The following is a 121,896-nucleotide window of genomic DNA, read 5'->3' on the forward strand; positions in this document are numbered from 1 at the left end:
ATTGCAGCTAACTCCCTGGATCCTTCTGGGATAAACACAGAAAAGGTTTTACTTAACAGCTGCTATATATTATATTAATTATTATTATAATATATTACATCATATCTAATTACAGCTCTATTACAAGTTTCCCTAAAACCTAATATCATACTCTGAACTTGTTTACAGCAAAACTAGAAATAGGCCAAGAAAGAAAGAAAGAAAGAAAGAAAGATCAAAATGTTCAGATCCCAACATGAGGCCAAACTTACTCAATGCTCAGGTTTGTTCAAACCCAGCATTTAGATTCATTCCTTCTAAAGAAATGGGCCAGCTGCAAAGTTTTGATGAGGTAGCACAGTGATTTGTGTAGCATTATACATAGAGACATAATCTTTTCAGGCCAGATTTCAACTGGTATAAATCCAGATGAGGATATGCTTTTCCTTATGCCCCCATCCTCTCTATAAAATTGTAAAATAGAGAGATTAGAGCAGAGCAAATGATTTGCAGTGAATAATTAAATCAGTTAAGCAAAGCCAAGCAAATGAATTTTGATGTGTGTGAACACTGGCAGAAGTTTTATTGCAGTAATCTTCCTGCTCTGTTTATGACATATAGCAAAAAACCTGGTGCACAAGACAGAGAACTTTTGGAATTGCTTCATCTGAACACAGATGAAAGTTGAGCTCCTTTGAAACCTTGAAGACACAGGGCTAAATTCTGCTCTCATGCCTCTCCATTGAAGTGGATTGCACAGGTGGATGTAAAAGCCATGTTTGACCCTCAAAGAAGCTGATAGAGTTTCTTTGGCATCATTTTATGAAATCATTAACTACAAATCTCAAACCCACCTTTGCTTCTTTTTATTCCTCTCAAGCTTTCTCAGAACCCCATACAGGCTCTCAAACAGCTACTTGGCTAGGCAGAAATATCAAACTATGGCCCTGTGGCCACAAAGCCTTCTGCACAGGAGGAACATTTCTTATTAGGGTAAATCTGCTTTGTGTGTAAGTCTTTGCGGGATCAGTCCCTTAGTCAGTAAAGATGTTTTACGGGATAAAATAAAGACAATCAAGGTAGCTATCCCTGTCCACGTATTAATATTTCTATGCTATAATAAATGTCTTTGCTTTACAGCTATGGTATTAGGTAGCTTGGCCAACTTTTTTAAAATGTTACTATTTCTTGACAAAATGTCAAGTAAGTTTTCAGGGGGGAATACTTCATAACTAAAGTATGTTTTCCTAAGGGCAATAAACCACGAATAAATGTACTTTCCCCCCCCCATCCGGTCTTTAAGCCAAAACCTTCACAAGTTTTTCAGAGACATAAAATTATAGGTGTTTTTCAGCACTAGGGTGAACTTGGGTGGCAGTGAACTAAAGCTGGGCAAATATTATACATCTAAAGGGGGGAGGTTTTTTCTGGCATTGCATGGGGCTAAACCCTTAGTTTTCTATGCATAATGTTAAAGGGAATTGCTTAAGACATCAGGAAACTCTTGCCCATCCACTGTATCACTTCTACCTCTTCAGACCCATGGAAGGCTGCTCCAGCTGGAAAGAAAACTTTTTCAGTGACATGGTAAGAGGAATAAAAAGTCAAACTTTCAATTACTTCTCTATCTGACAAATGCTTGACTCACATATATGCTGCTTTGTGATACCAGAAGAACGTGAAGTGAACTGAAAATAATGGATCGGTCAACACAGATTTAATTTGATCTAAAGCTGCAGTGGTCTCATGTAGTTTTCATTTGCTGAACATGAGCGGTGTGGTCCAGTGGCTAGGGCCCTGGATTGGGATTCAGAAGACTCTGCTAGGCCAATGTAAGAGGCAATTGGTTTTTCATTATGATTGATAGCAGTGGTGAGCTGATGGAACTGCACATTTGGTTTGGTAACTTTAAATCCTTAGCAGGGTGTTCAGGGTATGGACACTTTTTGCTATTCTAAAATAAAAGCCTATTTGCTATGTGACTGGTGAACAAGTCACTTCCCTCCTCAGAGCCTCTGTTTCCCCTGCCACTCTTTGTCTATCTTGTACATTTAGACTAAATTCTTCAGGTCAGGGACTATCTCTTGCTATGTGTTTGTACAGCTCCTAGCACAATGGTGCCTCACTCTTGTTTGGGCCTCTAGGCACTGCTGTCTCTTGCCAGAGGGGTGTAATTAAATGACTTTAGTTCCCCAGGATCCTCCTTGCTTCCACAGCCATATCCACTGTACATTTGTGGAGGGAAGCCTGGCAAAGGGACATGTGGCAAAGTGAATCCTGCAGAATGTGTGGTAAAGTGAAATCCAGTGCAAAGAAGCAACCGTGATTGCAAGTTGTAAAAGAAAGGACTAGTTTTAATCATGGATGAATCTTCACAAATAAGGAAGTGCACAAGGGAAGTAAAAGTAAAGCTTAAAGTGAAGCCGATCAGCTTTTCGTATGATTGGAATATACTACACTAACAAGGGCTTGTCTACATGGTGTGTTCCTGCACACTAGTTGGCGTGTAACTTCTAGGGTGCACCAGAGCATCGGGCACTAACTGTCCATGTGGACCCTGCTGGCTCACAATAAAAGTTCCCTAGTGCACATTGACAGAGTCCCAACAGCACCATGTCACTGCACATTGGGGAACTTTCAGGACATGCCAGTAGGGGTCACACAGACAGTCAGCATGTGACACGCTGGAGTGCACTTGAATTTACATCCCAGCTGGTGTGCACTAATGCACAGACAACTTTCAGACATCCAGAAGTGCTAACATGCCCAGTGTACATACATGTATTATTTGTCTAGGAGTTATCAAACTAACATAACCTTTTTATAATATCTTGTGGGCTTTGTAGGGAAAAAATAATTGCTCTGATATCAAAAGTTCTTTTTAGGGATTAGAAAGTCCCCCCCCCCCCCCAAAGAGAAAGCTGCTTCTTGGATGATGTGACATAAGGAAATTTGTTATATACTTCACAGTATAGTTTTGGGTCAGTGGTGGTTATCAGTGTTCTAGGCATTTATATGGCCCCCATCACTGAACCATCTGGGCACCCATATTTAATGGGTTCATCCTCACAACACCTCTGTGAGGTAAGGCAGTGCTATACCCCACATGTATCAGATAGGGAATTGAGAGGTTAAGTAACACATCCAAGGTCACACAAGAAGGCTGTGGCACAGCAAGGAAGTAAACCCAGGTCTCCAAAGCTCCAGGCAAGGACCCTCCTCCGCCTCCTCATTTGACCCTCCTTCCTTTCCTAGAGCTAAATTTCTTTGTGATGTGATGTGGAGCCAAAACGTATCCATTTTGAAGCCATGTTACAGTACAGGGGAAGTCTACAACATATGGCTTTGATCCTCCTCACACTGAAATCAATGACAAGGCTCCCATTAATTCAAATGGGAGAAGAATTGCTCCTCATGTTACTGCTCTTAAGAGTTTGCCTCTACTCAAACCTGATTCAAGTATTCTTAAATCTAAGTGGGATAGCTCTGCCTCTTGAGCTAGGAGAGATTCTTCATTAACTCCTCAGTTATCAGTGACAGTAGCTCTAAAAAAAATCTCTAGCAATCTTCTACCCTCATAAAGCTGAATGCATCTTGCATTTTCAACATTGTAGCACAGCTCAGGGCTGTGAGCACACAATGACCATGTGTGTGACTTGTGTACCTGTCCAGCACTCGCTACACAGTATTAGCAAGTACATTCTGCACTCCTTGCACTGACTGTCACTTACTCATCCAAGTAGTCCTATTGACCTCAGTGGGACTTTTTGCATGAGTAAGCACTACTCAATGTGAGTAAGGGCTGCAGAATCTGTCATTAAGAAAGGAAAGAATCTGGGGAAAAGTTAGAAAAATAACTAAGTTTATTAACTGTAAGAAATTAGTACAACTAAACTCAGGTGAAACTGCAGAAGATAAGATAGTTCCAGTGTCCTCCAATTGCATAAAACAACCACCTCCACCTGAGGTTCTCTAATGGGGTATCAAGTTAGAGGCTCGGGGCACTAGATCCTGATCAAACACTCTGTGTAGTTTAAGAACAAGATTTCAGTAAGATGGCCAAGCAAGGACTGGGGAGTAGATCATTTAGTGTTTTACAAGCTGTAGATCCCAGTGTTAACACATTATTTCAACAAGCTGCATGGATGAGTGGGGTACTAGCTGATGTTAGGCATGATGTAAAGAAAACTGTTTGGCTGTATGTAACAGGTATTGGCAGATACATATAACTGAATCTTCTAAACCCACAGCAGAATTTTCAACACTAATTGGGTGGTTCACTACCAGGTTATGGCTTGTGTGGGTTGTATGGGGCTCCTTAGTGTTCTAGCAAGTAACTGACCTACTGCTATGCAAACATTTAGAGTATGCAGTGACCTATTTGGATGATGTCTTGATTTATAGTAATGCCTGGGAAGAACCCCTACAGCACCTGAAACCAATCTTTCAGCAACTCAAGGAAGCGGAGTTAACTTTTAACTCCCCAAAGTGCTCAATAGGAAAGCAGGAAACCAGATATGTATTTGGGGACATGTAGTAGGAGTAAGGGAGTTATGAAACCAGAGATATGTAAAAGTAGAGGCTATTAAAATGCACCCATTACTAACTACTAAGTGACAGGTGTGATCTTTTCTGGGTATTGTGGAATATTATTGAAAATTTATTCCACATTTTGCAACTCTGGCTGCTCCATTAACTGATCTCACCAGGAAAAAATCATCTAATAAAATAAATATGACCCCAAGATGTGAACTGGTCTTTCAAGAACTAAAATTGGTTCTTAGAGATCAAATGGTTTTGATGAGACTGGATTTTTTATTTATTTTATTTTGACATTTAATGGTGAATATCAATGTCACTGATCTTGGGCTCAGGGCGAAATTAGCCCAAGCCTTTAAGAGTGGGGGGGGGGGGGGGGGAGGGGAAATTCCACCTTATGCTCAAATCATAAACTGTGCAGTACCTGAAAGAAATTAGATACCTTCCGATAGGTACGTAGAGACAAGTAATAAAGTAGGCCTTGAAAATACTGAAATAGCATCTCTTTGGAAGGAAATATGTACCACACTAAATCACAGCATTTTAAGATGGTTAAACAACACAGAAGACAGAAACTGAATTAAAACTTAGTGGTACTTGACCTTTCAACGTTATATAGTAGGTTTATATTTTTAGTCCAGAGTAATCAACAATAAGAATGGATCAATTTAAGGGAATGCAATTACATATTAATGGGGTGGATGCAGTACAGATCTTTCCAAATAGATATATTAAAAACATAAGAAAAACTTTTAACAGCAGAAAACAAATACATTGGTACATTGGTTTGCTTGATGTTTCGCATCAGAAAACGGTATTGCAAAGAGGCATTACTGCACAGGCTGGACTTGGTCTTGTTCACATTCATACTTCTCAGACCTGCCAAGGCCCAAATGAGGGGCAAAAATAACGATTCATGCAGGACACTTGAAATGTTGTGTGATTCATTCTTTTACTAGCAGACACAACTCTTTCCATAGTCTTAGTTTCATGATCCTTTACTTCTGACATAAATCGTTTTGAACAGTTAGCGTGAGGAAACACCCAGGTTGTGTGGAATGTAGGTAATTTTTGTCCCTTGACATGAGGTGTAGTCTGGGCCAAAAGGAAAAAGAATGTAAGCATGTGCTAAAGACAGGAGAGAAGGAACCAGTCCCTTGTCTGCTCCGTGGCAGTTATGCTCCCAGGTGGCAGAGAGAAGAATTGCACAGGTGAGTGGTGAAGCTAGGTTATCACAATCCTAGAGACTGCCACTGGTGTTCAAAATAAACTGTGTCCTCGGTCTGGGAAATTGTCGCTAGTTTACGCATAGTGATCCTGTAATTAGTGCCTCTCTCTATGTGATGTCTTAAGTATCTTTTGTGGAGAGTTTTGTTGATACGGTGTCTTAAGAATACAGTGTTCAGTAGTACTAAGGAAGCGATTCTTCCAGCAGCACAGGGCACTGTGAGAACGGATCGTCGAAGCCTCAACATAAATTCTTAGGGTGGAATCCACACAGGGACTTCAGCGTTGCAATGCTGAGCCTTACTTTTAGGTACCTAGAAAATCACAAGAACAACACTGACCCACCAAGCTGAGTTAGGCCCCCATGGCCCCTAAACAATGAATGGGGAGCGATGGGACATAAGAATGCAATCCACCAAAGCCAGAATGCTAGGAGCCAATGGGAAATGCTGACCAGAGGGGTGTGTACTAAGCCCTGCTCCTCTCTGGGAGATAAGTGTCTAAGTTGGGGAGGCACCTATCTCTGCTAGCAATTAATGAACTGGGAGGGAGGGGAAGTTCGGCATTTGGCGGCCTACATTGTGTGCAGGGCCCGAAACAAACAGCAGGAGGAGGCCTCCTCCCTTGTAACCTTTAGCTTCGTGGCTAGGGTACTCACCCAGAAGATGAGAGACCCTTGGTTCATGTTCCCCTGCTTCTGAGGGGGAGAATGAATTTGAACAGGGCTCTGCGGCTTCTCAGGTGAGTGCTACAACCACTAGGTTTTGGAGTCATTCTAACTCGTTTATTGGCCCAATTAATATTTAGCCAGTTAAAGTAGAACAACTTCAACAGGAGAGATTGGGGGAGCCCCATAGGAGGATATTCTACAGCCCAGTGGTTAAGGCCCTCACCCGAGCAGTAGCAGATCCCTGTTCTTCCCTTCAGGAACAGTGGTGAGGTGAAGCATGGGCCTCCTACCTCCTGGGTGTGACTAGGCTAAAGGGAGGGCTTCACTAGCTGCGGTGTGAACTTGCTTGAGGGGCCCAATCTTGTAGGCGGCCCCAGCATGCCTGTCAGATCAGGGCCCCTCCATGTCACGGAGGTGGCCCAACCTTTCTCTCTCCTAAGTTGCTCAGGGGCTTAGGTGGGAGATAGGCATCTGGGCTCCTATCAGGGGTAGCAGTGCGTATGCTTAGGGAGGAGATAGGCACCTAACGCGAGGCTGCAGTGTGCATGCTCCAAGGACAAAAGGTAGGTGCAGAGTGAGTTTCGGCACCTACGGGGATTAGATGACAGCCAAGCGGGAGTTGTGTGGATTGCACTGGTGCCTATAACAAGATTTAGGTTCCTAAATACCGTTGTGGGTCGGACCCTTACAATGGAAAGCTGGTACCCTCTTGGAGGAAGGAGTTTACCACATTGTTACAGGTGCTTCTGTTCATCCCTGTAGGAGGATTTGCAACATGTCCACTGACCCCTATGTGTTTAGGGACTAATTCTGCCTCATTTTAAAGACTGAAATTGCACTGGAGCAATGTGGATTTTGGCAGTATTTGATCTCCAGTGCTTGACCCAATTGCTGAAAAGTGCTGTACACAGTTCGGCATAATAAAACATTGTAAACTGCTAGAATGGCTCAGCAGAGTAACCCACAATTGCCACAGGCCTGGCATTCCACCCTCCCTCACAGGCAGTCTCTCCCTTCTCTGGCCTCAGCAGCCAATTTATAGTTCTTCCCCACAATGCCTGTGCAAGGAGACTAGGAAAGCTGAGCTGAGGTTAACACCATGTTCACCTGGGACTGGCATCCTGATACACAAGTCAGAAGACCTCCTCTGGCACTTACATTAGCTCAGGTAAGACACTGGTGAAAGAAGGGGACTAATTGCTTTTATCTTGGGGGTATTTATCTTGGAAGGATTTGGTTGAATGGGGCAGCTAATTAACTCAGCTAATGGTTACTTGGCCCCCAAACTGCCTCGTCCCCAAGTGACACATGAAATGTTGCTTTGTCCCATGGTTTTTCAATAAACAGGGGACCTGAGTTGTCTTTTTTTTTTTTTTAGCAGATACCAATTTGATTAATAGAAAAACATCAGAAGTAAGAATACCCCACTCAGATACCTGGTATACCAACCTGAAGCCAGCAACCAAGATCTATTCATGCCTTTTTCATACTAAACTTTCTTAAGAATTTCTTCCTAAACTAAGCCACAGTGTGATGCAACACCCCGTTCAGCACAGAAGACATGGTAACGCTGGCTTGACAAGTGAAATTAATTGTTGCATTCCATTAATTTTGAGTTATGCGCCTAGCTAGGAGAACCTTGTGAAAAACAAACTCACCACATTGTACTGTAATATTATTATTGGCTGCAACCTCAGCCAGCCTGCTGGGGACCTCCTCAGTAGCCTAGCTCCAGAGTGGTTTCCTCCACTAGCATCAGTAGAACAGCTGCTGTCTTCAGAGAGAAAGAGAGGCTGACCCTACATCTGGGGCTACTAGAAGGATGGCGAGGCCCTCCTCAGAATCTTTAAACTCCAGCACAGCTTGAGATGGCAGTTGTATTTACTTCTCACACTCCATTTATGTATTATTTGCTATTGCCAAGTGACTGTTTGTAGTCTTTCCTGTTCATTTCCTATCTTAAGCATTGGACCATGCCCTGGGAATTGAGATGTTCATGGTGACGTGACTTTAAAGATCACTAGGACAAAGAAGATCCACAGAGCCCCAGTGGAGTTCATGTCAAATCGTTTGCCTCACAGAGCTTGTCAGCTGTAAACTTTTTTTAGCTTTAAAGCAGAATGGATTAATATGACTCGGTGTGGAGCTGCTGCCCATCCTAACTGCTGTATTAAAATATTGTTACCAGTGAGTCATCCCAGTTCCCTCTGGGTGATGCACTTACAGTAAAGCACAGCCTGTTCAACTGACGGCAAATGAAGTCCCTATCTAGTGATAACGTGGACAGGATTCCTTTATGGGAAAACTTGGTGCAGATACTTTCATTTGGCCCTGGCCTTGCAGAATATAGGCAAGTCTCTATGCCTCAAGAGTGATGTTGTCGTATGTGTTGAGTTTGTCAGATCACAGTCAGCTGATGCATCTTCTAAACCAGGGGTCGGCACGCCTGTAAACCTTTGGCACGCGGCTCGCCAGGGCAAGTACCCTGGCGGGCCTGGCAGGTTTGTTTACCTGCTGCGTCCGCAGGTTGGGCGGATCGTGGTTGCCACTGGCCGCGGTTTGCCGCTTCTGGCCAATGGGGGCTGCGGGAAGCCGCGGCCAGCATATCCCTCGGCCTGCGCCGCTTCCCGCAGCCCCCATTGGCCTGGAGCGGCGAACCGCGGCCACGATCCGCCCAACCTGCGGACGCAGCAGGTAAACAAACCGGCCAGGCCCGCCAGGGTGCTTACCCTGGCGAGTCCCATGCCAAAGGTTGCCAACCCCTGTTCTAAACAGTAGGAGCAAGTGACAAGCCAAGGTTTCCTTGCCTTTTCCACACCATGACTCCATGTTACAACAGACGAAAGGTGGGGGTTGGACCCTCCACATTGTGGACTCATAAGGTAAGCCCTTCATTTCATATACAGCAGTTAGCAGGTACAGGATAGTTGCAACCTCCTCTGGGCCTGTTTGTGACCCCATGGACTTCAAACCCCCAGGTTGTGGACTCATACGATGAACCATTCACTTCACATACAGCAATAAGCAGGTACAGTCTCCAAAACCTCACAGCTCTACAACTGCTCATAGTGAAATACACAAGCTGTAGTGGGTTATCACAACAGCTCCCAGTCCTCAGGTAAGTGTGAAAATTCCTGTTCTTTTTCTCGTTTGAAGTATTTTGGCAGATGTTACTTGGCTGGAAGTTTGTATTAACTGAGGGACATCTTCTGTCCCCTTATATCTTGTGGCGACTCTGCTAATGGTTTGCACTTAGCACATATCTGGGTTCTGTTCATATCTACTGTTCGGTTTATCTGAAGCAAGCTATCATCTTTTATTTGGAATCAGGCTGTGCTGTGTTTCACCAAGGCCACCCAGGAGAATCTCTATTCACCTCTTTTTACTGGCAATGTCAACAAAACTCTTTTCCCAACCTCCTTTGCTATCATCAGTTTCCAGTCTCATTCTGACAGATAACAAAGCACATAAGTGCTGTGTCGTCTCAGGTATCTTACTGGGGCATCAAAACTCATCCCTAAAACGAACAGAAATGACTTGACATAGTTCAGGCGCTGGCTGTTTGTGCACTTGGATGCCACTAGCATGCATCATTTCTGGCTCTTTTCTTGATTTAGCTTTGTGCTGTCAGGCTGCTTATTGTGTGTGGGAAGAGAGATGAGCCGAGGAGACCAATGTCAGAGATAAAACCAGCTACACAGGCAATTTGTGAAGGCTCTCACTGACTGTTAGGATAAAATTAGGAGGAGGGTTCCTCAAAGAGGATTTAGAGCTTGTGAAAGACGACTGACTGATAAACCGCCCATGTTTGCCACAGAACAGTCTCCTCACCCTGTGCCCCAACTCTGACCTGTCGGACCCCCTCTAGGTTGAGAGGAGTTCAGACTGCCTGACTCATGCAGCCCATGACCTCTGTGCTGAGACTGCCAACAAAGCCAAAGTGCATTGCGTACTGAGAAGAAAGTGCTCTCTTTGTGTATGTACAGTGTGAGCAGTGTGACTAAGCTGACGTTACTCAAAGAGAAGAAGCACCAACTAGAGGGAATGAGAGATTCTTTGGGCTACTCAAAAAAACAAAACAACCCCCCCCCCCGTTATTCAATAGAAAATTGGGGGGGTGTTATTACATTGGGAAAAATTTTTTTTTTATAAAAGCATCTACTTTCACTGGAAAATTTCAACTTTTCAGCAAAAAATTGAAAACTGAAAAGTTTCCAGTTTTCTGCCCCCACATTTTTGTGTTGTTTTTGACAAAACTGAAAATCTTCCACAGCAAATTTTCATGAGAACTATTTTTTTTTTAATTTCATTGAAATTGTCCACTGGGAAAAAACCAACCAAAGAAAAATATTTCCTGACCAGTTCAAGAGCCCCTATTTGCCAAGGCCTGAAGCCAAGCCCTGCATTGGGATCAATGGGGAGCTCCACAACCCCAAGGGGAGTGCTTGCAAATATTGTGTACTTGAGCAATGTGGTTGCTGTGCCACCTTTAAAGAGGGTGCAGTGTACACTCTCTTTCATGCCTAGCCAGGTCTGTTGGTAGATGAGGAGAGAGGCCTTGGACCCACCGTCCCTAATGCCTCTCCAGCCCCTTTGCAGAGGCTAGTTTCAACAGTGGTATTAACTACAGCTGGCCAGGAACTTTCTGACAAAACATTTTTTCATTGGAAAATGCCAGTCTGTTAAAACAAACTGTTCACGGAGAAGGGTCAGTTTTCACGAATTGTTCAACTCAAAAAAATGTTTCAAAATGGTCAACATTTTTTACCTTTTTTGAAACAAAAAATCCTGGTTTTCTGGTTTGAAATGACTTTTGGATTTCAAAATTTAAGATAATTATAGCACAAAAATTATCTTTTGAAATGAAAAATGGTTGGAAACAAAACAAAATGTTTCAAAATTATTGAAACAAAACATTTCATTTGAGCCAAACTGAATTTTATTTTGTTTTTTCATCTTAATTTCTCCAAAATTTTTGACTTTTCATCTTGATTTGGGCTGGGAAATTTTTTCAATATCTTAAAAATGTTTGTGGAACAGGAAACCCATGTCCCACGCAGCTCTATTAACCCCGTAAGTTCATGTCTCTCGTTGCACCTGGCCAAGCTATACTGTAATTATGCTAAGAAAAAAATAGCACTGTGAACTTTTCATCTGAGGATCTCAATGAGAAGTACACATATGAATGAATTAAATCCTGCATCTCCTCCTCCTGTCAAGTAGGCGTTATCTCCATTTTACAGCCAGGAAACTGAGATTATGTGATTGACCCAAGTCACATAGCACTTCAGGGACAGAGCTGGAATAGAATTTGTGATTCCTGACTCTCACTTCACCTGCTCTAACCATAAAACTACACTCCCCCTTAGCAGCCAGAGAATACAGCCTGGAAAGGAAATTTAAAATAATAAGCTACCGCAGTGGGAAACGTACTGACCTTCCTGGAACAGCTCTCAGTGGCAATGCCATTCACTTGTCTTATACGATGTGCTTTGCCCATGGAAGACCTACTGCAACAATACCTTTTGTAAGGTTTGTCACCTTCTGTTTACAGACCAAATACCGTTCTTGATTTGCAGATTCAAGGAGGCATTTTGTAGAATACCCTGATGCATTAGATAGCCAACCCACTGCACAAGAGAAAACAAATCCTGCAAACGACTATGATAAAGTAACTGCTTATTCTCTCAGGACACCACATAAATCTCAGCATTCCCACCTGACCACTGAGAAAGCATATGTCTGACTGTAATTTAGTCCTGGAACACTTTTGGGACGAAAGGGAGCGATGCCACTTTATTGTTTTCACAGACTAAAATCTATTAGAGCGTCTAACTTGTAAACCTTTCACATGTGGCACGCCCATTGAAGTCAATAGGAGCTTTGCACACAGAGACATGCAAGTTCAAGGCTAAAATGGTTTTTGTTCCATCCCAGGCCAAGTTTTTGGAATGGGGAAGTTACGCCTTCACAAAGAGGAAACAAGTTTATCATTTGATCTGTTAAACAAAGAGGTATGGTGTGACAGATTGTCGAGGAATTTAGATGAGGGTGCCCAGAGAGACAGCTCTTTTATGGGATATATACTCACAGTATTTTGGGAAATCATAGTTGGTGCAGGCAGAATTTGATATATTTGGAGGACAAATAATTTTGTATAAAGCGACAGAGTCCTGTGGCACCTTATAGACTAACAGACGTACAGGAGCATAAACTTTCGTGGGTGAATACCCACTTCGTTGGATGCATTCACCCATGAAAGCTTATGCTCCAATACGTCTGTTGGCTATAAGGTGCCACAGGACTCTGTCGCTTTTTACAGATCCAGACTAACACGGCTCCCCTTTAGATACTCAAATAATTTTGTAGTGGCTGAAGGACAAGGCGTTTACAGTGACAGGAAGACACAGACTTTACAGAAGGACCTGTTGTTGCTAAGCTTTGGGGGGAAAATGAATGATTATATGGACTCTTTGAAATTGACAGTACTTATTGTACTGATTGTTTTATTGCATTTAAACTGGGGAAAAATCATCATAAACTGCATTTAAACATATCAGTTAAACAGCACTGTCAACACAGCACACCATGTGAACTTCATCATCAGGAAGCTTTTGAGGATCATTCATCCACTAGCCAGACTTTTTGGTGGAACTCTTTGACTATAACGGGGTGTCTTTTGGACTTCTAACCCCAGGCATGTCAAGCTGAAAACATAGCTAACAAAGACCAGATGGTTTGTGGCTGCTTCTCACTCCCCTAATATTGATCGGAATATTCTGGAGGGAGTGGATTTTGTCTAAGTCTTTGCCTTGCTCACAACATGATGCTAACCACATTTCAGCCTTTTGCAGTGTTTGGTGCTAAATGGATTCAAATGTTTCCTGGATCTCTAGCAAATGAATGAAGTGCAGGCTGAAAAAAAAATCAAGTCTTATTAGAGAAGGTTTTACTCTTCATGAAGTATCTAAAGTGCCTTGTTTCTGACAGCTGGACAATCCTTTATTACTGAATTCCTCTGGAAAGTTTCTGAATCGTTCATTATAAAAGTGCATTCATCTCTGCCAAAACGCATGGAAACTAATCCTGGGCCAAATTCTGGTCCCATTGAAGTCCATGGGAGTTTGCCATTGATCTCAGTGGGATCAAGATTTGGCACAAAATGATCGGAACTGGTGGGCAGGATACTGTAATCTAGGGACAAATGGTTTGCACATCCCAATGCTATTTTTACCATTTAAGCTGCACTACACAACATTTCAGAGGACTCATATATATAACCGTCTGGGCCCCCTCCAGCTAGACCTAGTAAAAAAGGACTGGTTAAGTTACAAAAAGAATCCTGCAGCATGCTGCGGATACCAGAGATCTTTGTTTAGGAGCCGCCTTCTGTTGGTAAATGCCTGCGGTTAGTAATCTCACCTTTACTGTGTAGTTTTAAATAGGAGCTGCCTTCATTTTGAAGCTAGCTCAGTTTAAAGCTGCAGAGAGAAGCAATTAAATTTGATAGAACTTGCAGTTTCTAATTGAAGATTTATGGTACATACTGCAGGCTGTCTTGTGACATTGGGACCTGCGCATATATTTTGTTAGAAGGAGCTGATTTATTTTCTCCAAGTATCTTTGCTAGAGTCATATTTTCCTGGATTCCACATTTCTTTGGCTGAAATCAGACACATTGTCCTCTCATGTTATGTTCTGCAGTATTGTTGGCTATGCAGACTATATATGTTGAAATGCAGTGGTTGGAACATACGATATTTATCTCTGTGTACCTGCCAATCGTTTTGTTACTTTGCAGCCATCTGGTCTATGAAGAGACCTTCAGAAATGATATTGGGAAATGTAACAGTCATTCAGCCTAAGAAGCTAATTCTGTAAGACACTTGCAGCACATTTATCGCATTTCAGTGGAAGGTTGACACACAAACACTGCACTTCACTGTCTTTTCCTCTCTAATTCATACAGACCAATGAGGGCTGTGTTTTCACAAAAGGCCTCTTTGAGTCTGATTCTGCAGGGTGCTGAGTGCCAGCAACCTTCATTAACTTCAGTTGAGAACTCAGCACCTTTAAGTTTGAGCCCTATATTTGCACATTCATGTTCTGCATGCACAATCTGTTGGGAGTCTATTCCAACTGAGCAGATAGACATCTAACTATCGAGCTTGGTAGTGCACATTGCTCTAGAGAGGCCTGATTTGCAAAGCCCAGATCCTGATTTCAACTTTTCCAAATTTTAGAGGTTTTAGATAGAACTTTGCCTCTAGTTCTTGCATGAAAAAAGTTGCACATGCAGATCGTGCTGGTATGAATTCAGAGTCCATGTTCAGGACCCTTAAAGAAATGTGACTCCACTCCAAAGAAGTGGAGATATTAAGAGCCCACCCCTGCCTCTAGCCCTCCACGGGAGTTGCAAATGTCTGCTTTTTATTCACAGAGGTGATACCACTGTGGTTAGATATTCTCTGCAAGAACTATGCTCCCTATCTTCAGATGGATCACTCAGTAGATTAAAGTTAACTGATGCTTGGAGGGATTGTTATAGGAAGTCTGCTCTGTCTTTTTGGAAATGGAGGAGGTTTAGAGTTACTACACTTCCTTGTTGGTTGCATATTTATAAAGGACAGCGGATCCCTTGCAATCACAGGAACACAGGTGGTGGCAGTCACATGCTTGCTCTTTCCCTTGTACTCCCAGATTCACTAGATCCCTGGAACCTCCTGGCTTTTGTGTTCATGGAATACACAGATTCCTTTTCTTTGTAACTAAGAAGGCCCAAAAGTGCAGGGAGCGCTGGCCACTAAATTGTAAGAACTTTCATTTGTGCATTATGTAATGTCACTTTTTAAAAAGAGAATCCTGCTGCCTGTAATTAGACCCCCATAACTCATCCTGTAACTGGTACTATGTCAGCTTTTCCCTCTTTAATTGGATAATTATCGAGTAGTGCTGCTGCTTTGGGTAACATTTTATCATCAGAATCCATTTTTATTTACAAAATTACATACACACACACTTTCTTGGAGGATCAATTTTTAGATCACAAAATTCTAGAGATTAGTGGTGGTTGTAATTTGAGAGCGCCTGGCTGAACATTCTCCCCTTTCCAAGTTTTTCCTACTGTACACCACCCTTTAGAATGTTATTCGAAGGCACACAGCTTAAAATGGTTTATGATCACTTATGGCATTCAAACCAACTCCCATTGAAGTCAAAGGCAATTCTTTCAATTTACTTCAACGGGAGTTGGATCAGGTCCTTTCTGCAGCCTACAAGAGCAATAATAAACGCTCTAGTTGATTGAAAGCACTTTTTTTGATCACTTAAATTCCCTACAGTTCTTGTCCCCGCCCCTCCATTTTCCTCTTAATAAATAGGCGTCTTTTCATGGGTACATTGGGATATAGAAAGTCTTTATGTCTTCAGCTTTCAAACCTCTCCATCTCATGCTCTTTAGGGACATCTATGAGCTACCATGAAAAATTCTCATCATCTCTGCTTCTGCTGGCTTTCTCCCCGAAGACGTGGATATAACAATAATGTCTGGGCTTCAAGCAACAATTGAGGCGCCTTTGAAAATGTTTTCTTTGGTCCAAACTGCTTAAGGGTTTTCTGAATCTTTGTTGTTACTTTCTCTGTGTGTGTGTCAAAGCACATGCACATGTATATCAGGGTGAGAGCAAGGAGTCACCAGGGGAACTGTCCATAATCTTGGCTATTTGTTGTTTTTAGTACAAATTTATCACTGATATTTTTTTATGTCAGGAAGCTGGGAAGTACAGTTTCAAGCCACTCAGTTGGACTTAAACTACAGGCATGTGATACATTCAAAGCAATGATCAGAAGAGCACTCATTCTGTACACTAGTTTCCTTGCATGCTGAGATATTGAACCAGCTGGATTCAATATTATTTTTGGGTTAGGTTCATCTGTCCTATCAGATACAGTAGAACAAAATAACTGATTCCAATGATATAAATATAGCAAACCACAAGATGTGCTTAGAGTTTGAGCTGATTTTTATCTGCTCCCTTTATGCCACTGGTCTGTAACCAGTAGGATACTGTAACTCACTCCTGCTCAGTTTTTGTCTCAAGTGGATCTTAGAGGAGCGTATGCAGTCAATGTTTACTTGAAATGTTTGTAACATTTAGATAGTTATAGCCTGAAGAATAGAAGCACTTGGATCTCAGAGCCTTGGTATGGAAAAAAACATTCTAGTCACACATTTTATCTTGTGTCCCTAGGGACTGTGCGACCACTGTGCATCCAAGGGTGTGTAGGTGGGTGGGGGAGTGAAAGTGAAAGTTCCACTACCACCATTGCTGTAACATTTGGGGATTGAAGATGTAGGTGTAGGGGGAAACTACTTTCCTTTTTTTCCCCTTTTAATTGAGAAAAAACAGATTGTTTAACTCAACATGAAGTTTTTCTTCATGACCAGAGTCTTTGAGATAAAAACCGTTAACAACTGAAGGACTAGACTGTGCAATCTTCACTCGTGTTGGTGAGCACTGACTCCCAGGAGCAGTCCCCAATGGGTGTGTCTACTCCTGTGAGTAAATGCCCCGTGCAAAAGTTGAACAATCTAGCTCAGAATGTTTAGGCATGCAGCTGAGTGCCCACGTTGCTTGTATGCTTACTGTGATTTTGTGCTCAGACTGGGTAATTGTGCACATAGGTGACCAGAAGCGGCTATTTCCACATGTATTAATTATTATTATGATTATTATCTATCATGTTTATTACTGTAGTGCTTAGGGACCAGCTGAGGATGGGGCCCAGTTGAACTAGGTACTACACAAACAGAATAAGAGAACATTCCTGCCCTGAAGAGTTTACAATCTAAACAGGCAAGACAGACAGAGGGTAGGTGAAAGGGATATAATAAATTTGCATGCTTATTAGAACTGCACACACAGACTAGGAACAGAGTTGTGCTTGCAGAATTGTTCATCTAGTCAAAAATGACTAAAAATTTGGGGTGCCATTGTGAAGGAGGCTGATCCCCAGAAAGAACTGAAACCCTTCATTCTGAAAATCAGGCTTCCTTGAGGTGCCTCAAGTTGGGGTACCCACAAATTGAATCACTTTTGAAAAGGTGGCCTTTAAACTCCTCTCCCCACAAACCAAACACCAACAAAAATATTTCCCTTTCTTTGTCTCCTACACTCCTGCATCCTCTTCATAGCACGGAGGCTTTTTATTTTTTCATGTGATTTATCAAAGTAATACCAGCAAAGCATCTCTTTATTGATGACCCTGTTTCTGTAGGTGGGAAATGCTGGGTTGTGTAAGTGCTCAGATATCCTTGGACAAATAAACGCTCACAAATTCAAGTCACTTAGGATGAGCTCTTCTGCTGTCATATCCATGCTGCCACCCACAAGTCCTAGATAATTTTAGCTGATGTGACCAGATTTAGATAAAGAGATAAATGGTGCCAAATGTATGAAGAAAGGGATTTTTCTTGCAACAAAACTATAGGAAAGAAGGGGAAAGTCCGTAGATCTAAGAGGCCTTCACATGTTTCCCCTGTGTAGATTTGCATTGTATTTTGGTTTCCAAATATACAGTTGTCATTGTTCGTGAAGTCAAAATGTGACTGATTAGTTTTTTCTACTCTTTGCTGTACACTGTGTTTACACAAAATTATTCCCACCCACCTTGCACTGAAACTGTGATAAAAATATTTCTTTTAAGTTTGCCAGGGCAATAGCATACAATTATCCCTCCTTAGAGAGACCTATGATTACTGTATTAATACTACAGGGGCTATCTCAGCTCAGTCCATGTGATATTGACTGTCAAAATGAGCATGTACCCCTACACTTTGTTTTATATATAGTCTGAACAGCTAGGTAATGAGAAGGAGTTCCTTTATCTGATCTGAGGCTGTTGCACTTGGGGTAGTTTTGTGAAGGAAAATTCATGAAAAACACATACATCGAGAGTACTAGGGACACATGGCTGAGCTTATGGTGAAAGACTGGGGTGCTAGCTGGTTGTGGATCAGGCCTCTTGCTGCTAAACAGGCCTTCCTAAAGGCACTCCAAACAAAAAGCCACATTAGGACAAAAAGTAAAATGGACAATTAAAATTGCAAGCACTCTAAGATCTGATTCCATTTAGAGAGTTTAGTTGGTTAGTGACTCTATAATACAGATTTATTAGAGCAATAGAAGTTTCACGGCTGGCGCTTCTCCTAAAACCTCTGTGCCTTGTGGTTACACCACAGAGCTGGGACACAAGACTCCTACGGTTCTGTTTTCTAATTTGCCACTGACTAGTAGAGTGACCTTGGGTGAATCCCTTAACCTCTCCATGTCACAGTCTTTCCATGTGTCAAATGGATACAAAAAAACTGCCCTATCACATAGGGGTGTTGTGGGTCTTCATTATGACTGAGCGCTTGCTAAGTGCTTTGAGATCCGCAGATGAAAGGCTTATTTATTATTATCTGATGCACAGTACTTTCTTCCCAACCTCTCAGTTTACCAAAGACCCTGTATGAAATTTTTACTCCTTATAACATGAATCTCAAGAGGAGAAGCCATGTAGCCTGAGAACCAAGAAAATGTTTGCGTGAACCCCTCTGCAAACCAAGCAGCTGAGCCTCTCCCAGCCCTAGTTAGACTGAGGCTTGAGTCTTGGGTAGTTCTTTTGGTAGTGTGATAGGTAAAAACAAGTGGGAGACAGTGGGATATCCTGGGCTTTATCCCACTGATTGCTGACACTTGGTTATTAGCTACCAGGAAACGACAATCCTTAAAAAACATGCACATTTTATTAACTTTACGCTGAGAGGCATTATCGGCTTTGCCAATAGATCTGAGTCTTAGAAGTTGGGCATAAGCAATGGAATTATGGCAGGCTCTGAGCCTGAAGGCATCACGCTGAAGAAGTCTGCTTCTGAGTAGCTAATAGCGGTAGCAACTCTAGAAACTTATCAGGGGCTGTAATAATAACGTCTAGTAATGGCATGCTGTGTTCTGGCATTCCAGATGAGAAAGAAAAGAATGGTGACTGCATATTTCCTGCCCTAAAAAAGCCATGGCACAGAGTTCTAATTCATTCTATATCCTCTCTACCCATGTCTATTGCCTAGTAACCCCAGGGTGCTGGCAGATTCACTGATCTGACTGCAAATTGCTAATGCATTTTCCATCAAAGGCTGGCAGCTCCTGACTGGCAGTGCTGAATGGCTGACAGTTATGCTAGTGCAAGTGGAGACAGTCACTGGATTTCTTGCTGTTTGTCTCTGAGACATTAGCCTACCATGCGCCTCCTGGTACCTTTTCCAATGCGTTAGGGTTTACTAAAAAAGGCATTTCCTAGACTTTAAAATCCATTGTAAATACAGCACAAATTGACTTTAGTTGCATTTTCCTGGTGGTGTCTGAGTATCTGATCTCTATTTCACACTTTGAGGTGGTTGGCCACACCAGCAATTCTGATCATGAGGAGTAAAAGATTTTGCAGTCCCAACTGTGTTGTATTATGACATGATCTGCATGTGGTTTAGTGAATCTAATTTATACACAGATGATATTTACTAAGGGAAATGGTCAATTCCTACTTGTGCATGCCCTGGGGGAAGTCATTTAGCATGTCAATGTATGTGTGTTTTGGGTGGGCTGGTGAGAGATCTTCCCTTATCCAGGATAATCTGACGTCCTGATTAAATTGTCTAGGTATTTTTTATTATGAAATTGTTAACAACAATTACTAAAACAATATTTCCGAAATGGAAACTGCCTATTAATTGGGGCAGGTCCTTGAATGTCTTGCAGCCACTTTGCACTGCAACACTGGTGTACTTTGACTGTGAAATCTGAGCATATGGTCAAGGACAGATTATCCCAGTGTAAGGATATTTCTAAGGTAAGGTCTTCTGAATCAAACACCTTCCTTGTTGTTGGCACAGCAGAGAAGTGGGAGCATGGTTCAGTTGGGACACAACTCTGCTAAGCTGATCTTGGGATAGGTGCTCAACCTTTTGTGAGCCAATGTAATTTAAAGCAGCCTTCAGGCTGCTCTACTATCGCACGTGATCAGGTGTGTGTGCACAGAGCTGCACTGGGATGAGGGCACTGCAAGAAACAGTTATATTCCAACTTTGCCCCTTGCTTCCCCCCTGGGCATTTTGGGAGTATGTGAGGATCTGGCCCCATATATCTCAATAAAAAACATGAGTGCCTATTCAGGCGGTGGTTTCTTTGTGATGACCCCAGCAATCCAATGGACCAGGCCACCAACCCCCAATCAGCTTGAATATCAGCTGGTAATGACCAACCCGGGCTGAACTTGAACGGCTGACCCAGGGAGAAAAATGTGACCTCTTATTACCAATCCCCTTAGCTATCCAGTTATTCCAGCCCAATTCTTCATCTGGGGTTATTAATAAAATTCCTCATTATGTTCGGCTCTGAATGGACTTTATGTATTAGTCAATCATGACTATTTTTGTTTTCGTTTCATGTATATTCATGCTTCGTCTGTCCTCTGATAGTCAATGCAGTTTTATAATTTTTAATATCTGTTTGTAAATTGGAGTCCACCATTCAGCAAAGTGCTGCTATTGCACTGAATTAGTTGGTCTTCTATAATGTAGGTGTAGCAAGTATTTGATTTTTATTTATATCTAACTTCTCAGATAATTACATTTATATTTTCTCTTCCTACATTTTTATTTGTGTTACTAAATTTTCCTGGGTAATACACTAACGGTAAAAAGACCATATACTCAATTGTTAGTGCCCTAATTAAAATATTTATCAATGCTAACTAGAGATAAGTACTAATATCTTTTAAGGTCCTTACAAAAATAAAGCCCCTGTATAGCTTTTAGATAATTGTTTTTTAAACCAGCACAAAAGTAATTCCCAGGCGATGGTTTAATAAGATATTTCAGTCAAGCTCAGAACAATCTGGGAAAGGTTTCAAAGTAGAAAATGCATGAAAGTTCCCAATTAACAGGCAGGAACAGGAATTTTCAGATTAATTTCAGTTTCTTACTTATCTTGGCATTCCATTAAAATAACTACATTTGCTTTAGTAGAGGAGAGATTGATTAGACAGGAATAATCTTGTTGTTAAATGTTGAACAGTATATTCACCCTACTTAACAGATTTTTGGTCCATGGTGAGGCAGAGAGTGATAGCCTATCCTGAAAGATAAAGCTGGGAAGTCGTTTAGATGTAGAGGCTTCAAGTTTTAGTGGAGCCAGTCAAAAACAGGGGGGGGGGGGGGAGCTTCTGGCTGTCTTTAGTTTTCCTGGGGTAGAACATCTTTTCCCTACCATGCTGACCCAAGCATATTCACCTTCCATGTGATATCACTTTACAGACAGACTGTTCGAAAGAGCATAAGGAGTCAAGGAGTCCAAGTCCCATTAAAGTTCAATGGCAGTTGGGCGCTTAGCTCCCATTAGCCTTCTTAGAAGATCTCAAGCTTGAAAGTTGCATCTGAAGTTAAAAAAAAGACATAAGAACATAAGAACAGCCATACTGGGTCAGACCAATGGTCCATCTAGTCCAGTATCCTGTCTTCCGACAGTAGCCAATGACAGATGCTTCAGGGGGAATGAACAGAACAGGGCAATTATCTAGTGATCCATCCCCTGTCATCCAGGCTCAGTCATTCTGCCAGTCAGAGGCTTAGGTAGGGGCACACAAAGCATGGGGTTATGTGAAGGGGTAAATAACACTTCCTTATTCACTTTCCCCACACCATTCATGATATATTAATTACTACAACTTCTGAACTTTGGGTGGGTTTGTTAATCAACTCCAAGCCTAAACCCTGATCCTGCAAAGTCTTACATACACATTTAATTTATGCATATCAGTAGTCCCATGGGGCCTTTTGTGTGTCTAAAGTTCAACACTCTCATAAGTGTCAGTAGTAGTGACAACCCAAGAGTTCAATTCTAAAATGATTACATGATGTATAAATGTGCTGAGTCATTAGACTGTTCACTCAATCAAGGATTCTTGCATATTTGGGCTAGTTGGCTGAGATTTTCTAAGCCATCTACAAAAACTCCTAAATAGCCCATCTGTGCGAGAATCCCTGACTGAATGAACCATCTGTAATGACCCAATCAGAATGCTTACTGATCACAAAACTGTAAGGACAATGATGTATAAATCATCTGTCATTCTCAAGCTGGTGATGAGACACACAATAGCAGCAGGTCTCTCAGAAGCAAACGTAGGGGGATTCTACCTGCACTCCTTTCTCAGGCAAAACCCCCATTGCTATTGATGGGATTGCGCCCTAAAGCCATGCATTTTTAACCCTTGTTCAGTTTTGAATGGGATATTCTTCCCCCAATTTTCCACTGGATTCCCATTACAGACTAGTCTGAAATGTTCCCAGTGCTCAAAAACCACAAATGAATTTGCTTGGCTCTGAGGAAGATGTTTCTGTCAAAAGCTAACGTATGCTACCATTTTCCCAACTGTTAATGGGCACATTATATAATAGAGACATTTTCCTTTTATTTTTTTGCAGCTTATTCAAAAAAAACTTTTATGATCTTTTATGATTGTACTGATGAAAACATCACTCCAAAATAGTGTGGTCTTCACAGCCGTATCTTTTGCCTTGCAGATTAAAGCCATTTTTAAGTGAAGGGATTGAAAAGTAATGTTGAAACCCATAAATATTTTGCCTGTAATTTACAGAGTTTAAGGCTTTTTTAAAACATTATTTTGTATAAACACAATTTACTCTCAGGCTGGAACATTGTATAAATGTTTCAGAACAGAGCAGGTCCTGAAATGTATTAGTATAAACTCTTAGGGTATGTCTACACTGCAGTTAGAAACCCACGGCTGGCCAGTGCCAGCTGACTTGGGCTAAGGGGCTCGGGCTAAGGGGCTGTTTAATTGAGGTATAGATATTTGGGCTTGGGCTGCAGCCCGAGTTCTTGGACCCTCCCACTTCACAGGATCCTAGAGCCCAGGCCCCAGCCTGAGCTCAAACATCTGTACTGCAATTAAACAGACCCTTAGCTCAAGCCCCGTGAGCCCAAGTCAGCGGGTATGGCTCAGCCAGGGGGTTTTAACTGCAGTGTAGATGTACCCCTAGAAGCACAAGTGCCCAGTCCTGTATTTCTGACTCAGATGGCTAGCCCTATTGCAAAATTAGGAGCCACGGCCAAAATTTTCAAAGCTAGCTGCTGATTTGGGGTTTCTCAACTTCCAGGTGCCCAACCTGCAACACCGTTAGGGTATGTATGGACTGCAGCGAGGAGCGAGTCTCTCAGCCCAGGGGGACAGATTTTTGCTAGCATGCTAAAAACAGCAGCATAGACACTGTGTCACTGGTGGCAGCATGGGCCAGCCACCTGGGTACAAGCCACTCGGTGCCATAACTGTGCCATGCTGCCATTTTTAGTGTGTTAGCTCAGGCAGGGCTAATGCATGTCTGTCCACCCGGGCTGGGAGGCCCAGGCCCAGCTGCAGTGTGGACATATTCTTAAAGCCCCAGCTGTCAAAAGGGAATGCTTAGCATTTTGGAAGATCAGAAGGGGCAAGTCAAAATGGAGACACGCAAAATCAATGGTCCCTTTTGAAAACTTGCCTGTAGGTTTGTAATGGAATTTCTGATACAAGCTGTAGGGCCAATCCTGCTCCAATTTTTATAACTGACTTCAAAGATGCCAGACTGGTCCATTTACTATCTCAGTGTGACTGTCACAAGTATGGTAATACAAGTCAACTGCTGATGGACTTTATACTTGCAGAAGGCTGTGATGATCGATTGTACCATGACAGTTTCTTGTTACTTTTCAATCTCTTCTTAAACAAAGTCATAGTTCTCAAAAAGCCATCTCAGAGAGGGAGAGTAATATTTTCCCAACAATTATTGCAATCAGCTTAGCTCTACGTGTGAAGGCAACAGCCCTTCACATGTATAGCAACAATATATACCAAACTTACTGACCCTCCAAGCTGCATACGACAATCTTCAGAAGTTCAAAAGCTGGTGCGTACCTGCTAGGGCTTTGGGCTTCAGCCCCACTCCTGCTGAAGCCCCAAGCTCGGGCAAGTGCGCCCCGCAGGGCTGAAGCCCCAAGACCCCTCCTCCCCACTGGACAGAAGCCTCTACCCCACCACCCCACTGCAAGGCAGAGGTCCCAAGCTTCCCCCCCAAGTCTGGTGGGTGGAGAATGGGCTCTGTGAGCCGCACTTTAACTATAAAAGAACCGCATGCGGCTCGCGAGCCATGGTTTGGCCACCTCTGATATATACAATATTAATAACCTTGACAAACATTTCATTTTAAAAAATAGTGTTTGAAAAACCTCTTGCTTTGAAAATTCAGTAGGAAATGCCACACAATTATTTTCATTTTCTCATTGCTTGTGAGATGAGTTGAAATTAATTGTTTTAGACTAATTCACATAGTAGCAATTACATTTACTCTCCTGTGACAATACACAGTAAATTAAAATGCTCAGCTATTAGGTAATTTCTCCTTGATTAAAGTGTAGGAGTGACCAGAAAGTCATGGTCAACAGACGAATCAAGCAATATGAGACTGAAAACCCGTGTTTGATGTTCCAGAAATGCACGTGGCTCTACGGCTGTTTCAACTTAATTTTTGTCATTAACAAAATAAAACGGTGTGTTAGTGCAATAGCAAAGTAAGGCCTGTTCCAAAGCCCGCTGAAGCAGACGAGGGGTCTTTCCAATGATTTCAATGGGCTTTGGATCAGGCCTATATACAGGAGCACCAGAGAGCAGAACAATTGTTCAGGCACATCACATTTTGTGTTTCTTATATGTAATTGGATTTGACTTTCCGAGATCAAGGAAAGAAAGGATTTAAATGGACATCCCCTGCAAGGTCCAGATTCCGCAGCTAGTATTAATTTGATGGCCCTCCTTCATTGCATCACCATCATCTGTTGTTATTACTATCATCAGATACTCACTTGTGTGTCACTTTGGACGTCTTTGGATGGATGTTGCTTAGAAAAGCTAAATGTTTCCATATTTTCCCATTACATTGCGAAACCCTTTATTTCCTGCATTGAACAGGGAGATGTCTGAACTTCATTATTCTTTATTTAAAGGATTTGCACACAGGGATAATAAGAAACCACCTTGCAAGAATTCATGCAAGAAACACACTACTGTTGGTCGTGATCATGCATTAGTTAAGGAGCCACTGTCATTGTTTCCTTGTATCCGCCCATCCCCCATTTTAGTTTGTCTGTATCCAACTATTGTCTCTTGTCTTGTATTTAGATTATAAGGTCTTTGGGGCAATATCATAGTGCAGGCTGTCCCAGCGCATCCGTTGTGGTCAGGTCTGGCAGCACAGGTGAGGCCTACCTTGATTTCCCTTCACCCCGGGGAATAAACAAGTACAAGCAGGTATCAAAGAGCATGGAGGGTCTTCAGCCTTCAGCCCAGTGTCTTAGCTTGGACATAGAATCAGTCTTACTTTATTCATCCCACCTTAGCCCACTGCTAGCCTCTGTCCAGGCCCTTTACCAGCAGGGTTGTCTTCACTGAAATCCCTTTTCTGGAGTCCAATCTTTTGCCACTAGCTGGGGAGAATCCTTCTCTGGAGATAGGGGTCAACCTGCCAACAGCAGCTCTTCTCAAGGACAGCCCATAGTTCCTGGTTGGCTGGGCTTCCTGCCCCTGTTTGGGAGATCCCTTCGGTGGGACCAGGCCTTCCTGGTAGCATAGTTCTCCCCTTAAAGATCTCCTTTCTCTAGGGGCATACGTGCAAGGCTCCTTCCCCCAGTGAGCTCTCCTGCAAGCAGCTTGTCCTTAGGAGCACGCCTTCTCTCTAGAAGCACCTTCTCCCTGAGAATACCCACCCTAACTAAGCTCAGGTAACCTTTTAACTAGGTCCATGGGTTTGTTTACTAATTAACCATTGATTAAACACCTGGATAGTCAATTACCCCCAGGTGGGGCTTCAGAAGGCAGTTATGGACAGACTAGGCCTGATTTCCCCTTAAACAGGCCGGTCACCTGATGACGGGCAAGGACTGTCTTTCTGTTGTGTGTTTGCACAGCACTTAGCTCAGTGGGGTTCTGATCCATGACTGGGGATTCTAGGCACTATGATAATACAAATAACAAACATTACAAATCATTTAAAAAAACAGCATTCCTGTTTTCCTAATAATGTGTACTTCTGTTAAAGGGAGGGGAAAATAAAATCTAAGTGTAAAATTCACCTCTCTGCAGAGAGCCAGCATCAAGGTCTGTGACCCATGTAAATTCTACCTGAATCCTCAAGGTTTAAATAGCACTCCCATGGTGTATAGATGTTTGTGCTGGCTTTCTGCACAGCAGTAAATTATACCCTGCATGTATATTTGTGAGAGTAAATATACTTAACTGAACATTAGCAGAAAGCAAATGCTAAGAGACATGGCCTGGCTGAAGTCAATTAATTTTAACATTCAAATGAATATTGGCAAAGGTTTTTTAGAATATATCACCAGCTTTGTTTAATATATCACCAAGAGGTTGCCTAGATGAATAGCTACTTACTACAAATTAGTATTTGGTTGGAGATGAGCATCTTTCCACATAGAAGAGAACACAAACTGACTTCAGCGGGATGCTTGTAGAATGGAGCCCTTCTGTGTTTAAAAACTGAAGCCATCATCCTCAACGTGAACAGATCATTCGAGTGACAGAGCCCAAGGTCAGAAATGCTTTGGGAAAGGTGCCACACAAATTCAGTACTAACTATACCCATGGGTTCTGGTCTCCGGAAGCTGGGATCAGCTGACAGAAAGCATTTGCAGTAGCATCTGCAGTTGGATGTAGTTTTGATCAAATGAGGCCCTAACTGAGGCCAGGAGTGACCAACTTTGAATAGCAGGGCATGCACTTAGATCACATACAGTAAGAGAAGGACAATTTTACTACCTATTCAAGATAAAGAACTTCTTCCACCATCTGTACCATCCCTTTTTCTTAAGGAGGACCTACATTTTAGATCCGGCCACCACCATTACACAAATCTAGAGCTGTGCCTCTTAGTTATGCTGTTTCTATACCAGCGATGGGCATGGCACATGGAACTGGGAGTTCCACACACAGAATGATTACTGGTTTTGACACAGCCATAATCATCAAAGTAAAACCGCAGGGCCCGATCCTGAGGTTTTCATTCAGTTTTTACTCAATGGAAATTGTTTGAATGAGGACTGAGTAAAAGCTAAGTATAGACTATGGGGATTTAGCCCATAGAAACAATGTTCTAGATTTTCAAATAGCTTGGACACCCCATTTCTTCTCCAAAAGGTACATGCAATTGATTACCTAGTTTGTATATGCAATTATCTCATTTTTAAGTGTCGTTGCCATAATTATGTTTGCAAACTAACTGTACATTTGCCACAGATGTGAGGCATGCAATTGTACTCCTCACCTGCTTGAAAGTATGGCCCAGTGTTTTGAGCCTATCATGATATTGCAGGACAATAACATTTTCTTATGCTCTTCATTCTGTGTCTTTCCCACACCATGTTCCACATATAGGTGCTGGTCGACAAGGAGTCACGGCAACATCTCAGATCTAGGAATAGGGATGACAATCAGGGCCGGCTCCAGGCACCAGCTGAGCAAGCAGGTGCTTGGGGCAGCCGCTCCGGAGAGGGACGGCACGTCCAGCTCTTCGGCGGCAATTCGGCGGACGGTCCCTCACTCCTGCTCCGAGCGAAGGACCTCCCGCCGAATTGCCGCCGCAGATCGCGATCGCGGCTTTTTTGTTTGTTTGTTTGTTTGGCTGCTTGGGGCGGCCAAAACCCTGGAGCCGGCCCTGATGACAATCCATCTCTTCCAAATGGTGTTTCTATATTTACAGCAAGTTCCAAGAAACTCTTGTGTACTGTTCTTCCTGCTTGCTGGTAATACAGTCAGTTCAAGACTGACTTTGTGTGTTTGTGTGAATTGGCCACAGCCCAAGAAAGCCTAAAATGCTATAAAAACCACACCAGCAAGTATAATACCAATTACCACCCTTGCTGGAGCCACCACTAGACAGAAATAAATGACATCCTCCTCTCTTGTACTGAGGCCTATGTTTGTATTTTGTATTTGTATTTTGAATCCAATTTTGATCACTCTATATTCACCCAGCATGTTCTACCCACAGACTGAGGAAGAATATCAGACAGAGAAAGAATTAGCGAGCTGCTTCTTCATCTACATCAAAAGGTTATAATAAGCATTCACCGTCTAATTACAGCTACAAGTAACAGTCCTTCCAGTTATTTCTCTGTGTTTTTCCGTTTTGAACAATTTACTTATTATTTTATTTGATAGCTTTTAGAGCTACCACTGCAAAAGATTGAGCAGTAGTCTCCAAACTGCTGTGGCTCAACGCAGTTGAGCATATCTGAAAAAGAAAGAGATTGTTGAAATGTACACATTGGACCAAATCTGGAAATCTGTACTTAGTTTTTATTTTGGGTAAAAAGTTTTCAAAGGTGCCTAAAGTCCCATTTTCCAAAGTGCCTAACTCCAATGGACTTTCAGTGAAAGTAGGTGCCTAACTCACTTGGCAATCTTGAAAATCCCATCCCTAAGTGCCTAAACCACTTTTGGAAATGGAAGTTAGAATTCTAAATCACTTACCCAGACAACATTTCCACTTAAGTTAAAATCTGAGTGAGACTTTAAGATTGGGCCCAATATTAATTTTGTCAGATTTTCATGTAACACAAAAAGTAATTGTTTTGTTTAAATCTTGCACTCTGTCCACCTTTTTGAAACAGCAAAACCTTCATATTTTTATTGGTCAAGAGTAGAATATAAATGGATTGTTTTTTTAGCTGTCCAATTTGTAGCAATTATGTTTACTTTCCTGTAACAAAATAAACTGTAATCCCTCGCTGTCTGTTAATTTCTGCTTGACTGAAGCATGCAACTGAATAGAAAGTGGAGCTCCACTAAACTAATGAAGAATAAAGTTTGATGTTACTTATGCAAATACATTTTTTCTAGGCAGTGATTCAAATATCAGCAACTGTTTGTGGAAAGTCTTTCTACAAGAGGGAAAAACTGAACAACAAGGAAAAAAATGTGAAGTGGCCATGCAAAAAACGGTCATGGACATCTGGACCACCCTTATCCAGCTTAGGAAATGTAACACTAGTCACGCCTCCAAGTGAAAAGAATCAATTCCATATTCTGGCTTCAGCAGATCAAAGGTCCCCCTCTAAATTTCAGGCTGCCATTTATTCATAGAACTGGTATCTTGGTGCAGTACCTCATGAACCTCTGTGCTGCACCATGTCTGGAGCCCAGTCCTTCAAACCCATGCTGTCTGCTTGTCTATAGAAACAAGGTGGGTCTTGTCTCTCTAATATCCTGGGACTGTAATGGCTAAAACTACACTATCTGCTTGTCTAGGCATACACCACTGTGGTATCTGAACACTCATTGACGATAATACAACCACTTCCCTGAGCAAAGTGACCCTACAATAACAATGCAGTAGCTAGGAGGAGTCCTCACTGACTGTCTTCATGGAAAATGAATATGAAGGAGGAAAGGGAGGTTGTTTGGGGATATGGAAGAAGGTGCAAAAATGAGTAGAAGGAGACACAAAGGATAGCATCTATCTACTCATACAGCACACATCACCGTGGTCTCCGAGCATCTCAAAAATTATGAAGTTCCCCACAGACAGGCCCCAATCCTGCAACTTCACCCTGGGCAGGTGATTGGGTCTGTATGGGGCCCACCCACACAGATCCAGTTGTAGGTTTGGGAGCCTAATCTCCCTCTCTTCAGAGTGCAGGGACTAGACTCTGTTTTTATTGTTATTGATGGTGGTGCTGGTGTTATAGAGAGCAAAGAAATAGGTCTGAAGGAGCTGTGGCTTGTGGTCACTCAACGTCTCCTGGGAACAAGTTCCAGATTTGAAGGCCAATCACAGAGAAAGACCTCTCTTTCCTCTGTGCACAGCCCTGATTCCTGAACTGGATAGTTCCATTGGTCCAGCATAAAATTAAACTGTCTGAGATAGTAAGCTTGACATACTGGCTTCTATGTATGCAGAGCATCTCTATTTTTTCCTAAGGATTTTGAGTATGCAAACTTCCTACACATGCACAGTAGGGTGGATAGATTTATAGCACGCTCTTATTTTGAAATACCTAAACTGCCATTGATATGATGGACTGTATTGGCTCCAAAGTACCAGTGTTATTAGTGGGAAATTCAGCTTGATTTAAGGCTGAAATTTAGGTTTTTGTAAAAACAAGGTTTTACAAAATCTAAGATCAGTAGAAGTGTGTCCATATATATATATATATTAAATTCCAATGAAAATAGTTTCCCCCCCCTTTCGACATTCCCTTTAAGTGCTTTCAGTCCAAACTCTGAGGCATTGGGCTAGTTCACGAAAAGGGCTATAGGATGTGAAACTGACTAGTCTATTTTCATCATCCAGGCTGGGTGAAATGCAAAAAGTAAATTTCAGAATGAATGGTGAGCAGTAACATTGACAAATTATTTTAGTCACATTTAAGCATTTAGGGCGAAGTTCTGGCCCCACTGAAGTCAATGACAGAACTTACTGTATATAGGATTTTTCATCCATTGATCATTAAACCTTTCACAATGGAGGCGTAGCGGGGTGGCTACCCGCTCCAGCCCTGACAGGATTAAAACCAGCCAGGGGAGAGGGCTGGAGGGCTGGGATAACAGCCCAGGCTGAGTGGGCAGCAATCAGGGCCCAGCTGGCCCTATAAAGGCTTGGGCCTGGAGCTCAAGAGGCACTTTCTCTCTCTGTGTGTTCAGAGAGGGAAGGGCCTGGCTGCTAGGGAGCTGAGCAGGGTACTGGGAGTGGAGCAGGGCTGGGGGAAGGCTAGAGGAGCTGGGGAACTCCAGCCTGGAAAACCCCCAGGCTGCAGGCCTAGCTGAGGGCCTAAGGCCAGTACCAGGGCTGCAGAGGGGCAGCCCAGCTATAGGGGTAGGCAGCAGGTCCAAACCCAACTTTGCCTGTGATGAGTGGCTGATACTGCAGTCTGCCCCAGGGTGTGGGGGCTAATTGGTGACTGGCAGTAGCCTTATTCTGAGGTGGGGACTAGTGGGTGGGGGTTCCCCTGGGAGTGGGAGACCCAGAACTGTGGGGATACTGTCAGGGGGCAGCCCCCCAGATAAAAGGGCACCGGGGTCCTGGGAGGGATATGGGGGCCAGCAGTGGCAAGGCGGATCACTGGCCTGCAGAGGGCGCTCTGGAGGCTGGATCAAGCTAATTCCCAGAGAGACCAGCAGGAGGCGCTTCAGGGGTGAGTCCCACGCTGCTACAGGAGGTTAAGTATCATTGTCCCTATTTTACAGATGGTAAAATGGAGACATAGAGGGTACATCTACACTGCAATAAAAGATCTGTGGCATGGCTGCAGCTGGCCCAGATCAGCTGACTTGGCTCACAGGACTCCAGCTGTTGGGCTAAAAATTGCAGCATAGACATTCGGGCTTGGGCTAGGACTAGAGCCAGGGCTCTGAAACCCCATGCGGGAGGTGGGGTCTCAGAGCCCAAACATCTCCACTGCAATTTTTAGCCCCGCAGCCAGAGCCCTGCAAGCCCGAGTCAATTGATCTGGGCTCAGCCCCGGTCTGCAGGTTTTTTATTGCAATGTAGATGTACCCAGAGGGGTAAAATGAGGTATCCGAGGGAAGTCACACACCGTGCCAGCAATAGGATCCCTGGCTCCTGACTCTCCTTGCTGTTCCTTCTTTATTGGACCATGTCGCCTCCTGATTTAGGCCCTTTTAGATTTGGTAATCTAAGGATTAAATATAACACAGGTAATGATTCTTTTTTTAAAAATGCATAAGGCCAGATTCACTGTTTAGCCTGGACAATGTTCCTTTAAGTCCAAAGAATCTATTGTACCAATAATCCAGATGGTAACAATCCCTAATAGACACCATTCAGTGCAGGAAGGACATACTTTTAGCAATTACAGAAATAGTGGACCGCTTACAGATGGCAGTATTTAGCTGAGTTTGTTTGGGTAATCAGTCAGCTGTTTGGGGCAGTTGCTAGTTGTTACTGGGCAGCAAAGAAAGACACGCTGTACAGATGTGCAGAGTGATCAGAGGTCCCAATGACTAATGCATACCCAGGAGTCAATGTATCAAAATAATCTGTCTACCCCTGCCCTCAAAATACAGCCCCCATCTCCCAGCCTGTTTTCCCTTTTGAAATATGCTTTGAAAATGCAATGATTGGTTTGAAGAGTGGCAGGCGTGTGCACTCACACACACCAGAAAGGAAGCAGCAGAAATGCACAGTATAAGTTAGTCACCCCAGCTCAGTCTCCTCTGAAAAGCTGATGAGAGACCGCTCTGCTAATATTATCATCATTGAATGGCACAGTGGAACAAAACTCTGGATGTATAAGAACTGCAAGTATAAGATTCCCATTAAAGTTAAGCGTAAGCTTACATGCGTTGTTGAACAGAAATGGAAGTAAGCATGTGATGAAGTGCTTTGCTGAATTGGGGCATGAGTGCATAATGGTTAATATACATAGGCCTCTGTAAGGACTGTTCTTATTCCTAATAGAATATTACATGGAATGGGTCAGTCCCAAGCAATGAACAGGTGCATATTAACACAGCTCTCAGAATAGACATGACTGCTGGGGCAATTTATGATGCTTTCCCCACAGTAGCTTGAATTTGGCTGGTGGCCTTTGTAATTTATCTTCACCAATATTGTTATGTGCCCTGAGAACATATTCCTTTCTGAATCTAAAAAAATTACCATCAGTTCAAGGAGCAGAAAACAACCCTTATTATAATGGCCCTGGACCCAGGACCACAGTAAGGTTTGGATTTTTAGCATGCTCAGAGGTGTTTTAACAGCTGGCTTATGGTTACTACAGCCGCTGAGCAAACATGAAGGTTATTTTACCTTTCTTTATTGATGGCCCAGACTCCATCTTATTTCCTCTCTCTGGGCAGACTGGCAGTGGCTGTGCTTGGAGCCACCACGCCACTCAGTCACTCTCACAAAGTGGTGCAACTGGTTCTTCTTAATCTTGTACTAAAGGCTGGAAAGGGACAAGAGCTGCGCGCTGGTATGGAATGAATGCACCTTTATAATCTACCCATCTAGCCAAGGTATGTATAAGGCACCCATTACCTAGGTTTCTAAGCTTGGAGGAGGACGCTCATTAATAATGAGAACATTCTAGCCCTGGGAATAGACTGGATGCGCAGTCTGTACATTTGTACTCAGCAGCAGCCACATGTTGGCATAATGTTACTGCGGTTGTGCAGGCTACATTTATACCACTTCTGATGAACATGTTTAGTCTCTCCTCCCCCCACTCAGAGCTAGCAGTGCTGTGGATCTAGCCTTGGAATAAATCAGCCACTTTCCAGATTGTTATTCCCCTCCCTGTGCCGGGTGTGGGCAAAAACTGAAGACAACTGGAGTTGCCACTGACCTCAAGAATCCAAGCCCCAGACTGGAGTAAAATGAGAACTGCTCTCTAAATTCTAATGAGGAATCAGGGGCTTTTTGGAGGTGTCAAGTGCTACAGAGTATGACTGAGCATCTCAGCTCCTCCATCGTCAGCAGGGGTTATTGTGACAATGAAAATAAACTTGGGATTCCAGAGATCATGGAGGAAGGAGATTTGACCGGTGTAGTGTAACCTCTGTGATGCTGCCAGCTATCTCCAGCATCTTTCTTTTACCCAGGTTTGCTGAGGAACAAGAAACTGGACTCCCCTCAGATTACATAAAAGCATGGGGTTGCAAAGTCAATGGGATTCTTGGGGGCTCAGCCCCTAGTTGGATAGAGCCCACAGCGAATGAAAAACTTGGCCCAGATTTGAACCAACAGCCCTCCTACCTCCCATCCCTTTGCTGTAACCACCAGACCACAAATGTCTTTCCCACTCTTTGCTGTTAAGACGGAAGCTTCAGTTTTCAAGTTTGGAGAAATGTGGTGAGCTGAGGGCAGGAAGGATCTGTCATTCATGCAAAAACGTAGGCTAGAGTTTCCAGATATATTTTAATTTCAAATTTCTTTCTTTAATACCGATAGGGTCTGAGGGGCAGGAGAAGGCTCCTACGCCTGTGACTCTCAGAGCAGTGGGCTAGTTCCTCTCCTTGCTTTCCAAAGTGTCTGTTAAAACAAATGATATGCTTGTCAATTCCCTTGCCCTTTGGAAATCAGAGGCACCTTACACAAAATGGGAAGCTGGCTCATTTTCTACCCTTTCTTGCTTTCCCCAAAAAGGAACCTTGAATTAATGCGCATTCCTGATAAAGGCAGTGATATAAATCACACCGGCCTGCTTTCACGTTGAGATACGAAGCCAGTTCTCTGCAGTGTCCTGGAGGGCACGTATTCTCAGCAAGTTAAAATGAAATGAAACTTAAGAAAGTCACTCCTGGTGTGTGCGCTATGCAAACTGCTGTGATGATCTCTGAGGATGTGAGAGAGCACGTGAGCTTGATCTGCTTCAAATCTTTACTCTAAACCACTAGAGAGTCAATTATAAAATGTGCCAAGGGGGGAAAAAACGTGTTAACCTTTTCATTGTGTTTTTTTCCCTCCTCATTGCATTTACATTGGCCTTGAAGAACTGGGACATATTGCAGATGGCTTAGGGTCTATAAATTCTTATTTAAACCATCACGAGCCAAGTATAACAGGTAGCAGTCCAGACTTGTCTAAAAAGGATAAACTCCAGCTAAGCGTGTAAATAATACTCTGGTGCTTTTTATCATATAAACACATACACTGAGCCAGCCAGGTACCCTAAAAGGCCTATTCACATTTCTCTATTGTTATCTTATAAAGTGCATTATGTATGTACACTGGGACTTTAGCAGGTATTATTTTTTAAAAGTTACCTCTCATGAAAAGCTCAAACCAAACTAACAGATTGAAGTATTGTGACACTTATTTTAGGGAGCTCTGCAGTTGACCATTAGCTGACTAGACAGTTATTCTCACTCTGCAGGTCAAAATATTCTCGCTCCTCGCAGGAGGAAGCCATGAGAAATTCACCTGCTGGATGTGGGGACATCAAAGGGAATCTTATGTCACCACTAGTCCGCTGGATAGTGTCATTTACTTTTACAGCACTATACAGGGGAAGGGGCAGGAGGAATGGGTGTTCTCTTGTGGTGTGAATCAAGAAAAATAAGAAACTTGTAACCTTGTGTTCCAGTTGGGAGAAATCCTGAGTCATCTCTACCCCAGCGTCCCAATGGAGAAAACAACAACACTAGCTGCCTTAAGGGTGTTCTGAGAACTAATGAGTAAATGTTTTGCTTTGAAGATGAAAAGGGATTGGAACGTGCTAAGCATTTTTATTAGAGAATGAAAGAAATAGAATCTGCATCTTCTGTTTGTTTTCTGAACTGGGGAATCTCTGATACCCAAGAATCTCCCCACAGTTTCTGTTTGTTTGTTATCCCCCTTTTGGTCCCCACTCCCCAGGCCCTGCATCATGGCAAACCTGATGACAAGCCAAGGAGTGTTGAATGTATACAACTCCCTCCAGAGTTTCTCAATGAGATTCCCTGCAGTTGCAGTCATAAGGGACTCCTAGTATTTTTACTACAGATACCGAGCTAGAAGGAGTTTCTCATTCAGTTATACGCATTTAGTATTGATTGAAACGTGACAAAGGAAGTCTCGGATTGGGGGAGGACATTTTACAGACATGGAGAAAGATCACTGGGTTTGTATTTAAGCTCTGTCCAGCCATAAGGAGGAAATTTCACAGGTGACCCATCCACAATAGTCCACATTACTGCCATGAAAAGGAAGAGGCGAGGAAGATAGTTTTGATTGTGCACATTCAATAATATTTTTGACTATGATTTGTAGTGAATGCCCAAATATATTCATTGTTATTTCTTTGGGGCCCGAACGTCAAGGGCAGAGTTGCTACTGCTCATTGCCAGGGCTGGCTGGGGATGCAAAGCGGGTAGTGGAGGAGTCCCTCCATTCAGCTGAGCAGAATTATCAAGGCTGGAGGACTGGCTATCTCTAGATCCTTGGCTTTCCTCTTCTTTTGTAGGCTGACCCTTCCAACCACCCACTCTACATCTGGAGGGAGAGGGGAGAATACTTGGACTTCACAGACCAGATTCTCCATTGCCCTGCATCTTGGGTTGTCATTTACACCAGTGTAAAATGCTACTAAATCAAAATGGTAGTGTTCTGCACCCACTTTGCACTGATGTAAATGATGACACAGGGTGCAAGGCAGTAGGCGCATGCAAGGCAATGTCTACACCACAGGGATAATATTGACATAGCTATGGTGCCAGCATCCCCCTGTAGTGTAGATGCAGCCTACACCAACGGAAGGGGGTTTTCTATCAGTGTAGGAACACCACCTCCGCAAGCCCCTGTCACTAGGTCAACAGAAGCATTCGACCACTGACCTAGCTGCATCTACACTGGGGGTTAGGCCAGCATAGCTTATCTATATATCATTCAGTGGTGTGGACTGTTCACACCCTTGAGCGACATAGCTATTTTAAGTGTAGGCCAGGCCAAACTAAGACTGAAGGCCTGATTCTCCATTGCCCTGCACCTTGTATTGGCATTGACACTAGTACAGACAGTGTGTAAAATGCTACTAAATCAGAATGGTGATGGTTTGCACCCACTTTGCACTGGAGTAAGGGACTATGGAGAATCTGGTTCCAGGGTCCCATTGGAACTACAGGGTCATTGCAATAATATACTTCCCTTGGCATGCTTTGCTAGTTCAAACAGGAATTAGTTCAGGGAAGTCCTATGGCCTGTTATACATCAGGTCAGACAAGATGATCACAATGGTCTCTTCTGGCTTTATAAATCTAGGACAACAGCTTACATGGTCCAGACATATATGATCATCAAAAAATAGCCACATTTATGTCATTCAGATAAGAAGTGAAACTGAAGTCCTGGCCAGCTGCAGTAATAAAAGATTCCCCACCAACTTTAGGGAAGTTCAGCTTGAAGTCCTGGCAGACTTCCATCTTGGAGAACTATATTCTTCCTACCTAAAGCCTCCCTGCAGTTTTAATTGGGTATAATATTCTTCTCATCCTAATGTTATTGTGTGCTGTGGAACAGCTGCCATGCTCTATCCAGGCATGTCTGCATTTGAATGGTTGCAGAAGTGATCCTTTTAAATAAAACGTGTATATCATTTTGTTATGTTTGCAAAGTCCTTCAGGATCTTTGGGGATGAAAGGAGCCATATGAATGAAACATTATTATTATTACTGTGTTTTACAATAAAGTCTTAGAGAATCTATTGCCCGTGATGGTGATAGTTTTCAAACACCTGTGTAAGAAGCGGTTTTAAAATTGGTTTGGTTTTTTAAAAGAATTGCTGCTAAAATATCCCAAAAGAACTCTGACTGCAGTAAGACCATATTAGAGTCAACTTAGAGACTACATTGGAAGCATTGTACGTGAGAGGTCAGATGCACAACTTAAAAGTGAGATGGTTGTTCTTATAAAGTTATTTGCACCATAATTTTTCCAAAGCGATGTGTTTGTTTTTAGTTGAATGGATCCCAACAGCGGCATTTCCTGCTTTTCAAAGCTGCTCCTTGCAAAATTGCTCCTTTTTCTTTAACATCAGGGTTAGCTGGTTTGGATTTGTTTTTTTCCTGCTAATGTTTTAGATAAAAGATACAGTTGTGAGTGCAGTGATTTGGACTAGTGACTGGGAGAGCCATTGTGAATTATTGGATTTTGTGAATTTGTGAAACAAATACAATAAAATAAACAAAAAGTGCTTGCACCACAAAATGGACTGTGTTAATTTATTTTGACAAGTGTAATGTAGTTTTAATGATTTATGGTTGTACTTCAGATTAGGACTTCATAGTAAAGGAACTGTGTGATGTTTTGTCACAGTAATGAAACCTTTAGTAATATGAAAGCTCACTACAGTAGCCTGAAGTCAGTGAAACCACACCTGTGAGCCAGGGACGGCTCGATGGGGCTCTAGGTTTTGCTCCCCTTATTCAGGCAAATAGTCTGGGATTACTATTGTGAATATGGGCAATCCAGGATCTAGTCCTAAACTTTCCCCAACAAGTGGGAGCAGATCTGCTCAGGACTGATCAATATTTTGGTTTAAGCCTGATGAACATGTGTGTCTATTTCCCAACTCTTGAAGGCTGTTTATGTTTCAGTCTGGAAATGCGCACGGCTAAACCTCAGCCTTTGGTGCAGACGCTGGAACGACTATTACACTATCAGAGTCGTTATATCTTGGCCTCTCCCCGCTCACCTCTTCCCTCGATAGGTCACCCATTGTTCGACTGCAGAAAATGCTTCCAGTTTCACCTTTCCTCAACCTCTTGTGTCCGGCCCAGGGCTAGTCACGGACAGAAAAGCGGGGATTTGTCCGGGACAAGCTGAAATCCGGGTGTTTTATTTCATGCCAAGAGCGGGTCCCAAACCACCGATCCATCCTGCGCTGTGCGGCTCGGGAGGATCAGGAGAAGAAAGGGAGGGGCCGGAGCTCTGGTTCAGACGCTTCCCCTAATGAAAGCGCCAGGTGGAGGCACTTTTGGGCTGACCCTAAATCAGTGGGAGCCTGACCACAGTTGTGGGCCGGTCTCCAGGGCTCTGCCAGGGCTGTTTAAATGGCCTGCGCTCTGCTTGGCCGGCTCAGGGTCTCCCGATCACATCCAGGGGACGGGCGAGTGGCCCGGCGCACGGGGATGGATTTCATCCCGCCTCCGGGGCAGGGGGTTCGTTTGACAGCCCGACGCCTTCCACCCCCCGGGCGGCCGCTCGCTGCTCCTCTGGTGTCCCCTGCGCAGGGGGGGTCACGCCTCGCTCCTCCCCTCCCGAGTCCCTGCTGGCCACAATGCCACCCCTGCCCCGCAGAGCCATCTCCCTGCGGGCAGCCTGCCCGCCCAGAGCCCCCGCGCCTCTGCCCTCCGTCCCGGGGCTCCCCCGGGCGCTCCCGCAGCCCCACGCCGGCCAGGGCGCGCTCGCTCGGGCAGGAGGGACGCCCCGGGCCGCGGGCAATGGCCTTGCAGCTGGAGGCGGGTTGGGCCGAAGGCAGCAGAGCCCTGCGGGGAGCTGCGCGCCGCAGAAATGCCCCTTTGCAGCCGCTAGCCCCCGGGGTGATGGCGAAGCAGAAAAGGTGGGGGCGGGCTGTTGGCAGGAGGAGGAGGTGGCCCGTTCCCGGTAACCCACGGGACCTGCCGCGCGTGGGTGGGAGAGGCAGCCCCCTTCCCTGCCTCCTTGCACAGGGAAGGGGCGCGGCCCGGTGCCCGGGGGTGCTGCGGGGCGGATGGGCCACGCCGGGGCAGATCTCGGTGCGTGGCTGGGGGGTGCATTGCAATGTGCAGCTGCAGACGGGGTTAAGACGAGGAAGTCTCCACCTCCTCTGGCAGCTTGAACCTGTAGCTGCCAAGCTCCATTAAAACGATCAGCAGCGCGGGGCGGGGGGCGCAGGCATTCCTGCAAAGCGGGGGCTGAGCGGGAGCCTCTCGGATCCGAGTCCTGCCGAGGGAGACACAGGGGGGTGGTGGTTAATGAGCCCCCTCGCCCCGCTGTCCCTCCTGGCGGGCCGCACGAAGGCAGAATAGCCGCGGAGCTCCGGAGCAGCCTGTGCTGGGGCTGACACCCTCCCTCCCCCGGGCAGATGAACTTCTAAGGGCTCCTCCTAGCCCCACATGGCTCCGCGGCTCTCCCGCAGGGTCCCGCTCCACTGAGAACCCGAGCCAGCGGTCTGCCCCGGCCAGCCAGCGGGCTCCGTTCCTCCTCGGCGGGCAGGTGGGAAGGAAGCCGGCTGGATACCACCATGGGCCAGTCCTGGTGCCTCATTGGGCTGCTCCTAGGTAGGTGACACTTCGGGGCCGTGCATTGGAGGGGAGGAAGGGACCCGGGGAGGGTGGGTTCTGGAGAGCGGTGGCAGGGATGTGCCCTCCTCCCCCCATAGATAAGGGTCTGCCAGCATCCAGGCTGGGTCCTTTTGGTCTTCAAGTTCCTCCCCGGCTCTCTCCGGGGGGTACCTCGGGGTGGCACTGGAGGTGGGGGCCCCTTTCCGCAAACCCAGCCGGGAGCGCTCCCTGAGGTCCGATCCGCCAGAGGGCTCAGGGCGCGGAGACTTTTGCTGCGCAAGGAAAAGTGACGCTCCGCAGCTCACCGGACTGGACGTGCACCCAGGCAGGGCTGTGCGTGTCCCCTTTCCAGCTCCGATCTGTAACCGCTCGCCAGACATTCAATAAAAGAGCCGAGTTAATAACGACGAAGAGCCCGGGCACCGTCCAACCCCCCGAAGTGGCTGGTGATGGGGGGAGGGGACTCTTGGCTTTATTGGGGTCCCCCCATCTCCCCAGGCTTGTCTGGCTCTAAGAAGGCCCCGGGGATGGAGGGTTTCCATCCTTTGATTTGAATGGACTTTGCGATACTTTCTAGAGATATTTCCAGCGTTTCTTCGGCATCAAATACAAGTAGTGGGGGGCTGGAAATGCCTAAGTGGACCGGGAGCTGGTATTGATCTGCTCAGGGATAGCTCCTGGAGAGGAGTCTTTCACCAAAGCCCACATGTTGGGCTAACACAGAGAAGAGAGGCAGCCTCTGGCTCCCACCCAAAGCTTCCTGACTGCTGCTGATCATTACCCCGCAGACCGCCGTTGCAAACTTCCCGCTAATGATCTTTCTTTCCCGCCCCAGAGAGTGGAGCAAGATAGGAGTCCAGGGGGGAACTCTAGCAAGGGCTGGGAGACTCTTCCTGATGCTATTTTCAACCGCCAGGGCTGGAGTTCCTGGGACCATTTTCCAGGAAGAAGCCCAGAGGCACCTGGCTTGGAGGTGAAATACATCAGGAGTATCTCACGTCTCCAAGAGGAGACACATCGATTTCCCCACTGACCTCTAGGGTAGCTCCTAGACACTCCGAACCTGGCTGCCGATATATTTGCGCCCCACCTTTAGACCTGGCAAGGTTCACATCTCAACCACCACAGCTTTAGCAAGAGATGTCTCTGGATGCTCAGAGTTCAAGAACATAATCACCGCCGTGCTGGCGACGAAGAGCAGCAGCATAGGGCTACATGATTCCCCATTAAAAAAAAGTGAGCCTGTGGGAGGGAAGGAAACTCTCTTTATCGCCCCTGCTTGGACAGCATGTTTCCCTAAAAAACACAAGGGAGACTCAGCTGAAACTGTTTGTCCACGTCCGGTGTGAACTCCTCAACAGAAAAAGGCAGAGTAAACTATAGCATTGAAGGGAGAACGGGTGATCTTGAGGCGAAGGTGCTAGGCTGGAGGGCTAGAGACCTGTAACAGATTTCCTCTCTGTGACTTAAGTTTCTCCCTCTGAAAAATGGGGAGAAAAATATGACCTGCCTCCCAAGGGCGTTTGGAGACTCCGTTCATTCATGCTTGTCAAGTACTTTGAGATCAAGGGGCGAAAGGCAATATGTAAGTTCAAAGCATTTAAAGCACTAAATACAGTCAGCAAGAACTCAACTCAGCCTTTTAAAATACTTAGTTGTGAGACGATCTGGTTTTGTGTGCCATCTGTCATAACGCCTGACGGTGATGTTTGAAGGAATGTACCATCAGACCTTAACGTGTAAACAAGAGCAAAGCTAACAGTGGCTTGACCAATTGCCCGTCCAGCTGTACCGTCTCAGCTGAACTTCACAGCCTTAGAGTTTCGATTTGAGCTTTAGATTCAAACCAAACACATTTAATAAGATAACAGAAATTGGCAAAAGGTGGCTATAGAAAGATACCATTTTTACCCCACCTTGCCTGTGCCAAAACTCCAGAAACAAATGACTTTTGTCCCCTTCCTTACCAGTTTATAATCTGTAGCTCAAGTTGATGGCAGCATTTTGCCGCTAGTGCGTAGGAACTGATATTCATTAATGGTGAATCATTAAAAAATGATGTTCAAAAAAAGCATGGATTGTTCATAACTAACCCTTCCCATCTCACAGAATATAAACTGGTAAACAGGGACCGGCTGTATGCATTATATTTTCAATGTCTGGCAGCCCTGTTTGTTTGGATAAGGAGGGTTATACAATAAATTAGCACTTTCTAGCTGTTGATTTCTCAGTGTTGTTACATTTGCAATACATCATTTTAGAATTAGGAAGGTAGGGATTTAAAAAAATTATGAATATTTTGGGGATGTGCCTTAGCAAAGGGATAAGGAAACCAAAGGGACTGTATAACCTCGCTTAGGTGCTTTCTAATTTCGAGGTTGACTTTCACAGCGGTTGTATATCATCCATGAAAACGTTGTTTTTATAAATGACATGTGCTATGTTGTGGGCAAATATAGGAACCCACTGAAAGTAAAACCTCTTTCCAGACTTGGTTCTGCCAGATGCAGCCTCTTCTAGGACTGGATTCCAGCTTTGGTTTTCTCCATAGCAATTTCTGGCTTTTGAAAATTTCCTTACTCAACAATTTGTGCTTGTGGGGAAAATATAGAAACCACAATATATTTTTTCACGTATGCTTTTTTCTTTTTTCATCTCAGCCCTATCTTTATCTATATCCATATACTTTGCAACATGGCTAAACTATCATTAGGGAAAGAGCAAACAGAGTCAAATCGCAGGATCATAGCACATTAGTTGTTGATTTTTTGGGTCGCTTTGAAATAAAGAGTAAAAAAAAAAAAACAGACAATAAATTAGCAAGCAAACTTGGTCTATATTAAACATGAACAGAAGGCAGTATTATTACATTGTCAGTAAAATATGTATAAACTTGGTATTATCCTTTTACGGGATTCACTTTCTAATCATATAATTGAACTCAACTGTTGATCTTATCTTACCCCTGACCCCATAATTTTCAAACTTAAAAATAAACAGTGAAAGGCAAGAAGTCCTTTTATTTTAAAACTGGCTAGGTTCTAAACCATTTCAAAGAAGCTACCCATGGAAAATATCGGTGTGGTGTATTGGAATGTAAAAACGTTAATGAAAGTTTAGATAGAAATTGAGCAAGCCTCTTATGCTCTTACGTTTCCAAGAATGAGTGGTTCTTTGGTGAAGGAGGATCAGAAATCAGAGTCAGTTACTTAACTCAAAGAAAGGAGATTGATTTCTATTATTAGTTATTATTCCCTGGGCCCCCTCCTTACCTTCAGCATTATACAAAAGAGAGACCCAGCTCTGGGCCCCATTGAAGTCAATGGGAGACCTTCCATTGACTTTAATTAGTTTAGGATCTGGCCTGAGTTGTCTATCTATATATTTTAAGGGTCCATTTCTGCTCTTATAGAAGTCAATAGACGTTTTGTCACTGATATCAGTGGGAGAAAGATTGGGGCCTAATTTAGATTAAACTATGAGAAATTGCACAAGGATTTAAGCCAGCAGTGTTCAAAATAGAATGACTGAAGTGGGGGAACTCTTGTAATGGGCACCACGGATCTGAGCGGGGGAACTGAACAAAGGAAATATATGGGAAAGGAAGAATGTATATCTCAACCTGCCAAGCCCCAAATGTGGGGTGCAACATGTCACAAAGACCCTAATTGAGGGACACTAAAAGTGTTCTTGCAAGAAACTTAAAATGCTGCTAGATTCATTCTTCTAAAGTAAATAACTTTTTTCATAGGCCCAACTTCATGATCCTTTATTTCTGATGTAACCAGTGTTCAAGAGTAAAAGTGAGTAGGTAACTTTTTGACTCAGTGATGACTCAATTAAGTGACATCAGGAAAATAAGGGACACTGCAGACTTACGTTCTGCAGAACAGGTCCAGTTGATTCCTTGATTAACTCCTCCCTTTAACTCCTTCTTTCATATGTATTTTTAACCAATCTCGGCCAATCTTTTGATTTTATCAGCACAAAGATTTTTTACACTAACAGATATGCCAGGTCATACAGCTTCTGTTAGAAAACATTTGCAGGCACTTAGCGCTAGTGTACTTTTGCTCACTTTGAGTATTGGTAATAATAAAACTATATCCTGCCATTGAAACATGCAAAACATCCACTGCCAATAGAAGTCATATTCTGTCATCAGTCAATTCCCCAAACAACCACTGAAGAGTCACTCACAACTCCCACTGAAATAACTTTAAGCACTGAATTTTTGGCCCCACTGAAGTGAAAGGCAAAATGTACACTGAGCCAGGACTTCACCCTGTATCTTGGGATCAGTTCACACCAAAAACTCCCACTGGCATGAGTGGAATTCACCTCAGCTCTCACACTGAAGTTCATGAGGTATGGGTGAGGTTATGTGGGGGATGGATTTTTTATTTCCCCTCTTGAAACAAAACACAATGATACTTTGTTTTCCATGTTTTTCATATAATTTTCCAGTTAGGCCACCTGGAAAAGGCCAATGAAAATATAGATGACAGCAGAAATTTGTGTCAAGAAAGTCCTAAACTTTGTTAATTTAATAGTGCAAATGCAAGTCCTAGATTATGCAGCATGTAGGTTGAACGTCGGCTTTAATTTCAGCATCTGTCGGCAGCATTTAAGAGAACTGGAATGCATCAAAAGTTGGCTAATATTGACAGGCAAAATAGTAGACTGAAATTTCAAACTATCTAGAAACCACACCCAGACCCCAAAAAACATATGTTAAAACAACTCTAACTCTATGCTTTAACTGAATGAGCAACCTTTTTCTTTGGTCACTCGTGACTGAGTTAAATATGTTCCCTTGTGTCTTTATTTCGGTACGTGTTACTGGTCTGGTGACATGTATCAGTTTAATACCTTACTGTGGAATCTCTTTGAGACAACTTCCACCATCAAGCCAGCTAAAGTTCCGCAACTGAGTGGCTCACATTTTCTTTAGGGACAGTCTCCAGCTTTTCATGGTTCTCCACCCTGCAGGCCTCACTCATGGAGCCGAGGAGAGACCTGTGTCCTTTTGAAATAAATCTGCTTGTTCCTATTATTCATCTCTCTATTATTGTAATGCCTGGAAGCCCCATTCATGGACCAGGGCCCCATTGTGCTAGGTGCTGTACACACACACAGAACAAAAAATGGTCCTTGCCCCACAGAGCTCACAATCTACCTTCCTATAGTCTGATTTTCAAAGGTATTTAGGTGCCTAATGGGATTTTCAAGAGCGCTTAAATAGATTTGGCATCTGATCCCCATTAGGTGCCAATCTGAATCTTTAGGCACCTAAATACCTTTCAGAATCTCATTCCCCGATTCCTCTGATTCTGGTTTCATAGAGCCAGGCTGTGAACCCCTTGCTCCCACTGATGAGCCATTACTTACACAGGCAGTTCCCTTGAAGACAATAGGGTTACTCAGGTGATTGTGAACCTCCGGGAGCAAGGCCCACAGCAGTCCGAGATGCAAAGACCTGTTAGATATCCAGGCCTTCTCCCTGCCAAGGCTGGCTTATTCCCTACTATAGACTCACTAATGCTTTGTGCAGGCTACTCTAAAATATGCCAAGGGAATGGGTTGCTACAGTTTAATAGATTTCAATGTCAAGAAGTTTATCCCAATGTTCAGGCTACATTTTTCCTTTCTTAATTCCCTCCCAACAGAACCTCTTTATTCACCGTAAGGAATTCCTCCCCTTCCTGGGTGTTTTTAGCCTCTGAATATTTATAGACTCATCATATCCATCCCCCACAGCCACTTGTACTGAGCTCTCTAAATCTTTCATTGTAACTCAGTCCCTCCCACCCCCTAATCATTTTTGTTGCTCTGCTCTCAGCACCCGCCAATGCCCTTTACATCGAGCAAATGCTATATTTATGTTAATATTATATAGTAGGTGGTCCCTTGTGCTCAGGATCCACATAAGTGATTTAGACATTTGAAATGAGGTTGGCATTTCATAGCCAAGCTGTCGTCTGATTACCAGTTCCGCTCTTGAAAGCTCTCTCGGAAAAAATATGCTTAGGAATCACTATTAAACAGGGCCAGGACGGCCACTAATAAAGCGTCTCCGTGGAGAGGTTACATGGGATCTGCCAATGCGTAGGCATTCTATAAGCTTGAAATGACTGAGTGCCATTCATTTCAAAAGGTGTGTCTTGTTTTCTGCTGAGTTTCCATCTCTTCTAAATGAAGGGAGATAGGTGCGATTTGGTAAAAAAATATGGATTCCAATGAAGATTTCTCTTTTATCTAGTCACAAATACAGTACCAGAGTAGTGCCCCACCTTGTGTGTGTATGTGTGTGTGTATTAAACAGAATGTTGGCACCCAATCCCACCAGCTAGGCATGCAGGAGAGTGGAGATGGGTCTCAGTAACTCAACCCATGTAATTAAAAGCAAACCTGCACCCTCACTGGTACTCTAGGGAAAAAAACCTTGAGTTTCCTAGTTATTTCTTTGTGTTTGGGGTTGCTCATAGATTTATCAGTGCCAAACTTTTACAACAAGCTAGGTCGGAGTTTGACATAGCTCACAAAGCAGCACTGCTGCCTCAGTCTGTTGGCTTTCTTCAGTGCTTGCTGAGACTAAACTCAAAGCAAATCAGTTCTCTGGTCTATTGTTATGTCTCCTAATTAACCCTCCTCTCTCCATATTGTTAGGCAGGTACATGTAATTATCAGGCATTACCACAAGGGGAGCTCTGTGTATATGTTCTAAGCCCACAGCAGGACACATTAAATATAAATAAATACACTGCTACCCCGATATAACACGACCCAATATAACACAAATTCAGATATAACGCGGTAAAGCAGCACTCCGGGGGGGCGGGGCTGCGCACTCCGGCAGATCAAAGCAAGTTCAATATAATGCGTTTTCACCTATAACGCGGTAAGATTTTTTGGCTCCCGAGGACAGCGTTATATCGGGGTAGAGGTGTATATGGAGATATACCTATCTCATAGAACTGGAAGGGAACCTGAAAGGTCATTGAGGCCAGCCCCCTGCCTTCACTAGCAGGACCAAGTACTGATTTTGCCCCGGATCCCTAAGTGGCCCCTTCAAAGATTGACCTCACAACCCTGGGTTTAGCAGGCCAATGCTCAAGCTACTGAGCTATCCTTTCCCCCCAACTTGTCCATTATACTTAGGGCCCCAACAAATTCACAGTCATGAGAAATATGTTGGTCCATGAAATCTGGTCTCCCCCTGTGAAATCTGGTCTTTTGTGTACTTTTACCCTATACTATACAGATTTCATGGCGGAAACCAGCATTTCTCAAATTGGGGGTCTTGACCCAAAAGGGAGTTGCAGGGGGGTCACAAGGCCGGCGGTGTGGCTGGGAGCCAGGGGAGTGGAGCAGGCTGGGGCCGGGTCGCTCTACTTACCGGTGAGTGCAGGCCCGACTGCTTCTGGAGCCCTCAGGGGAGTGGGGGCGGGGCTGGGGCGGGGAAGAGGCGGGGAAGAGCAGGGGCGGGGGAAGAGCCGGAGTAGGGGCTGGAGCAGCACGCAGCTGCGCAGGGCACCAGGAAATTTGGTGCTACAAATTTCCTGGTGCCCTGCGCAGCTGCGTACTTTGCGTATGGGTAAGGACAGCCCTGGCTGAACTCATGACATTTACAATTTAAAAAATCCTATGACCATGAAATTGACCAAAATGGACCGTGAGTTTGATAGGGCCCTAATTATACTGAAAGCACCCCAGCTACGCTGGCCTGTGTCGACTGGGCAAGGGCATAGCTAAATACATGTTGGCATTGACCTAACCACAACGGCTAAACCTACGAAGGACCATATTCCCAGATGGCATTGCGCAGGGGTTCCCTTGTTTGACTTTTTGCCATTGACCAATTGGCTATGGGAGATTGTCTCTAGTTTCTGGGTCCACATAATATTTTGGTTAAAAAAAAATTAGTAGAGCAGTTCTGCCTGGGCCACAGCCAATCAGGAAAATAAATTATTTGCCAGGTGTTTCGAATATATTTACACATAAAAATGAATAAAACTTGTGCAATTAAAATACAGTGGATGCTGATAAGTATAAAATTATTTGATTAAAGCATGCTGAGGTCTCAGTGAAATGTGCTCTCTGCCACTAGTACAGAATTTTATTAATATATCTCTATGGCCCTCTGAAGTGGATTCTGCATATGCCCCTTGCTTTGTATACTGTATTTTGGTACAGAATCCTCTGTATCTGTTTCCTCCTGTGAATCCCTTTATTCTCAAAACTGACTTCATCGTGGACTGGGTTTTTTCTATCAGTTTCATGTTAAAGCATTCAGAGTGAGTGTTTCCTGAGTAAGGCCCTGATCCTGCACCACTAAATGCAATGGGAGCTTTGCTATTGAGTTCAATGAGCGCAGGAGAAAGAGTAACCCCATTTATACATTGTGTTAGGCCCTGTTTTTTTCTCTCTTGGTAAACTACCAGAGAAGGCATTTTAAACATAGGTAATCAGATTTAACCTGGGCAACACTAAAGAAGACCCTGAAGGTACAGGAGAGAGTGTCTCCTTCACTCCCACCCTCTCTAGCCCAAATACCAGCTGTCTTGTCTGACATGCTTTTCCCTGTTTTCTGTTTCAAATGTGTAGGCCAAATCCAGCCAGCCTAGCTCAGGCAGAATTCCCACTGAAGGCTTGTGGGATTGAGCAGTAAGCTCAGCAGGACTAGAGACTGAGGATGTCTGTGACGGTTCTAACTTTTATCTTGTTTATCTTGACTCAGTAGGGTCTGGCATATTTTAGAAGGAAAAGCTGTACCGTAACACCAGTGTCTCTGTAGAAATGAGTTCACCAGGGTATTAATCTAAATGAAACACTAAGTTACAAAAGAATAGGGCCAAATTCTGTCTTCACTTATACCCACGTTGAAGTCAATATGGTGTCCAGGTAGATAAGGAGGGTAGAATCAGGCCCATAGTTGTAGTCATACTTTTTTATAATTGCACATTTTGACTGAAGTAAAATAATTTGAGGTTGGTATTTAAAACAGAAGCAAATATTGATTGAAACATTACAAATACAACAGGCCCTATATCCTATTTGGGGATATTGGGTTTGTTTGATCGCTTAGAAAACAGCTCTGAAAGAAATATATTGTAACTTCTTTGTTTCAATCTTTACATTGCTTTTTACTGCTGGAATGACATCACACTGCCAGCCAGCCAGTCACAGTTATCTGAAGCTGTGTGATGGATTTCCTAGAGCTCCTGCTTTCATAGGATGGTATCTCTGGCAATAACAAATCCTTTTCCGTGATTAACATAAGAATGGCCATGCTGGGTCAGACCAAAGGTCCATCTGACCCAGTATCCTGTCTTCTGACAGTGGCTGGTGCCAGATGCTTCAGAGGCAATAAACAGAACAGGGCAATCACTGAGTGATCCATCCCTTGTTGTCCAGTCCCAGTTTCAGGCAGTCGGAGGTTTAGGGACACTCAGAGCATGGGGTTACATCCCTGACCATCTTAGCTAAAAGCCATTGATGGACCTATCCTGCGTGAACTTATCTAATTCTTTTTTGAATCCAGTTATATTTTTGGTCTTCACATCCCCTGGCAATGAGTTACACAGGTTGATTGTGTGTTGTATGAATAAATACTTCCTTATGTTTATTTAAATCTGCTGGCTATTGATTTAATCGGGTGACCCCTGGTTCTTGTGTTATATGAAGGGGTAAATAACACTTTCTTTTTCACTTTCTCCACACCATTCATGATTTTATAGACCACTATCATATCTCCTCTTAATCATCTCTTTTTTAAACTGAACTATCCCAGACTTTTTAATCTCTCCTCATATGGAAACTGTTCCATACCCCTAATCATTCTTGTTAACCTTCTCTGTACTTTTCCCAATTCTAATTTTTTGAGATGGACAAACAGAACTGCACACAGTATTCAAGGTGTGGGTATACCATGGATTTATATAGTGGCATTATGATATTTTCTATCCCTTTTTAAATTCTTCCTAATATTGTTAGATTGTTTTGACTGCCGCTGTACACCGAGAAGATGTTTTCAGAGAACTATCCATGATGACGCTAAGATCTCTTTCTTGAATGGAAACAGCTAGTTTAGACCCCTTTATTTTGTATGTATTGTTGGGATTATGTTTTCCAATGCGCATTATTTTGCATTTATCAACACTGAATTTCATCTGCCATTTTCTTGCCCAGTCACCCAGTTTTTTGAGATTCCCTGGTAACTCTTTGCAGGTAGCTTTGGACTTCAATATTGTGAATAATAATAATAATAATTTTATATTATCTGCAAAGTTATATAGAACTGGCATCCTGGCAAACAATTTCCTCCTCCAACTTATTAGACTACACTCTGATCTCAAGTCAAGAAAGCATCACTAATCAGGAAGGGTGCTTAAGCACATGCTTAACTTCAAGTGCATGCTTATGTCACATTGAAGCCAATAGGACTTAGGCGTGTCTTCAAGTGCTTTCCTGAGCTGGAACCTCTGTTTGCAGACATGGAAAATGCAAAATAGTGCTGAGATTCATTGTATTATAGTTAATTTTATAACTGATTTTAATACATAATATAGGTCTTCCCCACAAAATTGTGCTCTTGGGAAATTCTTTATTTTGAGCATATTAAAAAGCCTGCTAACTTAATCTCAACACAAATTCAAGAGAAATTGATTTGGTAAACTACAACCATTTTCCTCGCATTTAGAAGAATGGTCATTCTTTTAGCAGCTAACCCCAAATCCATTCTGCATGCTTTCTCAGGGGAGAAGAATGGCAGAGGAATGCTTTGTTAATAACGTCTGTGTGGATAAGTGTAATTCACTTATGCAGAATACATTTGTATGTTTCTTATCCATAGTTTTGTTCCAGTCTGAACATTCCTTGCCAAATATCAAAGGTTTTGTGTCATTCTTAAATAAAGAGCTACGTAATTCCCCATGACTGTAGGCACTGATCTTATCCATGCGAATGGGTGACTTAATGAAACATTAGAATTATAAATGGAAATAACAACTTTGACCAGAGGAAGCAACAGCATGTAGCAATCTAGCCCTGGAGAAGAGTTGATCTACAGTGCCTAATTTTGTTGCAAGCTGTAATGTGGGCAATTTCTTCTCTATTGATTGATAAGAAACAAAGCTGTATGACTAAACTCAACTTTTTTTCCAAAGTCAATTTGCTTGGTAAAACACAAACAGAATTTGCCTCCAACAAGGCGTATTAGGCTATTTCTCTCCTGGGTTTTTTAATTATTATTTATTTAAAAGCTGAGAAGTGGATCTGAATCAGTGTAGCAGACCAACCAGACCAAGTGGAAGAGAGATGTATGCAGCATAACCTCTCATGAGATGGGTTCTAGTTTAGAGGTCCAAACGTGCAGCTCTCAAAATCTTCTCTTAATTTTAACAGGAATTTAGCTTGACTAAGGACGGCAGGATTTGCCCCTTCATGAGTTGATATTATGCCCCTGATTTTTAAAAAGCTGCATGTGCAAATGTGTGTGCAAAATACCTACCTAATTTGTGCGTGTACATTTGGTTACTGCAAGGGCAAATGACTAAGGGCCTGCTCCAACTCCCATCGACAACGATAGGCATTAGATCAGGCCCCACTTCCAGTAATTGGCATTTACAATTGCTTGATCTAGATGTGCAATCATTATAATGGTGCACATAATTGGCTCCATTATTTGGGGGCCAGGGGCAGGTACTTTGGATGCGGCACAGTAGCTGTTACTTAGTAGAGAGCTGGAAAAACATATTGTGGTGCCTAGTGATGGGTCCTTTGGAAATTCCTGTGGTTAACAGATATGGATGGATGGGCAATGAGTATATAGCAGGGGTCACAATGAGGGCTTCTCCTTTTAGTGATTGCTTTTACTCTGTAGATCAAGTGTGATACCTTTCCTTCTCCCCTGTTTGAACCTTCTCTCCTGAGCCCCCTTAAACCAAAGTATATGCGGATTCACTGAAATGTCTATTTTGGGGTGGAAAAAGGAACTGCTCTGACTCCCTTGGTAGTCGCCTGAATGAGAGGAGGACAGGTGAGTGATAGGACTTTATGCTGTTCTTATTTAGAGTAGAAATGATCTCAGGTAGAAATGAGTAAGTAGAAAGTAGAGTAAATGAGTAGAGTAGAAATGAGCTCAAGCTACAAAATTCAGACCTGGATCTGAACTCTTCCAACTTTGGGGGTGTTTGGTTCAGAGCATTCAAGACATAGAATCATAGAAATGTAGGGCTGGAAGGGACCTCAAGAGGTCATCAAGTCCAGGCCCCTGCACCGAGACAACCTAACCCATTCCTGACAGGTTTTGTCTAACATATTCTTAAAAACCTTTAGTGATGTGGATTTCACAATGTCCTTTGGTAGCCTATCCCAGTACACCTCTACCTCGATATAACGCTGTCCTCGGGAGCCAAAAAATCTTACCGCATTATAGGTGAACCGTGTTATATCGAACTAGCTTTGATCCACTGGAGTGCGCAGCCCCACCCCCCCAGAGCACTGCTTTACTGCGTTATATCCGAATTCGTGTTATATCGGGGTAGAGGTGTACTTAACTATCCTTATAGTTAGAAAGTTTTCTCTAATATCTAACCTAAATCTCCCTTACTGCTCATTAAGCTGATTACTTCTTGTCCTACCTTCAATGCTTCTGGAGAACAATTGATCACAGTCTTCTCTATAACAGCCCTTAACACATTTGAAGACTCTTATTGGGTATCCCCTCAGTCTTCTTTTCTCAAGATTAAACATGCCCAGTTTTTTTAACTTCATAGATCAGGTTTTCTACACCCTTTATCATTTTTGTTGCTCTTTTCTGGACGCTCTTCAATTTGTCCCCATCTTTCTTAAAATGTGGTGTCCAAAACTGGACACACTACTTCATCTGAGGCCTCACCAGTGCCAAGCAGAGCAGGACAGTTACCTCCTGTGTCTTACATACCACATTTGTGTTAATACGTGCCAGAATTATATCAGTCTTTTTCACAACTGACTCCACATTTACAAGACCAAAATTTGGCCCTTTAACTCTAGTACCTCTGGTCAAATCAAAATATTTCACTGTATGCTGTAGAATAATTAATTCATATATTTTGAACTGTAGCTAAATTCAGATTCTTGTCTCACTGAAGGATGTCAGAGCTACAAAGGAATCTCTCAAAACTGGGTGACTGGGCAACAAAATGGCAGATGAAATTCAATGTTGATAAATGCGAAGTAATGCACATTGGAAAACATAATCCCAACTATACATATTAAATGATGGGGTCTAAATTAGCTGTTACCACTCAAGAAAGAGATCTTGGAGTCATTGTGGATAGTTCTCTGAAAACATCCACTCAATGTGCAGCGGCAGTCAAAAAAACTAACAGAATGATGGGAATCATTAAGAAAGGGATAGCTAATAAGACAGAAAATATCATATTGCCGCTATATAAATCCATGGTACGCCCACATCTTGAATACTGCGTGCAGATGTGGTCACCCCATCTCAAAAAAGATATATTGGAATTGGAAAAGGTTCAGAAAAGGGCAACAAAAATTATTTGAGGTATGGCACAGCTATATGAGGAGAGATTAATAAGACTGGGGCTTTTCAGCTTGGAAAAGAGACGACTAAGGGGGAGATATGGTTGAGGTCTATAAAATCATGACTGGTGAGGAGAAAGTAAATAAGGAAGTGTTATTTACTTCTTCTCATAACACAAGAACTAGGGGCCACCAAATGAAATTAATAGGCAGCAGGTATTTCTTCACACAACATACAGTCAAGCTGTGGAACTCCTTGCCAGAAGATGTTGTGAAGGCCAAGACTGTACCAGGGTTCAAAAAAGAACTAGAGAAATTAATGGAGGATAGGTCCATCAATGGCTATTAGCCAGGATGGGCAGGGATGGTGTCCCTAGCCTCTGTTTGCCAGAAGCTGGGAATGGGCGACAGGGGATGGATCACTTGATGATTACCTGTTCTGTTCATCCCCTCTGGGGCACCTGGCATTGGCCACTGTCAGAAGACAGAATACTGGGCTAGACGGACTTTTGGTCTGACCAGGTATGTCCGTTCTTATGTTCACTTTGCCAACATTTGTTAATTAGGCCTCATGAGACCTCTGTGCATGGAATCTTGCCCGTTTTGCATAAAATGAGACACAGGAGTAAGTAATTTGCCTAGGAATACAAAGAAAATCCATGGCAGAGTTAGGACTAGAACTTGCAGGCCTGCCTCCCAGTCTCCTTTGACCATAAAATAGCCATCATGCCACTTTAATATGGAGTCAATGTCAACTAATCCCGTAGTGGATGCTAATGTTTCAAAATTAAAAGACTAACCAATTGGACTGGATTTTGTGTACCAGATCAGAGACGGGAAAGGCTAGTGCAAGCCATAGAGTGGGGATGTAGCAGCCCCCTTGCTGAACATAAAGGGCTTTAAAAATTAGAAAAACAGCATATCAATGAGCCTGCTGCCAGAAAGACCCCAGAGCACTCATAAGATAGTTTTCCAACTAGTCCCAGTACTTTGGTACTTAGAGCAGTAACAGAAAACCCGAGGCCGTGTTCCACTTGCCTTTTGGCAGGCTGGCTTCCGAATCTGATGACTTTCCTGTTTAGCTGGAGTCTATTCCCCCCGGGCCCCTCATAGTGCTTTCAGCACCCACAGTCTCAAAGCCATCCAAGCACATTTCCAAGGGCTCTGTCGCAGTGATGTTTAAGTTCCAATGAGCTTTTCCTGGAGCAAACGGCAGTTTTGCAGCAAGGTGACTGAACTTGTAGACAGAATAACAGACCCTGGGTGGGGAGGCCTCGCTTCCCTGGGCGTTCAGAAGACTTTGCATTGCACAACAGAAGCTTAACTGCTCCCGTTGCCACTTGACCTGATCTAGGGTTCATCTGCTGAGCAGTGGAAAGCTTGGTGCTGAAGAATGAGCATTGAAGCTGTTTCATTAGGGATTTATGCCTCAGATCAGACTAAGGGTTTTTTGGGGTGGGGGAGGTCTATTAATGCCCTGCCATTGGCCAGATCCTTAGCTGGTGTAAATCGGCATTATTTTATTGAAATCAATGGCGCTAAGGCTCTGGCCCATGGTGTTGACATTTGTTTTATACACTGAGTGACTGCGCTGTGGAATTTTCACTTATAATCTTGCAGAACATCCCATGTCTTTATGTGCTGGCTTTGGTCGAAAACACCTTCCTAAGGAGAAGATTTAAGGCCTTATTCCATTCCACAAGCCAGGCTCAGATCCCGGGTCGTTTGAGCTGGCCCTTCAGTGATACACAGTTGGATGATTTGGTTTCTCTTCCCAAATTAAGGGCCCTGTTGTAACAACCCCCCCCCCCTGCCCCAAATAGTCAATGGAGTCAATGGAGAGTTCTGCTTGTTTTAAAATATATATATGTATGTACAGTATATATGTATATGTATGAATATATCAGTGGCACTTTGCTGGCAAAAAGAGGAACAATTGCTTTTTTGTGTGTGACATATATGTAACGGGTCAGACTGTGGCCCCTTAGATCTACTTATGGGTTGGGGTGTTCTCCAGGCATAATTCCCCTCCTCCAGACAGCAGGAATGTTCCAGTCTCACCATTTCCTCCTTTCAGAGTCCTATCCCAGACGTCTAGAGTCCTCACGAGGTCACAGCCATAAGGATGGCCCTAGGGTGACCAGACAGCAAGTGTGAAAAATCGGGACAGGGTGGGGAGGTGTGTGTGTGGGGGGGGTAATAGGAGCCTATATAAGAAAAAGAGCAAAAAATTGGGACTGTCCCTATAAAATCGGGACATCTGGTCACCCTAGATGGCCCTGGCTTCTACTAGGTTTGGGGGCTGCTTTTTTTCCACAGGAGATTGGGGTGGGGCAAACCCTGCCCCTCTGAGGTGATGACGAGGTAATCTCCAGAAGGGAAACCTCACACACAAAAAAGGCCCCTCCTACAGCTTTTAGGAAGGGACTACTTGGTGCTTAAATTGCAGTAAAACCAGTTCAAATGTTTGGCGTTGGCCAACGTCCGGCAAGTCTTGCTCTGCAGATGCTTGCTCAGAAGATAAATATATATATATACAGTAAACTGTCTCCTCAGCTTGCTTTGATAGACAGGCGAGAGAGCAACCTCTGTCATCTGCACCAGTCGTTGAATGAAATCTTCCAGCGTGCTGCTAGGTAAATGATAGACCAGAGTTAGAGTGAGCCAGCCCCCAGCGGGCCAATAAAACAAATGCAGCCCAGTGCAAGTCTGCAGGGACACCTAACCCAGGGACATTATTTTGCTAGATGGATCAATATAAGCCAGGGTTTCAGGTGTTTTAATTAGAAGGCATGTCATTTATTTATAGTGGGCCGAATCCTGCAAGTTCTCATGTAGGTCTTACTCAGGCAAACTGCCAATGGCTCCAGCAGGAGTTTTGCCTGAGCAAAGAGTGAATAAACATCCAAAGAAAGTCTTTAGGATTTAGCTGAGTGTTCACACATTCCCTAAGCCAGTAACATCCGTTGTTATGGGAAATGAGGTAAGTGACAGAGTTACTGTCCTTATGGCGGGCGACAGGAGAGGCTAACGTTCCCATGTTGTAATTCCCTGGTTCAGTGGCGGTCTCAACAATAGATTAAAAACTGAGCGAGGACAAAGAGCTCTCAGTCATATTTGAAGATTTCAGCTGTGAGCGGAGTGGGTTCAGAGGAATCTCCAACTGAGCAACAAATAAAATAAAATTATTCACGAGTACTAACGAACTAGTGGCCTTAGTTACAATCATTTGGTTTCTATGTTTGAACTAGTTCTTCTTGAGGTCTGTGAACAGAGCTTAGCCAGTGAATATTCAGGCTGTGTGAATTAAAACATGAAGCGAATGGGACCTGTGGGTACTGAGCACCTTGCAGGATTAGACCTCAGATGCCAGGGGTCGGCAGCCTTTCAGAAGTGGTGTGCTGAGTCTTCACTTATTCACTCTGAGTTAAGATTTTGCGTGCCTGTCATACATTTTAACGTTTTTAGAAGGTCTCTTTCTATAAGTCTATAATATATAACTAAACTATTGTTGTATGTAAAGCAAATAAGGTTTTTAAAATGTTTAAGAAGCTTCATTTAAAATTAAATTAAAATGCAGAGACCCAGGGATGGGTGGCCCGGACCCAGGCAGTGTCAGTGCCACTGAAAATCAGCTCGCGTGCCGCCTTTGGCACGCATGCCATAGGTTGCCTACCCCTGTGATAGCAGATCTCTCTCAGCCTTTCTAATGTGGGTCTGTTGCTCTTCTGCACATACAGAGTTTGAGCTGTGAGGTTTGCCATTTTATGGGCCTGCAGTGATCTTCATGGATCAGAATATGGGCACCATCCAGACTGGTTGTAACAACAGGATTTCACACTCTCATAAAGCCAGCATCCAGACTGAGCGCTGGAGCAACCGACCGTGCTTCAGTGTTGTGCAAAAAGACAAGCTAATTTGCAGCAATACAATATGCGATTAAGATGACCAGGCTTTTGTGAATGAGCTCTTCTCTGTGCTGCTGATGCATTCAGCAGGCTTGCTGTCCAAGCTAATCAGGATGCAGTGAATGAGTGATGGGCACAGAGAACACTTGTGCACCAACATCTGTCAGGCAAAATGACTAAATCTGCTGCGTAATGGACGTAATGGCAGTAATGGCTTCTGATTTAAAATTAAACTCGTCAGCTTTGCCCCTGCATTCAGTTCTGATAAGTGTCTTGGCATTTCTCTCTAGCCGATGCAGATCATTATTGGTGAAAGATGTAAGGATTTAGCTTCCTGGGAAGAGTGGGTTAAAATTAGTCCCAAACTGAGAAAAAAAGTACCTAGGTACAACAAAAACATGCAGTAAAATGTCCCTTAAAACACTACACAGTTTAAACACAGCTGTGCAAGGTTCTTTGGCAATGTGCTATGTACCTTATAGAGAAAATATAGCGTCATTATTAAAGGCATGGGTAAGTACATTTTAATGAACACTAAAGTCACTCATGTAATGGACAGAATATGAGCCAACTTGTGGGCATTTTTAAGGAACTTGTGTTGCCCCCTTCCCAAAATAATACTGTTGCTTGTTGGGCCTTTGAGACTGCAGAGCACAGAGATTGCTTTGTTCTCTGAATTTATCTTATTTATCTGATCGAGTGCCATAAAGAAATTGACTTTTTTGACTTAAGCGGCTTTCTCACGGTTTCATCTGAACTCCAGGGGGAATAATACATGCATGAACTGATAATGCTGGGGATCATGAAATAGCTGTGAAAGGCTGGATACTACCAGGGCTTTTCAAGCTGTCTCTGTGACGATAATCACTATCCGTGAAACAAGCGGCTCCATCTGTAGCTCTAGGACAGGAGAAACAATCCCTTTCTGGCAGAGTTACAGGACTGGATCTAAAGCACCCTGTCCAGAAACTTAGCAAAAGGACCAAATAGTGCACCAGAAACGCCATTGAAGAGGCCATTCCTGGAACAGGCAGGTCCCATCTGGTCTTTAAAAAAAAAATCTTTAGTCAAACTAACCCATTTAATTGTAAAGTGCAGGAGCGACTGCATCCGTGTTCTGAAAGCGTCTGTCTTATTTTAAGCCTATGCATCTGGAAAGAAGCTATGGGACGTGCCTGTGTCTCAGGCTCACCAGCACAGCACTGGAAAACACCACTGGGAGCCACAGTGCCAGTACCAACGGCGCCACCTACAGGACAGCGCTAGAATTTCAGCTCTTCTGCCTCCCCGGCTGGAAGGTCATTGGATTTCTACAGGGTAAGGATCCCAGTAGCCCAGAGGAGTTTGCAGATTGTATGTCTTGCCTCTTTGCTAGACTCTGCTGACAGGGTGAGGTCACCTTACTAAATAGCATCATCATGGTACACTGATGGGCACACACTGTTAAACTGTAGAGTGTGCCTGCTGTTGGTGATTTTCCTTTATGGGGAAAGGTTCATGTATTGTTTGTAGCTGGAAGAAGGCCCCACATTAAAGAGCTGAATATCCTTTAATTTTGGGGTGGTTCGAAATGCACTCCCAGAGGTACCATTTGCAGATAGCCCATTACCAAATTAAGGGGCCGAATCAAAATCCTTGATATTATCAGTTTGGGATGTGCTCTAAATCCAGATCCAAATACTCCCTCTAGGACTTCCTCCATCTCTCTCTTAATTTGCCATGTCTGCCATACCAAAGCTGCAGATGTTGCCCCCATCAATGCCCTCTGGGCTGAGGGAACACACAATACACGGGCTGAGGTTTGAAAACACAGCAGCACATCTTTACCTATCTCATAGAGCTGGAAGGGACCTTGAAAGGTCATTGAGTCCAGTCCCCTGCCTTCACTAGCAGGACCAATTTTTTGCCCCAGATCCCTAAATGGCCCCCGCAAGGATTGAACTCATAACCCTGGATTTAGCAGGCCAGTGCTCAAAGGACTGAGCTATCTTTAAAACACCCTGCTGCCTACACATTATTTACAATGTCCTTCTGTGAACGGCCTTTGGCAAAGGCACAGTTCTGACTAGCAGCTTCTATTGTACACAATGGAACAGGCTCCAGTGCACCTCTCACTACGACCAGGAGATGAACAGTGGGTCATAAACTCATAGGTGCAGCGAAAGGGAGAGAAAATAAGGGATTTTCAATTTAAGATCTCACAGGAAGCATGCTAGTTTACTTCACAAAAATTTCACTAGCAGCTTCATGAGAAACAGGCTCCCATTTAAGGGCAAAGGGGCGTCTCACTGAAATTGCCACCCCTAAATCCTAACCCAGGCCAAACCCTTAAACTACGCTTCTGAGACTGGGCTGAGTTCTGGGGATTGGCCTAAACTCCTGAATGATTAATCTCCCAGGCCAGAGCAACCATCTGAGCTACAGCAAACTTCCACATGCAAGTGAGCTTCTGAGTAGTGCTACACACATAGCCTGAAGTAAGCACCTGAACTAGATAGTAAATGCCCGCCCGCCTACCCCACAACTCCTCACAGCTAGAACAGGCTTGTAAATAGGATGAGCTCCCCATTGGAGTGAGAGCACAGGCAGAGAGACCAACTTTATAGTCTCTTAGCCCCACCCCTGATTGGTTTTGGCTAATCAGCCCCCTCCACCTGACCCAAAATGGAGTCGCGCAGGCATCTGTGTGGTATCTGTGTGTATCCTAACAAGGGCAATGAAAAGGAGACGCCCCCGTCCCTGCAATGTGCATTCTGCTGTAAGGGTCTCAATATTACTAACCCCAAGTGTTCAAAAATCAGGAGTCCGGCTCCAAACGAATGTGAGATTCTCAGTAATAACAAAGGTTTTCTTTTTATTTGCCTTCTGGTATTTAAGCCTTGAAGGTTCATGTTTTCAAGCTTTTCTCAGCAGCCATGAGGGTAGACACTTCCTTTTTTTTTTTTTTAAATGAAAGGTGGGATTCTCATGCAATCACATGATGCCAGGAGCTGGGGGCTGTAAGAATAACACCAAATATCCTGACAAAATCATGGGTGTTGGCAGACGTGGGTCTGACTTTCCTGTCTCTAGATGGGACTCAGTAAGGAACTTTAATACAAGCTGCTTATGCTACCCATTGAATCCCATTCACAAACCTCCCCGCTGGACCGCCACCCTTGCTGTGGTGGACAACTCCATCACAGTACCTTGTGATGATGGATGTGGGGTGAGACTCTTTCTTATGTGGTCCCTTATTGGCAAATCTCTGGCATTCACATGGTACTGAGTTCCCCCATTGCTCTGTGCCACCTAACAGAGGAAACACTACTGAATCATTTGTGAAACCATTTCTATTTAAAGCCACTTGGGTGAGGGTAAGGAGGAATGAATTGAGATTCTCCCCTCCCCTTAGTCTTATGGCAATATGCCCTGGGGAGAGGATGGGGTGATGCTCCACAGAGTTCTTCTATGCAAAGAAACTCTGATTTGTTAGTGGGTGTATTTTTTAATACCTCTTTGCTGGAGGTGCAGTGAAATGAAATCCCCATTGCAGGAATAATTGTCACTGGGGTAAGATATGGGGCCTTGGGGTCAATGGGGAAGGGAGCATTGCAAAGGTGAGACCCTCTCATCATGGGGTCAAAAGAAGTTAATGCCCCATTAATTTCTCTGTACAAAGAGTCAGGCAGGAATTCAAACCCCAGCTCTTCCATTCAATATGTGACCAAGGATTCTACCATCGATCTCTTCTCTGCCCTTAGCTGTGAGGTACGTCCGGGACCGGAGTTCCTGACCAGATCCTACCTGTTTTACTCCAACCGCTTGTTCAAGGCTTATCAGTTCTACTACTGGGACCCCTCCTGCCACAATCCGTCCCACTCCTTGGTCATCAAAGGCAAGCTCAGGCTGCGCCAGGCCTCCTGGATCACCCGAGGGGCAACTGAGGCAGACTACCACCTGCACAAAGTGGGTATTGTTTTCCACAGCCAGAGGGCCATGCAGGAGATTTCGGCCCGGATCAATCAGACGTCAGGAGGGGGCTGCAGTGGATTCTTTCCACCTGGCCGGTCCTGGGCTCCCGGAGTCCTCTACGAGGTGCTGAGTGCCAAGGAGGGGCGGGATTGCACCACAGCCCTGGGCTTTGCCATGCACGAACTCAGCCTGGTGCGGGTGGAGAAGCATTACGAGCCCCTGCTTCAAACTCAGCCGAGCGGCAGCAGGACAGTGGAGGAACTGTACCTAGGGGACATTCACACCAAGTGGTCTGAGAGGCTCCATTATCGACCAACGGGGTATCAACGCCCTTTGCAGAGCGCTGTGGTAAGAACATCGCTTACTCCTGGGCCACATTAAAAAATGGAAGCCCAGCTTCCCCGGTGTCCCCTGTTTTTTGATGCATGTCTGTCTGCAGCCTGTATAAAGCGAGGTTCTTAAATTATTTACCCCACCTGCAATAGGTCACCTCAGTATTATAATGATACAGACGGAGGTGATGGGCAGAGAGCCTGGCTTAGAAAAGACAAAATTGTGTCTTGTGCAAGGTGCTGGTTGGGGTGGGGGTGGGGGGGGGGGGGAGAAAGGGACGGCCTAACCACAAACGTAGGTGCACAGTTGTATGTGAATCTGGCTCTTCCCCTTACTAAGCATGTGGCCTTGTAGCTAGCCTGGACTAAGCAGCAAAGAAAACATAATAGAGGGAACAGTCCTCCACGGCTGGGGCATGGAGCGAATAGATTTTCTTTACCCGCTAGGTTTTCACTAGAAATGCAGACTCAGATTCTGTCCTGAGGTTAAAAGTCCCACATCATTATAAGCTCTGTGTGCTGTTATTTGTCTTGCATCCCTCATCTTATTTCTTTGTCCTGTCCTTCAGGTTGAAAGAGGAATGAGGAAACAAGCATCTTCCATTAAATCATTATTCCACAATATAATGCCATTAGCAGGGGAATTTGCCCTGAATACAATTATGTTATTCTACAGAAATCACTTTACTTCAATATAAATAATATTATACAGCAGACGTGATTTATTTTTATTTTTTGCCAGTAGCTTGGTTTATTGCCAGAAAAAAAAGGTATTATTTATCTAAATCATAACTAAATGTGATTGAGCAGCGAGATGGGGCAAAAAAGCCACTTGTGAACATTACCAGCTGGAACAGGACTAACTCTCATGAAATGCTTAATTTGGGAGAAGGTTTCCACCCTTGTGATACTGCAACAACTGGAATTTAAGAGAGAAAAAGAAAAACACAAAATGACAAACCTCCAAGTAACAGGCTTGGATTGGTATAAAGCTGTGTGTTATCTTGGGCCAAGACCATGTACATGAGCTAAACCAGACGGTAAACATAAACATTTTAAAACGTTAACTTAAAACAAACCTAAGATACTGAAATTCACTCTCTAAATATAGTGCTAGGTTTCAGAGTGGTAGCCGTGTTCGTCTGTATCAGCAAAAAGAACAGGAGTACTTGTGACACCTTAAAGACTAACAAATTTATTTGGGCATAAGCTTTCGTGGGCTACAGCCCACTTCGTCGGATGCATGTAGTGGAAAATATACAATATATATACAGAGAACATGAAAAAATGGGGGTTGCCATACCAACTCTAACGAGACTAATCAATTAAGGTGGGATATTATCAGCAGGAGAAAAAAAAACGTTTGTAGTGATAATAAGGATGGCCCATTTCAAACAGTTGACAAGAAGGTGTGAGTAACAGTAGGGGAAAAATTAGCATGGGGAAATAGTTTTTACTTTGTGTAATGACCCATCCACTCCCAGTCTTTATTCAAGCCTAATTTAATGGTGTCCAGTTTGCAAATTAATTGAATTTAAATGTGCCACAAGTACTCCTCGTTTTTTTTAAATATAGTGCTGTAATTAATCAGCAAACAGCTCTGTAAAGCTCCCCAGCACATGATGTCACCACTTGGGGATAATTAGAAGCTACCATACATTAGAAATAACTTCATGTGACTGGTTTAAACAAGTAAGATTGTTGGCTTCACAATATTAATTTTGTTGGACACAGCCTTCTCTTTTAATTAACTAACATGCAACATTAGCCTGCACTAGCAAGAGATTCATACAACTTTGCTGATGTAATGACCTGCAGGTCTCAAACCCAGGTCTAGGAGATGCCTGAGGTGGGTGTTAATCATGTGCCCACCCTTCACCTGACACTTTACTATTACCAGCTAGAACCAGGACTCCTTGAAGTCTAACTCAGCTAGAAGACTCTACCCTAAGCCCTGATTGGTGGAACAACAGCGCACCTGATTGGCTTGCTCCCCCTACTTAAGACAGAAGGAGGAGCAGGAAGTCTGTACAAGTGGGGTGTACCCTGCTTTGGACTGCTCACCCAGTGCTATCTATTTCTGTCTTCTGATCTCTTGGTTTCCTGACCTCTGGCTTGTCTACTAACCCTGCACTCCTGGTCTCTGACTCTTGGTTCCTGACCTGACCTCCTGGTTCTGAACCCTGGCTAGTGTGGGAACCTGGCCCCCTGCCTTATGTTGATCAATAGGCCTGGCTACCTACATCCTGGTCCTGACAGCTAGGAGCTATTTTTTAACCTGCTATGGGGAAATACTACTCTTACTTCCTTAAATCTATAACTGTTTTAAAGAAACCCACTCTCCCCAAATTACCTCCATTATCAAAGAATTTCCTGTCTACAGAGAATATATATATTTGCCAACTTCTGGGATTATTTAGCAATAATGTACTGTGTACTGTCAGCACTCATTAGTGTGACAGTAGCAGTAAAGCAAGCTGAAAATGAGTAAATTACAGTAGACTCCAATCAACATGCATGTAAATTACCCACCCTACTGTTAACTGAGTTATTTAATCTTGTTTCATGCAAACAGATTAGCTAGAATTTCAGAAAATGATCAAATGTTATAATACTTATTTTTAAAAAAAGTCACCATGTACTGACACTTTTCCATATGAAATATAGGAAAAGGTTTCAACTTTGCACGAAGCTCTTATGGAATTAGATTGGACACAGGATTGGTTTGACATAGAGCTTTGGGCAATGCTCAGGCATCCGGGGGGGAGGGAGGGCTTCAAAATTAAACGCATGTTAGTTGGATCCACGTTTTTCATAGAGTTTAAGGCCAGAGGTGTTTTGATGCTGAGTTTCATGGACTCTTCTAGGAGATGCAGCACCATTTCTTAGCCCTCCTTCTGAGGGTCTCAGCAGTGCATTGGCTTTTCTGGCACCATCTGAATGGATATAAAAATGTACAGGCCTATTTGACAACTCCCAGCAGCATCAGAGACTGCCTAAATAACCTTAACTGATGGCATTTTCTTTAGGTCCAGGCCTTGTCGAAGTTTTCACTAGGCACATGGTATTGTGGGAGCAAAACCTCAGCATTTGTGCCTTGATCCTAACCTCTCAAGTCGTCACAGAAATCTTGCAGTGAAAGAAAACCAGGACATTCCAAAAGTGCATCCCTTGTCCTGCTTGCAGCACTCCTCTTGGACCAACTGCTGCCCTGAGATGTATGCACGCGGCTCCCACTGGCCTTCGAGAAGAGCCAGGTGCTCATCTCCAAAGACACAATTTGGCCCTTCTTGTTTTCCCCTAGAATAGCAGGGGATCTAGGCAGCCCTTTATCTTACTAAACTGCTTGGACCCATTGGGCCAAATTCATCCCTGGTGCAGCCTCCAGGACCTCAGTGAAGTTGCACCAGGGATGGAGATTGGCCTGTTGTTGTTTAAATACTTTGAATGGGGGTTTGCATGTCATATTGTTCATTTACTTTTTGTTTGTTTGCCTCCAACAGCATCATGCACATCCTTGCCCTGCTTGTGGGATTATATACAGATCTGATGAACACTATCCACCTATATTACCAGCTAAAGCCGAGCTGCCGATGCAGTTAAGTGGCAGGTGGGTGAGTGCTCATTGTGAAGTCCGGCCAGCTGTGCTTTTTCTTACCAGGTACTTCATATTTCATGGCAACAATCGCACCTGGGAAGGGTACTATTATCACTACTCTGACCCACTCTGCAAGCAGCCTACTTTTACCATCTATGCATCTGGGCACTACACCAAGGGCATCCCATCCTCCATAGTGAGAGGAGGCACAGAGCTGGCATTTAAAGTGACCTGTGCTCGGGTTACAGCAATGGATCAGGTAACAGTGACTATGCTAAACTCCTCAGAGCCAGGTACCTGCGGGGAGACAGGCTTCTGGAGTGCCGGGATGGAGCAGGATATAACGCTGACCAATGGGTGTCTGGCTTTGGGCATCAAGCTGCCCCACACAGAATATGAACTCTTTAAAATGGAGCAAGACATGAAAGATCGCAGCTTGCTGTTCATCGGTGAAAGGCCCACAGACGGATCCAGCCCTGACAGACCTGAGAAGCGGCCCACCTCATACCAGGCACCGCTTATTCAGTGTGCCGGGGCTACCGGAGTCTTTTCTAAACACATCAGTCCACGCTACCTGGGAAAAGAGGATAATAACGGGAATGAAGCACTAAAACCTTTGCCTATGGCCTTTTTATTATCACTTATGGCAATGCAGTTTTTAAGATGGGACTAGATGACTCCAGCCTGTGCAGCACAGAATTCAGACACTGGGTGCTAAGACCATTTTATATCCTCTTTAGATAAGCACATCTGGAATCAGCTTTGCTTTGATTCTGTACACATTAAAAAAAATGGACAAAGCAAGAGGTTTTCCCTGCATAACATGCCTGATTACGTACGATGTGTACTGTGCGTATACTTCGTAATTGACCTTCATTGGGCATAAATCTAATGTAGTGATATGGATACATTGCAAATTGTCAGGTAATTTAGCAATACTAAAAAGATGTGTTAAATTAGAACTGCTGAGTCTAGCTTTCAGCATTGCTAGGATATAATTGAGGGCTCTATTCACACAAAAGTCAAATTACCAAAGCGTTGAGGGCTCTCTCTCTCTCTGAAACTGATTCTCTCCCCCCCGCCCCCACTTACTGCTCCAGTAAGTTCAGCTAGCTGGCTTTGGCAAGAGCTCTGGTTCAATCACAGAAACTCATACCACACCCGCTCTCGCTCTCTCTGAGTTCAGGAAGGGCTCTCAGTGGCAGACTTGATGCCATCCTTGCAATCTACAATTTGCAAACTCTGCTTTCTTGTTGTGTGTATGTTAGCTTTCCCAGGCTCTGGGCTGTGATGGTCCCAGTTCACAAGCCAACAATGGGTGAGATACAAGTGACCCTGTCCCCCCTTTTTTGTTATTACCTTGCCCCTGTCATATTACACTGACTGCATAAGGGTTGGGTTCACTCTGTTCCACCTTTCTGTGTTATCACTTAGCCCAAATGTTCTGAGACATGACCAGATGATTTATGACTGTACCACTCACCAGGTATCAGTGAGCCACACGCATAGGTGCAAAAAGACACTATACCGATCCTGCGTTACCTCTGCCCCCACTTTGGCACAATCCCTTGTGCGTTTGCTGGCGCATTCCCTTAACAAGGGTCATCAATCCAACTCTGGATTAGATCTCAAACATAAAAATACCACACAAGTGCAAGGATAACATCTGATAAACTTGACTCAGGTAAATTAATGTGAGGGGTGCAGAAGAGAGACTATAATCAGACACCACAGTCAAGTCCTGGCAACAAAAATGATTAAGAGGCTGGAGCACATGATTTATGAGGAGAGTCTCAGGGAACTGGGATTATTTAGTCTGCAGAAGAGAAGAATGAGGGGGGGTTTGATAGCTGCTTTCAACTACCTGAAAGGGGGTTCCAAAGAGGATGGATCTAGACTGTTCTCAGTGGTACCAGATGACAGAACAAGGAGCAATGGTCTCAAGTTGCAGTGGGGGAGGTTTAGTTTGGATATTAGGAAAAACTTTTCACTAGGAGGGTGGTGAAGCACTGGACTGGGTTACCTAGGAAGGTATCTCCTTCCTTAGAGGTTTTTAAGGTCAGGTTTGACAAAGCCCTGGCTGGGATGATTTAGTTGGTGTTGGTCCTGCTTTGAGCAGGGGGTTGGACTAGATGACCTCCTGAGGTCCCTTCCAACCCTGATATTCTATGAATTTCTGCCTACAAGGCGAGCAAGGTATGGAATTATACTCCCTAGCCTACTGCAGCTAAGAGGACACCTAAGTTGAAGATACCTTGTGATAGCTAAATCCTCTTCACCTAACCCTATGTATTTTATCTGAAAAGGATATTTTTTAACCAACTATGCAATAACTACACTTTTAATGCTGTATGTACAAAATTGAAGCTGTACTTAGGGCTTGTTTACACATGGGCTACCCAGGAAACTTAATTCAAATTAACTAAAAGTATATCTGAAGTGGATTAGTTAAACCCCACTGTGAACATCTGCATTCAGAATTAAATTGGCTTTAATATGTTTAGTTTAATTCACTTCCAAAATGAATTAAGTTAAACCACATTAAAACCACTTTAATTCTGAATAACAGCATCCACACAAGGATTTAATACCACTAAACTAATCCAGTTAAAATTCACACTTTTAGATAATTTTTTCTGGCTGACGTCTGGTAGACAACCCCTTAGACAATTTATGGGTTTTTTAACATTTGATTCATACACATTTAATAAGCATCTCATCTGATAGTGGTACAAATGATTTTCAGCATATCACATGCCTGCCACAGAAAATATCATGTACATAAATAGCTTCCAAAATGCTTTCTCTGTTTAAAGATTACTGTGTTTTGATGCCTGCTATGTACAAGTATCCAAGGTCAAATGCATATGTTTAAAAAGGAACCGTGTGAGCTATAGTGCAATGATTGTAAATCAAATTTCCTATACTTTTCTCTTGGGTGCAATGGAAAGTTTGCAGTCTGCTCAACCACTCCAGCATATCAAAAGAGAAACGGTCATTTTGATATCCCCTAAAAATGACAATGCTACTTTTCTTGTGATTTAAGGATTAGACTTTTTAGGTTTGTCTCAGTTCATGAAACCTTTTTTTCCCCAATAACACAGTTAAAGTTTGCAACTCAAGTAACTGATCCATGAGACCCAGGATGATGTAACTAACAATTAGACACATGACACATATGCCCAAGTTTTTATTCTCTAGCACCTCAAACAGAACAGAATCTGCTAGTACACCGATTCACTAATGGCTTAGAGGAAAGAGGGCTGCTACTTTCATCACCACAACTGTCACCTTCTGAAACAGCCAGGGATTTCTTTGGTGGCCTCCTTTCCAAGCGCTGCTCAAGTCTGATACTGTTTTGCTGGTGAGATTTGGTGACGTCATAGCCTGAGCTACTCAGGGAAGTTCTAAATTCAGGCCTAAAGTCATCAATGAGTTTTGTATGCAAATACCACCAGGTGCAGGCACATATATTTACATAATGCAACTTGCATAATACTGTCACTATGTACACTTTTAATCAGACTTGACCATGTGTTCAGAGACTATAGCAATGGGTGTAGCATAAAAACCTGGACAGTCTCAAGCATGGTGGCAAGACTGCAATTATATGACAAAGCTACGAAAGTAAACATGGTACCATCACACACAAAGGCACTAAAGGAATCTGGTACATAAACAAATGAGTGAAATGTTTATACTAGGAGCACTTCCAATTCTATTCCTGTAGGCGTATCCACCTCACCCTCCAGGGAGTCACTGCCAACAAAGTTCAGCAGCATTCCTGCGGAGAGTAAATCCGGATCCACTTATCAATACCCGCAGCAGTGATGAGGTTTATTGGCTGTTTGGAGAGAGGCTTTACCCCTTTCCCTACCAAAACCCAGGCAGGAACCTTTTCACAACTCTTTTCCTTAAGAAACCTTTAACGAAGGGGAGAGGGGTGGAGACACACAGATTTCTGCATGAAGGGAGAAAAACTTGTGTTGTGTTCGATATAGTTTTTGGAAAGCCATTCCCAAACTATTCTGTAGTTTACTGCAAATTAAGAGTGACTGTTTAGTAGAGGCTTGCAGAATCAGACCTTAAGTTTGAATGAAATAATAAATTCACAGATTATCTCATGTGACCTCTTGTATATCACAGGCAATTAAATTTCACCACTGTATTGAGCCTAATAACTTGTATGTGGCTAGAGTGTATTCTCCAGAAAGGAATCTAGATTTGATTTGAAGACATGAAAAGATGGAGAATCCACTTCTCCTGGCAGTTAGTTTTATGAGTGAGGGTGATTAACCATTGGAACAGTGTACTTAAATTCTATTTGGAATTTGTTTGGCTTCAGCTTTCAGCCATTGATTCTTATTATGCCTTTTCAGCTATCATACAGAGTGTCCTAACACCCAGTATTTTCTCCCTGCAAATGTATTTACACATTGTATGCTCTCTTTTTAGATGAGCTAAACAGATAGAGCTCTTTCAATTGCGAACGCTAAGGTATTTTCTCCAGTCCTCAGATGTGGCTCTTGTGCATTCACTCCTATTTTTCAAAATCTGTGTAAAAAATATGGACAGAACTGTACACATTAATTCAGCATCCACCTCATCAATGCTCTATACAGTGGTAAATCACTTCCATACTCCTACTCACAACTTCCTTGTTTCTACATCCAAAGATTGCATTAAGACCTTTGTGCTACAACATTACACTGGAGGCTTATGTTCAGTTGCTTGATCACTACAACCCCTACATCTGTCTTCCAGGATACAGTTGCCCATGTGGTAGGTACGGCTGTATTAAAACATTTTATCTGAATGGGCCCAGATTACCAAGCAACCCAGATGGCACTATATGTCTGCCCTGTCCTCATCCTCATTTACCAGTCTGCCAAACTTTGTGTCACTTATCAGTTAGCAGCAGCAGTTTTATATTTATTTCCAACTGACAGATGAAAATACTGACTAGCTTTGGGTCTAGTATTCATCCCTGTTGAACACCACTAGAAACTTCCCCCATGTGATAATTCTCCATTGCCAACTTCTGTGAGCTTTCAATTAGCTAGTTATTCATTTAACATATGCTTTATTGATATTGTAGAGTGCTTATTTTTTAAATCAGAATGTCATGGGGTATTAAGTCAAACACCTTACAAGAGTCTAATTGTATTACATCTATAGAGTTTTTATCTACCAAGTCTGTAATCTCAAAGAGTTAATTCTATTTTGATTGACAAGATCTATTTTCCATAAAACTTTGTTGGATGGCATTAATTTCTATCATTTAATTCTTTAATTGTGTATCAGCTTTTCCATTATTTTGCCCAGGACAGATGTCAAGCTAATCAGTCAAGAGTTACTCATGTCATCTTGCCTGCCTTTTTTAAATATTGGCCCAATTGTATCCCTCGTCCAGGCTTCTGGAATATCCCTTGAATTCCTAAATTTATTCAAAATGATCAACAAACCAGATATCGCCTTAGCCAACATTTAGGACTGTTGATCACAATTTATTCAGCACTTGCTAATCAATATCTCTATCTGTCATAATGAAATCCAAAATAGAACTCCCCCACATTGAGTACAATAAATACCGCGAGTGTTAGAAAAAGCAGTCTTACATGGAAAAGAACAATGGCAACTAACTACTGGATTCCTTTTTTCCTAAACAGCTGCTTTCAACTGTTTAAAAAAAACAAAAACAAAAACCCAAGCAAGTGTTTGGGAGAGTCAGGACATTTCAAAGGGCATTTAGGCACAGAATGAAAGTCCATAAGAGTGGACTTTTGTGTCTTTGAAAAACCAACCCCTTTTAAAAACTTTTCATATGTTAAAATTCTTTGTACATCTCAACTTTTTTTTTTTTATAAAGGTATACATGCATTTTTTATTCCTCGTGCATTATTAGTTACTGTCTGTATTAACATTTGTTAGTATGAAACTGTTCATGCCTTATTTTAACAGCAGAAGATATTTATTAAAAGTTGCTTTTCTAAATTCCTGTTTTTCCAGTGGTATGTGAAAACAGTCTGGGTTGAAACTTGGACAAGTTTTTAAACTAGGATCCGTTGTTTCTTCCTCACCAGTCCAATTAAAAACAATTAGTTTCCTGTCAACCAGCTATCTTTATGCCTTCCATTTTTAAATTGTGTTGGGATGTGTTTTTTACAGTCTTAGCACTCCCCCACAATTCTCAAATAAAAATCAGCTACCAAAAAAAATTAAGTAAACAAACCTGGACCTATGACCTCAGTTCTTATTCCTGGCTCCCTCATGTCCCTGCTGAACAATCACTTCATCTATCTGTTTCGCCTCTCACCGTTTGTCAGTCGTTTGGCTGTTTCGACTGTAAGATCTTTGGGGTAGGGACTCTCTCTCACTAAATGTTTGTATACAATGTGGTCCTTATCTTTCCTGGCAACCAAAATTCTGGCATTTCCTACCTTTGGAGTGCTTGACTTTACAACGTTAATGTTCTTTTAATGTAGTTTTGTGTATAGCCTTCAATTCTAAAGTAAAGACTATACAATAAGTAGATCATTCCTTGAGTTTTCATAGCCAAGGATGAAAGTTGGAGGACCATACAGCCAAGAAATTTAACCCCATAAGTAAGAATGAAATGTGTTTATTTCGAGTGTAGACAGAGATACCAGCTGCACAATGTCTGCTCCTGGTATGTAGCTGTAATTCATTCAAAAAAAATTAATCCCTTTTAACTTCCTTCATTTTCCTGTTTGGGGTTCTGACAGCAGTAGATGACACAATACAAGATGAAAAAGCATAATTTGTTTCAAGGAAAGAACAGCCCGTTTGGCATTCCTGCGTTCAGGATTACATTTGATAAGTTTATCGCAAAACAGAAGCTTCAGTATAAGCTTTGGTCAGGATTGGGGGCAATAGATGTACGTCAACATTTATTTTTCAAGTGACCATTTGCAGGTAGTTTATACAGGAAGCGAGATCACAGTAAAGGACAGAGTACGGTGGAGTTAATGATCTATGCACAATTATTGCAGTTAGTCTGCAACTGAATGACTACAGCAATGGTGAAATGGTTTGCATCATGTGTAATAGATTCCTGGGTGGCTGTTACTTAGAGGTACTAGAACCCTTAGCTTCACCCAATAATAAAATCAGCCTATTCATAAAACAGCAGCTTTATGATTAAGCTACTCTGGGTGGCTGAAGCACACACTTTGTTCTTTACAGCTAATCAAAACACAAGTCAGTAATGGTACATTGAACAGTGTCACTTCTATACTAACATCCCTTAGAATAAGTGATTAAGTAGACATCAATCTGTGGGTATAATACAAAGTAATCTTAATCGGACATGGTCAAAGGATCTATGTCTCAAAGCCCTCTATTTAGCAGCAGGAGATTATTTATGTTAGCGTATTCCATTGTCATCTTTTAATCAAGTCAATCTTTAGCATGGCTATGTGTCAAGCTACATGAACGATCAGTCACAGCATGTTGTGAAAGTCACTTGTTTCTATGAAGTGCCTGATGGATTTCTATGAACATTTTCTAATGAGTAAATTACATTTTAGAGAAGCACATATAATTATGCTATTGCACAATAAGCCACAACAGCTTCCACATGCAGTGCTGGACTCATCTCCTTCACAAATCATAAGAGGCTCTCTATAATAGTACTTCTGTAACAAAATAAAAGCTCGTATCTTAACATGGGCCAATTTAAAATAAAAAAAAAAAAATATATCAAGGATTTGCTGTAACCCAGTTCTCCCCAGCACAGCATGATGGTAGACTGGGATGCATTTCTCACCGTGCACGATCCAGCACTTGTATCTGAAAGTGAAATGTATACTCCAAATTGCTGTTTGTGCTTTCTGCTTATCTCTGCCAGAGTTTAAAAATTAAGGGACCTATTAGCAGTGTAGAAGTCTAATAATGTTTCTTAAAGGCATGCAGATATTCAATACCTTAAAGCTTAGCTGCTTCAGGCCTGCCTTATTTGTACTGGAATTGTGCACACAACTCAAAAATTGCACACAGAAATGCATCTAATCATTTATTTTAATGTGCACCTGCATCAGTGAGCATGTCGAAGTCTCCCCTTCACATTTTCTGGAATGCAGTCCTCGCACACTTTACCTGAAAATGAACACAATTTACCACTTCTCCTCTCTCAAACTGGCCACCAGAGATTTCAATAATAGCTGCAAACTTGTGTTGAATTAAGAATGGAAAAACAGCTCTCCAACCCCATGATTCTATATTGTTGCTGTGAAGTGGCATTGCTGTTAACGGAGCCACCACAAACATGGAAGTTCAGAATGTTTTATATATTCTTCAAAATCAAATAGAGTGCATACGTACAGCGAATACAAACAACAGTCCTCAGGACAAGTTTCATGACACCACACTAAGCAAAATGAGTAGCTTTGAAGGCTGAAAACACGGTCTTTAAATTTGTCTATTATGCCTAAGAATTAGGAATGATCTCGTTAAGAGGGACAAAAGAACATTAACATATTTCCTGAAAGAGAGGAGTGACAACTACGAAATTTAAGCCACAATTCTGAATTCCCTTGGCTTTCTTGTATTAAGAATTGCAATATTAAACATTTTAAGATTGTAAAATGCCATTGTTAAGGTATGCAGATGCAAACATGTACAACTGTATATACATTTGTTAGCTGCCAAAGCAAGATTTTTTATAATAATTCAGGTGTATGTGCACAGAAGATATATACCTTTATAGTGTACTGGTGAGGAGACACTAACAATTTGCAGAATGGATTTCAAATTATACTCCACTGGCAGCACTTCAGGAAAAAGTGAATTAACACTGAATACTACTATCAGGCATCTTACTTAAAATTTCATGTTTTTAGGGAACTACATTATGGTATACCAATCCCTGTTACTGTTACATACTGAGCACTACCTTGTTCTCTAATGACTAAGGTAATCGATTAAAAATAATTCCACATGTGAAAACATGCACACAAATTCGGTGCTTAACCTGCACATGCAATTGCTATAGGTGTGCATGTAAATTAGGGGACTGCCAACACAAAGAGACAATTCTGATGATTTATGCATGGTATCCCCTCATTTGAAAACATGGGCCTCTGTGTGAAAATAGGAAAAAGTTCCTTTTATTTATTTATTTGCATTCCACAGACTTCATGGAAAGATACGTTCGTTTTCTTGCAAGTAAATTTAAAACTTGTGTAGAACTTGGGAATATCTTTCCCCTTTAGACAAAAGTGAAAATTCTGATTAGACGCCTTTCCTGCTTCCACTGAAATTAATAGCAAAACCTCCATGGGAGTGGGGCATTCAAAGGGATTATTTTTAAACCAAGAATAGTTGGATGGTTAATTTTTAGAGTGTGGATTCCACAGTCACACAGACATTAAGCAGTAGTTTGCTCACACCTGGGTGTTATATCATGGGTGTGAAATTATAGGTATATACACTGTGAAGGTGATTTATAAACTTCATGCTTTGCATAGTTTTTAATATAATAAAAAGTTATACATTCTTTCACTTCAACTCCTTTTCTCGTTTACACAGGCTCAGAGCTGCCCACAATTATTCGCCACTCCGTCAAGTTCATGGCATGGGTTCATAGGTCTTGCAGTTCCAGTCCTCTTCAGTCTTTCCATTGCATCCTTAGTCTTCCATGTCCTTTCCTGCTGTCCTCTATATTTTTAATTTTATATATCTCCTAGACATCAGAATACTTCACTTTCTACAAGTCTGATGAAGCATTTCTTCAGATGGCATAAAAGTACATGAAAGCTTCGTAAATGTCCAAGCAGTTTAAGGACATATTTCCATAATGGGAAAGTCTCTTACCTGAAAGACAGCTCTATCAGAGGTCTCGTACCAGTAAATACAGGTGTTTAGAGAGTGTCTTCTTCAAAGAGGGTGGAAAAAGGGGACACTGCATTTGCAAAAGAATACCAGTCTTTTTGAAATGTTGAGTGTTTTCTGTCTCCAGCAGGTGGGAATACAGTAGCTTTCTGTCCGACAGGCAGGTAATAAGAATTCAATTGACACTGGCTATCCTTTGCTTGGATTAATTTTTTGGAGGACTTGGGGGCTACACTAGACACTTCCAGGCTCCTGTTTGTTAGGCTGCTGTCAGGCAGGATATGAGAGACTTCAGAGTTTTGTTAAATTCCAAGTTCTAATAGTAACTTGAGTTATTTGAGGTGCTTACAGAGTGATACCACGGCTCAGGTAGTACCATGGAACACACCTGTATGATCATAGCAGCCAGTACTGATGTATCAATAGCTAGCTAGCTACTTAGACTGTAAATACCTCAAGGTAGGGATTGTCTTTGTATAGTGCCTAGTACAATGGGGGGTATCTTTGTTTGGGGTCCCCCAGGTGCTACAGTAACACAAACTAATAAAAGCAACTTTACTCATAAATTGTTTAAAATGTTTTAAGTTTTCAGAGACATTCGGAGGCACAGCCATTAAACAAGTTGTGGCCTGAGGACACCAACACACTCTTCTGGCTTTCTTCTTTAGCCATAAATCATCTGTGCCAGCAAAGTCAATTTTGATGGATAAGGTGCGTGACAGTTGCTCAGTGCACCAGCAAAAAAAAAAAAAAAAAAAAGTCCAAAAACCACAACTCTTCCACCCCACTCCCCCCCCAAACAGACCAACATTAACGCTTATCCGCCATCATTACCCTGCATTGCTGGCTTGTGTTTAAAATTGCACTTGTGAGGCTGCCTCTGCTTTTAGAACAGTCACAATGTTCCAATGGCCACAGCCACCCAAACATTTGCGTTCAGTCTCTCTTTAGTCCAGGTTCTTCCCGATACATCCCACAAAGCCATGAAAGTGAATTCTTCAGGCATCACATTTATCCGATGTCTTTTAAAAGACAACTCTCCCTTTCAGAATGCTTCCTGTGTTGATCAGTCATTTTGGTTAACAGAAGTTGAAGAGTTTCAGAAGTTACTGGTCCCCTAAAGAGCAAAGCTGTAGCTTTTTAAATCCTTGTACAATCATGCCCCATCCTACCTTGCTGATCTCACTACTACCTACCTTCTTCCTCTGCACTGTTTCCAACCCGTCTTGCACTCATGCAAAAAATGGAGACTATAATTGCTTTGCCCCTACCATATGGAACAGACTTGACTCTGGTCTATCTTCACATCCAGTCTGAAGATGCACCTCTTCCTGTTTTTGTCGGCTGTTCTGCAAGAAGTCTCCACAGAAACACATACATACGCAGAGGACACGTTGGGATTTTACTTGACCTGCAAGGGTAGCACTGGGAAATTCTGCTCATCTGCACAATGTAGGGCAGAGGCAACCATTTGATAGGTAAGTAAATATCCATTAGCATTTTGATTATGGCAAGGGTGGAAAAGTAGATGGCAGCAAAAATCTACCAACCCAAACACTCCCCGCCCAGCCTGATTTAGGAACAACAAAAAAATAGAAAGGGAAGCCATCTTTTTAAGTGCTTCAGGATTCAGAGGTGTGCGAATAAGCTTAAATCTATTGCACATTTTAGCCCCTTTAATCTATTACATTCGATCTATTAATCTGATGGCTTCTGAAACTGGAATCCAACTAAGATTATATGGGTAGTTGACTGAAAAGAACAGGTCATCTACATATCATGCTTGAATATAGTGAATATACATGCCCTATAGTTAGTACTATTATTATTACTGCCTTATAGTAACATTACTATTAATAGTATTATTACTATTACTAATATTACTGCCTTAGAGTGTCACTTTGTATAAATTCTCAGGCTTACTGACTACTGACTCCAATCACTGGAGACTAAAAACAGCAGAGGATACCTAGTAAATAAACAGACTGACAATGTGGTTATTCTAAACATCAGTATTCCATCAAATGTGCTTCTCTGGAGATTGGTTCTGGAGACTAAAATGGGGCTGGAGGAAACAGCGTTGAGGTAAGGCTAGCAATTTCCTGATGCTGTACATAAGCTTCATCGAAGTGACTAACTGCAGGTCCTTAAAAAAAGAAAAAATTAATTGACTTTGACAAAAGTAACTAAATGAACTTTAATCTCTGGGCTTTATTTAATTTTTTTTGTTTTGTTTTGTTTAAGATGCTACATAGTCAAACAGGATTGGTCTTTTTACGGCATAGAACTAGTTTACTACTAATTTTTTTGCTAGATAGACTTATTTATTTACATACAAAAACAGTTTCCTGACTGCTGTTTCCCCAATGTTTAAGTGATCAAAACTTTAACAATTACATAGTGCCCAAAACATGAGGAGACAGAAGAATCTCGCATCACTACAGCAGTAATTTTTTAGTTCTATCCACTGGTTTTAGAACAGGTGCCTTTTTATACCATAGTATTAGTCAATATGTGACAATAAGGAAACATGAGATGAAATACATTAAATAAGTTAAATATGCATTAAACATCTCTGAATAACATTTCAATTCAACTAAATGAACCAACAGCAATGTAGCTTGGTCCCTTTAAGAGAACAAGGCATTGACCTTTATTCCAAATGAGTGTCATACCAGTCAATATATGCCTCTTAATGATGCCTAGCACATTCAGCGCTGCCACATACAATTCTTTTCAGCTTCTCACTATTAATTTAAGTGCCAATAAATTGTTAATTTGCACAGAGTTGAAGATACTGACAAACTGTTAACTTTATGAGCAGAATGGTGGATCAACATATTTTATAGAAGTTATCAACCCCTCCTGCCTAACCCAGCTCCAAACATCCAAAAGGGCCAGCTCCAGCAGTGGAAGAATAATTCTTTGTTTTTTAAAATGGACAGGGGGACAGCAACGTGTACCAAGGTCTAAGAATGTTTAAAATGACATTTACAATATGCCATTGTAGTGTTAACTCATGATTTTTTCCTCATCACTTAATAAAGAACATTCTTTATCATTCTTTCACTCATTGTACATTTTAAACTTTCAAGAGGATTACGTTATGTTATATTTGTGTAGGGGTAATTTAAAGGCAAGACCTGTGAGATGTCATACATTAATTTTTTTAAAACATTGTTATGAATAAATTTAATCCAATGATATGGCAGAACCATCAAGCCAATTTACAATCCTCAGCATGCTGCCTCTACAAGGCTATTTTCCCTATAATTACACCAACGATAAAGAACAAAACCACCAGAGCAAGTAGTCTAGTGCTGAGCCCTTCCTCCTTGACAGCAGTTGCAGATGCAGATATTGGGTTGTTCGTCTGGGGAGCCTTCCTCATCCGCAGACCATCTTCTTCCTACAGGAAGGAATCCTAATGATTAGTTTTGACCAAAAAAAGCTGCATTAAAAACAAACAAAACAAAAGACAAAACAAAACCACCAAAAACCCCAAGACCCTATTGTTAACTAAGCCTATTAGAGGGGTTTCTTTGGAAAGGCATGCAATTTTGATGCAGAAGTATGACAACTTGTCTCCATTCTATTCCTACCAGTCCATCTGAATGGGGATTAAAAAAAAAAAAATCATTCAAGAAGTATCCCACAAATATATATGGACAGGAGGACAGCAACTTTGAGGGCCTGATTTTCAGTACTGTGCACACAAGTAAGTTGTGCAAATTTGAACACTATCTTGCTCTTATGAAGATGCCAATCATGAATGGAATAACCTTGAATTATGAAGTAGCAATTTTTCTCAGGTACTTGAGCAAAGTATTTCCATCTTTACTTTCCATATACATGCTAATATTAAATGACATCTCACTGATACTACTGGGAATTACTGGCACACGTTGTCCTACAATCTTATCCGTGCTCTTGATCTAAGAAGAGTCAGGTTAGTGATTGGATGAGATACCTGTATTACAGCTGCTGATGGAGGAGCTTTAATTTTAATTGGATACAGTATTCATTACTTCCTGACCTAAACAGTTGTGTACCATGTCAGAAAGACTGTATTCAGGGGTGGATAAAGCGAGCCCTTTGTGCCCATACCATTCAAGTATCAGAAGGCTGGTGTTAGGCTCTAGTTGAATGTCTCTAACACTGTTCATGGAATTACAAGAGGCGTGAGTGTCAAATAGTTGCAACATGGAAGTAGACTCAAGTTTGGGAAAATAAAATTAAGCTATTCTTTCAAAAGGGCATTTTTTAAAAATTAAAATAAAATTCCTAAAACTTCAAAAATTCACAGAGCAAGTTGGACATTTCCTTACTTTTGACTTATGTTTTTTGCATTTGCTCATTCCAACAGGACGTTCAGTCTACAGCACTGCTCCTTAGAGCTGTGGAGTTTTGCTTTTCTTTTCTTTTTTTTTTTAAACTAGAGTCTTTATACCACTTACTATTTGCCAAATGAAGCAGGTCACAGATAGTTAAACGTTTTATAGTTCATGTCTTAGGCACTGAAGGCCAGATTCTCAGACAAGTTAGACACCCAATTTGCATGCACAATTAGGTTAAGTAGGAGCTACTCTGCACACAGTTGTGCATCTACTGTATGTTGGAAGATCTGGCACATAGTATAATCTGTTATACGGAGGTACCAATAACTGCTGCTGTACTGCTGCAAAACCAGACATTTCTGAAGGGAATTTCTGAAGGCAGGCCTAATACTAGTCATGGAACTGACAATATGGATCTACGTTCATCTTAAAGAAAATGGAGAGAGAAAACTATTATGAAGGCTGGTGGACACGAGGACTAAGAATATGTATTAAGGTTTCAAAACTCTCTACAAGATTTTAACAGAACACTTTGCAAACGTTTGCAGAGACCATCTGTGCTGCGAGCCTTCAATATACTGTACTGAAGAATATTGCTTTACTGCTACATGTGGACAGTCCAGATCCACAAAGGAAAATAAATGAACAAACCAAGTTCTGACCCATGGAACCCTGGCCTGCCACGTTGCACACTATCCTCCAATATTGGCTTCAATCTTCAGTGATTCTTCATGGGTCTTTGGTTAAAGCAAAAATCAGATCATGCTTTCCCCTTATAATTGAAATAACTTAAAGGAAAGGCTCAGCATAGCAGTATGAAAAATCCATAGTAAGACGCACACTTAACTTTAAGTACTATGAGAAATGTATTTAAGAAAGATTTATTTTTGAAAATCATATGGCATTTCAGACAGTCATCTTGTGAGACCCGGGCAAAGCGAGGGCATAATGAGAGACTAAACCAGCCTCTAGCATGCTTTAAGAGACATAAAAATGGAGGAAAAACAAAACAGATTTTAAATGGTAAAGATTTATTTCACACTTAAATGAATATTAAAGCAGGATGAACGTACAATCTCTTTCAATGTAGCTGTGTCCCATATTACTATTTTCAGCTTTATAGCTACTTCTAGGCCTAGATCTAGAGAGCAATTAAAAACTGATTTTAAAAAAGTACTTCAAAACAGTGACAAGTGGTTCTTATATACTGAGCTTTCATATTGCTGGGCTGGTCAAGGCACGAACCAGTGGTCCTCTTGCACTTCGGCTAACAGTTTAGAGTATGCATTTTAATAGCTTTGGACATTATGAGTGGGATTTCCAAAAGTGCTCAGTATTGGCCTAACTCTGTTCCTGCTGAACTCAGTTTTAAAACTCCCAACTGATGTAGATGGGAGCAGACTTTGCCCAATGCGGACTACTTTTGAAAATTCCGCCCTAAATTCCTTCTACAAAAAAAATAAAAAGAGGGGAGAAGAAAATGAATCATTTTGGGTCACTGTCATTTCACTTTGCCAGGCTGTATGCTTCAGACTTCAGCTCATGCCCCAAGAGTGCATGGATTTATGCACTTCATTTTGATTGCAAAAACTAAATTTGCAGATAAGAATTTGTGTTCTCCTTACATGTGTAACTAATGCTTAAGTACCATGGCCCATGCAACCACTCCCACCCACAAAGAGGGCTTCAAACTCAAATGGGCAGAACTCAAAAGAAAAATCTTTACCTTAAACTGTTTATTCTCCTCCCGTAACCTCTGAACTTCTACTTGAAGCCTCTTATATTCTTCCATTACTTTCTTAACTTCAGTGTCATCCAAGGAAGAACTTATTGATTTAGACATTACAGAGGATTCTGTCTTTGCAGTTGTGGATATAATTTTATTTATTTCTACATCATGCTGTCAAAAAAAGGACAGTGATCTTAGGGTGATTATTAAAAAAAGAAAAAAACCACACCTTATATTGAGAGAACTATTAGATAACTACTCTGCATCCCTGAACTGTGCCTATCTTAAAAAAAACAAACCTTAAATTTTCTTTCTGCAGCCTTTATTTCCATTTCCCGGTTTAGGGCAAAAGTCAGAGCAGCAGCAGCAGCAAATCACAGACAGGGAGATCCCTAGACCAGGACTCTGTCTCTCACAGTGAGAGTGCGGGGGGGGGGGGGGGGGCTGGGACACTCACGTTCTGTTTTGCTGTTTGCTCTCCCACCCCCACCGCCCCAATTCACTAACAGAACCTGTTTAGGAGGCATTAGTGCCACCATGAGTCTGAGCAGAAGGGAAGCATGGAGAGCACAGAATGGCAAATGGCTGCTTCCTATACATGCTGAGGAGCTGGGGCAGCATCTCTGCCCAAGCTGCACCTGGCCCATTGCCAGGAAGCCACCTCTTTACCCTGCTGTACATCTGAACACCCTCACTACCCTCAGGTGGCCACCACTTCTCTACCCTCCTATACTTCTGTAGGGTAGAAGGGGGAAAACCACCCTTCAAGCCAGTTTAGAGAACAGGAGTTGATATTTTAAACAACACTCATTTGTAATAAGGATGTAGGTGGAGAAACAATTCCCTATTTGCCATTCCAAATAGGGGCCTGGACAGAAGGATCTCAGGGATTTCTTCCCACACCCTTCCCTTTGAACTTCTTGCATATTCTGAACTTTGGTACACAGAGCCAAGCCCTCGTGAAAAGCACAAATACTGGTAAAAGCCTTGTCACAAGGAATACAGGTTATAAGAATAAACAATAGGATCTTGTTGCTACTTATGGTCTATTTTGTCCTAATGAGTTTTAGGGATTAAAGAAAAACCAAAACTGCAACTTCACGAGTGATGTTCAGACATATCAGGTTGCAAGTTTCACATAAATACAGGGCCATATTTCCCCCACCTCCCAAAGAGTGTGCATACAAAAGTGCATTGGCCTGACACATGTGCACATAAATCTGAGCGTGAATGTGCACAATGTGGGGTCTGCACATGCAGATTATTACAAGTCTGGTCCACAGGTGCACAGAAAGAGGTATAAAAGCGATCACAGAAGGCGGGCCAATTGTAGGGCTTGTTACAAATACGTAATTGTAATTGCACTAGCTTGAATGCAAGGGAGAACAGTCTGCTCTTGTGCTTCCTGTACATGAGGTGAATGCACTGGATACACATTAACAGGTAGATCTTAATTAATCAATTCTGCATTTGAGGAGACTTATTTCCATCATGAATTAATCAGTACCTTCTCTGCCCAAACAAGAAACAACACAGCTCAGCTCCTAACCAGCAGGGATCCCATGCCACAATTGCCATCTTTGCACTTGACCCCTTGGCTAGCCTTCTACTTTTAAAACACCATTTCACTCTCAGGAAACCCCATCAGATCAGGAAGAAGGTAAACTGGAAGGGCAACACGTGGAAGCTTGTACTGCTGACGCTTGTGTTGTATCTGCTCTGGGGATAAACAGAGGACTTCTGGGATATCAAACAGCACCTTTAACAAGGCTTTTTTTTTTTTTTTTTTTTTTTAAATGCCATCTTTCATTAAGGAACAAAGATAAATCCCAAATCCACTGAGAAATAATTTTAGTAGTTTTGCTGCACTTCTGTTGTGCAAATTAACTTCTAGTTGGATTAAGCAGCACAAAGATTCTAATTAGTGTGTTTTTTTCCTAAAGGGGATGTTATAGGGTTGCTTATAGAGTTGGTCTGTATGAACATGCATTTTTATATGTTCTAGCTGTGGTATTAAGTTAAATCGCCCACCACATTGTTGAAAATACTCACAGGTTTATCATTTTCTGCTGGTAGCTCAAATACACATCTAAGTTTAGAATCCATGAGTTCTTCTGGTTTTGCTTCTTTCCACTAAAATTTTAAAAATAATCCAGTCACAATCAGGCTTATAGAAAAGGTAATGTAATTTGATTCCTTGTTGCACTGTCTGGTTCAGAAAAAAACACTTGGTTTAAAAGTACTGGGTGTTTATCAGCTCAAGGCTTTCAACAACAAGTGTTTTACTTCCACTCCGCCAAGCATATAATTCTTAAGGTGATACTTGTTAAAACTATCCTGAAAGGGATAGGAAGGTACAAAATAGGACTCTCTAGAGGTGCTGTAAAAATTCATGGCATTCAGAAATTTATATTGAGAATTTGTACAAAAATGAAAACTACCTGTAATACACTAATTTGCTCTAGAGGGTCAGATGCACAAACACTTCTCAGGGATATCTACAGTCTAGATCAAACACAAGAGATGCAAGGAGAAGGCTCAGAAGAAAGGTGAAGTTACCAAAAACAAAAATAATAATCCAATTCAGGAATGTTCGCATTCTTACAAATGCACAGGCTGTACGGATTAAACAACAATTTATTAACAATATCAGTGATTTGTTTTCTAGTTTATTTCAAATGGGGTGTTCAAATCCCTTTTAGAACTGTGTCCATTTCCTCAAAATAAGAACCGATTTCCCATCGTTCACTGGTAAATTCAATTTCATGTTGTGATGGGGGAGTTTACACCACAGCAGAAGGGAAGGGGTTAAAAGCAACCTAGGGAGGCTGTGCAGGGAGCAGCCAATTGTGGAAAGGCCACATGGAGCAGCCAATCAGGGCCCAGCAGGCTTACATAAAAGGAGCTGTAGGGCAGGAGACAGTCAGTTGATGCAGGGTGCCTGAGGAGAGAGGACGGTGTTCCTAGCTGGCTGCAGGAAAGTAGCACATTGTACAGAGCAGTTGCTGGCAGGGACCGAGGGAAGCAAAGAGGGTGCTCCTGGCTGGAAGCCCTCAGAAGAGGGTGAAGAAGCTGCTAGTGCCTTGGGGAAGTGGCCCAGAGAATTGAAGCAGCTCTGGCAGATAAGTTAAGGAGAGGCAGCAGGAGGCTGCTATCCCACAGGATCCAGAACCCAGAGTAGTGCCTGGGCCTGGGTCCCCCCCGCCCCCCACTCGCCACTGGGGAAGTGGCTGCACTATAGAACTGGGAGATACTCACTCTTCCCCCCCCTCTCCCCAGAAGGGGGAAAAACACAGACAGCCCTCCAGTCATGTCACTGAGTCATGAAAAGGACCTGTCTCAGCCCAGGAACCACAGCATCTACAGGCAGAGAAGGCACCAGGAGAGAGCATGCAGGTTGAGAACTAGTCCCTAAGACAGCCAGCAGGAGGCACTGTCACTCTGGTAAGTGAACTCAGTCACACATGTTCATACATATATTTGTTAGTTACCTGCTGAAGTCCAGTGTATTCAGTGCTGCATAGGTGATACAGCCCTTATACCATCTAAGCAGACTAACAATACACTTCTGCAACACTTTATGTTCAGGGTTACAAATCAGAAGTTCTTGCCTGATATAAATGATAACCCATAATTGAAGTGGCTGGCTCACAAGAATGTTTTCTAGCTACGAAGGTCCACAATTATGTGTGTGGAGTGTTCACACACTTCTCTTCTCCTTTAATGTATTTTTGTTAGTGAGATATTTTAGATTGGGATGGGCAAACTTTTTGGCCCGAAGGCCACATTGGGGTGCGAAACTGAATGGAGGGCCGGGTAGGGAAGGCTGTGCCCCCCAAACAGCCTGGCCCCTGCCCCCTATCCAACCCCTCCCACTTTCCGCCCCCTGACTGCCCCTCTCAGAACCCCCCACACATCCAACCCCCCCTGCTCCGTCCCCTGACTGCCCTGCCCCCTATCCACACCCCTGCCCTGACAGGCCGCGGGATCCCACCTCCTATCCAATCCCCCTGTACCCCCCGCCTCTCCCCGAACCTCTGCCCCATCCCAACTGCCCCCTGCCCCCTGACTGCCCCCCAGGACTCCCTGCCCCATATCCAACCCCCTGGCCCTGGCCCCCTTACCATGCCACTCAGAGCAGCATGTCTGGAGGCGCGCCTCCTGGCCAGAGCCAGGCGTGCTGCCCAGCGTGAGCGTGCAGCCTGCTGCCCAGAGTGCCACCCACGCGGTGGCATGGCTGTGGGGGAGGGGCCGGGGGCTAGCCTCCCTGGCTGGGGGCTCAGGGGCCGGGCAGGACAGTCCCACGGGCCAGATGTGGCCTGTGGGCCATAGCTTGCCCACCTCTGTTTTAGATAATCAGCACATCTCAATACCCGGCAGATTGTGGCCCACCCGCATACAGTCTGAGTAAGGATTTGACCCAGGTAAATAGCTGAATTGTTCTGTCACTTTTCTGTTGCTGAAATCAGGATTCTCTTTTGAAATTGTTGGCTGGCTGTTAAGTGTTGAAAGCTTTAGAGGACTCTTGAAATCTGTCACATCTGTTTATCCAGAATAGGAAGATATCTGTACTGTGGTAACATACTGAAGGACTGAGGGAGTACTGGAGGAAGAAAAAGTTATGTTGGCCTGGAGAGTTCTGGAAAATTGAAACACCCCTATAGGCTCCATGATGTGGAGATAAATTTCTGATGATATAAAATAGTGCATAAAAATCGAAGTTAGAGATGGAAAGAGAGCTATTTGATTGATTGGTAAATCTCTCTGCCAATGCAGGAATGTTTCTAACCAGGTAGAGGCTATTATTTCATCTAGCCTCCTTTTAAATCGTGCTAAACCAAGGGGCTTCAATGACTTCCTTTGGAAGCATGAGTTCTGGAGTGCTTAAAGGTTTAGAGCCTGTGAAACCATCCAAGAGGGTGACATTGCAGACACGAGTAAGATTATGTGACAGTAAGTCATCTGTATGGTTTTCTGGCCAGTCTAATAAAGACAATCTAAGATCAACCTAGTTATCTTCATAGAACTACACACATCTGTTCTGTTCTACTATGCGATTTCTACTTGTCAAAAGGGTTAGCCTGCCTGCACTGCAAACCCACCACACCCTCACAGAAACAGAGGATGGGAAAAGAGACATCAGTTTCTCAAATAAATATAGAAAAGGGAGTAGTTCTCCAATGGAACCCCTACAAAAACCCTATTACAATGAGCATGCTCTCGCTTAGCTAGCAAAACCACCACTGCATTCAAAGAGAATCAATAAGTACCTTTACAGGGTTTTTTTATTTTAACAGTTTACTAGGTCATGAAATCAAATGTGTAACAAGATGGGATGTGTACCTGCCATTTATTTTTATATAATTTTTTAAAAGTGTACTATTAAAAAAAAAAAAGGCTCAACTAAGGCGATATTTACAAAAATCCTCCTTTTCTTAAAGAAAAGGAGAGACTTGCAGTCATGACTGGAATTAGTTTAAATCTGCTGTCCCTTCAGATGCATTTTTTCGTAGGTGAGTTTATATGAAATATAAGCTTAATTTAAGTGGACAAGAGTTTAAAAGCAGGTGGATAGTGAAAAAGTATATTGCTCAAAAACTATGTTAAATAGCTAGGAGTTTGTGCAAGGAAATATGTTCTCAATAAAGAGTACATAGGTGAAAACACTAAAAGTAGCCTGTGTCAAATGTTTAGTAAAGTAATAAAAATAAGGGTGGAGATGGGTTCAACAGCGAGACTCTTACGATTACAGGAAGTGCCATCAGTGGAGAGACAAGAATACCAGTGAGTTTTTAACGGTCAGTGCTGCTTGCTTGGCTACTTTAAGGAAGCTTGGAAAGAAGCAAACAATCTTATTGCTATATCCTTTGTCCTTCCTCACCCCAGCCTCTACCTACCTCCGTTTTCCTCATTTATAACCCACTTAATGCTGTACTGTAAGATCTCTGGGGTAAGGGCCACATATGGGCAAATAAACAAGGGAAAGGATAAAGAAAACTCTACAATACTAGAAAAGATCCTGGTTCCCACCGGAAAGGCGGAGGCTGGTCTAGGGAAGTCCTACTGTACATTGAGAGACTCCGGCTTGAGGGAAATGTTTCATAGAGCACAGGAGAGGCAAAACAAAAATCAGACCATTAGCCTTGTAGCCCCCCCCCTTTCTTTTTTTCCTTTTTTTTTTAAATTTGGACCCAGCCTGGTGTCCTACCACTGACAGAGCAGCTACCATCTGTTTCTGAGGAAGGCAAGTCTCCCCATAGTGCACCGATCCAATTCTGCAATGCTGAGACTTCTGGAAGAAGAAATATGGGGGTGAGGGTAGATGTCATCACCCTTTAGAGTTGTAGGGAAAACCATGAAGTTGATTAAGTCAACCTACAAGCAATGCTAGAAAAATCTGATTCTGTTCCTCTAAGATGTTCTCTCTTTATAAAATTATATAAATAAAAGGACACAATCTCTATAAATTAGTTTCAATACTTACTACTGCTTCCATATCTGAAGTATCAGCTGGAGCAAACATAGACTGTACCATAAACTTGTGTTTACTTTTCTCGTTAGGGTCGTAATCGAAAGGTTGTAGCATCACTGCAAGAAAAAAAAAAAAAGTTACATTAGAATCACTAATGATTCCCCATGACTATATGGTGTCTTAATAAGTAATATATGAGGTTAAACTGGATTCTAAGTTGCATGCCCTTATGCTGAAATACATTGCATAGATCTGGCTGAAATTCTGAATTCAAAATTAAATCAATAATTTGTGAAAGTTCAGACTCCTCAAACAAAAATTTACATTTAAGAATCACAGCAACTTTCTGTACAAAACCCCAGAAGAATAATGATAGTAACTTGTACACATCAGGAGAATATAGGTTTTATATATGGGAGGTGGAAAGATGTGGAAAAGAGCATCTAGAATGAAGTAATGACCGTGCATTCTGATTACTCATACACCGTATTGCTGACGGGTCTGAAAGAAAACTGCACAGAGCCAGACTAAGACATAAGGCTGTTTTAGAGGTTGAGATTAAAGTTTAAAGAAGCAGGTTCTCTTTGGAATGCTTAAAAGTCTCGGGATGCTATTTTACAGCAGAGATTTTTCACATTAAAAATGTTATATAAATTTTATTTGTTGTAATTTATAGCACAATCTTCCTCAAAACTACAGAAAGGCTTAATCAACTTTGTAATAAGTGCAGTTAGAATTACATTAGAATGCCAAAATTAATGTATTTGAGAATTGATTGTGGAGAATGAGGACCATATCTGCCCTGAAATGTCCCATCCTCCCCCTTGCATTAAAATTTTAATCTGCTAGAGTAATTCAGTGCTCACATTCTGCCTTGCTAATTAAGATCTATGACAGATGTTTTCCTAGCTGCAGCTATGGCTTAAGATACCTTTCTTTGTGCACATATAAAAAAGCCCTTTGTTCTTAATCTTTTATAAGCAGCTCCCAGGAAGTAAGGCAATAGGTACTCAAACTATTTTTCAGGCATCATGGCTCCATGAACCTAGAAGCAACATGAAAGCAGAATGCTTATCACACTAAGCGCTCCATCCTTCTAATTTATGGTACATCATATCTCTAGGCTCTTGCAACGGCACCCACCACTGTAGGGTGAGTGTCTTTCAAAGGGCTGAGGGGCCAATGACAAGAACAAGGTTATGTCTACGCTACAAACATATGTCAACTCAAGTTACGTCAGCAAACAGCCACCACAGTTAGTACATTGCTTGTGAGCATGCATACTTGGGTCCTTGAGTTGGCGACGTGCATACTCACTGGGAGTGCTTGTGCTGACGCAGTGTTGTGCACCATAGGTAGGCCACTATGCAACTTGCCACCGTCCAGTGCACTGACTTGGGAAGTTTTGGCAATACATGATGGGGCAGAAACAAGTCAGGCAGGAATGCATGGGGTCAACTTCCCAATTTGCAACTGTCTCCATCCAATAATAGTATCTGTATCCCATAATTTTCATGCCTTTTTTCAAAATCCCACAAACCCACAAGCCCCTCATCACTGTATGCCATCTGAGACAGAAGCATGGAACCTGCACAAGCTGTCATGAGCGTTGTAAGCACAGGGTACACAATCCTGCAGTATTTGCAGAGCTGCAAGAAGAACTGAATGAGTGGGAAACATGAGGATTCCTTGGAGGACAGATTGCTGTGGGACATGGCAAGAACCAATTCAAAGTTGGTGGTGGTATTCATGCGGCAGCTGCAGATTGGGGAGTGCTCCTTCTGGCCCCAGAAACAAGCACCGACTGGTGGGATCGCATTGTAATGCAGGTTTGGGATCATGAGCAGTGGCTGCAGAACTTTCAGATGCACAAGACCACATTCCTGGATCTGTGTGCTGAGCTTGCCCTAGCCCTCCAGCGCAGGGACACCAAAATGAGAGCTGAACTGATATTGGAGAAGTGAGTGGCAATCCGACTCTGGAAACTTGCAATGCCAGATTGCTACCGGTCTGTCAGGAATCAATTAGGAACCAGGAAATCCACTGTGGGGGCCACTGTCACGCAAGTGTGCGGGGCCATTAATTGCCTTCTGCTATGCAGGACTGCGACGCTCAGCAATGTGCAGGACATAGGGGATGGCTTTGCAGCAGTGGGGTTCCCAAACTGTGCTGGAGCAACAGATGGCACTCATAGCCCTGTTTTGGCACCAGACCACCTTACCACTGAGTATATTCACAGAAAAGGCTACTTTTCTATGGTTATACAGTACAAGCATTGGTGGACCAGGGATTCTTTCACTGACATCAATGTGGGCTGGTCTCAGAAGGTGCATGACACTCACATCTTTAAGAACACAGGGCTGTTCAGAAAACTACAAGCATGGACTTTCTTTCTGACAGGCAGATTACCACTGGTAATGTTGGAATGCCAGTAGTGATCCTGGGGAAGACCCAGCCTACCCCTTGCTCATGAAGCTGTACACTGGCCACCTTGACAGCACCAAGGAATAATTTGACTACTGGCTCAGCAGGTGCAGAACAACAGTTGAATGTGATTTTGGTCATTTGAAGGATCGCTGGTGTTGTCTACTCACAAGATTGGACCTCAGTGAGAAAAGTATCCCAATGGCAATAACTGCCTGCTGTGTCCTGCATGATATCTGTGAAGCAAAAAGGGAAAGTTTCTGCCGGGATAGAGGGCACAGGCGGAGCAGCTGTCTGCTGAATTTGAACAGCCAGACACAAGGGCTATTAGAAGAGCTCAACATGGAGCTGCTACATGGCTCAGGGAGTCTTTGGAAAACCATGTTAAAAATGAGCCAGAGTAATGTGTGGTAGTGTTGTATGCTCTATCTAGCCATGCTCTTGTGTGGCCTGGTAGGAATTGTGTAGTGATTGCTGTACCTGTAGGAATATAACATTGTCAATGCATCTATTAATTTTGTTTGTGACTGATCCTATGAGTTGTGCGACTGTGAAATAACAGGTAATTGACTGCTTTCAGAACTACTGAGCACTCAGCAGCATCCATTATGAACTAATAAAGATGAATTATGTTCCAAATAGTATTTTATTCTGTAACAAATAAGTGCAAAAAAAAATGCAATTTTAAAACAAATACATTAAAAACTAAACATTCATGTCCATTTCAGCTATATATACACACCAACTGTGGCTTTTACAGGTCAGTATATGTGAAGCTGTGAATGTCTTTAATGTTCCCCGCTGTTGAGTGGTAAGAGTAGTGCAGCAACCCCATATGCCATGTGGAACCTTGGGGGAGTGGTATAGGGAGGTCCCGATACCGAGTTCTCAAGGGGCTGCAGAGGGAAGCGAGCCCAGGATTGGTGGACCTGCAGGTTCAACAAAATTTGCAGCATCTGTTTGCTGGCTGAAGAGCTCCACTGCATCCTGATGCATCTCCCTCCCCTTTTCCTGCTGGGATTCCTGGGCCTCTCTCCTCTCTATTCTTTCCTTCGCCAAGCTGGCCACCATGTTCATCCTCCAGGCCCTGTGCTCACAGTCCAATGCAGCATTGGCTTGAAGGATCTTACTGAATGTGTCATCCTGAGTCCTCTTCTTTCTTCTCCTTATCTGGCTCGAGTGTTCTGTGGGAGCGGAGGGGGAAAATCACAAAGGCCGCAGTGGCAGCAGCTGCAGATAAAACACACCGAGGTACTACTGTCAGTGTATTCATTACAGAAAGTGAAACTTAAAATGCTGAACTCACTACCCCTTGCTCCCCTAAAGTGTTAAGCACTACATTCTCACCTCTGCTTTTGCTTGTGTATGATGCCAGTCACAGCAACAGCAATGGGGGGGGGGGGGGGGGGTATGGCCAGGGGTTGACAAAACGAAGAAGGAATTGCTCAGTTGCATGAAACTGAGTATGGGGCAATGACACTGAATAATGGCACCATTTCCCACATGTAGTGGTGATTTTATCTGACAGCTCACTCCTGAGGGTAACAAACGCAGGGACAGCACAGGTGCTGCCGGCGTCCCAAAGCCACCTAGGCCCATATGCTGCTAGCCTGCAATGGTGCCTGCTAAAGTTATCGCTGAGTGGCGTGGGAAAGCGTTCTTCTGTGGAGACAGAAATAAGGCAGATCTCTCTAGAAACTTCTGGCAGAGGATTGCAGGTACCTTTGTGAAAGTTTCATCGAGATCTCTCAAAAGGATTCAGGAGACCTCCCTGTACATAACCAAACTGCTCCACATCTCCCTCCCCCTGCCCTCCCTGCACCTAACACTAGAGGGGAATGAAAAGCAGATAGAAGCTCTACCTCTATTGCTTGTATCACTACCTGTTCTAGAGTGAGTAAATTAAGGAAAAGTCAAAAGATATGTCCTGTTACTTTGGAGATGCCATCCCTGTAATTGAAAGTTTATCTACACCACTTACCCGAGGTTCCTTTCCCTGACCCGGACTTGCCTGTGCTCAACTGGCGGTACTGGCTGGACTGCAGTAGAGTCAAAAACAGGTTCTGGCTTGCTGCACAGCTGGATTCCCTGGTCATCTGTCCCCCATATTCATCCTCTTCCTCATCCACCACCACCTTCTCCTTGCTATTCATGGCAGGGGCCTATGACTTGGGCTTCTCAGAGGTATCCACAATGCTGTGGGGGGATGGATATGATGTGTCTGTCCATTACAGCATGCAGCTCTTTGTAAGAGTGGCAGGTCTGCGGCTTGGCACTGGATCAACTGTTGGCCTCCCTGGCCTTCTGGAATGCCTGTCGTAGCCCCTTGGTTTTCACGTGCACTGCTGCTGGTCCCTGTTGTATCCCTTTTCCTGCATCCCCTGAGCAATCTGCTCGTAGGGGTCTACATTTCCATGGCTGGCTAGGAGCTGTGCCTGCACAGCCTCTTCAACCCCAGGCCCAAGAGATTCAGTATCTCCTGTCTACTCCAGGCAGGCGAGTGTCTGGATCGTGCAGCCAGCATGGTCAGCTGGGCAGTTTCACTCAACGATGGAGACCTGCTAGGTTCGCTCGCCAAGCAGGGCAATCAGGAAAACAAAATTCAAAAATTTGCAGGGCTTTAAAAGGGAGAGGGGCTTCCGGTCTCCATGACCCAGGGCAGTGGAGTTCACAATGATGACCAGAGTGGTCAGCGTGTGGCATTGCGGGACAACTGCTGGAAGAAAAGGTTGACATAAGCAACACAGTATCTACACATGAACTGCACTGAATTAAGTATTTCAACTGCGGCTGTACACTTCTCGGGGAGATGGTGTTAATATGTCAGCATAACGGGGTACTTACAGTGGTGGGACACCAGTTTAAGTGTAGACACATGCACAACTAGGTAGATGTAAACTACTTTGTGTTGACCTTGCTTTGTAGTGTAGATCAGGCTTAAGTTTGTAGGCATGCAGAACATTAAGGGAAGAGGCCCACAGAAAGGATGTGACCAACTCCCGCTAGTTCCATCCAGGAAGAAGAGGTCACTACCTGCCAAGTCACCTTTCCGTGAGTTGGAAGGTGGTGAAGATTACGGGGCAAAGGAACTCAGGAGTCTTAATAAAAAAAAAAAAAAAAAAAAGAAAATTCCCTTCTAAGAGAGTGATTAACAGAGGGGAATCCCTGTGCTTCAATTACTGACAATTTTTAATCACAGCAGTCATCTGGGACCTCTGTTGTTACAAACTGCATTGTGTGTGTCAGATTATCTTGGAGAGAGACTGCTAACAACTATATTTTGATTGCAGCCCATTGGTCAATTAAAATACCACATGCAATTTCAAAAGCAAAAACAAGTTTGAATATGAACACCTAACTAGATGGTGCAGATAGCTCCAAGCTAACAAACTGGAATCCAAAATTAAACTTGCATAATGCCACAATTACAATTATTAACCCGACTAAAAGATACCCGGTGTAAAATTTCAGAAGGTACATTTTATGACCAAAAAGTCCCCCTTACCCCATCATTTAGTTCATGCAGAGTCCCAGAATTAAGTGTACTCTGATCTACTAGCACAGTTTAAAAAAAAAAAGATGAGCCGCTTGTTAGATGAACTTTTACAACTGATATATCCAGCCTATAGCTTTATGTGGATATCTAAAGGTTTTATTACAAGAAAGCTATGTCCAAGGATGTCACTTACTTTAGAGTAAAAACAGCCAAACCAATTTGTTTTCTTAAGTGGACAGAACAACACTAAGGCTATGCCATCACATTCTTACACACAAATACAACACACAGTCTGTTGCCATTAGCAACCGTGTGCCTTTTAAAAATGGTAGAAGGAGCTAGACACTGACTTTTCTTATATGAAGTGCTACATTTAAAATGATTATGAGATGCAGTGAAGTTGAAAACATTTTTTAAAATGTTGGTCAAAATGAAAACGAACTGCGACAGCACTTGTGTTACTGTTACACAATGTGTAACAGACAAGCAGCATGATCATTAAGATCAGTCCTTCCTCCATTGTTGCTTAGCTGTCTTCTCTGCCGCTCGAATCTCTACAGTGGGTGAGGCCTAACGGGGTAGTTGAATACCTATCCATTTATGGCACAAAATTCTGCAGGCCTGTGGTTCATATCAGTTTGCTTAGTTGAGTGCAGCTATAAGCTCATTTAAAAGTAATTATTTCCCAAGGTACAATGTTGAATCTGTTTTGAATGCCAAACAGATAGATTGCGGTTCTGAATTTAATTCACTGCTTCATAACAGCAGGATGCTAGAGAAGGTTTGATGGTGTAAGTGTTGTTATACTTGTTCTTTCAGATCAAAACATGAAAATTATACTGATAGGAATTAGGTAGCAAACTTTGCATATGCCAGATTGTAAACCCAAAATACCTGCCCATATCAGTTTATTCATTCATTCCATTTACACTGTGAGGAGCCAAACTCAGGAACTGAACAGAAAACTTGGGAGCCTTCATTTTAAAATGAATTTAACATGAGTTTCAACATTTCTAATGCCAAACCTATAATAGGAGGAGGCTAGAGCATGGAGCTCTCGATCTGTAAAACTGAATAGTCACAATTTGACAACAACTTTGCAAAATATTCTCAATATTCTGCCACATGTGAGATCTGCATAGCACATGGAGACCAACAGACTGAGGAGCAGAGTAAGTAATTTGCTTGAAGCATTTTGAATGCAATCATTTCCTCTGCTAATACAAATGGTGCGGATTCAGATCAGGTGGGCTCCGGGTGCCGGGTTACTGCAGAAGGGAATACTGTTTTCACAACACATGCCCCGTCTTTTTCCTCTAATGCTGTGTTCACCTCTCTCTTGGTGCAGACAGAGGGATACGGAGTAGTGGTGGGGAGGGAAAATAGCAACTGCCACTTAACCTCTTTTCCTTGCATGGAATACTGGAGAAAGTTAGCGCAGACACCATCAATATTAGTTTATGCTGGTTACTCACTTCAGAGCAAACCTCTCTTCCCCAAAGGGAAGAGGAGGTTTCGAGGCAGCAACCCCAGCAAGGAGGCACTTGAGAAAAACATGCTGTCACAGGGCCAAGAAGCAGTGCAGAGTCCCAGGGGGTTAGTGCATAATAGTTCTGGCCTCAAGCACTTGTCAGGCGATATCAGTGAGCCACCTGCCACAGTCTCACTATGAAGGACACTGGAGAAGACCTCTCATCCAGAGAGCCAGCAAGCAGAGATTTGGAATTCTGAAACAGAGGTTAAGACTTAATGGCTTCTTATGATGCACTTGAGAACTGCAGGAGCACCTTGCTTGTAGGGTCATCTACATCAACACCCCCCTTTCAAGATTACACCAATCTCTGCACAGCATCAGAGGAACTTGACAGAGTCAAGCGTATTAGGAGCACAGTGAAATGTTATGAAGGAAAGGGCTGACCAGGAATTCTCTGGCTTAAATCATCTGTGCAAATTAGGAAGAGGAGGTGGATGAGGCATTTCTAGGACAAATAAATATCCAGAACACAAGACCTGGTAGTAAAGGGGGACTTAATAGGGCAAAACACAAAATTTCCACTAAGTTCTAGGAATGTATTGGGGATAACTTTTTGTTTCACAAAGTGGAAGAAATAACCAGGGGACAGCCATTTTAGACTTGATTCTTGCCAACAGGGAAGAATTAATTGAGAATCTGAAGGTAAAAGGCAAATTCAGGTAGAAGTGATCACGAAATGACAAGATTCCCAGGAAATGGAGTGATAGCAGCAGAATAAGCACAAAGGACTTCAAAAAAAGCAGACTTTAGCAAATTCAGAGAAAACTGGTAGATAAGGTCCCATGGGAAGAAAATCTAAGAGGGAAAAGAGGTTCAGGAGAACTGGCAGTTTGCCAAAGAGACAATATGAAAGGCACAACTGCAAACTATCCTGACAAAGAAAAGATAATAGTAAGAGGCTAATATGGCTCCATCAGGAAATTTTTAATGACCTGAAAAATCAAAAGAGAAATCCTACAAAAAGTGGAAACATGGACAAATTGCTAAGGAAGAGTACAAAAGAATAGCACAAGCATGAATGAACAAAATCAGAAAGGCTGAAGCACAAAATGAGTTACACCTAGCAAGGGGCATAAAAGACTCTAAGGAGAGGCTCTTTAAATACATTAGGAGCAGGAGAAAGATGAAGGGAAAATGTAGGTCCTCTACTTAGCAGGGAAGGAGAGCTAACAGATGATATCAAGGATGCCGAGGTATTTAATGACTAGTTAAGCTTCAGTTTTCACTAAAAGATTTAATGATGACCAGATACTCAACACAATTAATATTAACCAGAGAGAAAGAATACAAGCCAAAATAGGGAAAGAACAGGTCAAAGAATATTTAGATAAGTTAATGTATTCATAGAATCATAGGACTGGAAGGGACCTTGAGAGATCATCTAGTTCAGTCCCCTGCACTCATGGCAGGACTAAGTATCATCTTCTAGACCATCCCTGACAGGTGTTTGTCTAACCTGCTCTTAAAAATCTCCAATGATGGAGATTCCACAACCTTCCTAGGCAATTTATTCCATTGCTTAACCACCCTGACAGGAAGTTTTTCCCGAATGTCCAACCTAAACCTCCTTGCTGCAATTTAAGCCCATTGCTTCTTGTCCTATCCTCGGAGATTAAGAAGAACAATTTTTCTCCCTCGTCCTTGTAACAACCTTTTATGTACTTGAAAACTGTTATGTCCCCTCTCTGTCTTCTCTTTTTCAGGCTAAACAAACCCAGTTTTTTCAGTCTTCCCTCAGAGATCATGTTTTCTAGACCTTTAATCATTTTTGTTGCTCTTCTCTGGATTCTCTCCAATTTGTCCACATCCTTCCTGAAATGTGGCGCCCAGAATTGGACACAATACTCCAATTGAGGCCTAATCAGCGTGGAGTAGAGCGGAAGAATTACTTCTCGTGTCTTGCGTACAACACTCCTGCTAATACATCCCAGAATGATGTTTCATAGTTAGCTTGTGGTCCACTATGACCCCCAGATTCCTTTCCACAGTACTCCTTCCTAGGCAGTCATTTCCCATTTTGTAGGTGGGCAATTGATTGTTCCTTCCTAAATGGAGTAGTTTGCATTTGTCCTTGTTGAATTTCATCCTATTTACTTCAGACCATTTCTCCAGTTTGCCCAGATCATTTTGAATTTTAACCCTATCTTCCAAAGCACTTGCAACCCTTCCCAGCTTGGTATCGTCCGCAAACTTTATAAGTGTACCCTCTATGCCACTGTCTAAATCATTGATGAAGATATTAACAAAACCGGACCCAGAACTAATCCCTGTGGGACCCCACTCGTTATGTCCTTCCAGCATGACTGTGAATCACTGATAACTACTCTCTGGGAACGTTTTTCCAACCAGTTTTGCACCCACCTTATAGTAACTCCATCTAGATTGCATTTCCCTAGTTTGTTTATGAGAAGGTCATGCGAGACAGTATCAAAACCTTTGCTAAAGTCAAGATATACCACTTCTACCGCTTCCCCCCATCCACCACAAGGCTTGTTACCCTGTCAAAGAAAGCTATCAGGTTGGTTTGACACGATTTTTTTTGACAAATGCATGCTGACTGTCACTTATCACATTATCTTCTAGATGTTTGCAAATTGATTGCTTAATTATTTGCTTCATTATCTTTCCGGGTACAGAAGTTAAGCTGACTGGTCTAATTCCCCGGGTTGTCCTTATTTTCCTTTTTATAGATGGGCAAATATAGTGCCATTTTCCAATCTTCCGGAATCTCTCCAGTCTTCCATGACTTTTTGAAGATAATCACTAATGGCTCAGATACCTCCTCAGTCAGCTCCTTATGTATTCTAGGATGTATTTCATCAGGCCCTGGTGACTTGAAGACATCTCATTTGTCTAAGTAATTTTTAATTCAAGTCATTAGGGCCTGATGAAATTCACCCTAGGATAGTTAAGGGAATCGAAGCAATCTCAAAACTTTTAGAAGTTATCTTTGAGAACTCATGGAGGATGGATGAGGTCCCAGAGGGCTGGAGAAGGGCAAACATAGTGCCTATTTTTTTTTTTTTTTTTTTAAAAGCTTTCCTAACTTCTGCCCACTTGAGGTGTTAAAACTAGAAGCTACTCACAACAACAGATTGTGTAGATATTGCAATATGACGACATATACTCTGCTGGGCACCTCAGGAGGGTTTGGATATACCCTTGAACATGGCCAGATTAAGGCATAAGTATAGGTCTAGGGCCTCAGGTCTCAAAATCATGTGATATCAGAGGACTTTAAATTATCAGTAGGAATCCCAGTTAGTCCCATGGAGATGAAGCTGTTCATACTTACAGAGCTATTGTTTCAGACTCTCTGCAGATGCAGGCAGGCATGACTGCATCAGTTACATGTGTTTCACATTCTTGTGGTTCCCTCTGCAACCATTAGTCTTTCAATTTAAAAACAAGTAAGATGAGACTCTGGAGATCAAGACAGCAGCTTCAAAAAAGTGACAGGTTGCTGTTCTGCCCAATTTGAGTCCTGGAGGAGGACAGAGAAATAGAAACAAGGCTCTTCTGTGCAGCAACTGCAAGGCTGATGGAAGAGTAGAGCAGTAGTCAGGAGTCTGGGATGGAGGAAATGAATGCTCTCTTCTCACCACCAACCAGATGACTTTGGGGAGGGCTAAAGTTATCAAGCACCTATTATCCAGAGGCCTATAAGAAAAACAGAATCCCCTAAAGATGTCCACAGACAGCATCCTAGAGGGAATCCTAGCACTGCCCTCCCAGAAAATGAACTAAGGTGCTGGGCTTTCCACCAGGGTGTTTCTCCATGGAAGGGTTGTGCCTCCCCAACCCCCACTCCTTGCCGCATATCAGAATCTGGTGAAATTTTCAAATTTTGACTGCAACTGCAAATAAACCCCATATCTTCATGTGCATCTTTTACAGATTGCACACTCCAGGCAGTTACAAAACCAGAAGAAAGAAGGTCTTTGTCAAAGAAGCAACTCAAAACACACACAATTTTCAAAGTAGTTAAGACTAAATGCCAATCCACTCATTATGCAAATAGCTGCTGATGGTCATTTGCACTCAATTGTCATAATCAGACACACTGTATGTACATGTATGTACTCAGCTTTTTTTGAAAATCTCGGCTACAAGCCTGGAATTGTAGTTAAGTGTGTGCTGATACGGATGGGAATGCTTAAAAATTTTCTGGTATTTAAGTAGTGCTCTGAAATGCACATAAAACAGCCTCTAGAGTTTGGATATTTGCCACACTGTTGGAGAACGGAAAGCTTGATTTTCAACCATTGTAGGTGTGTTAAGGGAGCTATCATGCTAGCTCAAGTAAAGCAGAATATACCGATAATATGACTGGATTCCTCTTATCTGAGAAAAGAGTTATCCGCTTATAAGCTTACATTCCTATGAGACACTTCAAACCATATTGTACTGTTTTAATGCAAGACAAGTGGTAGCATCGGGAAGATAAAACAGCCCCAATTTTAGCTTCAGATAGTAATTTTCTGATAAACTACAATAACAACTTGTCCAAGATCTTTATGCAGTTAGACTTTGGCATTGATCTTTAAAAAAAAAAAAAAATGCAGTGCCACTCTAGTGCAACCAAATGGCCACGTTAAACCTAGTCAGCAGAAACTCAGGAAGATGGAGTAGAGATTGTAAATACAGCCCTATTAGTTTTATTGGCTGGAAGTTATCATCCAAATCGTTATACTCCAATATTTTCTTATTAGATTTTGGAAAATCCAAGTGCTGTTTTATGCCTTACATATGATTTAAATTACACGACTGAAAATACGTTGCTTCAGAAAGCAAACAAGAATGCTATTTTTACTTCTAAAAATTTAGGATACTAATATATGATTATTTTTTTTAAAAAGTGCTTTTTTGCACATTTAACAAATTGAATATATGCTATTTGACATAGCTACTGACAAGTATCAGTGCTGAGAAGCAAAATTATACCAAAGTAAAATATATATGCAACCCTCCCCCCAACCTCTAATTTATTTTGTGTGTTAGCAATCAGTACATCCGCCACCTCGCTACAAGTGTTGCAATAATTACTTATGTATTCATGAAATCAAAATTTGGTGAAGGTTAAAAGTGCTAACACTAGTAACATGCTGCAAGAAGCAGAAGTATTTTTGATGGGCCTAAAATTTTGTTACTTCTCTTGATTTATGAACAAACATGGCTCAGAATATCAATTCAAATCCTGCTTTTTAAACTGCTGTGTGTTTGACAATTAGACAGCATGCCCATGAAGTGGTTTTGAGATTAAACTATTTTAATTGCATATTTTGGAAAATATGGGGGGAGGGGTGAGTTAATGTAGGCAAGATCATGAAAACCAGAATGCAAGATTCAAACAGCAAAGCACCGATTGGCCTTTTCTTTTCCAAACTTTATATTTCAGGCCCTGATCCTGTAAACTGGATCTGTGTAGATGGAGAGTTCCAGACATGAGGGTCTGATTCTAAGGCCAAAAGGGATTACTAATAATCTAGCCTGACCTTCTGCATAACATAGGCCACCTAACTTCCCCCAAATAATTCTTGTTGAACTACAGCATATCTTTTAGAAAAACATCCACTCTTGATTTACAAATGGCCAATGACTGTGAATCTACCATAACTCTTCGTGAATTGTTCCAGTGATTAATCACCTGACTGCATGATGACCTTACTTAGTGCAGTTCACACTGTTTAGGCTCTATTTAAAGTATTAAGGCAGGATGGAAACTGGTTTGCCACCTTTGGTGCTTGGTTCCGATATTGCAACTAAACCAACACTTGGCAAGATGGCGACTAGCAGCAGTAAATTCTACACAGGCTTCTCCCAACAGACTATTTGGAGGCAGGTGGAAACCCCCAAGGGGTCCAAATGGCCATGGATAAGGCCCCAGAGCCCAATTTCTTCCCAGACACAGGTCTCTGCTTGAGGGCCAAGAGCCTCCAGGGGATACTGAGGATGGTAGGTAGTGGAAAGGGAATAATGATGTTCATGGCACAGCTGCGACAGGTTGGAGTCAACTTCTGACCAAGGAGGGAGGACTGTTGCCATCGATGCCACAGATTGATGTCTGGAGCCTGGAGATGGCAGTCCCAGTGAGATCATGGTTGGCACCACACAAAAAGGGATGCAGCAAACCAGAGGAACTCACGATAATGCATGCTGGGATGATACAGTTACAGCAGGTGCCAGTACTGAGTGAGAAGTACCTTGGATAGCCGGCGAAGCCAGTGCTCCGAGACTCACCAGATCCATGCAACACCATGCTCTGAGTGTCGCTAGCCTCTGTTTGCCAGAAGTTGGGCATGGATGACAGGGGATGGATGACTTGATTACCTGTTCTGTTCATTACCTCTGAAGCACTTGGCATTGGCCACTGTCAGAATACTGGGCTAGATGGACCACTGGTATGACCCAGTATGGCCGTTCTTATACCATGCTGCCGCATAAGCCTCCAGCATAGACAGTACCAGGATAGTCTCCCACACCACTGAACTAAATGGAGCCACTTCAGGGGCTAGTGTCCATGGGGCCAGCACTGGAGCTGTTGGTCTCTTTTAAGCAGATGACTGCCTCGGAGAGTACCATGGCCTTGAGTGCACTCTTGTGTTCTTGCCCAGAAGCTTCCTGGACTTTGGTGCCAGGGATCTCAATCTCCCAGATTCTGAGCATTTAACACAGATTCCTGACATGAGACTCCCTGAGACACCTCAGGCAACCGGCAGGTCGCTCACTGGCATCAGCTTCTTGCAAGAATTGCAAGGCTTGAAACCCGGTGTCCAAAGTACCCAGCAACAGGAACCAAAAAAAGTGTTCAAAAACACTTTAAAGAAAAACTTATGTCTATAACAAACAGTCTAAACTACTAAAACACTACACAAATGAGAAAAAAAACTTGCAACAGCAAGACACGTTCCAACAACTGTTAAGGGCAATAAGAAGGAACTGAGAGGAGTCACGGCAACTCTGTCCTTTATACCTTTGCGTGGTGGCACAAGACAGACGATGGTGCATGTGCCGCCCTGACAGGTCCCACTGAGGGATAAATCTCCGACAACTGTGCACTTGGCACGCGCACACACATGCACACACACGCACACCCCTGAGGTGGAATATACATGTAATCACTTGAAAAAACTTGGAATTTAACTACCCAATTTGCAGCCATTACAATTAGGACATGCAATTCTGAGTCAATGCATATAAAACTCAGATATAAAAAAACTGCATGAAAAACCCATGCATGTAGTTTTAAAGCTTATTTAAAATAAATAGTCACTAAAAACTGACTTAGTAGAACTGATTCAATAAGTATCTCCATATATTTTTATAAGCACTGAAGACTATACTATCATGTATAAATAGGGTTAATATTTTATTGCTAAGTCATAGCCACATATTCCTCATTCCAGGAATGAAACTGCCATTGAAATCTAAGAGACTGGTACAATTATGCCCCTCTTAAAGTGTAAAAGCTTCAAAAAAGGAGCAATAATCGGTGTGAAATCCACAAAACTGAAAGAGAAATTAAGTCAAATTCTCCACTACTATTGTGATACTAGGTTTATGGAATATTATCTGACTGTTCCAATAAATCTGCAAACGTTAGCAAAATAGCCACAGAGATGTAATTTAAAGTTAAACACATTTATCTTGCAGGGCCAAATTTTTCTCGGGGTTGCAGTGGTATAATTAAATAGTTACAAAACCCTCCAATTTCAGTGGGAAATATATTCAGCTGCGTAAACTTACAGTATACCAGTCTGCTTTGTCTTTTTAGGATTGCTATAATTCAGTTACCAAACTTCTGCGGATTTATGCAAGTTAAAAATTCAGCTATCACTTCCCAATAAACAGACAAGTGAATAAATCCATTACCCTTTCCCCCTCACAAAGTAAAGTCTTATTTTTTAAAGTTTTTTTTAGTGCCAAAGCACACCTTGCATTTTCAGGGAGTCCAAAATAAGTGCATTCTGAAAGTAATTATTTGCATTGTTTACATTGATTTGTTTTTGCTTTTATCAAAATATAAAAGATTTAAAAATTATGCCACCAGCAATAAGTAGAGGTTTATGAAACAGTTGGTTTTTCATGGAGATAAAATAAATAAGAAATCATGCTCTCCTGCTTGTCTCTCCACTTTCCCAGTACACCTCTACCCCGATATAACGCAACCCGATAACATGATAAAGTAGTGCTCCGGGAGGGAGGTGGGGCTGTGCACTCCGGCGGATCAAAGCAAGTTTGATATAACACGGTTTCACCTATAACACGGTAAGATTTTTTGGCTCCCAAGGACAGCGTTATATCGGGGTAGAGGTGTATATATTAAGTTCACACAGTGTTCTGAAAAAAATCACTGATTTGATGAGACCAGCTTCAACTACAAAACAAGCCATTTTGAATGACTTACCAGAAACATTAATTGATGTTCCTGCATCAATAATTCCACTGTTAGGCCTTACACAGTATCTGCGTGGTGCTGTAGTTTTCACTTTGAAGCACACATTTCTGTCTGTAGGATTACCAAGTTTCAGGTTTGTGGTGACAACATCTGTGAAAGGACCTGCAGAACACAGCAAAGAAGATTTTAAATTAAATTAAAAATACTCTCTAAACTTTGAGTTTAGACAGACTTTAAATTTGTATCTACAAATCATACAGTTAGATATTCAGCTTCCATTAGTAGCATCTACGGTTAACTGTGCATGCAGAACTGAGGATGGGTTGAGGCTCTGAAAATCTGACCCATATTATTCTTGAACGCATATCAATAGTTGTGCTTTGCCTTTAATGACTAATAAGCTACAAGGAAGCAGAATTGGTACATCATGCAAACTTAGCAGCTGAATTCCGCTATCTTACACTGTTGTAATTGTGAAGTAAATACGGAAGTCAGAGTTATTTTGGATGTTCACAGATATAACTGAGAGCAGAGAGTTTGACCCACTTTATTCTAGGCTGTATGGAGGAGAAAGTTTGTTTTAGAAGGAAAGTCAACCATTAAGAAACCTTAAAGCTGTCTAATGGACAAAAAAGCGAATACTGCACATATTAAAAGGAAAGGCAGAGTTATAAGAGTGGTTAGTACAAGATTCAACTGGGGTGTCCCAGTGAAAGCATGTTATTCAAAGGAGACACCTGGGATTTCTAATGGGATCAGTGCTATAGATTGCTGGCCGTCCAAATATTAGCTAGTGTGCTACTGCACTCATTTCTCTGTTCTTCATATTAATGGAGCAAGACAATTATAGAAGTGAAAACAACATTTAGATTAACTGGCTTCTGACAAAGGCTATAAAACAAGAAACAACTTGGTGCATAATCATCGGAAGGAATTACCAAAAATCCTAGAGAATAAAAGCCAAGTGGACATGAACATTTAACACTGTAGTATGCAAATTTTCTTCATATTTTGAACTGTAAAATAAGAAACTCACAAAAAAGGAGGCTAAATAGATTTTCAACTGGATACAAAAGTGATCATTTGTTTTAGCACTTTTTAAAAAATGTTACGTTCCTTTATATAACTGTTGCTGCTTCAGGAAGATGGGACTTGTTCCAAACCACAGCACTTTCAGCTTGAAATAATTCACAGATTGAATGATAGGCTCGCTTTCCCTCCTCCTAAAAAATTGGTCTTTTAAGGTGATGTATGATAAAGTTGTAAAAATTCTACAGGCTTAAAGCCAATGTCCTTGATGCAAATAGTTTAAAAAGAAAAACAACACACACCCTCCAACATCAATATAGCATCAGCTCTGCGTGCACTCTGAACAGCACATTAGACGTGTATTTGCTATGCAAGATGGCAGCAAAAGGGGAAGCCAGTGGAATTTAGGGCTGAACACACGTTTCATGACATGAAGCAGTCCCTCAATGCACCAAATTCTGGCTCTACTCAGTCATGTGGCACCATGGTGGTCCAAAGGTGTAACCACTAAATTCCCTCAGCCTTCCACATTGGAATAGAGTCCATGATTCCAACCCCCACTTTGAAAACAGTCAGAGACAAGGGGCTATAATTAGGAGCAATGGAACAATTCTGAAATAGATTTTGGGGACAGATTTTCAAAGGAGCTCAGCACTCACTTAGGCACCTCAGTAAAGTAGGCAGATTTTCAAGATCAATCTTAATGGTGGGGAAAGGTACTGTTTACTGCTCTAAAACAGAAATTTCTGGGTGCTGAGCACTTCTGAAAATCTGGCCATTCAGGTTATGACTTTACTGCAGAGTTAAACTTGGGCAACTGGCACCTATGTTTGACTAGCCAGGCTGCAAGCAGCCTCACTGCAAAACCAGACTTGAATGGGTCTACTTAATTGCATCCACACTGGTGCTGCACTCACTCATGCATCTCTAGGACTTCTGGGGGATTGTCCCATGGTTCTTAGTGCTGCACTAAGCCTCTCAGAGATTTTTTTCCCAGCGAGTTGTGGGACGTGTGTGTACTGGGCACACGGGGGGTGGGAGGGCGGGGAAGAGGAGAGAAACTGTCAAAAGGTACCGGAGGACTATCAGTATGCAAGCATGCCTGTGTTCTCACTGCAAAGTGGGTGGGTCACTAGCCCAAGCATAAGCAGCATTTGGGCTTAAGCCTCTATCCCAAGGCAGGCTAGCTAGATAGGGTCAAAAGTACCACCACATTTAGGTGAGAGTTTTGTGTAGAAGAACAAGAGCCAGGCTAGGAGCAACAATGTAATAAGAGCCTGAGTCAACACTGCAGGGAAGGCAAACTCTTTAGTGCCTAGATGGGAGCTACTGAAAACTGAGCTCTACTAAAAATCTGGCCTAGTTTATCGAAAGATTCAGACAAACAACAAAAAACATTCATGTTACTGGCATTATTTCCAGAAAAATTAGATTATACCCAGCAAGTCTAAGTATACTCACAGAAAGTTTCCCCCTCCTAAATGAAATTGATTTCTAAAGCTAGGAAACTTTTTTCTGTTCTTTAAACACCATGAAAAGAAAAAAAAAAGGGGGGGGGGAGTTATAGGAAATGGAGAATCTGTCTGTACATAATCTGACATGGGGTTGTCATGCAAGCTATCTAAAAGGAAGAATGTAACAAGCTGAATTTGGTGGTGAAAAGTTTGGAATGTTCTAACTGGCTGAATTTCTTCAGCCAGTTAGTTGATTTGTATTAATGCAAACAGGCAACTGGTATTTGCATGCAGTATCTAGCAATGTTAAAAAAACCCAGAACCACCTAGTTTGTATCTCAGAGGTCACAAGCGTATATTACCAAGGACAGGAGATATCTGACTTTCATATGTACTCCAACATATTTTTCCCACCAGTTATTTTCAAACTGTTTCTGTGGCTTTCCACCCAGAAGCTATGCATGCAACCCTTCACATTTGAAGATCACTGCACTATTTCACAATTTGCCACGCTCCATTTCCTATTGAAACACCAATGCTATATCAATCTTATCTAAAAGTGTCATTCTACATTGTAGCGTTTTACAATTTGTAAGATGATCATTTCAATAAGAAAAAGTAGTTGAGAATTAAATCAAGAGTATTATGTCAACTATATAACATTTAATAAAGACTCGTTACCTTACAAATGCAGCACACAGATTCATGATAGCGAGCTATGGGCTAATATCAGTTTGCCGAATAGTACATGTGCTATTCCATCGCCAATTATCATGGCAAATACATTACCACATTGTCATTTCACTCAGACGGCTTCTATTTGTGTGCCCTTTATGAAATTATTTGTATCCTAGTCAAGGCCCCTTACACTGGGGGAAAAAAAGCAAACAATCCTCACATATAGGGTATGCCTACACTTTGAGCTGGGGATGTGATAGCCATCAAACTAGTGTGCTAAAAATAGTGTAGCTGTGGCAGCACAAGTGGTGGGAGGGGCTAGCTGCCCCAAGGATGTATCTATTGTCTCAGGGCAGTTAACTCCTTCTGGTACTCATGTTGCTACAGCGGCATTATTTTTAGTGCATTAGCTTGATCAAGGGTATCTCCTCAAGCTGAGAATCACAGCCCCAACTCAAAGTGTACACATACCCCATACTAATATCTTTAATCACTTCTGTTCTCTAGCCCTGATTCAACAAGGTACTTAAGCACATGTCTAACTTCAAAAATGGGACTACTCATGTACTTGCAGTCAGTGAAACTTCTCACTTACGGTAGGTCTACACTGCAACTGGGAGGTGAACTTTCCAATTCAGGTAATACAGGAGCTAGTTCTACTTGAGCTATAAACAGAAGTATGACCACAGCAGCTTGAGTTATCCTCCCATTACAGCTTTATAGGGACAGCCTCAACTTAAAGGGAAACAAAACAAAACAAAACACAATCACACTTCTATCTGAATATTTTAAAATCTGTTACAAATAACAGTAACACCTATGATTAATTTAACTGGAAGACTAGAGAAAGCCTATTTTCTGTTTGTTTACTATGCATTTCACAGATCTTGGAGTCAGTTACTCTCTTTCCCTTGCATACTCCTTTCCCCCTTTTAGTTTGTGTGCATCTTCTCACAGAAATAAGGGAGAAATTATATATATTTTAAAGAAAAATGGTTGATTGTAAAACCACAAAGATTGACAGGAGGGCTCAGTGACAGGTATAGCACTTGTTACTTTATTTTTTTTTCTTTTAAGATTTGATTAGATTTCAAGTTTATTACATCCTTTAAGAATAAGCTTTAAAATGAAATAAGCTGAAATGTCAAGTGAGACAGCATGGTCTGGAAAAACAAGTACATGGCTGGGAGTCAGGAAGTCCCGAGTTCCAATCAAAGCTCTACCACGGTCTTGCTGTCTATCCTTAGGCTATGTCTACACTACCGCGGTAAACTGACCTACGCCACGCAACTCCAACTACGTGAATAACGTAGCTGGAGTCAACATACCTTAGGTCGAGTTACCGCAGGGTCTACACCATGGGGGGGTCGACAGGAGAAAAATCTCCCGTTGACTTACCTTACTCTTCTCATCAGGGTAGAGTACAGGGGTTGACTGGAGAGCAATCTGCAGTCGATTTGGCGGGGCTTTGCTAGACCTGCTAAATCAAGCCCGATGGATCGATCTCAGAGCGTCGATCCCCGCTGTAGTGTAGACCTGCCCTTAGATAGTTCACTTAAGGACTTGGCCTTGTGATTAAAATCAATGGGAGTTGACACCAATTTAAACAGGAGCAGATTTGGGCTCTTAAAATTTCTCCACCTGTAAAAGTTAGTATAATATTTAGCTAATCACAGGGAATCTTGTGAAGATGAGTGTTTTAAAAGCACTACATTCTACATTTTAATCATTATCATTTGGCCCTGTAGACATTTGTAATTAAGCAAGCATCAGCAACTTTTTAAATCAAAGTAGTTGAGGAATGAGAAGCTGAGAGTATCTGTATTATATAGATACACATATTTCAGAAGTACTTGGTTGAAAGCAGCCCTATTCTGAATTTGAAGATTAATTAATTTTTAAAAAGTAGGCAGATCTGTATGCCTGCATCACCCACTTCTGACCTATTCACCTCTGGTTTATTCTTTTCACATCTTTGCTACCTTGCTTTCTCCTCCCAATTCATGCTATGGCTAGGCAGTTCTTTTACTACCTTTGAAAAGTATGTACTACCACTGGAAATAGATACTTCACAAAGACCTGGTCCAGCAGAATTCAACTTGAACAGAAAAAACCTCCCACACAAAACTTCCCAATACTCTACCTGTACTTGAAAAGAAAACGGTATTTACAGAAAACGTAGTATTTTTCATCCAAAAGTATTTAAAAAAAGCCTTTACAGCAAGATGAAGTAGGATGAATCTTCTTTGTTCCCCCCCCCCCCCCCCCGCCAACACAACAGGCTACAAAAACTCCACGGCCCACCTGTGTCACAACAACGGTTTTTCTGCATATAAAAGCCAGGACCAGCATAGGGGGTAATAAGCAGGGCAACTGCCAGGGGCCCCATGCCACAGGGGGCCCTGCAAAGCTAATTTGCTCAGGGTTTGGCTTTAGCCCCGGGTAGTGAGGCTTGGAGCCCTGGGCTTCAGCCCCAGGCGGTGGGGCTTAGGCTTTCTGCCCTAGGCCCCAGCAAGTCTAATGCCAGCCCTGTATGGCAGACCCCCTGAAACCTGCTCACGGCCCCCCCAGTGGGCCCTGGACCCCTAGTTGAGAATCACTGTTCTAAGAGATTGACATACCGTACAATGTTCATAGGGCACAGATAGTGAAGATCATATTAAAAGGTGTTATGGACCTGTTTTTCCCAGACATGCTCAGATCTCAACTTTCACTGGAGTTCCAGATGCTTAGGACTTAAAAATCAAGCCCTATTTGTTTAGTCTGGGTGGAATGGAGCTCATATCCACGTAAGATATAATGTTGATAGTATATGCAATTTAAAAAAAAAAGGTTCTAGAAGCTTCAGTCCAAAAGAGAATTTGCTGTGTGACAAATAGGAAAAAAACTATCTGCTTGTAAAATCTGTTTAGACAACTGTTTCTGTAATTTCATTTGCTATCTAATCTTCTTTACAGTTCTGTCAACTTGTTACTTGCTCCATCTTGCAGCTATTCTCCACCTCACCAAACACAACTTCTAAGATTTATTAGAGATGTGCCAATCCTGGGCTATGGACATGTGACTTTCAGTACTGACCCAATACAGTAGTTGCTAAAAATGTTCAGTAGCTCTGAAATACGTTTGTGTTCTCAGTCCTATTTCAAATACCTGCATCTCAAAACACACCACACAACTTTGTTGTTAAGTCTCAGTGATCAAAGAATGAATGGCTATGGAGAATTAGGCACACCCTTATGTATGGAAGTAGTCCTTCCAATAGCAAAGAGAAGTACAAAGGCTGGAGAAGCCTGCAAAGGCACTGCTCATGCTGCTATCTGTACACTGAAATCAGCACAAGACTTAGAGCACCAAAAAATTATATTTCAGGAGTTGTTTTCTAAAAAGCCTTAGTGGTATTAGTGTTACTCCTGGGGGAATTCTGCACCAAAAAATTAAAAATTCTGCACACAATATTTGAAAATTCTGCATATTTTGTCAAAACACCACAATATAATCATGCCAGTAAATTATTTTGGTAATTTATTTCAAAATATCTGTCAGCAAGTATGTCTAACAATACAGATCACAAAAAAAAAGAATCTGGTAGTTTTTTTTTTTTTTTTTTTAAATAAATAGATTCCTTACTACGCATAATACAGAACTTTGAATCTTTCATTTAAATTACAATACAGAACTATATTTCCTGCACCTGTCAGCAGTGCAAAGGCTTGGGGAAGTCAGGGGTAACGGAGGCGCTGATGGAGAGGGAAGGAGCCTAGGGGTGAACCTGGAGGGTGCTGGGTGTGGGTGGGAGCAGGGTTTTTGGGTGGGGGGAGCGGGGGGGGCAAGGGGTGCGATTGTTAGGGAGTTGGAAAGCCTCCCTCATACAGACCCTGGCTGACCCCAAGCCTCCCCCATTCAGACACATCTGCCCCTGTCCCTGCACCCCCCTCACCCCCATGGGTCTCTGCAGCCCCCCTCCCACATCCCTAGTCACCCCACTAGCTCCTGAGCCCATGCCCCAGTGCCCCCCAACTAGCCATTCTAAACTCCAGTCTGTGACACCCCTCCCCCCAGGAGCCCTGTGTGCCCCAACCTGGCTTCGTGGGCAGGGTACTGTGATGAACTTCTACTTCTGAGGGAATTCTGCAGCACTGGGCATAGAATTCTCTCTCTTCTCCCTCTTCCCCCCCCCCCCCCCCCAAAAAAACCCCTTTCTGAAACAGAAGTACTGCAGTTCTGCCTTTTGCCCACCAGAAAAGGCAAAACTGCAGCACTTCTTGGGCAAAATGTATTTTATGTGGGAAAATAAAAAATTATGCGGGACAGATTAGTTCTGCGTGTCCACATATGCACAAAATTCCCCCAAGAGTAAATTTCATGGTTTGGTGGGCATATTTTCTTCTTATATTTCCTCTGAAGTAATTTTTTCTGGCCATGCATGCCCCATCTACCCTGATATCTCGATTTCAGAACACTGAATGTATTAAATATTGGGGGGAGGGAGGAAGAGTAGCAGCTACTATGAACAGTAATTGGACAAAGGTTACAGCAACATGGTAATTTAAAGAAATCTGTATTATCATTCTGCTATAACCCTTGTCTATTTATTCCATAAAGACTCTTTCAAATGTGTGGCCACTATAACAAACAGCAACATCATAATTAACATGATGGCTTTAGAATAAATGGAGAATAATTTTCTTCTCATTATCTAGTTCTAATGTATTCATTTTCTATTACAAGTCAAATTGTATGTGTTCATATACATTATACATGTAATTTATATCTACAAGGTTGTTACTGAATTGGAAGAGATTCAAAGATGCAATTTATACATAATTTTAAGTACCTGAATAAAAATAACAGTGGACGTAAAATTAAAGGTTTCAGGGTACACACAAACTGGCTGCACATCGAGTAGATTATAAAATAACTACTGCTATTAATATATTCAGGACCTAAAAATGGAGATCAATCCTGTGCTCTGCAAGCAGTGGAAGCTATGGCTCTGCTGTTGAACTCTTAGAGAGCTGGATTATTAGTGATGTTTTCAGGATGTGATGGAAAACACAAAAACAAACAGCGTTCAGGAGTAACCAGAGAGCCTAATAGAGGTAGAGAAAAACCTACAATTATTTTTCAGAGGAATCACAGCACAAAATTCAAGATAGTGAGGTGGAAAGCATTCTGCAGTCCTTATACGAAAGCAACTCCCATAGAGGTAATTTGAATTTCTGCATGAGTCAGGAGTGCAGGATTATGTCTGCAGTGATCAGAATCTAGTTTAGTTTGTAATTGGTACTGTAAGTGCAGGTACCTATAGCCTCACTATGGTTATAAAATTAAAGCTTTTCTCCCAATATAATTAAAGTTAATCGAACGTTTGCATACAAGCTCTCTTACTTTATTATTGCTTCTTATGCCCACAACTGGGAATAGATGGGAGTGTAAAACAGAGAAAATAAGGCATGCTCAACTTTAGCAGAACAAACATTTGGAAAAATGGTATAAAGTCACATGGTATAAATAAGAAGCAAAAAGACATTTTATAAAGCCTTCATTTTCCTGAGTTGTATAGCCAGTTAATATGACTCTGGGATAATCACGCTTTCAGTGAGCTCAAGTGACTCGTGCTAGGTCTTAAAACTATTTGCAGAAGACAAGATTTCCCTCCATTGTAGGTCCCACACTTATAGAATCTTACAAATTGCATTGTAAATAACTGTTGGATCACCAGGCATACAAGCATATCCCACCTCTCCTTCCCTAATTCCCTACCCCCTACTGTGGAAACTGAACAAGAAAGCAAGATTAAATTTTTCAGAAGCACAGCATCTTTAATCCAAAGCACCATGGTAAGAGGGACTTTGTTTACAGCTCAAAGAAGAACTATGGCATTTAGTAAAGAGATTGTTTTCATAGAGTAGTTACTATAATATGAGACAAAGTACTGCAGGAAGCAGCGGAGCCAGTTTTTGAAATATTAGAAAAGGTGTTTGGAGAAAGCAATATTTTGACATAATTGATGACAGGAGAAACTTACTCAGCTTCGTATGGTGGAGCATGATTTTTTGTTATTATAAAACCTCAGTCACTTCTTTCTTATCCAGTCTTAAACCCATTTTTAATTAAATATGGAAGTAGTCATGCTCTGTCACACAGGGAGAACATTTTGAGTGGCAGCAAAAGCAAGACAGCTGTTGCAGATTTATTACATAAACCCCTTTCTATAAAAGGCTGCCTAACAGGCCAAGTTTTCAAAACACAACAATTAGTCCAGTCACATTAGAAAAAAAAATCCTGTGTCCCTTATGCACACAAGAAATGTCCACCTTGGCATATAAAGCAGTGCCTATAATAGATTCGTATATTGAACAAATGTTGAGGGGGAAAAAACAAAGCTGTAGAGTCTTATTTTAAACCTTGCCCTTAAATTGGATAATTGTGCTTATGTACTGATGCACATATGCAGAAGCACAGGCTTTCTTCTGTCACTGGCACTCAGTGGAGAGAGATGAAGGAAAGAAAGGTCTCAAAGAAGTGGTACTAGCAATGAGAATGGTCTACAGTGCTGGAGTTCATTCTTCACTAAAAAAGAAAGGCCTAATACAGAGGTCCTTAATCTAGCAAAATGCCCATTTATGTCAATGGGAGTGGTGCTTAATTAGAGACAACAGAATTTGGCTTACAGTAGGGGTTAGGGGAGTTTCTCTATGAAGCATCCTGTTTCTCTATAAATAACAGATGAAATTAGTCCTGGCCAACAGTTATGACACAACAAAACTGCTTAAAACCTAATCCAATAAAACTTTCAAAAACAACCAACTGCATTGACAAAAAAGGCTGTGTTATTGTACTAACTGGCCAGGTTCTTTCAATACTTGTGTTTTCTCCCTGCAGTGAGCTAATAAGACTGATATGGTAATGAGATATTAGAAAATGAATGTTACAGTAAGATGTGGACATAATTAGCAAGGGTCATTTGATTCCTGCATTGTCTCCAGCTTGGCGAAAAGCTACATTTAGAAGAAATACTACCAGCCCCCCCAAACCAAAAAAAACAAAACAAAACCCCACACAAATACTGAGATGAAACTGCATATTACCTAGTTTTCTGCAAAATTAAATTAACACTTAAAATGCTCATTAGACTTGACTGAAGCAATGCCTACATCTTTTTTAAATGGTTATTAAGAGATGTACTTTCCATTGCAGTCTTCCATGAGATTACAGGCGCCTCAAAACGAAGAGAAACTCAGCAGACCAATATTACATCTTCAGTTATTCAAAGCAAGTGTTTACACTAAGTTTTATTACCATTAAAATGATAATTTGGAGCAAAATTCTGCATGTAGAATTTGGTTTTATATTCTTATGTAAACAATCAATTTATATGAATCAAGAGTTCACATGACGACCATTGATACGTCTTTAATTCATACGGCTGCAAAGTGAGACAGAAATGCACTGATTTACAGAGGAAAATAAACCACTGCTTTGCAACTAGAAGGCTTAAAATTACTATTTAAAAAAAATAGATTCCGAAGAATTCAACATAATCCAAAGAACTATGATAATTTTGTGCACAAATATTTAGAATGCCTCTAGTTATGATCCCCTTTGACTAATGGTTCCGAGTAGGAAGTCTAACATTTTACCAGTGTTTAGATGCGATAGGGCTAAATCTTGCAGTCCCTATGCAAACAAAATTCCTATTGAAGTTAGTTGGACTTCTGCCCTATGGAGGGCTCCACGATTTAATCCATAGTAACTGAGAAGGCAAATAAACCAAGTTGGACCAATCCATTTTAGGACTTTTACAAGCACTTCGGTTTAAATACTAGTGCTCTTTAGACAAATTAGGTACAGCAAGTTTGCCTGATTCACAGTTTAACCGGTGTAACTACTTTGGTTAGGAAAGTGATTTCCCAACCCCGATATAATTACACCAATATAACTACCCCTAGAGCAGATGCAGTAAAATTAGTATAAAGGTGCCATATACCACTAACTGTTTCCCCTTCCCATAAGGGAAATATTTCAGCAGCAGTTCCTAAGGAACCGTACAGTACAGCGTGATTCTACGGTCCCTAACACAAGCCATAATGGCTTAGTTTTCAAGTATGCAATGAAAACAGACCCTGATTAAGATTTTCCAAATAGTCTAGGGGATTTAGATATATCTTCAATGAAAATTAATAGAAGATGTGGCTACATCTCTTAGACTGCTTTGAAAAACAACTCATAATCCAATCTTAGATCATGGAGTCATAAAAGATACAGCAAGAGACAGCTGACACAAAATGGTAAAACTGTGCTAACTAGTCTCTATATCGACACACACTCAACCTCACCTATGGGGTTGTTACTAACATATCCATAATATATGAAATAGATATAGACAAAAAAAATCACTTTCAAAAGATGAAAAGTTGAAGGCCTGTTGGGGGATATAATGATTGCCATGAACTATAACTTACTTTATCTTCAGGTTTTTTTTTTTTAAGTGATGCTAATTTTCCATGAAGTTACAACTGATGAAAAGTGATCGGGTAATTATAAAGATAATACTAATGATGCACTTAAAATCAGTATAATTCAAGGAGGTACACAGCATGTCTACTCTACCGTAAAGAACATTTAGCACAGTTAAAATAAGTTATTGATTTTATTTGCATTGCAAAAAAAGAGGTACTGTAACAAACTACAAATATTTAAGTGTTGCTAGGAAAATGATTAATTTTGTTTCATATTTGGGTTGTATGTTGAGATTTGTATAAATTTAGGAAGTTTAGCTGTTCTTTTGATACTGTATTAGGTTTTTATAATCAAACCCAAATGAGCAGGAAGAAATTAATGTTTTGCTGAGAGAGTACAAAACCACTTACTTTGATTAACAATCAGTTACATAATTAAAGTGAAATGTGAACTGATAAGTTTTCCAACAGAGTAGTGGATAGCTATTCATACAGTAGTCTTCAAATAGATGGGAGTAGAGAAATCCTAGTACAGACTGCCATTATGCATGAATCCAGAAAGGCTCATGGTTTCTAAGAGTTTAAAGAAAGCACTGTATGCATTTTCAGTTGTGTTCTTTATTCATATCTAAAGGGCAATTTTAAGAAGATTTTTTAAATGATTTCTGTGTACACAGATCAGTGCCCATTCCAGTGACAACACAGGAAATCCCCATTTAGCCACAAAACAGATATAACATTTTGGAAATGTGCATTGTTCTTACCTAAGAACCCTTAACAATAGCATGCTTAGAACTTGGAGTATAGAAACCACATGTAGAGGAGACAGGATAGTTTCATCTCCATGATCTATTCAGTCCTTAGCCTCTCTGCTGAGACTGATAGCGATGGAGTCAATTATGCTGATGAACTGTGTGAAGTAGACTAAGATGACCACAAGCAACTGGACTGAGAAACCTAGATCACGAACTACCATAAGCATCAGACATCCACTTTCAGGTTCAAGAGATTTAGGGTAAATCTGAACCAACGACAGATGATAGCTTGCAAAAAACACTACCAAGCCTCAAGCCAATGCCAAAGCAGTGTTCTTGATTAAACAGGAAAAGTAAAGGGTACACCTCATTCCAAGGTTATTTTTCTGCTCTTTTCAGAAAATGAAGTTATATGGAGTTGTAAAACATATATGCAGAAGCGAGTGCTTGTGCACTGGGAGCAGGAAACAGCATTTCCAATTACAAGTAATTCTTATTGGTCTGTCTTCCAAGTTGTTAAACTCAAGCATTTGGCAGTATTGCTATTTGCCAACTGGGGAGCACCACAGCACACTGCTGATTCACAACTCAGGGCCTACCTGTGGGCTAGCCTCTAAGAAAGCTGATGCAAGACATCTCATCTGCTCAATCCAGGCCATTTTATCTTAGCAACTTCTCTGACTCTACTGTATTTTATTAAAGAACACTTCCTTACATCCTCCCCAACCTGGACAGGAAGCAACAGCATTACAATTATATTTAAAATAAGCTAAGTCCTAAAATGGTTACTTCCTAATGAAATGTACTTGCTGGCATTAACAGACCAATCATGTCTCTAAGACTAGTTTTCAATAAGGTGTCTATACAATTTTAATTTTGTCCCCCTGGGGATCCATACTGTACACTCAATGAGGCAGGAGTCCTGTGGAGAAAACAGTATGATTGTGTAATTAAAAACTATGAAAATGTTTCAAGTGCTTGACTTTGCAACCTAAATGTTCTTTTAAACAGTTTTTACATTTAATTTCCTCGTTTTTACAAGGAAATATATACACACACCATTGTATGGTGTGTGTGTGTGTAACAACTCTCTCCATCATACATCATTAGGGTTTGAACTCTGAACCTTCAGCAAAAACTACCACCACTTGAGCTACAGGACTAACTACATGGGCCGGCAACAGCAGAAGGCAGTTAACAAGGGGTTGGGGGTATGGCAGCCTGACTGGCTCTTTCTCCACATGGGGTTCAGGCTCCTACTCCAAGTGATGCTGGGGCTAGGAGAGGTGGAGGGAGTGGTTTGCTATAGCCATGTGCTGGGTTGGGAGCGGAGAACCTGGTCTTGCTCTCACTCTTGCTCTCCTTCTTCTTCCCTCTCTAGCTAAGTTTCCAGCTTAGTATGTGGTTTGTCCGTTGATGCTGCCTTGGTAGTGGAGGGTGCTTGACTTTAGAACAGGGGTCGGCAACGTTTGGCACGCGGCTCGCCAGGGTAAGCACCCTGGCGGGCCGGGCCAGTTTATTTACCTGCTGACGCGGCAGGTTCGGCCGATCGCGGCCCCCACTTGCCGCGGTTCGCCATCCCGGGCCAATGGGGGTGGCGAGAAGCGGCGTGGGCAAGGGATGTGCTGGCCTCGGCTTCCCGCTGCCCCCATTGGCCCAGGACGGCGAACCACGACCAGTGGGGGCCGCGATCGGCCAAACCTGCCATGTCAGCAGGTAAATAAACTGGCCCGGCCCTCCAGGGTGCTTACCCTGGCGAGCCGTGTGCCAAACGTTGCCGACCCCTGCTTTAGAAGGTTCACATTCACTTATTTTGACAGCCTGCCATGGCAAGTGAGGGAAAAAGAATGGTGATTTTTTCAAACAGATTAGATTTTAGTAATGCCTGAACAGCATGTCCTGGGACAATTAAAAGACCTAACGCCATAGCTGAATTTCAAAGGTCTGCTGCAAACAATGGAGGTGTAAGAAATTTTCAAAAATGGCATAAAAAAAATCTCTTATAATGGACAGTGTTAGGCAACCTGAAAATGAGGAGCTGGCAGCAACCCCCCTCTTGTCTATGCCAAGGAAGACTTTCTCTCAACACTATACTACAGCTCAGCATGCTCCCTACCACTGGATATATTCTTCAAGGTGGTAACCATCTTTCTAAGTAACAGAATGGTATAATAATTTTAGAGCTGGAGACTTCACTACTGTTTTCAACTCTGAACTGGCTCCATGCATCTGAAGAAGTGGGTTTTTTACCCACAAAAGCTTATGCCCAAATAAATCTGTTAGTCTTTAAGGTGCCACCAGACTCCTCATTTCAGTGCTGGGATCTTTATACCTCCCATATCCAACATATGTGTTATGAAACTTAGATTCCAATCCTCCTTCACTGACATCACTAGTGTCTACAAAGTTCTCTGAGATCTTCCAGGGAAGAGCACCATGGCAGCACACAATGATAGAAAGGAATGGAGTGTCTTCTGCTATTGAAATCTCTCAGCAATTCTTACCTACTAATATGATGCAAAATATCCCTTCTAAAATAAGGGTACCTAACTGAAAAATGTAATGTCTGACATATTCATAGGTAACACATAATAAAAGAAAGTCACATAAGCACTATCCAGAGCAGAATAAACTTCCTGATTACTTCAAATATGGCTTTTCTGAACAAATCTGTTGTATTTTCCCTAGGGAAACTAGCTAAAAATTAATTACTACTAATTGAATCTTTGCATACCAAGATACATTATGATAAATCTTGACGTAGTGTAGATGTTTAAGCACAAGTTTAAATCAAGTCATTTAATATCTGAAAATTGTCACTTGACATTTACATGGCATGTTTCCCTTGTCATAATGCTACAGTATATCAAAGCGTAGAAATCACTGTCCTTTACAAATTACTTTTCCTGTCATATGGCTGTAAAAAAAAAAAAATCTAGTGAGTAGTCGACAATTTCACTGATGCTGACAGTTTAGCTCTGATCTTGAAGCTGTGCATTATTTGATCAACAACTGGTCATCTCTCTATCTCAGCAGATCTTGGCAGTTGTTAAAATGGATTGTGTTTTGTGAAAGAGAAACAAAGTACAACCCGGGCCTCCCAACAAATAATGAGTTGTTTCATTCACAACTCAACGCTGATTAAAGGTCAGTACCTTTGTCCATCACACATTCAGACGCTGATTTTTAAGTCTGATGGAAATAATTTTGGAAGGGAAATTATTGGCTAAAATGTGAATTTTTATTTTTACATTACTATATTATACTGCAATAGTTTACTTCTAAATTGTGTTTAACTCAATACTGTTGCCTTGGCAACATGCAATTACCTTAATTTGCAACAAAATAAAAACATTCACTCCAGACCATATTTATTGCTATGTTTTTGTTCTTTTAAATAACTGTTTACCATATTATTTTTGAGATATGTATTGACCAAGATAACAAATAAATATATAGGAATGTTATTTTAGCCATATGTTTAAAATTAAACTACAGCTTTCAATAAAGATGCAATTAATATTTTAACATCAAACAATCACTACTTTAATATTTAGCAAATATTCTTCTAAATTTCAGTAGTGTTAGTGTTATATTTTTGTAAGGGGAGATGTTTCTACTTCTACTATAAGTGAATTTTATCAATGTTGATATGTAATCTAAGTAGACTGTGTTACAACTTGATGGACTGGACTGTTGTAACATAATAATTTAAGAGCAAATAAAGTTAAACTGTTCACAGGAGGGTTCTTTTTTCAAATAAAATCCCGAACAGATAATTAGGAATGTGTTTGTCTTAGAGGTTTATAAAACAATGAAAAGAAAAACAAAAAAATATTGCCAGATTCAAGACCAGAAATCCCAGATTTTCTTTCACACACAAACTGAAATCCATTCCACATGTTCCAGGGCCCTGGATGGTCCAGCTACATGTAATTCTGACAGCTTTCAGATGGCTGTAAAACTGCTCCAGGAAATAGGAGCCACAAAACCATCCACTTATGCCAGGTGGTGGCTGCTATCTCAGCTGAAAATATTTTTATTCTTCTTTGACTACAACTCTAAAAAAAAAAAAAAAAAAAAAAAAAATCACAGCAGCCAGAGCTAATGATTAAGACCACAATCAGATTATTTAATCCGTAGGAGTATGTCAGGATACAGCTCACATAAAAGACGATATATATAGATATAGATATAAAAATAAATGTCATACTGAATTACACCCATGAGACAAACTCAAAGCAGAGAGCAATCATACACAGAAAAAGAAGATAGAAGGGCTGTTTCTCATCCTGTACTAATGACAACACCGAGGCGACATGGAAGGTCAGATTATTTCAATGTAGTGCTTCTCTGGAGTGGGAGGGGGAAGATGAGAAATCTGAAGCTGGAGTCTTCTGACTACACACCACCACACGATTGTATGTGTAACACACACACACAAATTACAAGACACCCCCGCCTTCCCAGGAAACACCCCACAGAAAGATAAGCAGCATGTCACGCCCCTGCCCCCCCTTTGTGGTCTCACAATTTCAGGGCTCCCGGCATGTCTGGTGCCCAGGGATTGGGGCGAGGCCGGAGCAGAGCATCGGGGGTCCAGACCTAGGGGCAGACGGAAGCACCCAGCGCCGCCACGGGGCACCGGCCGCCTGCCCCCCCAGGGAGCGGTGGGAGGGCCGCAGAGCGGTGGGGCTGCGGGGCAGGGCCTGCAAAGGACATTTGAGCCGCGGGAGCCGAGCGCCAGCCCCCGGAAAATGGCTGCCGCTGGAGCCCAGCCCTTGGCAGCGGCCGCCGAGCGAGCGCCGGGCCCCGCGGCCACCCCTCACCTTTGAATTTCAGCTCGTGCTGCGGTTCGAGGCTCAGGACCTGCTCCACTTTCGCCATGTTCCTCGGCGGCGGCACCGGGAGGGGAGGGGCGGGCAGCTGCGACGCGCCCGGCGGGTTTAATAACCCCCGAGCCGCGGGTAACCGGCGGGCGGGAGGGGAGCGGCGGCACCTCTAGGCGGGGTGGGGGCGTCAGGCGGCGGCTGCGCGGCGAGGAGACTCCCGGCTCGCACACGCTCCCCTCACAGGGACCCGAGGCGGCGCGGTGGGGGTGGGGAAGGAGGCGGGGATAATGCAGCACGGAGAGGCCCAGAGAGAGGCTGCCGCTGACGTCTCCCTCCAGCCGGCCCAGCAAACAGCCTCCGCGCGCGGCGCAGAGCGACCCAGCCCGGGGCAGGGGAGCCAGGGCGCAGCGCGCAGGGCCGGGAGGGGAGCGCGCAAGCAAGGCAGAGGCGGGGCGGGGCCAAGGTACAGCACGTAGGGCGGGGAGCGCGCAGAGAGGGGCTAGGGCGCAGGGAGGGGAGTGGATCCCGCAGAGAGGGACTAGGGCACAAAGCGCAGGGTGGGGAGCACGCAGAGCAGGGCTAGGGCTCAGTGCTCGCGGGGCAGGGAGAGGGAGCGCGCAAGACAGGGCCAGCCAGGGCACAGCGCTTAATGTGGGGGAGGGCAGCGCGCAAGGTAGAGGGAGCGCGCAAGGCAGGGCAACGGCGCAGAGCGCAGGGTAGGGAGGGGAACGCGCAGAGCGGGGCTCAGTGCTCGCGGAGCAGGGAGAGGGAGCGCGCAAGGCAGGGCAACGGCGCAGAGCGCAGGGTGGGGAGGGGAACGCGCAGAGCGGGGCTCAG

The 121,896-nt window shown here is 42.5% G+C and overlaps 2 protein-coding genes across 2 annotated transcripts; one reads left to right on the forward strand and one right to left on the reverse strand.

Moving 5' to 3' along the window:
- Positions 1-58,016: 58,016 nt before the first annotated feature.
- Positions 58,017-66,280, forward strand: APCDD1L (APC down-regulated 1 like). The gene is made up of 4 exons (XM_065414703.1): positions 58,017-58,041; positions 58,866-59,040; positions 61,467-62,025; positions 65,513-66,280. The coding sequence occupies exons 1-4, from the start codon at positions 58,017-58,019 to the stop codon at positions 66,278-66,280; spliced, it is 1,527 nt and encodes a 508-aa protein (XP_065270775.1).
- An 11,371-nt stretch (positions 66,281-77,651) lies between these two features.
- VAPB (VAMP associated protein B and C) lies at positions 77,652-121,207 on the reverse strand. Its single transcript, XM_065414993.1, has 6 exons — positions 121,057-121,207; positions 103,859-104,011; positions 88,010-88,113; positions 83,578-83,658; positions 81,523-81,696; positions 77,652-78,868 (listed from the first exon to the last, which is right to left on the reverse strand). Exons 1-6 carry the CDS (start codon positions 121,112-121,114, stop codon positions 78,710-78,712), a joined length of 729 nt encoding a protein of 242 aa, XP_065271065.1. The 5' UTR covers positions 121,115-121,207; the 3' UTR covers positions 77,652-78,709.
- Positions 121,208-121,896: the final 689 nt, after the last annotated feature.

This window comes from Emys orbicularis, chromosome 12, assembly GCF_028017835.1.
Source record: "Emys orbicularis isolate rEmyOrb1 chromosome 12, rEmyOrb1.hap1, whole genome shotgun sequence".
NCBI classification, from domain to species: Eukaryota; Metazoa; Chordata; order Testudines; family Emydidae; genus Emys; species Emys orbicularis.

Excerpts from the sequence above, each read along its gene's own strand:
- APCDD1L (XM_065414703.1), top strand. The coding sequence starts at position 58,017 with ATGCAGATCATTATTGGTGAAAGAT. Across the intron at positions 59,041-61,466 it reads GGTCATTGGATTTCTACAGG|CTGTGAGGTACGTCCGGGAC; the intron begins GTAAGGATCCCA and ends CTCTGCCCTTAG. Across the intron at positions 62,026-65,512 it reads GCCCTTTGCAGAGCGCTGTG|CATCATGCACATCCTTGCCC; the intron begins GTAAGAACATCG and ends TGCCTCCAACAG.
- VAPB (XM_065414993.1), bottom strand. The coding sequence starts at position 121,114 with ATGGCGAAAGTGGAGCAGGTCCTGAGCCTCGAACCGCAGCACGAGCTG. Across the intron at positions 88,114-103,858 it reads AACATCAATTAATGTTTCTG|TGATGCTACAACCTTTCGAT; the intron begins GTAAGTCATTCA and ends TTTTTCTTGCAG. Across the intron at positions 83,659-88,009 it reads CTTCAGATATGGAAGCAGTA|TGGAAAGAAGCAAAACCAGA; the intron begins GTAAGTATTGAA and ends TTAAAATTTTAG.